The 144,179-nt window shown below is 40.2% G+C and overlaps 1 protein-coding gene across 3 annotated transcripts; it reads right to left on the bottom strand.

The window, feature by feature from the left end:
- Positions 1-22,817: 22,817 nt before the first annotated feature.
- On the bottom strand, positions 22,818-137,879 carry LSR (lipolysis stimulated lipoprotein receptor). 3 transcript variants are annotated; one of them, XM_053691256.1, is made up of 10 exons: positions 137,738-137,879; positions 130,853-131,194; positions 129,511-129,630; positions 108,981-109,037; positions 94,588-94,734; positions 92,305-92,490; positions 78,442-78,498; positions 42,438-42,566; positions 41,686-42,338; positions 22,818-23,511 (listed from the first exon to the last, which is right to left on the bottom strand). In XM_053691256.1, exons 1-10 carry the CDS (start codon positions 137,787-137,789, stop codon positions 23,476-23,478), a joined length of 1,779 nt encoding a protein of 592 aa, XP_053547231.1. In that variant the 5' UTR covers positions 137,790-137,879; the 3' UTR covers positions 22,818-23,475. The 3 variants fall into 3 exon arrangements, with proteins under 3 accessions (XP_053547231.1, XP_053547232.1, XP_053547233.1); XM_053691257.1 differs by lacking the exon at positions 108,981-109,037; XM_053691258.1 differs by lacking the exons at positions 94,588-94,734; positions 108,981-109,037.
- Between the last annotated feature and the right edge of the window lie 6,300 nt (positions 137,880-144,179).

Raw genomic sequence — 144,179 nt, 5'->3', positions numbered from 1 at the left:
TCCTTCTTCTCTAAAATTTTAGCCCTATTTCCTCCTCTGATTGGCACCACAGCCATATCTATAACTTGTACTGAGAGACTGGCTATATGAGTTAGATGAAAGTTATTAAAATGATTAGCAACTGCGGAATCTTTATTGTAGTTTTTGACATCTCTGACATGTTCACTATATCTGGTCCTGAGCATTCTGGTCGTTTTACCTACATATTGACAATTACAAAGATCACATGTCAAGAGATAGACCACAAAATGGGAACCACAATTTGCATAAAAATTTATCTCATAGATGTCACTTGTGGCTTGGCTACAAAATTGATGTCCTGTTCTAACATTAGGGCATGTATAACAAATTGTATGTCCACATTTAAAAGTGCCCACCCTTGATAATTTAGAGAATTCTGTTAACAGGGAAACTGACAAAAATGTTGTTAATATCTCTGATTATGCTCTCACTCAAGATGAAATTAGAGTATTATCAAAAGGCTTAGGCTTTGCTCCAACAAGAAAGTTTTCTTGTTTTAATACACTCCTTGATATTAATAAATTTGTCAGAAAATTATCTTTGAAGAAATATTTTTCAAGCTTAAAAGATAATGCAGATATGTCAGAATCCAACATGTCTTCCTCTGTTAAAGATAATTATGAGGTTACTTCACACTTAAATTTTTCTGACGCCTGTGCTATTACCGACTTAGAAAGTTTATACAGTGAGGGCCCTGAGACACTTACATCTGTATCAATACCTGCCCCCAAAAAACATAGGTCTGATTTTTACCCTGTTCACTTCAGAGGCCCAATGATAAATGCCTTTCAAAAATCTGTACAAAAAGATTTTTTTTAATTGGAACAAAGAGTTAGGGACGTTGCTGCCCCCCTTAATCTGACTTTTAAAGAACGCCAGGCTTTAGATCATTTGGCCAAAAATTAGGATATTGTAATTCGGAATTCAGATAAGCGGGGCAGTATTGTCATTAGGAACACACAATTTTATATGGATAAGGCCTACAGGCAGTTGTCTGATAATAAAGTGTATAGGAAGTTGGATCATAATCCCACCAAACTTTTTCAAACTAAACTCATTAAGATAGTTGAAGAAGGTATTAGTCTGGGTCTCTTCAAAAATACTGACATTGATACATTGGTACCTCAATACCCTATTTGCCCAATTTTCCATCATGTTCCAAAAATTCACAAGGATGAGAGGTGTCCCCCCGGGTAGGCCTATTGTGGCTGGCATAGGCTCACTTTTTGAGCCTATGGCAGAATGGATAGACACGATTTTACAGCCGCTAGAAGTGTCACAGTTGTCATACCTTCGGGACACCTCTCATCTTTTGCTGACTCTTGACAAAATTAACTGGAAACCTGGTTTCTCTTGGGTGACAATGGATATTGTTTCATTATATACATCTATCCCCCAATCACTAGGCATACAAGCTGTTGCTTTCTTTCTCAAAAAAGAATCACATTATTCCATCGAACACATTGAGTATATTTGTAGTGTCTTGAACTTTTTATTGTCACACAATTATTTTTTATTCAATGAGGAATTTTTCCTCCAAATTTGTGGCACCGCCATGGGCGCAAAATTTGCGCCCTCATTCGCAAATATATATGTTGCATGGTGGGAATTGACCTACATGTATACTCCAATGAACCCATGGCAGAGTAAAATTGAGTTGCTAGTTCGCTACATAGATGACCTGCTTTTGATAGTGAGATACCCTGTAGTTGACTTAGAATTTCATGAATTCTTGCCATTTTGTAACCATAATGAGTTGGGACTTTCATTTACGGGGGCTTTCAGTGAGAAGCAGGTCAACTATTTGGATCTCAACATTAGTATTGAGAATATGCAAATTATTACTAAAACATATCGTAAACCCACAGCGGGTAATACAATTTTACATGCTTCTTCACATCACCTGGATCACCTTATCAAGTCTATTCCTAAGTCTCAATTTCTCCGTGTTAGAAGAAACACCAAGAGTGACCATATTTATGATCAACAAGCAAGTGAACTTAGGGATAGACTTGTAAAACGTGGATATAAATATAATTTTCTTGAATCCTGTCAAGCAAAAATAAGGAAAAATAAAACAGTATCCAGCAATAAGAGGACTAATAACAATAATGATTTTGCTGATTCAATAGTTTTTTCAACAGAATACAGCCAACAATATGATGAAATTGTAGGGATTTTAAAGAAGCACCTACATATTTTAAGGGCAGATGAGACTCTTTATCCCTTTACTAGCAACTGTAAATTTGTTTCTAAGAAATCCAGGACCTTGTCACAAATTCTATCACCTAGCCAGATTACAGGTAGCTCTCACAAAAAAAGAGGAACATGGCTTAAAAAACTGGGCACTTTTAAATGTGGACATACAATTTGTTATACATGCCCTAATGTTAGAACAGGACATCAATTTTGTAGCCAAGCCACAAGTGACATCTATGAGATAAATTTTTATGCAAATTGTGGTTCCCAGTTTGTGGTCTATCTCTTGACATGTGATCTTTGTAATTGTCAATATGTAGGTAAAACGACCAGAATGCTCAGGACCAGATATAGTGAACATGTCAGAGATGTCAAAAACTACAATAAAGAGTCTGCAGTTGCTAATCATTTTAATAACTTTCATCTAACTCATATAGCCAGTCTCTCAGTATAAGTTATAGATATGGCTGTGGTGCCAATCAGAGGAGGAAATAGGGCTAACATTTTTAGAGAAGAAGGAACTTTATTGGATCCTTAAATTAAAGACCCTTGCCCCTCAGGGCATGAACAGAGAATGTGATATAGATTATTTTATTGACAATTAATGTTTTATGGGGTTTTCTTAACTTCTCTATTCATGTCTTGACATATATATAACTTAAGATCCCACTGTCAAACAGATTCTTTTCTTTCCTTTTCAGAATTTTTTCTGAACTTTATGAGTTTGCTTAATTTTGAATCAGCATACATACTAAACATTTCTCAAAGCTCCCAGTCTATTACCTTGCCCTTTAATAATAAAAACCATATAGCAAAATCATTTATTAATATCTATTAAAATTTACTATTATAGTGTATAAAATGTCTGTAAATTTGTGCGCTGTTTGTTCTCATCTATTTGATTATTCATCTTGCCTATTGGGATTCTACCATTGTATCTAATTACTAATAGCAGTCTGTTTTTAACCTTTTCTCTTTTTATGACTGTGAGGCAAGGAAATAGTTAAAGATATGACTCTCACAGCATAAATAGATGAAGTTTCTCACAGAGTCCCTCATCTATAATTAAGCACCTGTAGGGGGCGCAAAACATGTAAGATATCTGCTTTAGTTTTTACTGCCATGTCTGTATAACTTTTTAATGTTGTCTAATACATTTTACCTTTTATCTCTAATTTGGGATTGAGAGGCTGCCGTATTTTTTCTATCGTCTATTGGAGCGGCCTGAGAATCTTTTGATCTTGAACCATACTTTGGAAGCTTGGCATTTTGACAAGATGCCATCAGATCCAACTCCGGAACCCCCCCCCCCACCTAAGGGTTAACCTGGAGAACACCTCCGGATGGAGAGCCCACTCCCCTGGATGAAAAGTCTGTCTGCTCAGAAAATCCACCTCCCAGTTGTCCACTCCTGGAATGTGGATGGCAGATAGGAGACAATTGTGAGCTTCTGCCCACTGGATAATGCGAGTCACCTCCTTCATAGCTAGGGAACTCCCGAGTTCCTCCCTGGTGGTTGATGTAAGCCACTGAGGTGATGTTGTTCGACTGGAATCTGATAAACCGGACTAAAGATAACAGAGGCCAAGCCGTCAAGGCATTGAAAATTGCTCTCAACTCTAAGATGTTTATGGGAAGAGAGGACTCCTCCCGAGTACACAGGCCCTGAGCTTTTACAAAGCCCCAGACTGCTCCCTAGCCTGATAGACTGGCATCTGTGGTCACAATAGCCCAGGAGGGTCTCAGAAAGCATGTGCCCCGAGACAGATGGTCCTGTGAAATCCACCATGAGAGTCTCTCTTGTTAGGGGATCCAGATCTCTGTTCCATTGACTGAGCATGCAGAGATCTCAGATGGAACCAAGCAAAAGGAATGATGTCCATGGAAGGAACCATCAGACCAATTACCTTCATGCATTGAGCCACTGATGGACGAATAGCAGACTGGAGAGAGAGACATGAAGTGAAAAGTTTGGATTTTCTGACATCCGTCAGGAAAATCTTCATGGATAGGGAATCTAAGATGGTCCTTAAGAAACACACCCTTGTAGCTAGAACAAGCGAACTCTTCTCCAGATTCACTTTCCATCCGTGGGAACGTAGAAAACAAAACAACATCTCTGTATAATGAGAGTTTGCTAGTTGAAAAGATGACGCTTGAACCAATATGTCGTCCAGGTAAGGCGCCACCGCAATTCCCTGAGACCTGACTACAGCCAAAAGAGCCCCCAGAATCTTTTTGAATACTGTATTCTGGGAGCTGTGGCAAGGCCAAACGGAAGAGCAACAAATTGAAAGTGCTTGTCTAAAAAAGTGAATCTCAGAAACTGGCGATGATCCCTGTGAATGAGAACATAGATGTGTCCTTCTGGTCTACGGTCATCATGAACTGACCCTCTTGGACTAAAGGAAGAATGGAATGAATGGTTTCCATCTTGAAGGATGGAACCCTGACGAATTTGAGACATTTTAGGTCTAAAATGGGTCAAAAAGTTCCCTCTTTTTTGGGAACCACAAATAGCTTTGAATAGAATCATTGACCCTGTTCCCTTAAAGGAACTGGAACAATCATTCCCAGGGAGGAAAGGTCCTGAACACAGCTTAAGAAGGCCTCTCTTTTTACCTGGTTTACATATAATCTTGAGAGGATGAATCCGCCTCTAGAAGGACAAGTCTTGTATTTTGTAACCCTGAGATACTGTGTCCACAGCCTAAGGATCTGGGACATTGCGTATCCAAGCTTGACGAAAAAAGCAAAGTCTGCCCCCAACTTAATCCAATACCGGACCGGGGGCAGACCCTTCATGATGATTTAGCATCAGATGAAGGCTTCTTGGATTGCTTTCCCTTATTCCAATGCTGGCTGGATCTCCAGGACGACTTGGACTGTTCCAGCTTTAAGGAGGAAGAGGGGGACTTTTTTCCTTTGAAGTTACGAAAGGAACGAAAAACATAATTTATGCTTACCTGATAAATGCATTTATTTCCGGATATGGTGAGTCCACGGAATCAATTACTAGTGAGAATATCACTCCTGGCCAGCAGGAGGAGGGAAAGAGCACTACAGCAAAGCTGCTATATATGTCACTCCCCTTACCCATAATCCCCAGTCACTTGGCCGAAGGAAAAATAGAAAAAGAAAATGACACAAAAGTGTAGAGGTGCCTGAGGTTTTAGAAATAAATAACTGTGGGTGGGCCGTGGTCTCACCATATCCGGAAATAAATAAATTTATCAGATAAGCATAAATTATGTTTTCTTTCCTAAGATATGGGGAGTCTACGGAATCATTAATTACTAGTGGGAATCAATACCCAAGCTAGAGGCCACATATGATAAGGGAGGTTAGACCTAAACAGAAGGCACCACTACCTGAAGAACCCTTCTCCCAAAAGAAGCCTCAGCCGAGACAAAAGTATCAAATTTATAAAACTTTGAAAAAGTATGCAAAGAGGACCAAGCTGCAGCCTTGCAAATCTGTTCCACAGAAGCTTCATTTTTAAATGTCCTGGTAGAATAAACAGCCCTCATGGAATGAGCAGTGATTCTCTCAGGAGGTTGCTGTCAAGCAGTCTCATAGGCCAAACGAATAATACTCCTTAGCCAAAGAGAAAGAAGTAACCGTAGCTTTCTGACCCTTGAGCTTCCCAGAAAACCAAAGAAAGCAGAAAACTGCCGAAAGTCCTTAGTCACCTGAAGATAAAACTTCAATGCAAGCACATCTAGGTTGTGCAACAAACACTCCTTAGGAGAAGAAGGATTTAGGACACAAAGAAGGAACCACGATCTCCTGATTAATATTCTTGTTTGAAACAACCTTAGGTAGAAAATCTAATTTAGTACATAGAACTACCTCATCAGAATGAAAAATAAGATAAGGAGAATCAAACTGCAGAGTAGAGAGTTCCGAAACTCTGAGCAGAAGAAATAGCAACAAGAAACAAAACCTTCCAGGATAACAACATCTTAATATCTAAGGAATGTATAGGTTCAAACAGAGCCCACTGTAAAAGTCTAAGAACAAGGTTAAGACTCCAGGGAGGAGTAACGGGCTTAAACACAGGCCTGATCCTAACCAAGGCCTGACAAAAAGACTGCACAGGAAGAATGGAACATATAGTCTCCTTCTTGAAGGACGGTACTCTGAGGAACTTGTTTAAACACTTTAGGTCTAAAATACGTCTGAAAGTCTCCTCTTTCTTGGGAACCACAAACAGATTTAAATAAAATCCCAGACCCTGTTCCTGCGAAAGAAACTGGAACTATAACTCCCAGGGCAAAAAGATCCCTTTGTTAAAAGATTAAAAAAAAATTACTTTTTATTTGCTTCTTTTTTTTTTTTTTTTTATGGATCAAGAGGCTGTGTAGGATGTCACCTGTAGCTTATGTTTTGATGCCCAGGTGGAACCCATAGTACCTTTTTGTTCTTCATGTATTGAAAGAACTTTAGCTTATAGAAATAGACTTTTTGTCCCTGAGCCATCATTAGCTAAGGTGGATGCTGTTCAGGAGCCTCCTTTTTCAGATGTGCCGCAGCTGTCTCCTCAAGCATCCCAATCCTATTCATCTGCACATGCAGTGCCCTACGTTTTTCTCTCATGCTCCGTCTGGGGTTACTTTGCAAGATATTGCTGCCCAGGTATCCTCTGCGGTATCTGAGGCGCTGTCTGCTTTTCCCATTCTGCAGGGGTCAGAGTCATCCTAAGTAGCCAGTACCTCCTTTAGAAGTAAACGAAGGTGTTCAAGCTTAAATCTGAAATTAACTTCTTCAGAATCAGTCAACGGATCAAAGGATTTACACCGTCAGAATCTCCTCCTCATCAGATTTATGGGAGAGGTCAACCATCGTAGAAGATGGGACAGACACCTTACTAGAATTATGATTTGATTTCATCTTACGCTTACCAGCAACTGGGAAAGCAGATATAAAGCTGCATACACCACAGAAGTTATCTGTGCAGCAAAATCTCCTGGCAAATAAACGCCTCCAGGAGACAGAGGAACCGCAGGGCACTGTATGTGATACCATTGAGGCTTGGAACATTTGAGGAGAAAGCTGTGGCATATCCTGAACAGCATTATCCTGAGAGACAATAGGCTCAGAAGGGAGTATTTTATCTTCAAATTTTAGGGTTTTAGCTAAACATGAGGAACAACATTGCATAGGTAAAACAATTTGGGCCTCTAAGCATAATAAGCATTTATCAAAAGAAACAGACTCCTGTTCAGTGTCCATAGCTGAAATAGTACCCAAAAAATAAAGGAATGATAATAAATTGATAATATCAACTGTCAATTTAAGGAGAATAATCATTCAGAGCGAAATAATGCTAAGTATACAACAATAAGGGAAAATAAAAAAATGCATCCTCTACCGCAACCGTCAGAAGCTGCAGATAATGCAAATGAAGGACTCTCCAGCAGATCGGAGAGACACCACAGAAGAAAGCTCACAGAAAATGACACCGCTCCGCTCAGTATTACAAGCGGAAGAGTGGGAAGTCATGTGATCAGCAGCAAAAGATACTGCGCAACAGGCTAAAAGCACACGTTTCTATCATATAGCCTCTGAAGTAAAACGGAATCTAAAAGTTATGAAACATCCCAAGTAATAAAAAATATCTAAAACACTTTGTCAGAGTTCCATCCGTGACTTAGCTTACTGCTATAAAGATATCCTTCAGCAGTATTTGTCAGAGATACCATACCATAATAAATAAGGGAAGCCATTAACCCCTTAGTCTCTCTCACATACATATGCCTGCACGCTGCCCCAATAAATAATAATAAAGGATTAAATATGTCCCATATGAGATCCAGTGCAGAGATAAACTCTTTAAAGTGCAAGTCTCCAGAACCTAGAAGACAAAAACACTTACCTGCTAATCCAGCTGTCGGGCAGAAAGACACACGCGATGTGAAAGGACACTTACTCCTTTTAAAGACCTGTAGAAAAAGAGAACAGAGTAACCACCAACTCTGGCTTTCTATAACAGGGGTAACAATAATGTTAGAAGTAAAGCAAAGACAACCTCGCCGCCTTCTAACTGCTAAAAGCCACCACTACTCTTTCTAAAGAGATTGACATGGATACAGCCAGATCCACTCCTTGCTTGCAGGGAAAAGTACCCATAAAGTATTTAAAATTTCTCAGACACTCATCTTCGCCGTCCTCCTGTTCACGAGGCAAAGAATGACTGGGGGTTATGGGTAAGGGAAGTGACACTTAACAGCTCTGCTGGGGTGCTCTTTGCCTCCTCCTGCTGGCCAGGAGGTGAATATCCCACTAGTAATTGGAATGAAGTCGTGGACTCTCCATGCCATAGGAAAGAAATCACATTGTGAAGGCTGAACTTTTATTTCAAATTGGGGACGATGTATTTACATTTATTAGAAGCCGATCTGCTGATTGGACTTTTACTTTGGACGTCAATGACGGACCTGATTGGGAATACATACTTTACACATGAATTTGAAATGCAAACATCGGCATCCTTAAAATTTTATTGGCTATGGATAGACATGACCTGCATGAGTGTTAGCGGATTTTATTTGGAACTTCAGCACTTTTATTACTCGATTGTGAACTGAATTATAAAAGGATATGGATTGGACATTTTTTTTTAACTCATAATACGAGCACAAACCAACACGCGCAAAAAGCTTACTTCTAGCAGAGTTAATGCTTGAGCGGAAGCAATAAACAACGCTCCACTTGTAATCTTGCCCTAAATTTGCTAATATTTTAATCTTAAATTTTCATTTTAGGATTATACCTTTTCCCCTAAAATACTTTTTAAATGTAAGTTGGACCCTGTCATTACTAAACATTTCTTATTTATAAAGTTCCACGCAACATTGTAAATTGTTCTGCCAGCATCCAAGATGGTGACTGGGAACTAATGTGATTATTTATTGGATATGAGATTTTTAATTTATTTATTGAATGTTTGTTTTTATTGCTTTAGAAAGACGTTAAATGTTGAAACGCGTTATCAAATTCATTTTATTGTGAACTTTGAAATTCCGAAAGAGCGCTGGACCCTATTTATTTGTTTTATCGGATTATAATAAAATTGAGGATGAGCATTCCTTGTATCTTCCTTCTGGTGTGTTCTTGTTCTGGACGTATTACACGATCTTGTATCTCTATTCATAGTGGTAGGAAGCAGTGAACTACACACACCCGATAACCCTGAGGCCTGCTCTAACATCTACAACACGATTGTTCTGTACAGTTTTGGGAGAGACCGGGGGGGTCCTTCAGAGAGGGTAGTATTTCTTATTGCCTTTTACTAATTAATAAGCGTTTGTTTCTTTTTGCCATGTCACATCTACTATAGATGTTTCTATAGTATTTGTTTGCGTTTCTTCTAGTAATGATTTTTTTTGCCAAAGTGTGTGTATATATTTATATTTTTTTTCTTCTCAACTTTATTAAAGTAATAAAAAAACAAAACACATAAATTATGCTTACCTGAAAATTTTCTTTTCTTCTGACATGAAGAGTCCACAACTGGATTCATTACTTTTGGGAATTCAGAACCTGGCCACCAGGAGGAAGCAAAGACACCCCAGCCAAAGGCTTTTAATACCTCCCCCACTTCCCTCATCCCCCAGTCATTCTGCCAAGGGAACAAGGAACAGTAGGAGAAATATCAGGGTGATTTTTAAAAAATGTGCCAGAAGAACAAAAATGTACTGCCGCCCCATAGATAAAGCGCGGGAGCTGTGGACTCTTCCTGTCAGAAGAAAAGAAAAATGATCAGGTAAGCATAAATTTATGTTTTTCTTCTTAAACAGGAAGAGTCCACAGCTGCATTCATTACTTTTGGGAAAAAAATACCCAAGCTAGAGGACACTGAATACAAAGGGTGGGTACAAAAATGCGGCTCCTTTGAAAGTCACCACAGCCTGAAATTACTCGACACCCTACAAAAAAAAAATATAACGACAAGGGAAAAAACGGAGCCCTGGTAAACCACTCATCAGTTACACAACCTGCAAAGCCATGCTAGAGACCACTCAGACCCAGAGACTTGCTGAGCATAAGGCTTCTGAGGAGTCAGCCCTGCGGCATTTAACTCCCACAAATTCCAAAACTGAAAACCTCTATTAACCCCCAAAAGGGAGAGTAGAGGAACCCATAGGAAATCTGAAGGACCATCCAATACAGACTTAAATAAAAAAAATAAAAAAAACTGGTCAAAATCTCTATCTAGAAAGCCTGATGAAACGGCATGTTATTGTGCTGAGAAACTGGAATTTTAAGTGTGCTATTAAAGTTTGCACTTTTACATCACTTGCTCCATCACCTCTATATTGGTATGTGCTATCTGAGGACTTGTTGCATCGCTTACTGCCTGACTCGTCCCTATGCGGACGCACGCCTAACACCTGTGTGCACTGTGTACTGGATCACCACCATCTTCAGAGTGAATTCTTCGTTGTGGGACCTTTCACCAGCTAGACCTGTAGTAGGCGTGCAGCTGCTCCTGGTATAAGTCTATCGGGCAACTGTATTGGTCCCGTGTTGCACAGTGAGGCACTCCGGTTGTGCCATTCCGTTTGTGAGTAGTAATTACCTGAGAGGGGGATTGTTTGTTAATATACTTACCTGCTAATCCTCTATATTATCACCCTATGTGGCGCCTTTTTTATCCTCGTCTCCTTAGGGTCGAATTTCACCGTTTTCCATTTTCAAGAGTGCTGCCGGTCTTTGTTTTGATTGCTAAATTCCTCTAGCGCACCTCGATAGAATGAATAGTTCTATCTATCATCTTTGGACTAACCCATGAGAAGGGGGAATAGAGGCTCCCATTAAATATCCAAAAGACCAAACTCAACTTAGAGCAACCCATAGTTGCTGCAGGACCACTGCTCAGGGAAACAAACTCCCTAGGCGGAAAAGCACCAGAAGATAAGTCCATAGTCAGGAGAAAACGTCACTAGCATAACCGGAAGGCCACCCTCATATCCCTGACACAGCACCATACCGACTATGGTGTTCCATAAAATCACGTGAGTTCCCCCTTGTAACTTAGACTAGACAGGATAGGTTAAGCAGAGACTGCGAGCAAAACTCGCAATGACCCTTCCACAGGCAGCAAAGCCGTCCTAAGTCATCGTGGGACTCATGCCACCGAAAAGTGTCGAAAATCTCGACAACAGCTTCCAACCAGAAACTTCCGGAATCACAAGGAGCGATCCATCCCGGCAACCGTCTCTACCGGTAGAGAGATGGGAACTAAGAATCCCCGCAACAAATGGGAGGACAGATTCACAAAAGAAAACAGTCCATACTGCAAAAAAACCCAACTTATCCCTGACTTTCCTTCCAGGATAACTGTCCCAGCCCAAGGCTGGTGAAAGACTGAAGACAAGAGTCCCAGACCATCGGAAGAAAAAGGGGATGGATCTATGAGGCATCAAAGCTCCAGAGTAGAATCCAGACCGCTACTAAAAATTTGGCATGCTACCCTGAACCATGACAGGAACCTCATGCTCGGGTACAAGGACCCCTACACTGCAGCCTTCCATAAAAAGGAACACTCTTCAAGGGAAGAAAACACTCTGACCCACAGCATTCCGATACCAGAATTCAGTTCCATAAAACTGAGAACGCAAGAGAGGGAAAAAACAAACAAACAAACAAACAATCTATGAGGCAAGAAAAACAAGGACGTACAGGCCCTTTACAGATACTGAGGTACCTCCAAACCAAGGAGAACACTTAAGATCCCTTCCCCACCCTAGGTGAGATTAATCAACGGAAAACACCCTACTAGAGGCCAAACCCTTCAGCCAATATTGTAAATCCAGTTGGATAGCAACCAGAGCCTACCAGGAATCATCAGATGTCCCAGGAGACAAGTAGGGACCCGTCAGAAAACCTCAAACTGAAGCCTCAGGTTGATATTAATCTCTCATAAGAGTCAGAAAACCCCCACCCCTTGCAAAAGGGACATGCGGGAAAACCAAACCCTAAAGTTAAACAGAACCGTCCATACCCTTTGCAGGCAAGAGACATTGTTCTTAGCCAGAGTCCTCAAAAAACGGAACCAATCCAAAGATCTAAAGCCACCGAAGGAACCCATAAGCTGCCTCCTATGGTTAGGAGCGCACCCAGATAGAGCCTTCCGCCATCTAAAGCCCCTAGATGTAAAGTACCTAGCAACATCCACAAATAGTCTGAAAAGAACTACCAACCGGTTAGGGAAAAGGCCACCAGTTGCCTTGGATCACAAGGTAATCCATGTAGACAGGCCTAACAACCTAACCCACACGTTGGAAAAGATAAACGGTCAGTTTCCTGACCCCAGACAGGCAAAAGACGGTAACTGATCCCAGACCTCCTACCCTCAAACCCGAAGGGCTAGATCTGTAATAAGATCGACAGGTAGCATCTTTTTAGAACAACTAGTATTTATATAGCGCTTTTCTCCCAGTGGGACTCAAAGTGCTTCTTCAGTGCTCTCGGAACCAAATCTGCAGCTGAATAGTAATATTTGTTATTATTACCCAATTTTAATGGTACTCAGAGTCTAAAGACCATGGTATGATAAGGGGCAGTTCTTATCTCGAGAAGATGAAAGTCTCCAGCGATCCTTGCAGTATCGATCACCCGACATCCTTGAAATTGAATAACAATGGGAGCCTTGCAGCTCCTGGTAGAACGGCAGGGAGAAGCCTGTACTCCACGTACTAGAGCAAACTAAACACTGAGAAAAGGAAGGAAACGTCCACTCTTCCAGAACAAATGACCCAACCCAAGACGGGAGAGAAGGAAACATCGTCACCCAGAGATACCGCAAGTGAAGATGCCAATCGTCCACTATTCAGATACTAAACCTTCAAAAAGCCTCCAAAGGAATGGAAACCCACGGTTCAGAGTCCCCAAGGACCTTAGGAACCACGATGTCTGAAAAAAAATCGGTCACGCATCTCAAGCAATATTGCCAGAAAAGGACAACTCATATCGGAGCTTACAACCTTCCTACCAGAAGCGTTGGATCTACACCCCAGGCCCCATACCGCATTGCAGGATCCGAGTCCGGAGTCCATAACACTAGGCCTTAAGAGACAGGCTAACCAGCACCACGAGGGTTACATGAACCCAAGAAATAGTAGACAGCGCACGACCAGTACCTGCCTGGTACAAGAGCACTCAAGATCTGTCTAAGGTCCAAGAAAAATCGACCTGAAGGCTCGATATAATGAACTTAGAAAACATAACCTTGGTTCTAACTAAAGTGCGCAACTTCCGAGAAGTGCCCATGCGACCACAAAATCGCAAGTATCGGTTCCAGAGACAGAACCTTCTCAAAACAAAAGTTATATCAGCCGTGAGCTTTTAAACCATGGGATCTAAAATAAAAAGGCAGCATCCACGGGTGAACGCCCAAGGGAAAAAAACATAATTTATGCTTACCTGATAAATTCCTTTCTTCTGTTGTGTGATCAGTCCACGGGTCATCATTACTTCTGGGATATAACTCCTCCCCAACAGGAAATGCAAGAGGATTCACCCAGCAGAGCTGCATATAGCTCCTCCCCTCTACGTCAGTCCCAGTCATTCGACCAAGAATCAACGAGAAAGGAGTAACCAAGGGTGAAGTGGTGACTGGAGTATAATTTAAAAGATATTTACCTGCCTTAAAACAGGGCGGGCCGTGGACTGATCACACAACAGAAGAAAGGAATTTATCAGGTAAGCATAAATTATGTTTTCTTCTGTTATGTGTGATCAGTCCACGGGTCATCATTACTTCTGGGATACCAATACCAAAGCAAAAGTACACGGATGACGGGAGGGATAGGCAGGCTCATTATATAGAAGAAACCACTGCCTGAAGAACCTTTCTCCCAAAAATAGCCTCCGAAGAAGCAAAAGTGTCAAATTTGTAAAATTTGGAAAAAGTATGAAGCGAAGACCAAGTTGCAGCCTTGCAAATCTGTTCAACAGAGGCCTCATTCTTAAAGGCCCAAGTGGAAGCCACAGCTCTAGTGGAGTGAGCTGTAATTCTTTCAGGAGGCTGCTGACCAGCAGTCTCATAGGCTAAACGTATTATGCTACGAAGCCAAAAAGAGAGAGAGGTAGCAGAAGCTTTTTGACCTCTCCTCTGTCCAGAATAAACGACAAACAGGGAAGAAGTTTGGCGAAAATCTTTAGTTGCCTGCAAGTAGAACTTGAGGGCACGAACTACATCCAGATTGTGTAGAAGACGTTCCTTCTTTGAAGGAGGATTTGGACACAAGGATGGAACAACAATCTCTTGATTGATATTCCTGTTAGTGACCACCTTAGGTAAGAACCCAGGTTTAGTACGCAGAACTACCTTGTCTGAGTGAAAAATCAGATAAGGAGAATCACAATGTAAGGCTGATAACTCAGAGACTCTTCGAGCCGAGGAAATAGCCATTAAAAACAGAACTTTCCAAGATAACAATCTTATATCAATGGAATGAAGGGGTTCAAATGGAACACCCTGTAAAACGTTAAGAACTAAGTTTAAACTCCATGGCGGAGCAACAGCTTTAAACACAGGCTTGATCCTAGCCAAAGCCTGACAAAAAGCCTGGACGTCTGGATTTTCTGACAGACGCCTGTGTAACAAGATGGACAGAGCTGAAATCTGTCCCTTTAATGAACTAGCTGATAAACCCTTTTCTAACCCTTCTTGTAGAAAAGACAATATCCTAGAGATCCTAACCTTACTCCAGGAGTAATGTTTGGATTCGCACCAGTATAGGTATTTACGCCATATTTTATGGTAAATCTTTCTGGTAACAGGCTTCCTAGCCTGTATCAAGGTATCAATAACCGACTCAGAAAAACCACGTTTTGATAAAATCAAACGTTCAATTTCCAAGCAGTCAGCTTCAGAGAAGTTAGATTTTGATGTTTGAATGGACCCTGTATCAGAAGGTCCTGTCTTAGAGGTAGAGACCAAGGCGGACAGGATGACATGTCCACTAGATCTGCATACCAAGTCCTGCGTGGCCATGCAGGCGCTATTAGAATCACTGATGCTCTCTCCTGCTTGATTTTGGCAATCAATCGAGGAAGCAGCGGAAAGGGTGGAAACACATAAGCCATCCCGAAGTTCCAAGGTGCTGTCAAAGCATCTATCAGAACCGCTCCCGGATCCCTGGATCTGGACCCGTAGCGAGGAAGTTTGGCGTTCTGGCGAGACGCCATGAGATCTATCTCTGGTTTGCCCCAACGTCGAAGTATTTGGGCAAAGACCTCCGGATGAAGTTCCCACTCCCCCGGATGAAAAGTCTGGCGACTCAAGAAATCCGCCTCCCAGTTCTCCACTCCCGGGATGTGGATTGCTGACAGGTGGCAAGAGTGAGACTCTGCCCAGCGAATTATCTTTGATACTTCCACCATTGCTAGGGAGCTTCTTGTCCCTCCCTGATGGTTGATGTAAGCTACAGTCGTGATGTTGTCCGACTGAAACCTGATGAACCCCCGAGTTGTTAATTGGGGCCAAGCTAGAAGGGCATTGAGAACTGCCCTCAATTCCAGAATGTTTATTGGAAGGAGACTCTCCTCCTGATTCCATAGTCCCTGAGCCTTCAGAGAATTCCAGACAGCGCCCCAACCTAGTAGGCTGGCGTCTGTTGTTACAATTGTCCAGTCTGGCCTGCTGAATGGCATCCCCCTGGACAGGTGTGGCCGATGAAGCCACCATAGAAGAGAATTTCTGGTCTCTTGATTCAGATTCAGAGTAGGGGACAAATCTGAGTAATCCCCATTCCACTGACTTAGCATGCATAATTGCAGAGGTCTGAGGTGTAGGCGTGCAAAAGGTACTATGTCCATTGCCGCTACCATTAAGCCGATCACCTCCATGCATTGAGCCACTGACGGGTGTTGAATGGAATGAAGGACACGGCATGCATTTTGAAGCTTTGTTAACCTGTCCTCTGTCAGGTAAATCTTCATTTCTACAGAATCTATAAGAGTCCCCAAGAATGGGACTCTTGTGAGAGGAAAAAGAGAACTCTTCTTTTCGTTCACTTTCCATCCATGCGACCTTAGAAATGCCAGAACTAACTCTGTATGAGACTTGGCAGTTTGAAAGCTTGAAGCTTGTATTAGAATGTCGTCTAGGTATGGAGCTACCGAAATCCCTCGCGGTCTTAGTACCGCCAGAAGGGCACCCAGAACCTTTGTGAAGATTCTTGGAGCCGTAGCCAATCCGAATGGAAGAGCTACAAACTGGTAGTGCCTGTCTAAGAAGGCAAACCTTAGATACCGGTGATGATCTTTGTGGATCGGTATGTGAAGGTAAGCATCCTTTAAATCCACTGTGGTCATGTACTGACCCTCTTGGATCATGGGTAAGATTGTCCGAATAGTTTCCATTTTGAACGATGGAACTCTTAGGAATTTGTTTAGAATCTTTAAATCTAAGATTGGCCTGAAAGTTCCCTCTTTTTTGGGAACCACAAACAGGTTTGAGTAGAACCCTTGTCCTTGTTCCGACCGCGGAACCGGATGGATCACTCCCATTATTAACAGATCTTGTACGCAGCGTAGAAACGCTTCTTTCTTTATCTGGTTTGTTGACAACCTTGACAGATGAAATCTCCCCCTTGGGGGAGATAATTTGAAGTCTAGAAGGTATCCCTGAGATATGATCTCTAGTGCCCAGGGATCCTGAACATCTCTTGCCCAGGCCTGGGCGAAGAGAGAGAGTCTGCCCCCCACTAGATCCGGTCCCGGATCGGGGGCTCTCGGTTCATGCTGTCTTTGGGGCAGCAGCAGGTTTCCTGGCCTGCTTGCTCTTGTTCCAGGACTGGTTAGGCTTCCAGCCTTGCCTGTAACGAGCAACAGCTCCTTCCTGTTTTGGTGCAGTGGAGGTTGATGCTGCTCCTGTTTTGAAGTTCCGAAAGGGACGAAAATTAGACTGTCTAGCCTTAGCTTTGGCTTTGTCTTGAGGTAGGGCGTGGCCCTTACCTCCTGTAATGTCAGCGATAATCTCTTTCAAACCGGGCCCAAATAAAGACTGCCCCTTGAAAGGTATATTAAGTAATTTGGACTTAGAAGTAACATCAGCTGACCAGGATTTTAGCCACAGCGCCCTACGTGCCTGTATGGCGAATCCTGAGTTCTTAGCCGTAAGTTTGGTTAAATGTACTACGGCCTCCGAAATGAAGGAATTAGCTAGTTTAAGGACTCTAAGCCTGTCCGTAATGTCGTCTAGCGTAGATGAACTAAGGTTCTCTTCAAGCGACTCAATCCAAAATGCTGCCGCAGCCGTAATCGGCGCGATACATGCAAGGGGTTGTAATATAAAACCTTGTTGAACAAACATTTTCTTAAGGTAACCCTCTAATTTTTTATCCATTGGATCTGAGAAGCACAGCTATCCTCCACCGGGATAGTGGTACGCTTAGCTAAAGTAGAAACTGCTCCCTCCACCTTGGGGACCGTTTGCCATAAGTCCCGAGTGGTGGCGTCTATTGGAAACATCTTTCTAAATATTGGAGGGGGTGAGAACGGCACACCGGGTCTATCCCACTCCTTAGTAACAATTTCAGTTAGTCTCTTAGGTATAGGAAAAACATCAGTACTCGCCGGTACCGCAAAGTATTTATCCAACCTACACAGTTTCTCTGGTATTGCAACGGTGTTACAATCGTTGAGAGCTGCTAAGACCTCCCCTAGTAATACACGGAGGTTCTCCAATTTAAATTTAAAATTTGAAATATCTGAGTCCAATCTGTTTGGATCAGAACCGTCACCCACAGAATGAAGCTCTCCGTCCTCATGCTCTGCGAGCTGTGACGCAGTATCAGACATGGCCCTAGCATTGTCAGCGCACTCTGTTCTCACCCCAGAGTGATCACGCTTGCCTCTTAGTTCTGGTAATTTAGACAAAACTTCAGTCATAACAGTAGCCATATCTTGTAATGTTATCTGTAATGGCCGCCCAGATGTACTAGGCGCCAAAATATCACGCACCTCCCGGGCGGGAGATGCAGGTACTGCCGCGTGAGGCGAGTTAGTCGGCATAACTCTCCCCTCGCTGTTTGGTGAAATTTGTTCACATTGTACAGATTGACTTTTATTTAAAGTAGCATCAATACAGTTAGTACATAAATTTCTATTGGGCTCCACCTTGGCATTGGAACAAATGACACAGATATCTTCCTCTGAGTCAGACATGTTTAACACACTAGCAAAAAACTTACAACTTGGTTATAATCTTTTTTAGCAAAAAAACGTACTGTGCCTCAAAGAGGTACTAACGATTAAATGACAGTTGAAATAATGAACTGAAAAACAGTTATAGCATCAAACTTTAAAACCACAAAACTTTTAGCAAAGGTTTGTTCCCATTAGTAAAATAACAATAATTAAATTTGACATAAAAAATACAAAGCAACGTTTTTATTCACAGTCACTATAAGAATTCTCACAGCTCTGCTGAGAGAATTTACCTCCCTTCAAAGAAGTTTGAAGACCCCTGAGATCTATCAGAGATGAACCGGATCATGCAGGAAATATAAAAGTAACTGACTGGTATTTTTTGATGCGTAGCAAAGAGCGCCAAAAACGGCCCCTCCCTCTCCCACACAGCAGTGAAGAGAAACGAAACTGTCACAATTAAAGCAAAAAAAAAAAAAAAAAACTGCCAAGTGGAAAATAATGCCCAAATATTTATTCACACAGTACCTCAGCAATGTAAACGATTCTACATTCCAGCAAAAACGTTTAACATGATAAATAGTTATTAAAAAGGATTAGTGACCTTTAACAGAGTAGTTCCGGTGAAATACCATCCCCAGAATACTGAAGTGTATACATACATGTCATTTTAACGGTATGGCAGGATTTTCTCATCAATTCCATTCAGAAAATAAAAACTGCTACATACCTCAATGCAGATTCATCTGCCCGCTGTCCCCTGATCTGAAGCCTTTACCTCCCTCAGATGGCCGAGAACAGCAATATGATCTTAACTACTCCGGTTAAAATCATAGTAAAAAAAAACTCTGACAGATTCTTCCTCAAACTCTGCCAGAGAAGTAATAACACGCTCCGGTGCTATTTTAAAATAACAAACTTTTGATTGAAGTCATAAAAACTAAGTATAATCACCATAGTCCTCTCACACATCCTATCTAGTCGTTGGGTGCAAGAGAATGACTGGGACTGACGTAGAGGGGAGGAGCTATATGCAGCTCTGCTGGGTGAATCCTCTTGCATTTCCTGTTGGGGAGGAGTTATATCCCAGAAGTAATGATGACCCGTGGACTGATCACACATAACAGAAGAAAAGGGTATGCCAACCGGACCAGCTGATCAGAAAGTCCCCTTCACCCAAGCTCAGAACTGGGACCAATACATAAACAAAAGAAAAATGGAGACGTCAAGGAGATTAGCTTCATCCCCAAACATCCTCCAGATTGCCATCCAGCATCTAAGGCCTCGAATCCCTTAGTATGACACGAAGCCGTGCCAACCTATAACGAAAGGCAAAATTATCCCTCGTCGGATCGACAAATGAATCAGGCCCCAAGGATGGGGCCCCTGAAGTCTCAGGTCCCCGCTTCCCCAGGAGGCCGAACTGAAATCGGGCAATCCCCCACCCAGCGGGCCCTGAATGACAGAACACAGACAGTATCTTGAAAATATTTCACTTGGGAGATACAAATGAGCCAAAGCCGCAGATATGGCCATGCAGAACCATGCCGTAAACCTCTGGAGGAAACAGACCACCTTCCGGAGAAGGAGTAAAGACCAAAGGGACACCTGCTTGTGTAGCAAAGGAAGTTTCTGGGACACACGCCTCACAGGACCCAACATCCTCAGGGGCGGATGGCTCAACGCATTCTAAGGACCCTGAATCGGGAGAAGAGAGTGCTCTGGAGCGGCAACTGATGGGCATGGATAACCCATGCCATTTCATATTCATCACAAGACACATTTTCTGCATCAGAGACATCCGTGTCTAAAAAGTCAGAATCCTCCATCACGGGATTACAAAAATGACAAACTGACACCTTTTTTACACCCCCAATGGCTGGGGCACTCACCACCTCCTGTGAACCAGACAACCCACGAACAGACTCTGTCACCACACGGTCAGCATACGGAAGTGAAAAACAACATAAGCGCACCCGGGGTCACGAGGTGCAGGGTGCAAGTCATAAAATAGCGTGCAAATCTAAAGATCGCACCAAATGACGTTAAGGCCTTTAATGTTCCGAAAGTATTACTACACATCAGCAGATAGAACCACAAACATGATTAACGCCCCCCCCGTTCAATAATCCCCTGTAGGGGATATTAACCCATGATTCCTTATTTTAAGATAAAAGGAGTCCCACTGGGACCCTACCTTACATTAACATCACATTCACATAATGAAGTAAAATGAAACGATCTTACTGGAATCTACACCGTGCAACAGAAATGTGGCCCTTCAAGTGTGACAGATAGTAGCCTCGCTTCTGACATGGACTTGAGTGAACAAAAGGCAGGCAGCGAAACTCGTCAACGCTGATTGCCAAGGAGCTGTTAATATGAATTGGGATGGTTTCGCAGAAAGACTCCCTGCATCTCCGGACTCTAACCTTCATCCATGCTCTCACTGAAAGGCTGACAGGACAACTTAAAACTCCAATCCCTTTTCGAAAAGTACTACCCTACATAAGAGACTTAACTTGAACTTCTGACACTTCTCTGCCAACCTCCTGTGACAAAAGGCAAAGAATGACTGGAGGATGAGGGAAATGGGGGGGAGGTATTTAAAGCCTTTGGCTGGGATGTCTTTGCCTCCTCCTGGTGGCCAGGTTCTGAATTCCCAAAAGTAATGAATGCAGCTGTGGACTCTTCCTGTTTTAGAAGAAAATATAAAAATTTCCATAAACAATCATCGGTATACAACAATGCTGCATTCTGATATATATATATATATATAGAAGGTTGTAATACATAAGACAAATTAAGAGAGAGCGCACAGTTTTTCTCTTTGGGTAATATTGAAATAGTCCAAGTCTCTAAAAATCATTAATCAAATATCCGTACTCTTTATAGCAAAAAAATAAATAAAAAAAATCCAGAGATTTCAAGTATAATGTTCAGTTTAATACCTTAGATAAAAGGAGAGTTTTGACTGACAGCTTTGACTTTTTCCTATCTTTAACATTGAGTGTTGTAGTAACTTTCTCTCTGGGTAAGTAGCTTTTAACCTCTGACTAGTAAACCATAGTGATATATACATCTATCTATTATATAGAGATATATCTCTATATATAGATATATTATATAGAGATCTCTCTCTCAAGTTGCCTAATGTGCAATCGAAAGCATTAAATATAATAAATTGGCTGCAATCTTGAGACAAAGTAGGATGTCCCTCATATGGGGTTATAGGCTAAGATTGCAATATCATGAGTATTTATACAGGATAGTTAACACAGTGACTGTTTAAACCCCAGATATTGTGCAAAAATATTAATCGCCAAAATATGTGAAAATATAACAATAGGAGACACACACTCCACTGGAATGTTGCTTGTAAGATTATGCAGTTGTTATAAGTATTTTACAAGCAAAGGTTATCTCTCCTTATGACGTTAGATATAAAGTGTAGCTATATCTCAAATGCCTATATGTATTCCTGTATTGTAAACATTTTGTCTCCCAAGCACCCTACAGTTATGTTCATTAGGTTTTTAAAGGTTGATCATAAATCTTGTTTACACAGTTCTTGCTCACCCTCATAGTTGGCAATGCAGAAATGCCTCTATAATGGTTACCATGCATGACTATATTGAATATATTTTAGTTCCCTCAAAGCTGTATATCATTAACTTCCCACAAACTATGTATTGACTGAAGACCTATAACATAAGCAGGACTGCACTATTACACACTAGCCCAGAATGTAGCTAAACCCTGTGGTTGTCCCTAGTAATTGTTATATCAACCCTCCTTACCATCCCTACAATAATATATAGGACAGTGTTGCCCTACCTATACATTCTGACAGGGTCCTACTGGACAGAGTTAACAGTGATGAAGCTCCATTTATTGACCTAGTTTATAAGTGGTTTGCATAGTTTAAATTATAAGTCTGCATCTATTGCCAGGGGGCCACTTTTAGAGTGCATCGGATGCCTTTCTTATTCCTACATATACCTGAAGCAGTAGTAACTGCCCATATATCTGTTGCAATATTGTGTCAAGCAGTGCTTACCCGCTGATAAGTTATATATACAAGGTTACCTTTTATTCTCATTTTTGATATGGTACTTTGCTTTACTAACTACCCAGATACTCTCATCCCTACTCTGTGTAAATAGTCCCGACAGGGTCTCAGATATGACTACCATATTATTACAGCTCTACCTACATCACTGTGCCCATGAGTGGCCTGCAAACTAGTCATAAATTAAGAATCATTACATTGTAAAATGGAGGTTTCATAGGTCCATATTGAATCAATTATCCATCTCAAACCTGTTTTTGTATTTATTTGAAGTTTGGTCATGTATACTGTAGGACATTCAATGTATGATTCCTATCTTGCAAACCCTCAATAAAAGATATGTGAAGGGAAAAAAAAAAAAAAGTTTTCAACTTCTTTTAATTTTGCCGATTATGTTCATGCTATAAATATATTTTTGTAAGGATTACAATCATTCTCCCATAAAATTAAATTCACTTTAACATTGCACAATTACTTTTTTCCCCATTTCATAAAATATCAGAACTTTTTTATTCAGATGAACAATTTTTTAAGTAAACTAAATTATCATAAAAATACAAATATAAAACCCTGACATAAAATAAAAAAAAGGTATTTACAAATGTATAAGAATGCAGAATTCATAAAAATGCACAATAATTAAAAAAAAAAAGTATACGTGATAATATGCCTCATTATGTGATGCACATGATACAATACTTCATTATAACAAAACTCATACAGTTATACAAAACGTAAATAATTCATTATCTTACAGTGATATACAAAACTGAGACTTTGCTTTCATACTCAAATTATGTTAAATAACATTTGCATGTTTCACATTAAAACCATTTTAATGGGTATACTGTAAAGTTGGAAAGCACAATTTGTAAAATCAATATATTTTCAATTACAGCCTCTTCACCAGCAAAGATGGCATACAGTCTAGTTAATATATAAATATATACACAAGTAGACAGGTGAAAGAAAAACTCATCAAATCCACGTTTATGGGTCACCACCTGTAAAAGGACTCTTCAAACCACCAAACTATCCCGGCTTAATGCTTCGCTCTAAAAAAACAAAACAAAACCGTCATGTGAAGTACACAAATGTATATACATGCCAGGTTATAAAATTATAATACATTTCTATAATATAATCTTTGCTACACATTTCATAACATTTGAAGTGGGAGAGTAAGAATTTTGTCTTTTCCCTGAATAACAGGAATATAAAAGTAAAAAACAATTTATGCTTACCAGATAAATTCCTTTCCTTCCTGGCAGGGAGAGTCCACGACTTCATACCTTACTGTTGGGAAATACAACACTTAGCCACCAGCAGGAGGCAAAGACACCCCAGCCAATATCCCTCCCACTTCCCCTATCCCCCAGTCATTCTGCTGAGGGAAAAAGGAAAAGTAGGAGAAACATCAGGGTATAAAGGTGCCAGAAGAAATATAAAAAGGGAGCTGCCCATCAAAACAAATTACGGGCGGGGTCATGGACTCTCCCTGCCAGGAAGGAAAGGAATTTACCTGGTAAGCATAAATTATGTTTTCCTTCCATAAGGCAGGGAGAGTCCATGACTTCATTCCTTACTGTTGGGAAAACTATACCCAAGCTCCAGAGGAAACTAAATGAATAATGGGAGGAAACAGAAAAAAAGAGGCGGACCCTATTCTGAGGGCACCACAGCCTGCAAAACTTTTCTCCCGAAAGCTGGTTCAGCCGAAGCGAACACATGTAAAATTTAGAAAAAGTATGTAAGGACCACAAGGTAGCCGCCTTACAAATCTGATCCATTGAGGCTTCGTTCTTAAAAGCCCAGGAGGAAGCCACTGCTCTAGTCGAATGAGCCATAATCCTCAGGAGGCTGTGGTCCCGCTGTCTCATAAGCTAAGCTGATAACATTCCTCAACCAGAAAGATCAGGAAGTTGTAGTAGCCTTCTGTCCCTTACGCTTCCCCGTATAGATGACAAAGAAGAAGATTGTCTGAATTCCTTAGTAGCCTGAAGATACAACTTCAAGGCATGAACCACATCTAGATAGTGAAGCAAACGTTTCTTCGCTGAAGGATTAGGACACATGGAAGGAACAACAATCTCTTGATTAATGTTACGATCCGACACCACTTTAGGGAGGAACCCTAATTTAGTGCGTAAAACCGCCTTATCAGCATGAAAACCCAGATAAGGGGGGGGGGTCACATTGCAAAGCAAAAATCTCAAACTCTGCGTGCAGAGGCAATAGCCAACGAAAAACCATAAATTATGCTCACCTGATAATTTCATTTTCTTCCGTGGAAAAGAGTCCACAGCCGCATTCATTACTTGAAGGAAATAAGAACCTGGCCACCAGGAGGCGGCAAAAACACCAGCCAAAGGCTTAAATACTTTCTCCACTTCCACTTCAACCCAGTCATTCTGCCGAGGAACAGTGCAAGAAATATCAAGGTGAAAGAGTGCCAGAAGATGAAAAACAGCAACGCCTCAAAAACAGGCGGGGGGCTGTGGACTCTTTCCCACGGAAGAAAATTAAATTGTCAGGTAAGCATAATTTATGTTTTTCTTCCTAATGGTAAAGAGTCCACAGCTGAATTCATTACTTGTGGGAAAACTATACCCTAGCCAAAGAGGACACTGAATGCCAAGACGGGAGGGTAAGAGGCGGTCCAACGAAGGCACCAACCTAAAACATATCCCCGGAGAAAAAAAGGTCCCGTTTCGTCCGAAAACAGGGAACAAATTCAATGAAAAAAGAAAAAAAAAACGGCCACATAGACACAAAACTACCTGCAGTCCAAAGGCCTAGCTACATACCACAAGCAGACGCAACCGAGATCACTGACCTCGAAAACACCATCTCTCAGGGACAAAATCCAGCCCCATCCCCTTAGACCAACTGGGGGGCCCGACTAACAATTTCCAGAGGAAAAGAACGAGTCAGGACAGAAGAAACAAAACCAGGTCCCACAGGAGACCACCAAGATCCGCTCAATAGGCTCAAAAAAGCCTAGACATATGTCCGAATAAAAGGAGCATCACAAGGACGGTGGACTGGAAGAGAAACAAACTCAAAACCCAGTAGACGCAGACACAACTAAACAGCTGTGGCAAGCGTCAACCACAGAAGACGAGACAGAAAAGGGGAAAATCCCCTACCCCAGCTGACGACCAAGTCCAATGCAGCCAGAAAATATTCTGGAGAGATGACCTAGTCAGTGGTGCGAGAAGAGGAGACGCAGCATCCACCAGGAAAGAGACAAAACCCTCGACCTAGCGCACCAAGACAGCACAGACAGGCACTAGACCACAACAGGCTGCAGAGCAGCCGAAACAGCATCCCTGAATCAATTCTCCCAACGATAGAGAGATTCTAAAGATCCAATCCCCACAGAGGGAGGAGCAGGAAACCCACTATGAGTGCACACGCGCAGGATACTAATATGTTCAGGGAATGGAATCTCACCCCCACCGTGAAAAAAGGAGGGCGGTAGTAATCCACGCTTTAGGAAAATTTCGAACAGAACCCGGGGAATCCTCCCAGAAAACAAAGGACAAGAACCCCAAAGACAAGTATCACGTTATTGCAATTTGTAATGCAAAGTGAAGGGAAAATCAGCTGCAGCTGGATTCAAATTCCTGACCCTCTGGTAGCTAGGTGGCTAAGCTATCTGCCGGACCACTAAAGATGGCCGTCCACAAGGCAGCATTATCCTCAACAAGCAAGGAGCAACGTGACCAACCACTCTCATAGAAAAACACCAGAGGCCGCCAGAGGAAGACACGAAACAGGGAGCATGTGTCCAAGACACAAAAGAATAACCAAGACAGGCCTACCATCCAGAGCCCAAATGAAAGGCACAAAACCTCCACACTCTGTCGTCGCCACACGGTCAGGAATGCAGGAGCGGAAGAAAAACCACCCAAGCGTAACGACGCCCGGACACCAGTTGCCGCGCGCCACCAAAAAAGGGGGCATCTAGGACCCCGTAGAAAGTCAAGCAAGTCTCAAAACAAGAATAGGTTCACACCCAAAAGTGTAAACCCAGGCCTTGCGGTCTGCAAGTCCATAAAACTAGCCACTATGCTCCACATAGATTAACGCTAGATGTCTCGGCCACAGAGCCCATACCCACTACACAAGGCAGGTTGAAACACATAAAAAAACATGATTAAAGACCCTTCCCCATTCACAAATCCCCCCCAAGGAAGAAATTAGCCCTTGATTCCCAGATCGGTACAGAAGGTGCCTCACTGAGACCCATACTTGGCTGTCACAAAAATCACATTATAGTCGATGCAATAAAATGAAACGATCTTACCAGAATCTACGCCATGGAACAGGAACACGGCCCTTCAAGTGTGCCTCGCCTCCGTCATGGACTTGAGAAAATATAGCAGGTAGAGAAACGAAATTCGACAACGCCAAGTGCTGAAGGAGCCGTTAATACGAGTCAGGATGGTGTCGCAGGGGAAGCTCCCATCGCATCTCCGGACTCTTAACTTTCGCCCAGGCCCTCCAGGAGAGACTGAAAGGACTACTTAAAACTCCTGTCCCATGTCGAAGGGTAGCACCCTCCATAAGAGACATATGTAAAATAAATAAAGTACAATAATTTAAAGTAAAAAACCTCTGACACTTCTCTGCCAACCTCCTGGGACGAAAGGCAAAGAATGACTGGGGGATAGGGGGAAGTGGGAGGATTATTTAAGCCTTTGGCTGGTGTGTCTTTGCCTCCTCCTGGTGGCCAGGTTCTTATTTCCCACAAGTAATGGATGCGGCTGTGGACTCTATCCCATTAGGAAGAAAAAGAACCTTCCAAGATAACAATTTAATGTCAACAGTATGCATAGGCTCAAACAAAGCCTGCTGTAAAACACCAAGAACAAGATTGAGGCTCCAAGGCAGAGCTCCAGATCTAAATACAGGTCTGATCCTAATCAGAGTATCTAATAGTCTAAGAAGTGTGCGCAGAGCCTATATACCAAACTCCTAAAGATCCTAAAAGAGATCCCCTACAATTTGAATATAAAGTGAATAAAACCAAGAAATGTACTTAGGAGCACTTAGAAGCTGAAGGTAAAGGGTAATAATATATTCTAAAGTTAATTAAGTTTAGGGACAAGTGTATTTAATTAAACAGAATAATGCAGCAATAATAAAGCAATAATTACTATGTATCTCAAATCGCAGCAATTGCAACAATGTAAAATAATAAAATATCGGATGTCTCCGATTATGAATTAAAAATATATATATATAAAAAAAATATATAAAATAATGTATTGCCACCACTAAAAGTCAATAGACAGAACGTTTGGGAACAGATTTGTGTAGAAAAAGCTAGCAATATTTTGTCCCAGGCAATTTATAAAATTTCCAGACATATTCAGTCCCAGGCAGAGTTAATTTTTTCTTTTTCAGACCACGGATAAGTGGATATTATGCACAATCCTGAGGCAGATAATATAGCACAGTACCTGGTTTGACTGCAGCTTGACTTACTGGCTGTTTGACCTCCGTGTGTAATGCGCCTTACACCGTTAGGTCACGTGTAGCAGATCTCATTAGCTGATCAGATCCTTAAAGGACTGTACATCCAGAAGCTCCATTTGGTTAGGCGCTCCACACACTATTATTCACTTTCTGTACTTACATTGGTAGCTAGGTACCATCTGTTCGGAGCTTTAGGTAAGATTTCCCGGCGCTAGATTTTCCTATCTACATCCGGAAGCTCAGCCAATCTTTTGTGTAGTAACACCAACAGGGCCGATATCTGTCCCTTCAGGGAACTAGCAGATAAACCCTTCTCCAGTCCATCCTAGAGAAAAGATAAAATTCTGGCAACACACTCAGAAAACCCTCTCTTGGCTAAAACTAAGTGTTCAATATCCACGCAGCCAGCATCAGAGAATCAAAATTTTGATGAATGAAGGGACCCTGTATAAGCAGATCTCTGCAACAAGGTAACCTCCACTGAGGAGATGAAGACATCCCCACCAGATCCACAAACCATGTCCTTCGCGGCCACTGCTGAGCAATGAGAATCACTGATGCTCGCTCCTGCTTGATGGGAGCCACCACAGGAGGGAGAAGCAGTAATGGAGGAAAAAGATAGGAGTCTGAACCTCCATGGTACTGATAGGGCATCTATCAGTTCTGCCTCAGGATCCCTCGACCCGTACCTGGGTAGCTTGGTATTGAGGCATCTCTCTACAAACCCCTCAGGGTGTAGAGATCATTACCCTAGGTGAAACGATTGCCTGCTGAGGAAGTCCGCTTCCCAGTTGTCCACACCCGGAATGTGGAACACCGACAGCATACATCTGTGAGTCTCCGTCCACTCTAGTATCTGAGATACTTCTCTCATCGCCAAGGAACTTCCTAGTCCCCCCCCCCCTAATGGTTGATGTAGGCAACCAAGGTTATATTGTCTGATTGGAATCTGATAAACTGGGACAAATCCAGAAGGGGCCAAGTCTTCAGGGCATTGAAGATTGCCCGGCGTTCCAATATATTGATCGCAAGGGAGGACTCCTCCTGAGTCCACAGCCCTTGTGCCTTCTTGGCACCCCAAATGGCTCCCCAGCCGGAAAGGCTTGCATCCATAGTCACAAACTCCCAGGAAGGTCTCAAGAGGCACGTGCCTTGGGACAGATCTGGACAGAGCCACCAAGAGAGCGAGTTTCTCGACAGGTTGTCCAGCACAAACTGTTGAGACAGATCTGAATGGCTGCCATTCCATTGTCTCAGCATGCATAGTTGTAAGGGTCTGAGATGGAATCTTGCAAAAGGAATGATGTCCATACAGGACACCATGAGTCCAATCACTTCCATACACTGAGCCACTGAGGGTCTGAAGGAGTCCTGGAGGGCAAGACATGCAGAAGTTAACTTGCAACGTCTCTGATCTGGGAGGAATATTCTCATGGATATGGAGTCTATTATTGTCCCCAGGAAATTCACCCTTGTACTTTGAGCAAAAACTCTTATCCAAGATTATCTTCCATCCATGTGATCGAAGAAGATTGAGAAAGGGCTCAACATTCTTCCGCTAGACGAAAAGATGGTGCCGGTACCAAGATATCGTCCAGGTAAGGTGCTACTGCAATGCCTTGTGTTCTGGCAATGGCTAGAAGAGCCCGAGAACCTTCAAAACTATATTTGGAGCAGTAGCTAGGCCAAACGAAAGAGCTATGAATTGGAAGTGCTGGTCCAAAATTGCAAACCTCAGGAACTAAAAATGTTTCCTATGTATCTGGACATGAAGGTATGCATCCTTCAGGTCTATTGTGGTCATAAACTGTCCTTCCTAAACCAGAGGAAGGATTGACCATATTGTCTCCATCTTGAAAGAGGGAACACTCAGAAACTGGTTTAGGCACCTTAGGTCCAGAATTGGACGAAAAGTTCCCTCCTTATTTGGAACGAGAAAAAGGTTTGAATAAAACCCCAAACCTCTTTCTGCTGTAGGTACCAGGACAACTCCTCCTAGAGAGGAGGGATCTCGTACGCAACCTAAGAAGGCAGCCCTCTTCTCTGGTCTTGTAGACAGACTGGAGAGAATGAACCTGCCCCTGAGCGGATGAGACTTGAATCCTATCCTGTATCCTTGAGATACAACCTCCAAGACCCAAGGATTCTGTACATCCTGGAACGAAGCGTCTAAAAAGTACCAAGAACTTTTGGGTTGGATGAGGATTACTGTTGTCTTGATTTGTCAAAACGAAAAATAGACAATTGCCGTCCCTTAGGCCTATTTTTCTTGTCCTGCAGTAGGAAGGCACCCTTCCCTCCGGTAACCGTAGAAATAATGGAATCCAGCCCTGGACCGTATAAAATCTTCCAATGGAAAGGAAGTGAAAGGAGACTGGATTTAGAAGTTATATCCGCAGACCAAGACTTCAACCAGAGTGCCCAGCGGGCTAGGACCGCAAAGCCAGAAGCCTTTGCATTTATGCAAATAAACTGCACATTTGCATCGCAGATGGAGTTAAGAATTCTCAGAGCCTTAATACTCTCCTGAATATCCTCAAGGGGAGTCGCCACCTCAATGAGCTCCGACAGTGTTGCACCAGTAGGTAGCTGCTCCAGCAACCACGGCTACAGCTGCCGCCGGTGGAAATAAAAACCCCTTATGTTGAAATATCTTCCTCAGAAAGGTTTCCATTTTCTTATCCATAGGCTCTCTAAAAGAGGAACTATCCTCCAGAGCGATAGTAGTACGCTTTAGCCAGCATAGGAATAGCACCATCTACCTTAGGGTTGGAGCCCTTATAAGTCTAATAGAGAGTCAGGGACCAGGAATAATTTTTTAAAAGTAGACTAGGGGGACTTCCGGTGGGCGGCTCTAGAAGATGGCTGCGAGCTTTTGTAGCCCTGAAGAACTCTTCTTTTAATCTAACCTATATTACCATCATTCTATGCCATCTGCATCTCCCTTGACAGGAAAGCTGTCCGGGAACCTCAGGCAGCTAGAAATATATCACTCTTTTCTTCCACGGAAGTCATTTGACTAAAATAGAGCCCACAAGGGACTCTGTATATATTATTTGCAGGACCGATGTTTCACAGTGTAGCTGAGATCAAAATGGAAACCCTCCCCGCTGCAGCAACACTTCTATACAAGGCCATTTGGATTTCATTGCGGGACCTCTTTCTATCAGCTTTGAGTAAGCTGGATTCTACCATGCAACAACTGCTGGCCGAAGCTCGAGTGGACAACTCCGCAGGGCCAAGGTCAAGATGGCGCCAACTCCCAGCGGAATCACCTTGCGGTGATCGCTACTCATCTCCTGAGATACATTGGACTGGGCTGCAGGAGAGATCGCAGGGGCGACAGATATTGCGGCAGCTACGAGACTTAGCCTTGCAGGATCACGGCCCCATGTTAGAAATCAGAGAGGAACCTATCAAAGCCACTGAAGTGGCGATATTGACTAGCAGTGCTGCTGTTCTTGCATCGCAATGCAGCCCTGACATCTGCTTGCCCCTTGGCCAGTCGAAACCTCGGCCACACTTAAAAATAGGCTTACAGATGCTCTCAGTGCCTTCTCTGATGCATACCCCAGTTCTGGCCACTGAGTCGGGATGGGTGAGGAAATCCGCAGACATTACATTCAGCCCAGTGAGGAAGGCAAGCGATCTCTACGGCCCACAAAACTTATATGCCAGCACGATTAGAGACCTGCATGGCCACTCTAAAAATCAATCTACTTATACGGACTTGAATTTAAACAAGCAGCTAGACTATTATCATCCCTGTGGGATTCATCACGAGTGGAGACAGGGTAGGACCTGGCTGGTGACGGGGATCGGTTGAGCGGTTCAAGGAAGCATCTCCGGATTCCCCCCCTCAGAGATATACATATCTTTCTGCTTTAATTCCTGGACATACTCTTCCTTATTTACCTAGCATTTGTTTCGTTATTGTCTGTTAATGTTTTAATGTATATGACTGATGACTTGTGCAAAAGTTGGATTCCCCAGCTGAAATAACTCACCCCTGACATCGCTGGGATTTAGAAAACCCGTGGATTATGATTGCAAAGCTAGGGGTACAATCTGATGGACAGTTGGAGCAGTGTAATAGTGGGCTAGTGTATTGCTCTTGAGACCTGTTATTCTCACTCCCGCACTAGTATGTTGTTTGTTTTCACTTACTTCTCCTTTTATTCTTACAGGGGTACATTTCAAAGTTTGAGCTATTGTGCATTTGCCTGCCATATGTTTATAAGTTCTACCCCCTAAGCATCACGGTGCTTTGGCAGGGCAATAATATAGTATTTCTGTTTTCCTTTTTATTGTCAATGATTGCACATGAGATCCTCCCCCACCCCCTTCAGCTACGGTAAAACCAGGCAAGTCTAACTAACAAAACCCATTTTAGAAAGCTTGTTGTGCTGTGCCCTTATTATTCTACTGACTTTATTGTTCTACATTTACACTATCCTGTCCCACTCATGCCTAATATAATGTAATACTAGTGTCTCTTTCTAATCCTGGGATAGGTGTAGAACTTTGCAAGGCATTTTTTTAATGGCTTCTATGGCAATGGAAAAATCACACACCTGACTATTATGCTTGAGGGCTCACCCCAGTTGTACCAGCCTTTTTGTTTCTGGCGATATCAAGCACAGGCTAAGTTGTCACTACTCCACTTTGAGTATACCTATGTATTCAAGTTCACTAAAAGATTCTTATTCACACAGTCCCTATTCAATACCTGTGCAGTACAGTTCTTAGTCCTAACAAAATTAGCTATAAACAGACAGACAATAATATAGTATTTATGTTCTCCTTTTTATTGGCAATAATTGCGCATGAGATCCCCCCTCACCCCCTTCAGCTACTGTAAAGCCAGGCAAGTCTAACTAACACAATCCACTTTAGAAAGCTTGTTGTGTTGTGCCCTTATTATTTTATTGACTTTCTTGTTTTACATCTACACTATCTTATCCCACTCAAGCCTATTATAATGTAATACTAGAGTCTCTTTTTGATCCTATGATAGATGCAGAACCTTGCAAGGCATTTTTTTTTTTTTGATAACTTCTATGGCAATGGAATATCACACACCTGACTATTATGCTTAAGGGCTCACCCCAGTTGCACCAGCCTTTTTGTTTTTGACGATACCAAGCACAGGCTAAGATGTCACTACTCCACTTTGGGTATATCTATATATTCAAGCTTACTAAAAGATTCTTATTCACACAGTGCCTATACAACACCTGTGCAGATCAGTTGGCTATAAATATATGGTGCTATAGGCCTCCATGCTCTTGGTGGGAGAAGGTGGGGGGTTTTGTTTTGTTCTGTTTTATTTTAATTTAATTTAGTTGGTTACTATGTTAGTTTAGTTTAGTTGGGTTATGTTATAAAATAAAAAAACCCCAACATTGTATGCAATTACCCCGCAAAAGGTAATCACTGAATCTACAATTGAGAATTGAAGACTTTGCATCAGCATAACGTGCATATTGTTAACAATGGTCTATTTGAGTCTCTCCCATCCGTTTGCACATTACGCAATACTTCGCCCTGCGTGGCGTCAAGATATGAAATCTGTATGATTGTATGCATTGTTGGATATAAATAAAATTTTAAAAAAAAAGTAGACTAGGGGAAAAAAGAAGTTACTATTCTTTCCCATTCGTTACTAATAATGATGTTCACCATCTTAAAAGGGACACTGAACCCAATTTTTTTCTTTTGTGATTTAAATAGAGCATGCAATTTTAAGAAACTTTCTAATTTACTCCTATTATCAAATTGGCTTCATTCTCTTGGTATCTTTATTTGAAATGCAAGAATGTAAGTTTAGATGCCGGCCCATTTTTGGTGAACAACCTGGGTTGTTCTTGCTGATTTGTGGATAAATTCATCCACCAATAAAAAGTGCTGTCCAGAGTCTGAACCACAAAAAAGCTTAGATGCCTTTTTCAAAAAAAAGAGAACAAGAGAACAAAACAAAAAAAATTGATAATGGGAGTAAATTAGAATATTGTTTAAAATTGCATGCTCTATCTGAATCCCGAAAGAAAAAAACCCCCAGAATTTATGCTTACCTGATAAATTACTTTCTCCAACGGTGTGTCCGGTCCACGGCGTCATCCATTACTTGTGGGATATTCTCCTCCCCTACAGGGAAAGGCAAGGAGAGCACACAGCAAGAGCTGTCCATATAGCTCCCCCTCTGGCTCCGCCCCCCAGTCATTCGACCGACGTTTAGGAGAAAAAGGAGAAAACTATAGGGTGCCGTGGTGACTGTAGTGTATAAAGAAAAAGAAAATTTTTTCAAACCTGATTAAAAAACCAGGGCAGGCCGTGGACCGGACACACCGTTGGAGAAAGTAATTTATCAGGTAAGCATAAATTCTGTTTTCTCCAACATTGGTGTGTCCGGTCCATGGCGTTATCCATTACTTGTGGGAACCAATACCAAAGCTTTAGGACACGGATGAAGGGAGGGAGCAAATCAGGTTACCTAAACAGAAGGCACCACGGCTTGCAAAACCTTTCTCCCAAAAACAGCCTCCGAAGAAGCAAAAATATCAAACTTGTAAAATTTGGCAAAAGTGTGCAGAGAAGACCAAGTCGCTGCCTTACATATCTGATTAACAGAAGCCTCGTTCTTGAAGGCCCATGTGGAAGCCACAGCCCTAGTGGAGTGAGCTGTGATTCGTTCAGGAGGCTGCCGTCCGGCAGTCTCATAAGCCAATCGGATAATGCTTTTCAGCCAGAAAGAAAGAGAGGTAGCAATAGCTTTTTGTCCTCTCCTCTTACCAGAGTAAACGACAAACAAGGATGATGTTTGTCTAAAATTCTTTGTTGCTTCTAAATAGAACTTTAAAGCACGGACTACATCTAAATTGTGTAACAAACGTTCCTTCTTTGAAACTGGATTTGGGCACAGAGAAGGAACAACTATTTCCTGGTTAATATTCTTGTTGGAAACAACTTTTGGAAGAAAACCAGGCTTGGTACGCAAATAACCTTATCTGAATGGAACACCAGATAGGGTGGATCACACTGCAAAGCAGATAATTCAGAAACTCTTCTAGCAGAAGAAATAACAACCAAAAACAGAACTTTCCAAGATAGCAACTTGATATCTATGGAATGTAAGGGTTCAAACGGAACCCCCTGAAGAACTGAAATAACTAAATTTAGACTCCAAGGAGGAGTCAAGGGACTGTAAACAGGTTTGATTCTGACCAAAGCCTGTACAAAAGCTTGTACCTCTGGCACAGCTGCCAGTCGTTTGTATAACAAGACAGATAAAGCAGAAATCTGTCCTTTTAGAGAACTCACTGTGAATCCCTTATCCAAACCTTCTTGGAGAAAGGAGAGGATCTTAGGAATTTTAATCTTCCTCCAGGAGAATCCCTTGGATTCACACCAACAGATATATCTTTTCCATATTTTATGGTAAATCTTTCTAGACACAGGTTTTCTGGCTTGGACCAGAGTATCTATCACTGAATCTGAAAACCCACACTTGGATAAAATCAAACGTTCAATTTCCAAGCAGTCAGCTGCAGAGAAATTAGATTTGGATGTTCGAATGGACCTTGTACTAGAAGATCCTGTCTCAAAGGTAGCTTCCATGGTGGAGCCGATGACATATTCACCAGGTCCGTATACCAAGTCCTGCGCGGCCACGCAGGAGCTATCAGAATCACCGAGGCCTTCTCCTGTTTGATCCTGGCTACAAGCCTGGGAAGGAGAGGGAACGGTGGAAACGCATAAGCTAGGTTGAAAGATCCAAGGCGCCACTAATGCATCCACTAGAGTGGCCTTGGGATCCCTGGATCTGGACCCGTAGCAAGGAACCTTGAAGTTCTGACGAGACGCCATCAGATCCATGTCTGGAATGCCCCATAATTGAGTCAACTGGGCAAACGCCTCCGGGTGGAGTTCCCACTCCCCCGGATAGAAAATCTGACGACTCAGATAATCCGCCTCCCAGTTGTCTACTCCTGGGATGTGGATTGCAGATAGGTGGCAGGAGTGATTCTCCGCCCATTTGATGATCTCGGATACCTCTCTCATCGCCAAGGAACTCCTTGTTCCTCCCTGATGGTTGATGTAAGCTACAGTCATGTTATCTGACTGGAATCTTATGTATCCGGCCTTCGCTAGATGAGGCCAAGCTTGGAGAGCATTGAATATCGCTCTCAGTTCTAGGATGTTGATCGGGAGAAGAGACTCTTCCCGAGACCATAAACCCTGAGTTTTCAGGGAATCCCAGACCACGCCCCAGCCTGATAGACTGGCGTCGGTTGTGACAATGACCCACTTTGGTCTGTAGAAACTCATTCCCTGAGACAGGTGATCCTGTCTACTGGAGCATGCACAGTTGTAATGGTCTTAAATGAATTCGAGCAAAAGGAACTATGTCCATTGCTGCAACCATCAACCCTACTACTTCCATGCACTGAGCTATGGAAGACTGCAGAATAGAGAGAAGAACTTGACAAGCGTTTAGAAGCTTTGACTTTCTGACTTCTGTCAGGAAGATCTTCATTTCAAAAGAATCTATTATTGTTCCCAAAAAGGGAATTCTTGTCGACAGAGACAGGGAACTCTTTTCTACGTTCACCTTCCACCCGTGAGATCTGAGAAAGGCTAGAACAATGTCTGTATGAGCCTTTGCCTTGGAAAGAGACGACGCTTGCATTAGAATGTCGTCCAGATAAGGTGCCACTGCAATGCCCCTTGGTCCTAGAACCGCTAGAAGGTACCCGAGCACCTTTGTGAAAATTCTGGGAGCAGTGGCTAGTCCGAATGGGACAGCCACGAACTGATGTTTGTCCAGAAAGGCGAACCTTAGGAACTGATGATGATCTTTGTGGATAGGAATATGTAGATACGCATCCTTTAAATCAACGGTAGTCATATATTGACCCTCCTGGATTGTAGGTAAAATTGTTCGAATGGTTTCCATTTTGAACGATGGAACTCTGAGAAATTTGTTTAGAATTTTTAAATCCAGAATTGGTCTGAAAGTTCCCTCTTTTTTGGGAACTACAAACAGATTTGAGTAAAAACCCCTGAACTTGTTCCACAGTTGGAACTGGGTGTATCACTCCCATCTTTAACAGGTCTTCTACACAATGTAAGAATGCCTGTCTACTTATTTGGTTTGAAGATAAGTGAGAAATGTAGAACCTTCCCCTTGGGGGTAGTTCCTTGAATTCTAGAAGATAACCCTGAGAGACTATTTCTAGTGTCCAGGGATTCTGAACATCTCTTGCCCAGGCCTGAACAAAGAGAGAGAGTCTGCCCCCTACTAGATCCGGTCCCGGATCGGGGGCTACCCCTTCATGCTGTCTTGGTAGCAGCAGCAGGCTTCTTGGCCTGTTTACCCTTATTCCAGCCTTGCATTGGTTTCCAAGCTGGTTTAGTCTGGGAAGCGTTACCCTCTTGTCTAGAGGCTGCCGAGTTAGAAGCCGGTCCGTTCCTGAAATTGCGAAAGGAACGAAAATTGGACTTATTCTTAGCCTTGAAAGGCCTATCCTGTGGGAGGGCATGGCCCTTTCCCCCAGTGATGTCTGAAATAATTTCTTTCAATTCTGGCCCAAAAAGGGTCTTACCTTTGAAAGGGATATTAAGCAATTTTGTCTTGAAAGATACATCCGCCGACCAAAACTTTAGCCAGAGCGCTCTGCGCGCCACAATTGCAAACCCTGAATTTTTCGCCGCTAATCTCGCTAACTGCAAAGTGACGTCTAAAATAAAGGAATTAGCTAACTTAAGTGCGTGAATTCTGTCCATGACTTCCTCATACGGAGTCTCCCTACTGAGCGACTTTTCCAGTTCCTCGAACCAGAACCACGCCGCTGTAGTGACAGGAATAATGCACGGAATAGGTTGAAGGAGGTAACCTTGCTGTACAAAAATCTTTTTAAGCAAACCCTCCAATTTTTTATCCATAGGATCTTTGAAAGCACAATTGTCCTCAATGGGAATGGTCGTGCATTTGGCTAGTGTAGAAACCGCCCCCTCGACCTTAGGGACTGTTTGCCATATGTCCTTCCTGGGGTCGACCATAGGGAACAATTTCTTAAATATAGGAGGAGGGACAAAAGGTATGCCTGGCTTCTCCCACTCCTTATTCACTATGTCCGCCACCCGTTTAGGTATCGGAAAGGCATCATGGTGCACCGGGACCTCTAGGAACTTGTCCATCTTGCACAAGTTTTCTGGGATGACCAGATTGTCACAATCATCCAGAGTAGATAGCACCTCCTTAAGTAATGCGCGGAGATGCTCTGATTTAAATTTAAATGTCGCAACATCAGGTTCTGCCTGCTGAGAAATTCTTCCTGTATCAGAAATTTCTCCATCTGAGAAACCCTCCCTCACTGCCACTTCAGACTGGTGTGAGGGTATGACAGATAAATTATCATCAGCGCCCTCCTGCTCTACAGTGTTTAAAACAGATCAATCACGCTTTCTCTGAAATGCTGGCATTTTGGATAAAATATTAGCTATGGAGTTATCCATTACTGCCGTCAATTGTTGCATAGTAACAAGCATTGGCGCGCTAGAAGTACTAGGGGTCGCCTGCGCGGGCATAACTGGTATAGACACAGAAGGAGAAGATGTAGAACTATCGGAATCATCCTGGGCAACCTTACTATTTGTGACAATACTGTCCTTACTGTGTTTGGACGCTATGGCACAATTATCACATATATTTGAAGGGGGAACCACATTGGCTTCCATACATACAGAACATAATCTATCAGAAGGTACAGACATGTTAAACAGGCTTAAACTGGTTAATAAAGTACAAAAACCGTTTTAAAACAAAACCGTTACTGTCTCTTTAAATGTTAAACAGGGCACACTTTATTACTGAATATGTGAAAAACTATGAAGGAACTATCCAATCTTTACCAAATTTTCACCACAGTGTCTTAATGCATTCAAAGTATTGCACCCCAATTTTCAAGCTGTTAACCCTTAAAATGTGGAAACCGGAGCCGTTTGCAATTTTAACCCCACTACAGTCCCAGCCACAGCCTTTGTTGTGACTTCAACTATCCCAGGGGGGTATTTCAAGCCTTCTAGGAACTTTTTCAGTGGACACCAGACTCTCTCACATGCATCTGCATGCACTGTACTTAAAAGAAACTGCACAATAATGGCGCGAAAATGAGGCTCTGCCTAATACAGTGAAAGGCCCTTCCTGACTGGCAAGGTGTCTTAACTAGTGACTGGTGATAAAAAACGTTCCCCAAATAATAAAAGTGTGAAATCCACTTCAAACTTTAAATAAAAACTTAAATAAACAATCGATTTAGCCCTTAAGAGTGTCCACCAGTTAATAGCCCATAATAAGCCCTTTATTCTTTCTAAGTCTAAGAAAATGGCTTACCGATCCCCATGAGGGAAAAATGACAGCCTTCCAGCATTACACAGTCTTGTTAGAAAATGGCTAGTCATACCTTGAGCAGAAAAGTCTGCAAACTGTTCCCCCCAACTGAAGTTCTCTCATCTCAACAGTCCTGTGTGGGAACAGCAATCGATTTTAGTTACTGCTGCTAAAATCATACTCCTCTTTTAAACAGAACTCTTCATCTCTTTCTGTTTCAGAGTAAATAGTACATACCAGCACTATTTTAAAATAACAAACTCTTGATAGAAGAAATAAAAAACTACAACTAAAACCACAAACTCCTCACCATCCCCGTGGAGATGCTACTTGTTCAGAGCGGCAAGGAGAATGACTGGGGGGCGGAGCCAGAGGGGGAGCTATATGGACAGCTCTTGCTGTGTGCTCTCCTTGCCTTTCCCTGTAGGGGAGGAGAATATCCCACAAGTAATGGATGACGCCGTGGACCGGACACACCAATGTTGGAGAAATTTGGGTTTAATGTCCCTTTAACTGGCACAGGAAAAGTCAGAGGGACCTTCCTGTCTTAATAAACCCTGTCTAACCTAGGGATCTTAGGTTCCTCAGGGAGTGTAAACTCTGGAAACTCTAGCATAGACAGAACATCCTATAATAAAAAAACGCAAATGCTCAATTTTAAATATAAAGTAGGGTTCCTCCACTGTAGGAGGTTTAGAAACTGAAGTCTCTAACTCAGAAAGTTCATCCTCTGAAGCTACAGAGGTTAACTCATCCTCAGATAGCGGGGACATAGTAGCTAAATCCAACAAATATTTAGATGACTAAGTCAGGAGAACTATGTTTAACCTTGCGTTTGTTAGAGCGAGGTAAGGCACTCTGGGCCGAAGACACCGCCGAATGAAACGGTGCGGTAAAGATTGCAAGAAAAAAGCCCCCTCTAGATGGAGGATTAGTTGAGCTGCGGGGAACTGCATGTGGAGCGGGTAGGGTAGAAAGGGTTGTAATCTCTCAGGACCCAGATTCCTGAGAGGTAGACGGCTCAGGGGGGCTAATAGCGCTATGAGTATTAGAAGGCTTGTCTCTCTTCTTAGACTTTAAAACAGTGTTTAAGCAAATGGAACAAAATTGAGCAGGCGGGTAAACCACGGCCTCCTCACAATTTTAAACAAGAATTATTAACTAGTACAGAAGGAGCGGAACCTTCTAATGTAATATCAGAGTCCTCCATAGCTAGGATATATTCACAGAAGGACAAAAAGTAAACACTTTATTAAAAAAAAAACACATCACCTTTATAATCCCAATGGCTGGGGCACTCAACAGCCATTAAAGCATTTTATTGCACTATTGCTTGAATTTTAGCCCTGGTTCCTAACTTTTTGGGTTATTCTCCATATATCTATATAAAAATAACACTGTATGGTTACTAAAATAGGTCTTGCTCCCTAAATGTTCTTACTGGCTCCTAAATTTTAAACAGATTTGTTGACTCTAATGTAGAATTTAAACTTTAAGATTGAGTGGTCTAGTAATATTTTCTCTCCTGACTAAATACTAGATATATAAGTAATGCAAAGTAGTACCTCTATAAATCAACACAAAAGTTAATATTTTATCAAAGGGGTAAGCTTGATTTACAAAAGCGCAATTATATATATATATATATATATATATATATATATACACACACACACATATATATATATACACACACACACATATATATATATATACACACACACATATATATATATATATATACACATATACACACATATATATATATACACACATATATATATATACACACATATATATATATATATATACATACACACACACGCATATATATATATATATACACACACATATATATATATATATATATATATATATATATATATATATATATATACACATACACACACACACATATACATATACATACATACACACACAAATATATATTACACATTACACAGAAGTGCAAGAGTTAGGACAATTAATTTTAAAATGCCATTTTTTAGTTGCAAGAAGGAAAACAAAAGTATTTTAAAAGTCCCTTATACTTTGGGACCACAGCCAGAACACCCTGATAATATTCTTTTATATTCACAAATTATAAAAACTTACCTTTGAGTCATTTCAAGGGAAGATTGTCGACTTTTATAACAATATTTGATTAACATTATTTTAAAATATTTCAGATCTTCATAACATCACGTTTAGAATAAAGATAAGTTTATTCTGGAGTAGGTTGTGAAATGTGGCTGTAACAATGACCAGACTAGACAGAATGTGCAATGGGTATAAACATAAGTACACATTTTTTATGTGTAAAAAGATCAGCATTGTTGAATTGACTTACTTTTTTTATTTTCTTGCCCCTTGATGAAACAGATTCTGTTTCAGTATATGGAGGAGGTGGAGGAGGAAAATCATCATCATTTCTATTCCTTCTAACATCAGAACGTGGTGCAGAGTGACCAATACTTTCTAAACCATCTCTACTTCCTGCTCTCTGTTGCTTTCGTCTTAACACATCCTCTAGGAACCTATCATCATATTCAGGGTCATTACGAGAGCGGTCCATATCTCTAAGATCATCCCTGCTACGACTCCTCTTTCCTCCATAGGAAGGAGGCTCAGGAGAATGCCCTTGTCGGCTTCTGCTGTATCCTCGGCTACTACTTTCATCATCTGAATTCCGTCTTCCCCTGCTGCGACCATCATATTGTGGCTCACGATAGGGATATCGATCTCTTCTGTCAAAGTCATCCAGATCATCCACTGAATGGGAACGTGCTCTTCGATCTATGACAGGTCCCCCGCGAAATCTGTCCTCTGCATATGGGTCTTGTCTTGATGGTTGGGTACGCCTTATGTCACTTCCAAGAAGACTTTCCTCTTCAATGTCTCGAATAGGAGTCATAGCTTGATTCCTTAAGCGACCCAAACCACTTCTTAAGTTGTTTCTATGATCCTCTTCATGCAAAGAGCTTACCTCACTCATTGCTGATGCTATATTTATATAAAACAAATATATAGATTATTAATCAAAAATAAATAAAATAAAAAAAAAAAAAAAACACACAACAACACAAAAACATTGAAACGCACATTTATCATATCTAGTATTGGGGTCCCCTGGTCTTGAAGGATCAAAATTTGCAAGTTCTTTCTCCATATAATAAAGGACTCTCATAGAATCATCTTGTTGGTTAGCTTGAATGCGATACCCACTCCTAACTAAAAATATTAAAAAGAACAAAAAAGTAAATTTTTTAAAGAAAATACCTATAAATGTTAATACAAAATTAAGAAACTGAGATTTTGTTAAGAGTGCTGGCACATAGAATAAGACTGTATATAAAGGAAAGAAGAATATGGAAAATGAGCAAAATACATACTCATACAAGAATGCCTGAAACTATTAGCCGTCTTAGCAATAATTTAGTACATATACTCTGTGCATCTATATACAAACACTGTGCCTGCTCAGAGCCAATGGTAGGACCTATGGTGTAACTGGGTCACTAGCAAACTAATATGCACTACCCCCAGCTCTGGCACAGTGTTTTAACGCAAGGGTAAGAAGCATATGTGCACATTCTTTGTACACAGTAAAAACTATTATCATATAGAAGCATTTTTACTAGAGAAAACATTTAAACTATATTGATGCTTACTGCTAAAAAAAATATCACATTTAACAAGTTATCTGTACTGGTGAACATATGCTACTAAAGTAGGTAGAAATGCCTCAGAAGTGAAAGGGTGGGTACTTGTCTACTTAAAGGGACATTGTACACTATATATTTATTATTTTAATATTGTGCTAACTTTCAGACTCCTAACCAAGCCTCAAAGTGTAAGATGTTTATCCTTGTTTACAGACTCCTACTGGCTCCTGATGAAAGGAGGGTGTCTGCTCTTCCTGGTTTCCTAACCCCTTACAGTAGGTGGCCAAGTCTAACCTCATCAAAAGTGCTAAACCGGGATCTTCTAAGTTACATTTTAAAAGATTTTATACTGGATTTTTAGATCAGTATATGTGCATATTCTTATTTATAGTAGTGTGTATTACATGCAGGTATATGTAATTTGTTGTAAACAGTCCCTTTAAACACTTCCACTTTCTGCATATGTTTGTTCAGGCATAGCTTTTTGGAGATTTGACCTTATAGGCTGATAATTTGTGCCAAGCAAGACAGTCTTTATATTCTACTTTGCACATGAAATGTATTTGATAAATATAAATTTGTTTTTCTATCACACTCTGATCACCATATGCAAGGGTAACAAAACCAAAAAAACCTTATTCATAAGTAGTATTCTGCTGGTGCAAACAAATTTGAACTGTTGGAATAGCATAAAATAATGCTGAGAAGACCATATAGCCACCCTGTAGTATTATGATGCTCCATCATGACAGACGCAGCTATCTGCGATCAAGGACTTGAATGCTATCATATTTGCTTCATTTCCATGGTATTTTTTGTTGATGAGCACACCTAGGCACATATAGTAGCATGCATACTGTATGTCTGGAGCACTACATTACAGCACAGTTGCCATCTAGTGGTCTTGCAAATTTATAATTATTAAAACTATAATTGCAAACCTGCTGCCATAGTGTTCCAGACTTACACTCAAGAGCCTGCCTGCTTCTAACCAAAGGATACCAAGAAAATAAATTAAACAAAAGAAGTAAATTAGCAACTTTTTTAAAAAAATGTATGCTCTATGCAAATCATGAAAAGGAAACTGTTGGGTTTTATGTCCCTGAAAAGGGCCCCTTTCCCAAGCGATCAAGTGCATAAGAAATGTTTGAAGCTTTCTGGCACTGTAGCGAAGAAGAAAAAAAATAGAGCCAGAAATCATTAGGGGGCGATTTATCAAAGGCTTTTGCCAGCCTTCGAGCACCTACGACTCCAGGTTCTCATAAGAGAACCTGCAGTCTGTATTTATGAAGCATCAGTCATCTGACTGGGGAGATTGACAGCTCATGTCCACCCCAGCTTGATAAATTGACCCTGTAGTAGCTCATAAATAATATTTAAAGGGACAGTGTATCGTAAAACTGGTTTCTCTTTAATGTGTTTCCAATTACTTGTTATACCAGCTGCAGAGTTTAAAGTGAAGGGGAAATTGTTCCTTTAGGTATAAAATTCTATATGAAAACATAATTTATGTAAGAACTTACCTGATAAATTCATTTCTTTCATATTAGCAAGAGTCCATGAGCTAGTGACGTATGGGATATACATTCCTACCAGGAGGGGCAAAGTTTCCCAAACCTCAAAATGCCTATAAATACACCCCTCACCACACCCACAATTCAGTTTAACGAATAGCCAAGAAGTGGGGTGATAAAAAAGTGCGAAAGCATATAAAATAAGGAATTGGAATAATTGTGCTTTATACAAAATCATAACCACCACAAAAAAAGGGCGGGCCTCATGGACTCTTGCTAATATGAAAGAAATGAATTTATCAGGTAAGTTCTTACATAAATTATGTTTTCTTTCATGTAATTAGCAAGAGTCCATGAGCTAGTGACGTATGGGATAATGACTACCCAAGATGTGGATCTTTCCACACAAGAGTCACTAGAGATGGAGGGATAAAATAAAGACAGCCAATTCCTGCTGAAAATAATCCACACCCAAAATAAAGTTTAACGAAAAACATAAGCAGAAGATTCAAACTGAAACCGCTGCCTGAAGTACTTTTCTACCAAAAACTGCTTCAGAAGAAGAAAATACATCAAAATGGTAGAATTTAGTAAAAGTATGCAAAGAGGACCAAGTTGCTGCTTTGCAGATCTGGTCAACCGAAGCTTCATTCCTAAACGCCCAGGAAGTAGAAACTGACCTAGTAGAATGAGCTGCAATTCTCTGAGGCGGAGTTTTACCCGACTCAACATAGGCAAGATGAATTAAAGATTTCAACCAAGATGCCAAAGAAATGGCAGAAGCTTTCTGGCCTTTTCTAGAACCGGAAAAGATAACAAATAGACTAGAAGTCTTACGAAAAGATTTCGTAGCTTCAACATAATATTTCAAAGCTCTAACAACATCCAAAGAATGCAACGATTTCTCCTTAGAATTCTTAGGATTAGGACATAATGAAGGAACCACAATTTCTCTACTAATGTTGTTGGAATTCACAACCTTAGGTAAAAATTCAAAAGAAGTTCGCAACACCGCCTTATCCTGATGAAAAATCAGAAAAGGAGACTCACAAGAAAGAGCAGATAATTCAGAAACTCTTCTGCCAGAAGAGATGGCCAAAAGGAACAAAACTTTCCAAGAAAGTAATTTAATGTCCAATGAATGCATAGGTTCAAACGGAGGAGCTTGAAGAGCTCCCAGAACCAAATTCAAACTCCAAGGAGGAGAAATTGACTTAATGACAGGTTTTATACGAACCAAAGCTTGTACAAAACAATGAATATCAGGAAGAATAGCAATCTTTCTGTGAAAAAGAACAGAAAGAGCAGAGATTTGTCCTTTCAAAGAACTTGCGGACAAACCCTTATCTAAACCATCCTGAAGGAACTGTAAAATTCTCGGTATTCTAAAAGAATGCCAGGAAAAATGATGAGAAAGACACCAAGAAATATAAGTCTTCCAGACTCTATAATATATCTCTCGAGATACAGATTTACGAGCCTGTAACATAGTATTAATCACAGAGTCAGAGAAACCTCTTTGACCAAGAATCAAGCGTTCAATCTCCATACCTTTAAATTTAAGGATTTCAGATCCTGATGGAAAAAAGGACCTTGTGACAGAAGGTCTGGTCTTAACGGAAGAGTCCACGGTTGGCAAGAGGCCATCCGGACAAGATCCGCATACCAAAACCTGTGAGGCCATGCCGGAGCTACCAGCAGAACAAACGAGCATTCCTTCAGAATCTTGGAGATTACTCTTGGAAGAAGAACTAGAGGAGGAAAGATATAGGCTGGATGATACTTCCAAGGAAGTGATAATGCATCCACTGCCTCCGCCTGAGGATCCCGGGATCTGGACAGATACCTGGGAAGTTTCTTGTTTAGATGAGACGCCATCAGATCTATTTCTGGAAGTTCCCACATTTGAACAATCTGAAGAAATACCTCTGGGTGAAGAGACCATTCGCCCGGATGCAACGTTTGGCGACTGAGATAATCCGCTTCCCAATTGTCTACACCTGGGATATGAACCGCAGAGATTAGACAGGAGCTGGATTCCGCCCAAACCAAAATTCGAGATACTTCTTTCATAGCCAGAGGACTGTGAGTCCCTCCTTGATGATTGATGTATGCCACAGTTGTGACATTGTCTGTCTGAAAACAAATGAACGATTCTCTCTTCAGAAGAGGCCAAAACTGAAGAGCTCTGAAAATTGCACGGAGTTCCAAAATATTGATCGGTAATCTCACCTCCTGAGATTCCCAAACTCCTTGTGCCGTCAGAGATCCCCACACAGCTCCCCAACCTGTGAGACTTGCATCTGTTGAAATTACAGTCCAGGTCGGAAGCACAAAAGAAGCCCCCTGAATTAAACGATGGTGATCTGTCCACCATGTTAGAGAGTGTCGAACAATCAGTTTTAAAGATATAAATTGAGATATCTTCGTGTAATCCTTGCACCATTGCTTCAGCATACAGAGCTGAAGAGGTCGCATGTGAAAACGAGCAAAGGGGATCGCGTCCGATGCAGCAGTCATAAGACCTAGAATTTCCATGCATAAGGCTACCGAAGGGAATGATTGTGACTGAAGGTTTCGACAAGCTGTAATCAACTTTAGACGTCTCTGGTCTGTTAAAGACAGAGTCATGGACACTGAATCCATCTGGAAACCCAAAAAGGTTACCCTTATCTGAGGAATCAAAGAACTTTTTGGTAAATTGATCCTCCAACCATGATCTTGAAGAAACAACACAAGTCGATTCGTATGAGATTCTGCTAAATGTAAAGACTGAGCAAGTACCAAGATATCGTCCAAATAAGGAAATACCACAATACCCTGTTCTCTGATTACAGACAGCAGGGCACCGAGAACCTTTGTAAAAATTCTTGGAGCTGTAGCTAGGCCAAACGGCAGAGCCACAAACTGGTAATGCTTGTCCAGAAACGAGAATCTCAGGAACTGATAATGATCTGGATGAATCGGAATATGCAGATATGCATCCTGTAAATCTATTGTGGACATATAATTCCCTTGCTGAACAAAAGGTAAGATAGTCCTTACAGTTACCATCTTGAACGTTCGTATCCTTACATAACGATTCAATATTTTTAGATCCAGAACTGGTCTGAAAGAATTCTCCTTCTTTGGTACAATGAAGAGATTTAAATAAAACCCCATCCCCTGTTCCGGAACTGGAACTGGCATAATTACTCCAGTCAACTCTAGATCTGAAACACATTTCAGAAATGCTTGAGCTTTTACTGGATTTACTGGGACACGGGAAAGAAAAAATCTCTTTGCAGGAGGTCTCAACTTGAAACCAATTCTGTACCCTTCTGAAACAATGCTCTGAATCCAAAGATTGTGAACAGAATTGATCCAAATTTCCTTGAAAAAACGTAACCTGCCCCCTACCAGCTGAGCTGGAATGAGGGCCGCACCTTCATGTGGACTTAGAAGCAGGCTTTGCCTTTCTAGCTGGCTTGGATTTATTCCAGACTGGAGATGGTCTCCAAACTGAAACTGCTCCTGAGGATGAAGGATCAGGCTTTTGTTCTTTGTTGAAACGAAAGGAACGAAAACGATTATTAGCCCTGTTTTTACCTTTAGATTTTTTATCCTGTGGTAAAAAAGTTCCTTTCCCACCAGTAACAGTTGAAATAATGGAATCCAACTGAGAACCAAATAATTTGTTACCCTGGAAAGAAATGGAAAGTAAAGTTGATTTAGAAGCCATATCAGCATTCCAAGTTTTAAGCCATAAAGCTCTTCTAGCTAAAATAGCTAGAGACATAAACCTGACATCAACTCTGATAATATCAAAAATGGCATCACAGATAAAATTATTAGCATGCTGAAGAAGAATAATAATATCATGAGAATCACGATGTGTTACTTGTTGCGCTAAAGTTTCCAACCAAAAAGTTGAAGCTGCAGCAACATCAGCCAAAGATATAGCAGGTCTAAGAAGATTACCTGAACACAGATAAGCTTTTCTTAGAAAGGACTCAATTTTCCTATCTAGAGGATCCTTAAACGAAGTACCATCTGACGTAGGAATAGTAGTACGTTTAGCAAGGGTAGAAATAGCCCCATCAACTTTAGGGATCTTGTCCCAAAATTCTAATCTGTCAGACGGCACAGGATATAATTGCTTAAAACGTTTAGAAGGAGTAAATGAATTACCCAAATTATCCCATTCTTTGGAAATTACTGCAGAAATAGCATTAGGAACAGGAAAAACTTCTGGAATAACCACAGGAGCTTTAAATACCTTATCTAAACGTTTAGAATTAGTATCAAGAGGACCAGAATCCTCTATTTCTAAAGCAATTAGTACTTCTTTAAGTAAAGAACGAATAAATTCCATTTTAAATAAATATGAAGATTTATCAGCATCAACCTCTGAGACAGAATCCTCTGAACCAGAGGAATCATCAGAATCAGAATGATGATGTTCATTTAAAAATTCATCTGTAGGGAGAGAAGTTTTAAAAGATTTTTTACGTTTACTAGAAGGAGAAATAACAGACATAGCCTTCTTTATGGATTCAGAAACAAAATCTCTTATATTATCAGGAACATTCTGCACCTTAGATGTTGAAGGAACTGCAACAGGCAATGGTACTTTACTAAAGGAAATATTATCTGCTTTAACAAGTTTGTAATGACAATCAATACAAACAACAGCTGGAGGAATAGCTACCAAAAGTTTACAGCAGATACACTTAGCTTTGGTAGATTCAGCACTTGACAGCGATTTTCCTGTAGTATCTTCTGACTCAGATGCAACGTGAGACATCTTGCAATATGTAAGAGAAAAAACAACATATATATAAAGCAAAATTGATCAAATTCCTTAAATGACAGTTTCAGGAATGGGAAAAAATGCCAAAGAACAAGCTTCTAGCAACCAGAAGCAATAAAAAATGAGACTTAAATAATGTGGAGACAAAAGTGACGCCCATATTTTTTCGCGCCAAATAAGACGCCCACATTATTTGGCCCCTAAATGCTTTTTGGCGCCAAAAATGACGCCACATCCGGAACGCCAACATTTTTGGCGCAAAATAACGTCAAAAAATGACGCAACTTCCGGCGACACGTATGACGCCGGAAACGGAAATAGAATTTTTGCGCCAAAAAAGTCCGCGCCAAGAATGACGCAATAAAATGAAGCATTTTCATCCCCCGCGAGCCTAACAGCCCACAGGGAAAAAGTCAAATTTTAAGGTAAGAAAAATGTTAAATTAAAATGCATTATCCCAAATATGAAACTGACTGTCTGAAAATAAGGAAAGTTGAACATTCTGAGTCAAGGCAAATAAATGTTTGAATACATATATTTAGAACTTTATAAACAAAGTGCCCAACCATAGCTAGGAGTGTCACAGAAAATAAGACTTACTTACCCCAGGACACTCATCTACATATAGCAGATAGCCAAACCAGTACTGAAACGAGAATCAGCAGAGGTAATGGTATATATAAGAGTATATCGTCGATCTGAAAAGGGAGGTAAGAGATGAATCTCTACGACCGATAACAGAGAACCTATGAAATAGACCCCTTAGAAGGAGATCACTGCATTCAAATAGGCAATACTCTCCTCACATCCCTCTGACATTCACTGCACGCTGAGAGGAAAACCGGGCTCCAACTTGCTGCGGAGCGCATATCAACGTAGAATCTAGCACAAACTTACTTCACCACCTCCATCGGAGGCAAAGTTTGTAAAAACTGAATTGTGGGTGTGGTGAGGGGTGTATTTATAGGCATTTTGAGGTTTGGGAAACTTTGCCCCTCCTGGTAGGAATGTATATCCCATACGTCACTAGCTCATGGACTCTTGCTAATTACATGAAAGAAATAACTTTCTGCTAATTGAAACCACAACCTAATACAATAGGCTGATCTTGTAGAGACAATACCTCTAGCAGTCTATTTACAAAGTCATCCTTTTCTTTTTTACTGCTTACTCAAAGACCAGTACTTAAATAAAAAAATAGAAACATTTTAGTACCTCTCTCACAGCCCCCCACCAGAAGCATTTTATCTAAACCTTTCTGTTTACATGGTTATTTTGTAACCATAAATTAAAAAGGGGGCATAATAAGTTAAAACTTTCATGATTCAAAAAGGGCATGGAATTTACTTTTATCAACAAATGTGCTTTGTTCTTTTGGTATTCTTTGTTGAAGGCTAAACCTAGATAGGCTCATATGCTAATTTCTAAACTTTTGAAAGACGCCTCTTATCACAGTGAATTATTAGCTTTTCACAACTAGACAGTGAAAGACTGGCGTCTAGTCACAATCTCCCAGGACTGTCTCAAGAAGCACGTGCCTCGAGACAGGTGATCTTGACAAAGCCACCAAGAGAGCGAATCTCTAGACAGGCTGTCCAATACGATCTGTTGTGACAGGTCCGAATGATTGCCGTTCCACTGTCTCAGCATGCATAGTTGAGACTGAATCTGGCAAAAGGAATAATGTCCATACAAGACACCATGAGACTAATCAGCTCCATGCATTGGGCCACCGAAGGTCTTAAGGCGGCCAGGAGGGCAAGGCACGCTGATGTCAGCTTGTGACGTCTCTAATCTGTTAGATATATCCTCATGGATACTGAGTCATTGACCCTGGTATTTGGAGTAAGTAAACTCTTTTCCAAGTTTATCTTCCATCCATGAGACCAAAGAAGACTCAGAAGAAACTTCGAGTTTTCTTTTTGCCAGACAAAAAGGAAATTTATGCTTACCTGATAAATTGATTTCTTCTAAGATACGACGAGTCCACAGATTCATCCTTTACTTGTGGGATATTATCCTCCTGCTAACAGGAAGTGGCAAAGAGCACCACAGCAGAGCTGTCTATATAGCTCCTCCCTTGACTCTACCCCCCCAGTCATTCCAACGAAGGTATAGGAAGAAAAAGGAGAAACTAAAAAGGTGCAGAGGTGACTGAAGTTTTAAACCAAAAAATAGAATCTGTCTTAAATTGACAGGGCAGGGCGTGGACTCGTCGTATCTTAGAAGAAATCAATTTATCAGGTAAGCATAAATTTCCTTTTCTTCTATAAGATACGACGAGTCCACGGATTCATCCTTTACTTGTGGGATACAATACCAAAGCTACAGGACACGGATGAACGGGAGGGACAAGACAGATACCTAAACAGAAGGCACCACTGCTTGAAGAACTTTTCTCCCAAAAATAGCCTCAGAAGAAGCAAAAGTATCAAATTTGTAAAAGGTATGAAGGGAAGACCAAGTTGCAGCCTTACAAATCGTACAAACAGAAGCATCGTTTTTAAAAGCCCATGTGGAAGCCACCACTCATAGTAGAATGAGCTGTAATTTTTTCAGGAGGCTGCTGTCCAGCAGTCTTGTATGCCAAACGGATGATGCTTTTCAGCCAAAAAGAAAGAGGTAGCCGTAGCTTTCTGACCTCTACGCGTTCCAGAATAGACAACAGACAGAGATGTTTGACGGAAATCCTTGGTCGCTTGCAAGTAAAACTTCAAGGCACGAACCACGTCCAAGTTATGTAACAGACGCTCCTTCTTAGAAGAAGGGTTAGGACACACAGAAGGAATAACAATTTCCTGATTAATATTCTTATTTGAAACAACATTAGGAAGGAATCCAGGTTTAGTATGCAAAACCACCTTATCAGAATGGAATATAAGATAAGGCGAGTCACATTGTAAAAAACAAAAGCTAATGGCACTACTATCAAATGTTCTAAAGATGCTCTATAATTATTAAGGGCAGGTAATACACCTTGCAGTGTTAAAGAGAGTTCGGTGCTGTGTATGGTTTTATTCTGAAAAGAGGAGGGTATTTCAATCCTGCGATTGAAAGAAATGTACACGTTTATTAGCACTCACATCTAAGGAAAAGTGGCTTATTTGTTAGAACAAATCATTCCAAAGAGATGGCGGTCTAAGCCGTAACAATTAAAATATAACCTTTATTAGGAATTTAATTAAAATATTGTCCACAAACAAACATAGAAGTTATAGATTAAAAACACTGAATGTTGGTGAGGATACAGAGTACTGAGTATTTGTGCTGGGTATAGAAAATTGCATAGGGGATTAACCTAGGATGAAAATACACCCAGTTAAAGAGAAATTTCCTTTATATAGGAATAAATGTATGATATTAATAGTTATAGTCACAGGTGTGGATGCTACTTCACATAGCTGTACAGTTTGCAGTGATTACTGTAATCACGTTTCTGGTTAAGTGGTAACAGTACTACACACCTGGTGTGCTTTTAATATTAGTTGGAGATCAAATATCATAAGGGGTTAAATTTATATTCCCATTATGGTTGCTAGTAGTACTGGCATAGAACTCCTTGCTGGATTATTGTAAGTAATTATAGCGGTTAATATAAGTAATATAGTTCTATCTGTTCCATTAGGATATTAGAACAAATACATCATTTGTTTCTGCCACTCGTGATAATGTAGAATAAGTTATCTCCCCCCTTAGTGATAGTCCGTGTAGATACTAGGTATAATGATAGGTATTGCTTGAAATTACTGATGCTGATGAACTGCTGGATATTTAACAAAAGGTTTGTATCAAATTGTAATTGCACGTATCATTATAAATTCAGATATACCTAAGATATATTTCCTAACTTGTCAGTTAGAGCAGTTTGTTTTAACTGCACATTGATATAATACAGCGGTTCCCAACCTTTTTTCTCTCCCGTACCCCTTGATTGGGCTTTTCATTTATGAGTATCCCCTCTCTTCATTACCGCCACCCATCACTCAAAAAAAGGTTTTTTTTTTTTTTATTTTCTTAGGTTAGCAGCTAAATCAAATGACTCAAATTAACATAATGACATTTAAAGGCTTTAAATTTTGATTTTACATAATGTATTTAAATTTTTTTATTATAGCAGCCTAAATTTCACACAAAAAAATTTAATTGCCCAGCCCCAGTCCCCATATTCAAAATATTTAGTCTGTTGCACAAAAACATGCAATCATTTAATTTTCCATTACTCTTCTCCTATTGCACATACGTTAATGCCAGTGATGCTATATTTATATTACAATGAATGTAAGTGAACATTGTTTGTTCCATACTTAGGTGAGAAACACTGACTCATAGATTGAATTATTAAATATATGTCAGGTTTCTCACCTAAGTATGGAACAAATACTTTTCACCAAAATTAAAATGGAAAGTAAACATTCATTGTAATATAAATATAGCATCACTGACACTGGCATTAACAAATGTGCAATAGGAGAAGAATACTGGAAAATTAAATGATTGCATATTTTGGATATGAGGCGGAAATCATATTATTACTGTATCATACCTGATGATGTTTTTAAATTGTTTTTTAGAAAATTACTTTTATAATATTAATTAAGATTAGTAAGCTATGTGCACTGAGCATAGTCATGTTAGACAGCCTCTCTGCTCATTGCTTGCCTTACAAAGTTCTTGTTTAATATTATAAAAGTCTGAGCCCAATATAAGCCAGTGGATTCAATTTGCTGAGATTTTGAGTACTGTAAGAATAGAGTAGTACTACGGTCTGTCATCTGTCAAGTTCAATTTAGGCCAGGGTAATATAATGAAAGCCCTAACCTACCTGTAAGTACCGCCTTTATGGACAGTGTTGGCGGCTCAGCTGCGGGTGCCAGTCAAGTCAATCCTGTCTGTGTCTGTCAATTCTAGAAACAAAGACGTGCAAGGGAAATTGAAGGAAGACTCACCAGACTCCTGTGTTCTGTAGGGCTAGCGCAGGATAATGCCCGCCCAAGTGCAGCGCGCGCATTTACACTGTCCAATCAGTAGCGCTAGGTCGCTACGAGGACACAAATAAATAAAAAAAAAATAGTTTATGGCGGGCTGGCAGCAAAATTCCACCATTACAAATAATATCTTCAAGTACCCCCAAGCTGTCTGCCGCGTACCCCCAGGGGTACGCCTAACCCAGGTTGGGAACCGCTGATCTAATAGATACCTGCTATAACTGATACTAGGAGTTCATAAAATGGATACAAGTGTAACTACTCAGGCGTAACAATTCTAAGAGTCCATATATAATGATCATGTGCTTCAATTGTATTGGTGTATCTGTCGGTATATTTCTAAGGTACCCGGAGGTTTAACAAATGCAGTGATAAGTTTGTTAATATTAATATCCTTAAGTCATACTATTAAGCAATTCACTAAGGTTAGCTTAACTCTCGTATCAACAATGTCCCATTAGCTTAGTTAGAAAATAAGCCCACCATTTATTTATACTATTGGCTGTCAGCTGTTAAATGTTATATAAAAGTGGTTTCCACAAAGCTACAGAGTGCGGTATTCGCTCACAACATTAGAGGGCTGCAATAGTTGTCAGGCTATAAGCCAAACTTAACTTGCAAATGTTGTGAGCGAATACCGCACTCTGTAGCTTTGTGGAAACCACTTTTATATAACATTTAACGGCTGACAGCCAATAGTATAAATAAATGGTGGGCTTATTTTCTAACTAAGCTAATGGGACATTGTTGATACGAGAGTTAAGCTAACCTTAGTGAATTGCTTAATAGTATGACAACGATATTAATATTAACAAGCTTATCACTGCATTTGTTAAACCTCCGAGCACCTTAGAAATATACCGGCAGATACGCCAATATAATTGAAGCACATGATCATTATATATGGACTCTTAGAGTTGTTACGCCTGAGTAGTTACACTTGTATCCATTTTATGAACTCATAGTATCAGTTATAACAGTTATCTATTATATAAATGTGCAGTTAAAACAAACTGCTCTAACTGACCATTTAGGAAATATATTGTAGGTATATCTGAATTTATAATGATACGTGCAATTACAATATGATACAAACCTTTTGTTAAATATCCAGCAGTTCATCAGCATCAGTAATTTCAAGCAATACCTATCATTATACCTAGTATCTACACGGACTATCACTAAGGGGGAGATAACATTCTACATTATCACGAGTGGCAGAATCAAATGATGTATTTGTTCTAATATCCTAAAGGAACAGATAGAACTATATTACTTATTTTAACTGCTATAATTACTTACAATAATCCAGCAAGGAGTTCTATGCCAGTACTACTAGCAACCATAATGGGAATATAAATTTAACCCCTTATGATATTTGATCTCCAACTAATATTAAAAGCACACCAGGTGTATAGTACTGTTACCACTTAACCAGAAACGGGATTACAATAATCACTGCAAACTGTACAGCTATGTGAAGTAGCATCCACACCTGTGACTATAACTATTAATATCGTACATTTATTCCTATATAAAGGGAATTTCTCTTTAACTGGGAATATTTTCATCCTAGGTAAAGAGTCAATCCCCTGTGCAATTTTCTATACCCAGCACTAATACTCAGTACTCTGTATCCTCACCAACATTCAGTGTTTTTAATCTATAACTTCTATGTTTGTTTGTGGACAATATTTTAATTAAATTCCTAATAAAGGTTATATTTTAATTGTTACGGCTTAGACCGCCATCTCTTTGGAATGATTTGTTCTAACAAATAAGCCACTTTTCCTTAGATGTGCTAATAAAAGTGTACATGTCTTTCAATCGCAGGATTGAAATACCCTCCTCTTTTCAGAGTCACATTGTAACGCAGAAAGCTTGGAAACTCTTCAAGCAGAAGAGATAGCAACTAAAAACAAAACTTTCCAAGATAAAAGCTTAATATCTATGGAATGCATGGGTTCAAACAGAACCCCTTGAAGAACATTGAGAACTAAATTCAAACTCCATGGCGGAGCAACAGGTTTAAACACAGGCTTGATTCTGACTAAAGCCTGACAAAAAGACTGAACGTCTGGGACACCCGCCTGACGTCTGTGTAGTAAAATTGACAAAGCAGAAATTTGTCCCTTTAAGGAACTAGCTGATAATCCCTTCTCCAATCCTTCTTAGAGGAAGAACAAAATCCTAGGAATCCTAACCCTACTCCATGAGTAGCCCTTGGATTCGCACCAATAAAGATATTTACGCTATATCTTATGGTAAATTTCCTAGTGACAGGCTTGTGAGCCTGAATCAAGGTATCAATGACCGGCTCCGAGAATCCACGCTTAGATAGAATCAAGCGTTCAATCTCCAGGCAGTTAGCTGCAGAGAAACTAGATTTGGATGTTGGAACAGACCTTGGATTAGAAGGTCCTGTCTCAGTGGCAGTTTCCACGGTGGCAGAGATGACATTTCCACTAGATCTGCATCCCAAGTTCTGCGTGGCCACGCAGGCGCGATCAGAATTACCGAAGCCCTCTCCTGCTTGATTATGGCAATCAGACAAGGAAGGAGAGGAAAAGGAGGAAACACATAAGCCAGGTTGAACGACCAAGGTACTGCTAGAGCATCTATCAGTACTGCTTCGGGATCCCTTGATCTGGACCCGTAACAAGGAAGTTTGGCATTCTGACGAGATGCCCTCAGATCCAATGCCGGTGTGCCCCATTGACGGATCAATGCCGCAAACACCTCCGGTTCCCAGTTCTCTACTCCTGGGATATAGATTGCTGATAGATGGCAAGAGTGAGTCTCTGCCCATCGAATTATCTTGGAAACTTCTGTCATTGCTAGAGAACTCTTTGTTCCCCCTTGATGATTGATATATGCTACAGTCATGATATTGTCCGACTGGAACCTTATGAATTTGGCCAAAGCCAACTGAGGCCACGCTTGAAGCGCTTTGAATATTGCTCTCAGTTCCAGAATATTTATTGGTAGTAGGGACTCCTCCCGAGTCCACACACCCTGAGCATTCAGGGAATTCCAGACTGCACCCCAGCCCAAGAGGCTGGCGTCCGTCGTCACTATGACCCATGATGGCCTGTGGAAGCACATTCCCTGGGACAGATGATCCTGTGACAACCACCAAAGAAAAGAGTCTCTGGTCTCTAGATCCAGAATTATCCGAGGAGATAAATCCTCATAATCCCCATTCCACTGTCTGAGAATGCACAGCTGCAGTGGTCTGAGATGTAAGCGAGCAAACGGAACGATGTCCAAGGAATGGAATGAAGTGCTTGGCAAATAGTTAGGATCTTTGACTTTCTGACCTCCGTCAGAAAAATTTTCATGTCTACCGAGTCTATCAGAGTTTCTAGGAATGGAACTCTTGTCAGTGGAACTAGTGAAGTCTTTTGTATGTTCACTTTCCACCCGTGAGTTCTTAGAAAAGCCAACACGATGTCCGTGTGAGATTTGGCTAGATAGTAAGTTGATGCCTAAATCAAAATATCGTCCAGATAGGGCGCCACTGTTATGCCCCGCGGCCTTAGGACCGCCAGAAGGGACCCTAGCACCTTTGTGAAGATTCTGGGAGCTGTGGCCAACCCGAAAGGGAGGGCCACAAACTGGTAGTGTTTGTCCAGGAAGGCGACCCTGAGAAACTGGTGATGATCTTTGTGGGTAGGAAGGTGAAGATACGCATCCTTCAAATCCATGGTGGTCATATATTGACCCTCCTGGATCATTGGTAAAATTATTCGTATGGTCTCCATCTTGAACGATGGGACTCTTGAGAAATTTGTTTAGGCATTTGAGATCTAAAATCGGTCTGAAGGTTCCCTCTTTTTTGGGAGCCACAAACAGATTTGAGTAAAACCCCTGCCCCTGTTCTAGTTTTTGAACTGGGCAGATTACACCCATGGTAAATAGGTCTTCTACACAGCGTAAGAACGCCTCTCTTTTTGTCTGGTCTACAGACAAACGTGAAAGATTAAATCTCCCTCAATGTCAGACATGTTGAACAGGCTAGTAAAAACCACAAAAAGTCTTTAAAACACTTTATTTAGTGAAAAAAACAACAATCTGAAAAAATGGTACTGCGCCTTTAAGAGTAAAAAAAGCATACCATTTTTCCAAAACTGCCTTAAAATGTAATAAATATCACAATTTTAGCATATATGTGTTTTATATTGCAAGTTAAGATTGCAACACAGGTAAGGTATACTTAACCCTTTTTGGAAAAAAACGTTACTCAAAAACGTTATGAAAAATAATATAGCAACCCCCAGCACCTCGCCACACTATCTCCTTCGTTTAGGCGAAATCTTCAGCTTAGGCCCACCGGAGCTGGAGCTTATTGCCTTCATAAGCATTTCAACTGCGCATCTGAGGTGCGAATATAGACCCCACCCATCTATATCGATGTCTCTCTGCCTAGTAAAAACCACTGTAAAGCCGTCTAGAAAACTAGCCATGTAGGTTTTCCATATTCCCCATCTATATTGGAAGCCATGTGAAACCCTCCAGTGCCATCAGCCATAAAAACGTTTGCATATAAAAACGTTAAGTTGCCCCTAAGCATAAAATCATTTTGTTACCAGTGTCAACCAAATTTTTAGCCCATAATATACAGGTCCAGTAATACCCCTACTATTACATGTAGGATTACTGCTTACCCCTTCCCTTATGGGAACTATGTCAGCCAGTTCTGAAATACCAGTCTCTCCAGAAAAAAAATGACTGAACATACCTCAATGCTTGTAGCATGAAAAACGTTCCCCACACTGAAGATTCTCAAGTACTCCTCAGCCATTCTGTGGGAACTTCTCTGGATCTTAGTGACAACTGCTAAGATCATCAGCCTCCAGTCAGAAAGCTTCATCCATCTGCTGCCTGAGGAAAAATAGCACTCACCGGTACCATTTAAAATAAAGTCTTGCTTGAAGAAAATAAAAAACAGAATTTATGCTTACCTGATAAATTACTTTCTCCAACGGTGTGTCCGGTCCACGGCGTCATCCTTACTTGTGGGAATATCTCTTCCCCAACAGGAAATGGCAAAGAGTCCCAGCAAAGCTGGCCATATAGTCCCTCCTAGGCTCCGCCCACCCCAGTCATTCGACCGACGGACAGGAGGAAAAATATAGGAGAAACCATATGGTACCGTGGTGACTAGTTAGAGAAAATAATTCATCAGACCTGATTAAAAAAACCAGGACGGGCCGTGGACCGGACACACCGTTGGAGAAAGTAATTTATCAGGTAAGCATAAATTCTGTTTTCTCCAACATTGGTGTGTCCGGTCCACGGCGTCATCCTTACTTGTGGGAACCAATACCAAAGCTTTAGGACACGGATGAAGGGAGGGAGCAAATCAGGTTACCTAAACGGAAGGCACAACGGCTTGCAAAACCTTTCTCCCAAAAATAGCCTCCGAAGAAGCAAAAGTATCAAATTTGTAATATTTGGCAAAAGTGTGCAGTGAAGACCAAGTCGCTGCCTTACATATCTGGTCAACAGAAGCCTCGTTCTTGAAGGCCCATGTGGAAGCCACAGCCCTAGTGGAGTGAGCTGTGATTCTTTCAGGAGGCTGCCGTCCAGCAGTCTCATAAGCCAATCGGATGATGCTTTTAAGCCAAAAGGAAAGAGGTAGAAGTCGCTTCTTGACCTCTCCTTTTACCAGAATAGACAACAAACAAAGAAGATGTTTGTCTGAAATCTTTTGTAGCCTCTAAATAGAATTTTAGAGCACGGACTACGTCCAAATTATGTAACAAACGTTCCTTCTTTGAAACTGGATTCGGACATAAAGAAGGTACAACTATCTCCTGGTTAATATTCTTGTTAGAAACAACCTTTGGAAGAAAACCAGGCTTAGTACGCAAAACCACCTTATCTGCATGGAACACCAGATAGGGCGGAGAACACTGCAGAGCAGATAACTCTGAAACTCTTCTAGCAGAAGAAATAGCAACCAAAAACAAAACTTTCCAAGATAGTAACTTAATATCTATGGAATGTAAAGGTTCAAACGGAACCCCTTGAAGAACTGAAAGAACTAGATTTAGACTCCAGGGAGGAGTCAAAGGTCTGTAAACAGGCTTGATCCTAACCAGAGCCTGAACAAATGCTTGAACATCTGGCACAGCTGCCAGTCTTTTGTGTAGTAAGACAGATAAAGCAGAGATCTGTCCCTTTAGAAAACTTGCAGATAATCCTTTCTCCAAACCTTCTTGTAGAAAGGAGAGAATCTTAGGAATTTTTATCTTATTCCATGGGAATCCTTTGGATTCACACCAACAGATATATCTTTTCCATATTTTATGGTAAATCTTTCTAGTTACCGGTTTTCTGGCCTGAACCAGAGTATCTATCACAGAATCTGAAAACCCACGCTTTGATAGAATCAAGCGTTCAATCTCCAAGCCGTCAGCTGGAGGGAGACCAGATTTGGATGTCCGAATGGACCCTGAACAAGAAGGTCCTGTCTCAAAGGTAGCTTCCATGGTGGAACCGATGACATATTCACCAGGTCTGCATACCAAGTCCTGCGTGGCCACGCAGGAGCTATCAAGATCACCGAGGCCCTCTCCTGTTTGATCCTGGCTACCAGCCTGGGAATGAGAGGAAACGGTGGAAATACATAAGCTAGGTTGAAGGTCCAAGGTGCTACTAGTGCATCTACTAGAGTCGCCTTGGGATCCCTGGATCTGGACCAGTAGCAAGGAACCTTGAAGTTCTGACGAGACGCCATCAGATCCATGTCTGGAATGCCCCATAAATGAGTTAGTTGGGCAAAGATCTCCGGGTGGAGTTCCCACTCCCCCGGATGGAATGTCTGACGACTCAGATAATCCGCTTCCCAGTTTTCCACACCTGAGATGTGGATCACAGATAGGTGGCAGGAGTGATCCTCCGCCCATTGAATTATTTTGGTCACTTCTTTCATCGCCAGGGAACTCCTTGTTCCCCCCTGATGATTGATATACGCAACGGTCGTCATGTTGTCTGATTGGAATCTTATGAATCTGGCCTTTGCTAGCTGAGGCCAAGCTCTGAGAGCATTGAAGATCGCTCTTAGTTCCAGAATGTTTATCGGGAGAAGAGACTCTTCCCGAGACCATAGTCCCTGAGCTTTCAGGGATTCCCAGACCGCGCCCCAGCCCACTAGACTGGCGTCGGTCGTGACAATGACCCACTCTGGTCTGCGGAAGCTCATTCCCTGGGATAGATGGTCCAGGGTCAGCCACCAACGGAGTGAATCTCTGGTCTTCTGATCTACTTGAATCATTGGAGACAAGTCAGTATAGTCCCCATTCCACTGTTTGAGCATGCACAGTTGTAATGGTCTTAGATGAATTTGTGCAAAAGGAACTATGTCCATTGCTGCAACCATCAACCCTACTACTTCCATGCACTGCGCTATGGAAGGACGTGGAACAGAATGAAGAACTTGACAAGTGCTTAGAAGTTTTGACTTTCTGACCTCTGGCAGAAAAATCCTCATTTCTAAGGAATCTATTATTGTTCCCAAGAAGGGAACTCTTGTTGACGGAGACAGAGAACTTTTTTTCTATGTTCACCTTCCATCCGTGTGATCTGAGAAAGGCCAGAACGATGTCTGTATGAGCCTTTGCTGTTGACAGGGACGACGCTTGTATTAGAATGTCGTCCAAGTATGGTACTACTGCAATGCCCCTCGGTCTTAGAACCGCTAGAAGGGACCCTAGTACCTTTGTGAAAATCCTTAGAGCAGTGGCTAACCCGAATGGGAGGGCCACAAACTGGTAATGTTTGTCCAGAAAGGCGAACCTTAGGAACTGATGATGTTCTTTGTGGATAGGAATATGTAGGTACGCATCCTTTAGATCCACGGTAGTCATAAATTGACCTTCCTGGATAGTGGGTAGAATCGTTCAAATGGTTTCCATCTTGAACGATGGTACCCTGAGAAATTTGTTTAGGATCTTCAAATCCAGAATTGGTCTGAAAGTTCCCTCTTTTTTGGGAACTACGAACAGATTTGAATAAAATCCCATTCCTTGTTCCTTTATTGGAACTGGGTGTATCACTCCCATCTTTAACAGGTCTTCTACACAATGTAAGAACACCTGTCTCTTTATTTGGTTTAAGGATAAGTGAGACATGTGGAACCTTCCCCTTGGGGGTAGTTTCCTGAATTCCAGAAGATAACCCTGAAAAACTATTTCTAGTGCCCAGGGATCCTGAACATCTCTTGCCCAAGCCTGAGCAAAGAGAGAGAGTCTGCCCCTTACTAGATCCGGTCCCGGATCGGGGGCTACTCCTTCATGCTGTTTTGTTAGCAGCAGCAGGCTTCTTGGCCTGCTTACCCTTGTTCCAGCCTTGCATCGGTTTCCAGGCTGGTTTGGGTTGTGAGGCATTACCCTCTTGCTTAGAGGATGCAGAATTAGAGGCCGGTCCGTTCCTGAAATTGCGAAAGGAACGAAAATTAGACTTATTCTTGGCCTTGAAAGGCCTATCTTGTGGAAGGGCGTGGCCCTTTCCCCCAGTGATGTCTGAGATAATCTCTTTCAATTCTGGTCCAAATAGAGTTTTACCTTTGAAAGGGATGTTAAGCAATTTTGTCTTGGATGACACATCCGCTGACCAAGACTTTAGCCAAAGCGCTCTGCGCGCCACAATTGCAAACCCTGAATTTTTCGCCGCTAATCTAGCTAATTGCAAAGCGGCATCTAAAATAAAAGAGTTACCCAACTTAAGTGCGTGAACTCTGTCCATAACCTCCTCATATGGAGTCTCTCTACTGAGCGACTTTTCTAGTTCTTCGAACCAGAACCACGCTGCTGTAGTGATAGGAACAATGCACAAAATGGGTTCTAGAAGGTAACCTTGCTGTACAAAAATCTTTTTAAGCAAACCCTCCAATTTTTTATCCATAGGATCTTTGAAAGCACAACTATCCTCGATAGGAATAGTAGTGCGCTTGTTTAGAGTAGAAACTGCCCCCTCAACCTTAGGGACTGTCTGCCATAAGTCCTTTCTGGGGTCGACTATAGGAAATAATTTCTTAAATATAGGGGGGGGGGAACAAAAGGTATGCCGGGCTTTTCCCACTCCTTATTCACTATGTCCGCCACCCGCTTGGGTATAGGAAAAGCGTTGGGGTGCACCGGAACCTCTAGGAACTTGTCCATCTTGCATAATTTCTCTGGAATGACCAAGTTGTCACAATCATCCAGAGTAGATAACACCTCCTTAAGCAGTGCGCGGAGATGTTCTAATTTAAATTTAAATGTCACAACATCAGGTTCAGCTTGTTGAGAAATTTTTCCTGAATCTGAAATTTCCCCATCTGACAAAACCTCCCTCATGGCCACTTCAGATTGGTGTGAGGGTATGACAGAACAATTATCATCAGTGCCCTCCTGCTCTTCAGTGTTTAAAACAGAGCAACCGCGCTCTCTCTGATATGTAGGCATTTTGGATAAAATATTTGCTATGGAGTTATCCATTACAGCCGTCAATTGTTGCATGGTAATAAGCATTGGCGCGCTAGATGTACTAGGGGCCTCCTGCGTGGGCAAAACTGGTGTAGACACAGTAGGAGATGATGTAGTATCATGTCTTCTCCCCTCATCTGAGGAATCATCTTGGGCAATTTCATTATCTGTGGCAGTACTGTCCTTACTTTGTTTGGACGCTATGGCACAATTATCACACAAATTTAAATGGGGAGACACATTGGCTTTCATACATATAGAACATAGCTTATCCGAAGGCACAGACATGTTAAACAGGCTTAAACTTGTCAATAAAGCACAAAAAAGTTTTAAAACAAAACCGTTACTGTCTCTTTAAATTTTAAACAGGAACACTTTATTACTGAATATGTGAAAAAACATAATTTATTCTTACCTGATAAATTTATTTCTCTTGTAGTGTATCCAGTCCACGGATCATCCATTACTTATGGAATATATTCTCCTTCCCAACAGGAAGCTGCAAGAGTCCACCCACAGCAAAGCTGCTATATAGCTCCTCCCCTAACTGCCATATTCAGTCATTCGACCGAAAACATGCAGAGAAAGGAAAAACCATAGGGTGCAGTGGTGACTGTAGTTCAAATGAAAAAATTACCTGCCTTAAAGTGACAGGGCGGGCCGTGGACTGGATACACTACAAGAGAAATAAATTTATCAGGTAAGCATAAATTATGTTTTCTCTTGTTAAGTGTATCCAGTCCACGGATCATCCATTACTTATGGAATACCAATACCAAAGCTAAAGTACACGGATGATGGGAGGGACAAGGCAGGTACTTAAACGGAAGTTACCACTGCCTGTAAAAAACCCTTTCTCCCAAAAATAGCCTCCGAAGAAGCAAGGTATCAAATTTGTTAAATTTGAAAAGTATGAAGCGCAGACCAAGACTCCGTCTTGTAAATCTGTTCAACAGAAGCCACATTTAAAAAAGGCCCAAGTGAAAGCCACAGCTCTAGTAGAATGAGCTGTAATCCCTTCAGGAGGCTGCTGTCCAGCAGTCTCATAAGCTAAAGGAATTATGCTTTTTAACCAAAAAGACAGAGAGGCTGCTGAAGTCTTTTGACCTCTCCTCTGTCCAGAATAGACAACAAACAAGGTGAACGTTTGATGAAAACTGTAGTAGCTTGTAAGTAAAACTTACAAGCACAAACCACGTCCAATATTGTGTAATAGACGTTCCTTCTTTGAGGAAGGATTAGGATACAAGCATGGAACAACTATCTCTTGAGTGATGTACTTGTTAGATACCACCTTAGGAAAAAACCCAGGTTGGTACGCAGGACTACCTTATCCGTACGAAGGACCAGATAAGGAGAATCACATTGTAACACAGATAACTTGGAGACTCTACGAGTCGAGGAATTAGCTACCCAAAAGGAACTTTCCAAGATAAAGATTGATATCTATGGAACAAAAAAGGTTCAAACGGAACTTCTTGAAGAACCTTAAGAATCAGGTTTAAGCTCCATGGCGGAGCAACAGTTTTAAACACAGGCTTGGATCTAACCAAAGCCTGACCAAATGCCTGAACGTCTAGAATACCTGCCAGACGCTTGTGCAAAAAAATAGAGAGAGTAAAAATCTGTCCCCTTTTAAGGAATTAGCCGACAACCCTTTTCTCAAAAACATCTTGGAGAAAAGATAATATCCTGGGAATCCAGACTTTACTCCATGAGTAACCCTTGGATTCATAACAATCAGATATTTACACCATATCTATGTTCAATTTTCCTAGAGACAGGCTTTCATGTCTGTATTAAGGTATCAATGACTGACTCGGAGAAGCCATGCTTTGATAACATCAAGCGTTCAGTCTCCAGGCAGTCCATCTCAGATTGATTCTATTTAGATGGTTGAAAGGACCCTGAGGTAGAGGGACCTGTCTCAGAAGCAGAGACTGTAATGGAAAGGATGACATGTCCACCATATCTGCATACCAGGTCCTGCGTGGCTACGCAGGCGCTGTCAAAAACACCAAAGCCCTCTCCTGCTTGGTCTTGACCTCCGGAGGAAATCCCACTCCCCCGGAAGAAAAGTCTGACGACTTAGAAAATCCACCTCCCAGTTCTCAACACCTGGGATATGGATAGCTGATAGACAAGAGTGAGTCTCTGTCCAGTGAATTATTGTAAGACTTCTAACATCGCTAGGGAACTTCTGTTCCCCCTTGATGGCTGATGTAAGCCACAGTCGTGTATATTGTCCGACTGAGTATGATGTACTTCAGAGTTGCTAACTGAGGCCAAGTCTGAAGAGCATGGAATATCACTCCCAGTTCCAGAATATTTATTAGAAGGAGGGTCTCCTCCTAAGTCCACTATCCCTGAGCCTTCAGGGAGTTCCAGACTGCATCCCAACCTAAAAGGCTGGCATCTATTGTAACAATTGTCCCATCTGACCTGCGGAAGGTCATACCCTTGGACAGATGGACCCGACATAGTCACCAGAGAAGAGAATCTCTGGTCTCTTGGTCCAGGTTTAACAGGGGGACAAATCTGTGTAATCCCCGTTCCTCTGACTGAGCATGCATAGTTGCAGCGGTCTGAAATGTAGACGTGCAAACGGTACTATGTCCCTTGCCGCTACCATTAAGCCGATTTCATTCATGTACTGAGCCACCGAAGGGCGCGGATGGGATGAAAAAAACACGGCAGAAATTTATAAACTTTGACAACCTGGACTCAGTCAGGTAAATTTTCATTTCTACAGAATCTATCAGAGTCCCTAGGAGGGAAACCCTTGAGATTGGGGATAGAGAACTCTTTCCTTGTTCACTTTCCACCCATGTGATCTCAGAAATGCCAGTACTACGTCCATATGAGACTGGGCAATTTGGATGTTTGACGCCTGTATCAGGATGTCGTCTAAATAAGGGGCCACTTCTATGCCCCGACCGCCAAAGCGACCCCAGAACCTCCATAAAGATTCTTGGGGCTGTAGATATCCCAAAGGAAAGAGCTACAAACTGGTAATGCCTGTCTAGAAAGGCAAACCTGAAAAACGATGGTGATCTTTATGCATCACAATGTGAGGATAAGCATCCTTCAAATCCATTGTAGTCCTCTATTGACTCTCCTGGATCATAGTTAAGATGATACGAATAGTTTCCATCTTAAATGACGGAATTCTGAGGAATTTGTTTAAGATCTTTAGATCCAAAATAGGTCTGAAGGTTCCCTCTCCTTGGGAACCACAAACAGATTTGAGTAAAAACTCTGTCCCTGTTCCTCTCTTGGAACTGGATGGATCTCGTACACAATGTAAGAATGCCTCCTTCTTTATCTGGTTTGCAGATAATTGTGAAAGGCGAAATCTCCCCTTTTTTGGGGGGGGGGAATCTTTGAAATCCAGAAGATATCTCTGGGATATAAATTCCAATGCCTAGGGATCCTGGGCATCTCTTGCCCACGCCTGGGCGAAGAATGAAAGTCTGCCCCCTATAGGATCCGTTACCGGATAGGGGTCCGTTCCTTCATGCTGCCTTAGAGGCAGCAGCAGGCTCCTTGGCCTGCTTATCTTTGTTCCAGGTCCGATTGTCTCCAGACCGCCTTCGACTGAGCAAAAATTCCCTCTTGTTTTGTCTTAGAGGAAGAGGATGCCACACCTGCCCTGAAGTTTTTAAAAGGCACAAAAATTAGACCTTTTTTTTTTTTGGCCCTTGATTTGGACCTATCCTGAGGAAGGGCATGACCTTTTCCTCCAGTGATATAAGCAATAATCTCCTTCAAACCAGGCCCGAATAGGGTCTGCCCCTTGAAGGGAAGTTAAGTAGCTTATTTATTAAAGTCACGACAGCTGACCATGATATAAGCCATAGCGCTCTGCACGCCAGTATAGTAAAAAACAGAATTCTTAGCCGTTAGTCTAGTCAAATGAACAAGGCATCAGAAAACAAAGGAATTGGCTAGCATAAGCTTGTCAAATATATTCATCCAATGGAGTCGCTTAACTGTAAAGCCTCATCAAGAGACTCAACCCAGAACGCCGCAGCAGCAGTGACAGAAGCAATGTATGCAAGGGGCTGCAGGATAAAACCCTGTTGAATAAACATTTTTTATCCACTGGATCTAAAAAGCACAACTGTCCTCGTCAGAGGTAGTGGTACGCTTAGCTAGAGTAGAAACTCTTCTCTCCACCTTAGGAACTGTCTGCCAGAAGTCCCGTGTGGTGGTAACTATTAGAAAACATTCTTCTAAAAAATAGGAATGGAAGAGAACGGCACACCTGGTCTATCCCATTCCTTATTAAAAAATTTTTAGTAAACCTCTTTAGGTATTGGAAAAACATCAGTACACACCGGCACTGCATATTATTTATCCAGTCTACACAATTTCTCTGGCCCTGCGATTGTACACATTCATTCAGAGCAGCCAAAGCCTCCCTGAGCAACAAGTGGAGGTTCTCAAGCATAAATTTTAAATGTAGAAATATCAGAATCAGGTTAAATCATCTTCCCTGAGTCAAAAAAAAAAATCACCCACAGACTAAGCATATTGTGAGGTAGTATCATACATGGTTCTTAAAGCGTCTGTATGCTCTGTATCTACCCCCAGAGCTAACTGCTTTCCTTTAATTTCAGGTAGTCTGACTAATACTGCTGCCAGAATATTATTCATCACCTTTGCCATGTCTTGTAAAATAAACGCTATGGGCGCCCTTGATGTACTTGGCGCCATTTGAGCGTGAGTCCCTGAAGCGGGAGTCGAAGGGTCTGACACGTGGGGAGAGTTAGTCGGCATAACTACCCCCACGACAGAATCCTCTGGTGATAATGTTTTTAAAGACAAAAAATGATCTTTATTGTTTAACATGAAATCAGTACATCTGGTACACATTCTAAGATGGGGTTCCACCATGGCTTTAAAACATAATGAACACAGAGCTTCCTCTATGTCAGACATGTTAGAACAGACTAATAATGAGACTAGTAAGCTTGGAAAACACTTTAAATCAAGTTAACAAGCAAATATATAAAACGTTACTGTGCCTTTAAGAGAAACAAATTTTGTCAAAATTTGAAAAACAGTGAAAAAAAGGCAGTAAAACAAACGAAATTTTTACAGTACATGTAATAAGGTAACAGAGCATTGCACCCACTTGCAAATGGATGATTAACCCCTTAATGCAAAAAACAGATAAAAAAAACGACAGACGTTTTTAAAAACAGACACAACAAACTGCCACAGCCAACAGTGGGAAGCTTCAGTTAACTGTTTCTATGCAAAATTTAAGCCAGCCATGTGGAAAAAACTTAGGCCCCAATAAGTTTTATCACCAAACATATGTTAAAAAACGATTAAACATGCCAGCAAACGTTTTAAAACACATTTTTACAAGAGTATGTATCTCTATTAATAAGCCTGATACCAGTCGCTTTTACTGCATTTAAGGCTATACCAACATTACAGTGTTATCACCAATGTACGTTAAAAAACGATTAAACATGCCAGCAAACGTTTTAAAACACATTTTTATAAGAGTATGTATCTCTATTAATAAGCCTGATACCAGTCGCTATCGCTGCATTTAAGGCTTTACTTACATTACTTCGGTATCAGCAGTATTTTCTTAGTCAATTCCATTCCTAGAAAAATATTTTACTGCACATACCTTATCTGCAGGAAAAACCTGCACGCCATTCCCCCTCTGAAGTACCTCACTCCTCAGAATGTGTGAGAACAGCAAATGGATCTTAGTTACGTCTGCTAAGATCATAGAAAAACGCAGGCAGATTCTTCTTCCAAATACTGCCTGAGATAAACCGCACACTCCGGTGCCATTTAAAAATAACAAACTTTTGATTGAAGAATAAACTAAGTAGAAAGCACCACAGACTCTCACGACCTCCTATCTATGTTGAGGCTTGCAAGAGAATGACTGAATATGGCAGTTAGGGGAGGAGCTATATAGCAGCTTTGCTGTGGGTGGACTCTTGCAGCTTCCTGTTGGGAAGGAGAATATATTCCATAAGTAATGGATGATCCGTGGACTGGATACACTTAACAAGAGAAAGTATGAAGGAATTGTTCAAAAATTACCAAAATTTCACCACAGTGTCTTAAAGCATTAAGAGTATTGCACACCAATTTTCAGAGCTTTAACCCTTAAAATAACAGAACCGGAGCCGTTTACAAATTTAACCCCTATACAGTCCCAGCTATAGCCTTTGCTGCGACCTAACCAAGCCCAGAGGGGAATACGATACCAAATGACGCCTTCTAGAAACTTTTCCAGCTACTTTCAGATCCTCACACATGCATCTGCATGTCTTGCTCTCAAAAACAACTGCGCAGTAATGGCGTGAAAATGAGGCTCAGCCTACAACTGGGAAGGCCCTCCCTGACTGGAAAAGGTGTCTAACATAGTGCCTGCCGTTAAAAAACGTTCCCCAAGTTTATAAATGTGAATTATCAGCATAAACATGTATAAAATGTCCAAATAAAGCAATCGATTTAGCCCATAAAAGTATCTACCAGTTTTATAGCCCATATTAAGCCCTTTATTCTGTTTGCTTGACTAAGAAAATGGCTTACCGGTCCCCATGAGGGGAAATGACAGCCTTCCAGCATTACACAGTCTTGTTAGAAATATGGCTAGTCATACCTTAAGCAGAAAAGTCTGCTAACTGTTTCCCCCAACTGAAGTTACTTCATCTCAACAGTCCTATGTGGAAACAGCAATCGATTTTAGTTACTGTCTGCTAAAATCATCTTCCTCTCACAAACAGAAATCTTCATCCTTTTCTGTTTCAGAGTAAATAGTACATACAAGCACTATTTTAAAATAACAAACACTTGATAGAAGAATAAAAAACTACATTTAAACACCAAAAAACTCTTAACCATCTCCGTGGAGATGTTGCCTGTGCAACGGCAAAGAGAATGACTGGGGTGGGCGGAGCCTAGGAGGGACTATATGGCCATCTTTGCTGGGACTCTTTGCCATTTCCTGTTGGGGAAGAGATATTCCCACAAGTAAGGATGACGCCGTGGACCGGACACACCAATGTTGGAGAAACTATAATTTTAACACCTTTCACTTTACCTCTTCCTATTACTAGTATAGGCAAAGAGAATGACTGGGGGTAGAGACAAGGGAGGAGCTATATATACAGTTCTGCTGTGGTGCTCTTTGCCACTTCCTGTTAGCAGGAGGATAATATCCCACAAGTAAGGATGAATCCATGGACTCGTCGTATCTAGTAGAAGAAATGAAAGCCTGTACTCTGTGCAGAGTTAATATAACCTCAGAATTCTCATTTATGAAAAGCCGACTTTCTGAAGCTACTATTGGCTGGAGTGTTGCACGTGGTTAAGATAACGCACGTGACAGGAAGATCTCGACGATCGGCAACGCCGTAACCCGCAATAGAAGCGGAGCAGTACACAGTAAGAGAGAGGTGTGCATAGCAAGACCACTGAACAAGGCCGGTAAGAAACGGATGACTATCTGAGGATACAAGTAAGTGTCTTTACACTACAAGACTGAGATAGCCATCTATTGGAAAGGTACTTCATTACCTCTAACGACACCACTCAAGTTTTCCCTCATACTCGCATAGTGGGGTGCCTGACTGTCAAGTTATATCGTCATACCTGTTGTAAGGGAATCGTTTCAACTGTCTCTAAGGCTAATCTCTGAAGTTTCAATACAGTTTCAAAGACACTGTAGTTGTTTATTACGGACACCAGAGTGCTTCATGTTCTAGAACTCTATTTCTGTTTTAACACATTATTCGACTGTTGATATTCGCTCTAGTATTGTTCATATGGATTTTTATTTTACACTTTTTATGCTATTTTAACCTGTTTTAAGATTGTCAAAGTGTTTAGCTATATAAGTATATTTGTAGCTACTTTAGAAGATTGTACATTTAGGATTATACTAGCTAGTACGGAGTTACCGGTCACGTATATATTTTATACATTTTTATATTTAGTCACGAGTATATGGCATCTCGTAGTTGATGTTACCTCTACATTTTTATACATTTTTAGTAATTAAAACGTATATATTAACTCGCACAGTGGTTGTAGATATCTTTTAGCGCTGTCCCTACCTATCCTTTGTTTTATTGTCCCTTTAATCTGCTTGAATCACCTTTAATTTACGACAAGGATTTAGCTCTGCTAACAAGGCTCGAAAAAGTATGTCATCCAATTAAGGGCCAACAGTGGGCTGCGAGAAACTTGGAAGAGATATTTGGAGCAGTGGTCAACCCCAGGGAAATATAGTATTACACTTGCTAAAATGTGCCCTCTTGACATGCCTCCTAAATTAAGAAACTGCAAGGACATGGCTTGAAAAAGCAGGATTCCTTGGACTTGCTTTGAAGGTTACTTGGAAGACATTCTTCCTTCCAAAAAACAGAATTTATGCTTACCTGACAAATTTCTCTCTTACGGTGTATCCAGTCCACGGCTTCATCCTTACTTGTGGGATATTCTCAATCCCTACAGGAAGTGGCAAAGAGAGCATACAGCAGAGCTGTCCATATAGCTCCCCTCAGGCTCCGCCCCCCCAGTCATTCGACCGACGGTTAGAAGAAAAAGGAGAACCATAGGGTGCAGTGGTGACTGTAGTTTTACAAAAAATAATTTAAACCTGACTTAATTGCCAGGGCGAGCCATGGACCGGATACACCGTAAGAGAAAGAAATTTATCAGGTAAGCATAAATTCTGTTTTCTCTTACATTGGTGTATCCGGTCCACGGCTTCATCCTTACTTGTGGGAACCAATACCAAAGCTTTAGGACACGGATGAAGGGAGGGAACAAGTCAGGTAACCTAAATGGAAGGCACCACTGCTTGCAAAACCTTTCTCCCAAAAATAGCCTCCGAAGAAGCAAAAGTATAGAATTTGTAAAATTTGGCAAATGTATGCAGTGAAGACCAAGTCGCTGCCTTACAAATCTGTTCAACAGAAGCCTCATTCGTGAAAGCCCATGTGGAAGCCAAAGCTCTGGTGGAATGAGCTGTAATTCGTTCAGGAGGCTGCCGTCCAGCAGTCTCATAAGCCAATCGGATGATGCTTTTCAGCCAGAAAGACAGAGAGGTAGCAGTTGCTTTTTGACCTCTCCTCTTACCAGAATAGACAACAAACAAGGACGATGTTTGCCTGAAATCCTTAGTTGCTTTTAAATAGAACTTTAAAGCACGAACCACATCAAGATTGTGTAACAGACGTTCCTTCTTAGAAACTGGATTAGGACACAGAGAAGGAACAACTATTTCCTGGTTAATATTCTTATTGGAAACCACTTTTGGAAGAAAACCAGGTTTGGTATGCAAAACAACCTTATCTGTATGGAACACCAGATAGGGTGAATTACACTGCAAAGCAGACAATTCAGAAACTCTTCAAGCAGAAGAAATAGCTACCAAAAACAAAAAACTTTCCAAGATAGTAACTTAATATCTATGGAATGCAAAGGTTCAAACGAAACCCCTTGAAGAACTGAAAGAACTAAATTTAGACTCCATGGAGGAGCCACAGGTCTGTAGACAGGCTTGATTCTAACTAAGGCCTGTACAAACGCCTGAACATCTGGCACAGCTGCCAGACGCTTGTGTAACAGAATAGACAGAGCAGATATCTGTCCCTTTAAGGAACTAGCTGACAACCCTTTCTCCAATCCTTCTTGGAGAAAAGACAATAACCTAGGAATCCTAAACTTACTCCATGAGTAACCATTGGATTCGCACCAACAAAGATATTTCCTCCATATCTTATGGTAAATTTTCCTGGTGACAGGCTTCCTAGCCTGGATCAGAGTATCTATAACTGATTCAGAGAACCCACGCTTAGTTAGAATTAAGCGTTCAATCTCCAAGCAGTCAGTTGCAGAGAAACTAGATTTGGATGCTTGAATGGACCTTGGATCAGAAGGTCCTGCCTCAAAGGTAGCTTCCATGGTGGAGCCGATGACATATCCACTAGGTCTGCATACCAAGTCCTGCGTGGCCACGCAGGAGCTATCAGAATTACCGAAGCCTTCTCCTGTTTGATTCTGGCTACTACCCGAGGGAGAAGAGGAAACGGTGGAAAGACATAAATAGATTGAAAGACCAAGGCGCCACTAAGGCATCTATCAATGTCGCCTTGGGATCCCTGGACCTGGATCCGTAACGGGGAACTTTGGAGTTCTGGCGGGACGCCATCAGGTCCAGTACTGGAATGCCCCATAGTTGGGTTAGCTGAGCAAAGACCTCCGGGTGGAGTTCCCACTCCCCCGGATGGAAAGTCTGACGACAGATAATCCGCCTCCCAGTTGTCTACTCCTGGGATGTGAATTGCAGATAGATGGCAGGAGTGATCCTCCGCCCATTTGATGATCTTGGATACTTCCTTCATCGCCAGGGAACTCTTTGTTCCTCCCTGATGATTGATGTACGCCACAGTCGTGATGTTGTCCGACTGAAATCTGATGAATTTGGCCTCCGCTAGTTGAGGCCAGGCCTGGAGCGTATTGAATATCGCTCTCAATTCCAAAATGTTTATCGGGAGAAGAGATTCTTCCCAAAACCATAGACCCTGAGCTTTCAGGGAGTCCCAGACCGCACCCCAGCCTAAGAGACTAGCATCGGTCGTGACAATGATCCACTCTGGTCTGCGGAAACTCATTCCCTGAGACAGGTGATCCTGAGACAACCACCAGAGAAGAGAGTCTCTGGTTTTCTGGTCCATTTGTATTTGGGGAGACAAATCTGCATAATCCCCATTCCACTGTTTGAGCATGCACAGTTGCAGTGGTCTTAGATGAATTCGGGCAAAAGGGACTACGTCCATTGCCGCAACCATTAGACCCATTACCTCCATGCACTGAGCCACAGAAGGCTGAGGGATGGAATGAAGAACTCGGCAAGTATTCAAAAGTTTTGACTTCCTGACCTCTGTCAGAAAGATTTTCATATCTACAGAGTCTATTAGTGTTCCCAGGAAGGGAACCCTTGTGAGCGAGGACAGAGAACTTTTTTCTACGTTCAACTTCCACCCGTGAGACCTTAGAAAGGCCAGAACAATGTCCGTATGAGCCTTTGCTCTGTGAAAGGACGACGCCTGTATTAAGATGTCGTCTAGGTAAGGTGCTACTGCAATGCCCCGCGGTCTTAGTACCGCTAGAAGGGACCCTAGCACCTTTGTGAAAATTCTGGGAGCAGTGGCCAACCCGAAAGGAAGTGCCACGAACTGGTAATGCTTACCCAGAAAGGCGACCCTCAGGAACTGATGGTGATCTTTGTGGATAGGAATATGAAGGTACGCATCCTTTAAATCCACGGTAGTCAGATATTGACCTTCCTAGATCATCGGTAAGATTGTCCAAATGGTTTCCATCTTGAATGATGGAACTCTGAGGAATTTGTTTAGAATTTTTAAATCCAGGATTGGCCTGAAAGTTCCTTCCTTTTTGGGAACTACAAACAGGTTTGAGTAAAAACCTAGTCCTTGATCTGCAATTGGAACTGGGTGTATCACTCCCATCTGTAGAAGATCTTCTACGCAGCGTAAGAATGCCTGTTTCTTTGTCTGGTCTGAAGACAAGCGAGAAATGTGGAACCTTCCCCTTGGAGGAGAGTCCTTGAATTCTAGGAGATACCCCTGAGCAACAATTTCTAATGCCCAGGAATCTGGAACATCTCTTGCCCAAGCCTGAGCAAAGAGAGAAAGTCTGCCCCCTACTAGACCCGGTCCCGGATCGGGGGCTACCCTTTCATGCTGTCTTGGTAGCAGCAGCAGGCTTCTTGGCCTGTTTACCCTTGTTCCAGCCCTGCAAAGGTTTCCATGTTGGCTTGGGCTGGGAAGCGTTACCCTCTTGCTTAGTGGCTGTAGAGGTTGAAGCAGGTCCGATCCTGAAGTTGCGAAAGGAACGAAAATTAGCCTTGTTCTTAGCTTTGAAGGGTCTATCTTGTGGAAGGGCATGGCCCTTTCCCCCAGTGATATCTGAAATAATTTCTTTCAACTCTGGCCCGAATAGGGTCTTACCCTTGAAAGGAATATTAAGTAATTTTGTTTTGGACGACACGTCAGCCGACCATGATTTTAGCCAAAGCGCTCTGCGCGCCACGATGGCAAAACCAGAATTTTTCGCCGCTAATTTAGCTAATTGTAAAGCGGCATCTGTGATGAAAGAATTAGCCAGCTTTAGAGCATGAATTCTATCCATGACTTCGTCATAAGAAGTCTCCTTCTGGAGCGAGTTTTCCAGTGCCTCAAACCAAAAAGCCGCTGCAGTAGTTACAGGATAATGCAGGAAATTGGTTGAAGAAGGAAACCTTGTTGAACAAATATTTTCTTAAGTAAACCTTCTAATTTTTTATCCATAGGATCTTTGAAAACGTAACTGTCTTCTATTGGTATAGTCGTGCGCTTAGCTAGAGTTGAAACTGCTCCCTCTACCTTAGGGACCGTCTGCCACGCGTCCCTCCTAGGGTCGATTATGGGGAACATTTTCTTAAAGATAGGAGGGGGAACGAAGGGTACACCTGGTCTCTCCCACTCCCTAGTCACAATATCCGCCACCCTCTTAGGGATCGGAAACGCCTCAGTGTGTACCGGGACCTCTAAAAATCTGTCCATTTTACACAATTTTTCTGGGACCACCAAGGGGTCACAATCATCCAGCGTAGCTAAGACCTCCTTAAGCAGGACGCGGAGGTGTTCTAGCTTAAATTTAAACGCTATGGTATCTGGCTCTACCTGCTGAGAAACTTTTCCTGTGTCAGAAATTTCTCCCTCAGACAGACAATCCCTCACCGCCAAATCAGATTGTTGTGAGGGCACTACAGATAAATTATCCAACATTTCTGATTGCTCATTTTCTGTATTTAAAACTGAGCTATCGCGCTTCCTTGGAAAAGCTGGCAGTTTGGATAAAAATGCTGCAAGAGAATTATCCATTACTGCTGCTAACTGTTGTAAAGTAATAGGGATCGATGAGCTAGAGGTACTGGCGGGGGCATAACTGGTGTCGGCACAAGGGGAGAGGAAAGAGTACTATCCTCAATACCTTCTGCTAAAGAATCATCTAGGGCTACATTTTTAAGTGTCACTGCATGGTCCTTAAAATGCTTAGACACTATAGCACACTTGAAACACAAATGCAATGGGGGTACCGCCATGGCTTTTAAACACAAAGAACAAGGTCTATCTGAAATCTCAGACATGTTTGACAGACTTAGACAGCACTACAATGCAATAAAAAACACTTTTTGAAAAAACGTTACTGTGTCTTTAAATAATAAAAAGCACACACTTTTTTACCAAATCATCAAAAAACATCCGATCTTGATGAAATTTTCACCACATTATCCTAATGCTTTGAAATGATTGCACACAAATTTTCAAATCAATTAACCCCTTATTGCCCAAACCGGAGCTAAAAGAAAAGGATACCGGTTAAAAACACTACAGCACGGTGCCACAGTCTCTACTGTGGCTTTACCTTCCTTAGGGATTATTTGTAGATGAAAATAAGCCTCTCTGAAGTCCTCCTTGAAGTCTCTGGACTTTACACGTGAAGCTGCATGAGGCTGCCTTGTAAAACAACTGCGCAACTGAGGCGTGAAAATGAGGCCCCCTCCCTCTTCATTCCGGAGTGATGGGGCCTTCTGAGACAGATTAGTTGTCTAATAATATGCCAGGCGAATTAAAAACCCCAGAAAGTGTCCACCAGTATTTAAGCCCTTAAACTAAGCCATCCTTCTATACTGAGTCTCAGAAAATGGCTTACCTTCCCTCATGGGGATTCCTGTCAGTCTTCTAGCATTACTAGGTCTTGTTAGAAAAAATGACTGATCATACCTGAAGCAGATAAGTCTGCAAACTGTTCCCACCAACTGAAGTTCTCCGGTACTCAACAGTCCTGCGTGGGAACAGCAATGGATTTTAGTTACGATTGTTAAAATCATATTCCTCTCAGCAGAAATCTTCATCAGTTTCTGCCTCAGAGTAAATAGTACAAACCGGCACTATTTTAAAATAACAAACTTTTGATTGAAGAAATAAAAACTACAAATCTAACACCACAAACTCTTTACCCTCCCGTGGAGATGCTACTTGTTAGAGCGGCAAAGGGAATGACTGGGGGCGGAGCCTGAGGGGAGCTATATGGACAGCTCTGCTGTGTGCTCTCTTTGCCACTTCCTGTAGGGATTGAGAATATCCCACAAGTAAGGATGAAGCCGTGGACCGTATACACCAATGTAAGAGAAAAGGCCTATTAGGAGTTGCCACAGGTGTGACTTTCTAGGCCTGGAAAGATAAAAAGCTCTTAACAGTAAAAACAGACTGCTGGATTATATTCTAGTATATTCTAACAGCTAAGCAAAGACAATAGGGAAACTAGATGGATTAACCAGTGTTATGGGTGGATCGACCTAGGCCGTATCAAATATTTCTCTCTGTAAAATAATATGATTGGTGAAGCAGCGCTCCAACTCAGTCTACTTCACTCTAAACACAGAAAATGACCCGAAGAAGGAAGGGTAGGAGTATATGTAACAGGTTCCCTTCCTCTCAGACTTCTTAGAAACATTTCTACATACACCAGTAGTAAACACATACCTTGTATATGGCTACATTTTCACATAAATATTTGGAGCATTTAAATTTTTTTTTGTTTAAAAAATGCATACCAGAGTTGGCGACATCATTATCACGAATAAGAGGTGCTTGAGAACTATGTCCTCCAACTATAAAAAAACACAAACAAAAAAAAATAATTGTAATTTTTTGTTTAATAAATCAACATTATAAATGAGAGGGAAAGTACAGTACAGTGAATATCTGAGCTTACAATTTAAATAAAGTTTCTGCAGTTTGAAATATTCATTAAGAAAGGAAAAAAAATATTAAAAAACAAATCTGGAAACTATATGGCGCTACTAAAATATTTGTTCCCGCTACAGACCAGATGACTAAATGGATGGTCATGACATTCCTCAGCATGATAGGACTAGTCCCCCTTTTTTAAAACACTGAAACCAGTGCAGTATTTCCAGGGATATTTTGCTCCAAACCTGATAGATAATTATTTACAAATGGACCCTGAATTAAAAAGGGACATGAAAACCATTATTTTCATTCACAATTCAGATAGAAAGTTGTTTAAAATAACATGCTCTAATATCCCTTTTATAAATTTAAATTGCTTTGTTCTCTTGATATTAATTTATTGAAAAGGACACCTATGTATGCTCGGGAGCTGCTGATTGGTGGCGGCACAATGCCTCATGTTACTGTCTCACCCAATGAATTTAACTAGATCCCAGTAATGCATTGCTGCATTACAAATGCAAATTATAGAACAGAAGAAAATAGGACAGTTGTTTAAGAAGGTATATTCTCTAACTCATGATAAAAAAAAATAAAAAAAAATGTGTTTCATGCCCCTTTACTTACAAATGTTTTGGTGCACAAGCTCAGCACAAAAACACAAAAGAGATACCTACACTATTTTTTTTTTTTTTTACTTGTGAATATGCTGTATGGATTATTAATTTGTGACAGTTTGTGTCACATCTTTGTTATTTTCACATGAAATCAGTTTGTGTTTTCATTTAATTTTATAAAAGGTACAAGTATTTTTTGCAATTTTTATTTATACTTCTTGATTTGGCTTTTGCACTGTGTTAGTGCCTAGACCAGTCCAAAAAAATAGGCAAGATCAAAATTCAGCCTGGCCATTAAAATAACATGATTTACAGTTTAAGGAAATAATTTTTATATTATTTGTTTATATATTAAAGGGGCACTAAACCCAAAATCTTTCTTTCATGATTCAGATAGAGAATACAAATTTAAACAACATTACAATTTACTTCTATTATTTATTTTGCTTCATTTTTTAGATATCCTTAGTTGAAGAAAAAGCAATGCACATGGGTGAGCCAATCACGCGAGGCTTCTATGTGCAGCAACCAATTAGCAGCTACTGAGCATCTCTAGATATGCTTTTCAGCAAAGAATATAAAGATAATAAAAGAAATTAGATAACAGAAGTAAATTAGAAAGATGTTTAAAATCGCATTCTCTTTCTAAACCATGAAAGAAAAAAAAAAAAAAATTTATGCTTACCTGATAAATTTCTCTCTTTTGCGATGTACCGAGTCCACGGATTCATCCTAACTTGTGGGATATTGTCCTTCCTGACAGGAAGTAGCAAAGAGAGCACCACAGCAGAGCTGTCTATATAACTCCCCCCTTAACTCCACCCACCAGTCATTCGACCGAAGGCCAAGGAAGAAAAGGAGAAACTATAAGGTGCAGAGGTGACTGAAGTTTACATAAAAAAAATACTGTCTTGAATAGACAGGGCGGGCCATGGACTCGGTACATCGCAAAAGAAAGAAATTTATCAGGTAAGCATAAATTTTGTTTTCTTTTGCATGATGTACCGAGTCCACGGATTCATCCTAACTTGTGGGATAACAATACCAAAGCTTTAGGACACGGATGAAGGGAGGGACAAGACAGGAACCTAAATGGAAGGCACCACTGCTTGCAAAACCTCTCTCCCAAAAATAGCTTCCGAAGAAGCAAAAGTATCAAATTTATAAAATTTTGAAAAGGTATGAAGCGACGACCAAGTCGCAGCCTTAAAAATCTGTTCAACAGAAGCATCATTTTTAAAAGTCCATGTGGAAGCTACCGCTCTAGTAGAATGAGCTGTAATCCTTTCAGGAGGCTGCTGTTCAGCAGTCTCATAAGCCAAATGGATGATGCTTTTTAGCCAAAAGGAAAGAGAAGTCGCCATAGCCTTTTGACCCCTACGCTTTCCAGAATAGACAACAAACAAAGAAGATGTTTGACAAAAATCTTTGGTTGCCTGCAAATAAAATTTCAAAGCACGAACCACGTCCAAGTTGTGCAACAGACGTTCCTTCTTACAAGAAGAATTAGGACACAGAGAAGGAACAACAATTTCTTGATTGATATTCCTGTTAGTAACAACCTTAGGTAGGAACCCAGGCTTGGTACGCAAAACCACCTTATCAGCATGGAACACAAGATAAGGAGAGTCACATTGTAATGCAGATAGTTCAGAAACTCTTCGAGCTGAAGAGATAGCAACTAGGAACAAAACTTTCCAAAATAAAAGCTTAATATCTATGGAATGCATGGGTTCAAACGAAACCCCCTGAAGAACTCTAAGAACTAAATTTAGACTCCATGGCGCAGCAATAGGTTTAAACACAGGCTTAATTCTAACTAAAGCCGGACAAAAAGCCAGAACGTCTGGAACATCTGCCAGACGCTTATGCAACAAAATAGACAGAGCAGATATCTGTCCCTTTAGGGAACTAGCTGATAATACTTTATCCAATCCCTCTTGGAGAAAAGACAAAATCCTAGGAATCCTGATTTTACTCCAGGAGAAGCCTTTGGATTCGCACCAAAAAAAAGATATTTACGCCATATCTTATGATAAATTTTCCTGGTAACAGGCTTTCGAGCCCGAATCAAGGTATTTATGACTGACTCAGAGAAACCCCGCTTTGATAGAATCAAGCGTTCAATCTCCAAGCAGTCAGTTGCAGAGAAATTAGATTTGGATGTTTGAATGGACCTTGAATCAGAAGGTCCTGTCTCAATGGCAGAGACCATGGTGGAAGGGATGACATGTCCACCAGGTCTGCATACCAAGTCCTGCGTGGCCACGCAGGCGCTATCAAAATCACCGATGCTCTCTCCTGTTTGATTCTGGCAATCAGATGTGGAAGGAGAGGGAAAGGTGGAAACACAAAAGCCAGGTTTAACGACCAGGGAACTGCTAGAGCATCTATCAGTACAGCCTGAGGATCCCTTGACCTGGAGGCGAAACAAGGAAGTTTGGCGTTCTGACGAGACGCCATCAGATCCAACTCTGGTGTGCCCCATAGCCGAACCAGCTGAGTAAACACCTCCGGATGGAGTTCCCACTCCCCCGGATGAAAAGTCTGACGACTTAGAAAATCTGCCTCCCAGTTCTCTACACCTGGGATATAGATTGCTGACAGATGGCAAGAGTGAGCCTCTGCCCATTGGATTATCCTTGAGACCTCTGAACGCTAAGGAACTCTTTATTCCGCCCTGATGATTGATATAAGCCAGTGTTGTGATGTCGTCCGACTGAAACCTGAAGAATCTGGCCGAAGCCAGCTGAGGCCATGCCTGGAGAGCATTGAATATCGCTCTTAATTCCAGAATATTTATCGGTAGGAGAGCCTCCTCTCGAGTCCACAAACCCTGAGCTTTCAGGGAATTCCAGACTGCACCCCAGCCCAGAAGACTGGCGTCTCTCGTCACTATAACCCATTCTGGCCTGCGGAAACACATTCCCTGGGACAGATGATCCTGTGACAACCATCAAAGAAGAGAGTCTCTGGTCTCTTGATCCAGATTTATCTGAGGAGATAAATCCACATAATCCCCATTCCACTGATTGAGCATGCATAGTTGCAGTGGTCTGAGATGCAAGCGAGCAAACGGAACTATGTCCATTGCCGCTACCATTAGTCCGATTACCTCCATACACTGAACCACTGACGGCTGAGGAATGAAATGAAGAGCTCGGCAGGTGGACAAAATCTTTGATTTCCTGACCTCCGTCAGAAATATTTTCATGTCCACCGAGTCTATCAGAGTCCCTAGAAATGAAACTCTTGTGAGGGGGGAAAGAGAACTCTTTTTTTACGTTCACTTTCCACCCGTGAGACCTTAGAAAGGCCAACACTAAGTCCGTGTGAGACTTGGCTAGTTGGAAGGACGACGCTTGAATTAGAATGTCGTCTAGATAAGGCGCCACTGCTATGCCCCGTGGCCTTAGAACCGCCAGAAGGGACCCTAGCACCTTTGTGAAGATTTGCGGCGCTGTGGCCAACCCGAAAGGAAGAGCCACAAACTGATAATGCTTGTCCAGAAAGGCGAACCTGAAGATCTGGTGATGATCTTTGTGGATAGGAATGTGCAGATACGCATCCTTTAAGTCCACGGTGGTCATATATTGACCCTCCTGGATCAATGGTAAGATAGTCCAAATGGTCTCCCTCTTGAAAGATGGAACTCTTAGGAATTGGTTTAGGACCCTGAGATCCAGAATTGGTCTGAAGGTTCCCTCCTTTTTGGGAACTATAAACAGATTGGAGTAGAACCCCTGCCCCTGTTCTGCTTTTGGAACTGGGCAGATCACTCCCATGGTAAAAAGGTCTTCTACACAGCGTAAGAATGCTGTCTCTTTTTGTCGGGTTTACAGACAATTGAGAAAGATGGAACCTCCCCCTTGGAGGGGAATCCTTGAAATATAGACGGTATCTCTTGGGTTTCAATTTCTACTGCCCAGGAATCCTGAACGTCTCTTGCCCAGGCCTGAGCAAAGAGAGAGATTCTGTCCCCTACTAGATCCGGTCTCGGATCGGGGGCTACCCCTTCATGCTGACTTAGTGGCAGTAGCAGGCTTTTTGTCCTGTTTACCCTCGTTCCAAGCCTGATTAGGTCTCCAGGTTGGCTTGGATTGAGCAAAGTTCCCCTCTAGATTTGCAGCAGGGGAAGAGGTAGAGGGACCACTCGAAGTTTTGAAAGGAACGAAAACTATTTTGTTTGGTCCTTGTCTTCTTTGACTTATCCTGAGGGAGGGTATGACCCTTCCCTCCAGTAATGTCTGAAATGATCTCTTTCAATGCAGGCCCGAATAGGGTCTTACCTTTGAAAGGGATGGACAAAAGCTTAGATTTAGATGACACATCAGCTGACCAGGACTTAAGCCATAACGCTCTACACGCTAAAATGGCAAAACCTGAATTCTTAGCCGCTAATTTAGCAAGATGAAAAGCGGCGTCTGTAATAAAAGAATTAGCCAACTTAAGAGCCTTAATTCTGTCCAAAATATCATCTAGTGTTGTCTCCATCTAAAGAGCCTCTTCTGGAAGTACAATAGGGTCACAATCATCCAGAGTAGCTAAAACCTTCCTGAGCAATAAGCGGAGGTGCTCTAGCAAATTTAAATGCCGTCATATCTGTCTGAGAGAACATCTTTCCTGAATCATAAATCTCTCCCTCAGACAGCAAATCCCTCATACCTACTTCAGAACATTGTGAGGGAATATCGGATATGGGCACTAAAGCGTCAGAAGGCTCAACATTTGTTCTTAACCCAGAGCTACTGTGCATCCCTTGCAACCCAGGCAGCTTAGATAAAACCTCTGTGAGGGTAGAATTCATAACTGAAGCCATATCTTGCAAGGTGAAAGAATTAGACGCACTAGAAGTACTTGGCGTCGCTTGTGCGGGCGTTTCTGGTTGTGACACTTGGGGAGAACTAGATGGCAAAACCTGATTTCCTTCTGTCTGAGAATCATCTAATGCCAAACTTTTATAAGTCAAAATAGGTTGTTTGCAATTTATAGACATATCAGTACGAGTGGGACACATTCTAAGAGGGGGTTCCACAATGGCTTCTAAACAGATTGAACAATGAGCTTCCTCAGTGTCAGACATGTTTAACAGACTAGTAATAAAGCAAGCAAGCTTGGAAAAACGTAATTTATGCTTACCTGATAAATTTATTTCTCTTGTGGTGTATCCAGTCCACGGATCATCCATTACTTGTGGGATATTCTCATTCCCAACAGAAAGTTGCAAGAGGATCACACACAGCAGAGCTGTTATATAGCTCCTCCCCTAACTGCCATATCCAGTCATTCGACCGAAAACAAGCAGAGAAAGGAGAAACCATAGGGTGCAGTGGTGACTGTAGTTTAAATTTAAAAATTACCTGCCTTAAAATGACAGGGCGGGCCGTGGACTGGATACACCACAAGAGAAATAAATTTATCAGGTAAGCATAAATTATGTTTTCTCTTGTAAGGTGTATCCAGTCCATGTATAATCCATTACTTGTGGGATACCAATACCAAAGCTAAAGTACACGGATGAAGGGAGGGACAAGGCAGGTACTTAAACTGAAGGTACCACTGCCTGTAAAACCTCTCCCCCAAAAATAGCCTCCGAAGAAGCAAAAGTATCAAATTTGTAGAATTTTGAAAAAGTATGAAGCGAAGACCAAGTCGCCGCCTTGCAAATCTGTTCAACAGAAGCCTCATTTTTAAAGGCCCATGTGGAAGCCACAGCTCTAGTAGAATGAGCTGTAATCCTTTCAGGAGGCTGCTGGACAGCAGTCTCATAGGCTAAGCGGATTATGCTTCTTAACCAAAAAGAAAGAGAGGTTGCCGAAGCCTTTTGACCTCTCCTCTGTCTAGAGTAGACAACAAACAAAGCAGATGTTTGACGAAAATCTTTAGTAGCTTGTAAGTAAAACTTTAAAGTACGAACCACGTCCAGATTGTGTAATAGACGTTCCTTCTTTGAAGAAGGATTAGGACACAAAGATGGAACAACAATCTCTTGATTGATATTCTTGTTAGATACCACCTTAGGTAAAAACCCAGGTTTGGTACGCAGGACTACCTTATCCGCATGGAAGATCAGATAAGGAGAATCACATTGTAAAGCAGATAACTTGGAGACTATGAGCCAAGGAAATAGCTACCAAAAAAAGAACTTTCCAAGATAAAAAAGTTTGATATCTATGGAATGAAGAGGTTCAAACGGAACTCCATGAAGAACTTTAAGAACCAGATTTAAGCTCCATGGCGGAGCAACAGGTTTAAACACAGGCTTGATTCTAACTAAAGCCTGACAAAATGCCTGAACGTCTGGAACATCTGCCAGACGCTTGTGTAAAAGAATAGAAAGGGCAGAAATCTGTCCCTTTAAGGAACTAGCTGACAATCCTTTTTCCAAACCTTCTTGGAGAAAGGATAGTATCCTGGGAATCCTGACCTTACTCCATGAGTAACCCTTGGATTCACACCAATAAAGATATTTACACCATATCTTATGGTAAATTTTCCTGGTGACAGGCCTTTGTGCCTGTATTAAGGTATCAATGACTGACTCGGAGAAGCCACGCTTTGATAAAATCAAGCGTTCAATCTCCAGGCAGTAAGTCTCAGAGAAATTAGATTTGGATGATTGAAAGGACCTTGTAGTAGAAGGTCTTGTCTTAACGGCAGAGTCCAAGGTGGAAAGGATGACATGTCCACTAGATCTGCATACCAGGTCCTGCGTGGCCACGCAGGCGCTATCAAGATCACCGACGCTCTCTCCTGCTTGATCTTGGCAATCAGACGAGGGAGCAGAGGAAACGGTGGAAACACATAAGCCAGGTTGAGAGACCAGGGCGCTGCTAGAGCATCTATCAGCGTCGCCTTGGGATCCCTGGACCTGGATCCGTAACAAGGAAGCTTGGCGTTCTGGCGAGAAGCTATGAGATCCAGTTCTGGTTTGCCCCAACGATGAATCAATTGTGCAAACACCTCCGGATGGAGTTTCCACTCCCCCGGATGAAAAGTCTGACGACTTAGAAAATCCGCCTCCCAGTTCTCTACACCTGGGATATGGATAGCCGATAGGTGGCAAGAGTGAATCTCTGCCCAGCAAATTATCTTTGAGACTTAACATCGATAGGGAACTCCTTGTTCCCCCTTGATGGTTGATGTAAGCCACAGTCGTGATGTTGTTCGACTGAAATCTGAAGAACCTCAGAGTTGCTAACTGAGGCCAAGCTTGAAGAGCATTGAATATCGCTCTCAGTTCCAGAATATTTATTGGAAGGAGTGTCTCCTCCTGAGTCCACGACCCCTGAGCCTTCAGGGAGTTCCAGACTGCACCCCAACCTAGAAGGCTGGCATCTGTCGTTACAATTGTCCAATCTGGCCTGCGAAAGGTCATACCTTTGGACAGATGGACCCGAGATAGCCACCAGAGAAGAGAATCCTTGGTCTCTTGATCCAGATTTAGTAGAGAGGACAAATCTGTGTAATCCCCATTCCACTGACTGAGCATGCATAGTTGCAGCGGTCTGAGATGTAGGTGTGCAAACGGCACTATGTCCATTGCCGCTACCATTAAGCCGATTACTTCCATGCACTGAGCCACCGAAGGGCGAGGAATGGAATAAAGAACACGGCAGGAATTTAGAAGTTTTGATAACCTGGACTCAGTCAGGTAAATTTTCATTTCTACAGAATCTATCAGAGTCCCTAGGAAGGAAACTCTTGTGAGGGGGGATAGAGAACTCTTTTCCTCGTTCACCTTCCACCCATGCGACCTCAGAAATGCCAACACTATGTCCGTATGAGACTTGGCAATTTGGAAGTTTGACGCCTGAATCAGGATGTCGTCTAAATAAGGGGCCACTGCTATGCCCCGCGGCCTTAGGACCGCCAGAAGCGACCCCAGAACCTTCGTAAAAATTCTTGGGGCTGTAGCTAACCCAAAGGGAAGAGCTACAAACTGGTAATGCCTGTCTAGGAAGGCAAACTTGAGAAACTGATGATGATCTTTGTGTATCGAAATGTGAAGATAAGCATCCTTTAAATCCACTGTAGTCATGTATTGACCCTCCTGGATCATAGGTAGGATGGTACGAATAGTCTCCATCTTGAATGATGGAACTCTGAGGAATTTGTTTAAGATCTTTAGATCCAAAATTGGTCTGAAGGTTCCCTCTTTTTTGGGAACCACAAACAGATTTGAGTAAAATCCCTGTACCTCCTTTGGAACTGGATGGATCACTCCCATAACTAGGAGGTCTTGTACACAGTGTAAGAATGCCTCTCTCTTTATCTGGTTTGCAGATAATCGTGAAAGGTGAAATCTCCCTTTTGGAGGGGAAGCTTTGAAGTCCAGAAGATATCCCTGGGATATAATTTCCAACGCCCAGGGATCCTGGACATCTCTTGCCCACGCCTGGGTGAAGAGCGAAAGTCTTCCCCCTACTAGATCCGTTACCGGATAGGGGGCCGTTCCTTCATGCTGTCTTAGAGGCAGCAGCAGGCTTCTTGGCCTGCTTACCTTTGTTCCAGGTCTTGTTAGGTCTCCAGACCGTCTTGGACTGAGCAAAAGTTAACTCTTGTTTTGCATTATAGGAAGTTGATGCCGCACTTGCCTTGAAGTTTCGAAAGGCACGAAAATTAGACTGTTTGGCCCCTGATTTGGACCTATCCTGAGGAAGGGCATGACCTTTTCCTCCAGTGATATCAGCAATAATCTCCTTCAAACCAGGCCCGAATAGGGTCTGCCCCTTGAAGGGAATGTTAAGCAGCTTAGACTTTGAAGTAACGTCAGCTGACCATGATTTAAGCCATAGCGCTCTGCGCGCCTGAATAGCAAAACCAGAATTCTTGGCCGTTAGTTTAGTCAAATGAACAATGGCATCAGAAACAAAAGAATTGGCTAGCTTAAGGTGCTCTAAGCTTGTCAAGTATGTCATCCAATGGAGTCGCTAACTGTAAAGCCTCTTCCAGAGACTCAAACCAGAACGCCGCAGCAGCAGTGACAGGAGCAATGCATGCAAGGGGCTGTAGGATAAAACCTTGATGAATAAACATTTTCTTAAGGTAACCCTCTAACTTTTTATCCATTGGATCTAAGAAAGCACAACTGTCCTCGACAGGGATAGTAGTACGCTTTGCTAGAGTAGAAACTGCTCCCTCCACCTTAGGAACTGTCTGCCATAAGTCCCGTGTGGTCGCGTCTATTGGAAACATTTTTCTAAAAATAGGAGGGGGAGAGAACGGCACACCTGGTCTATCCCATTCCTTAGTAATAATTTCTGTAAACCTTTTAGGTATTGGAAAAACATCAGTGCACACCGGCACTGCATAGTATTTATCCAGTCTACACAATTTCTCTGGCACTGCAATTGTATCAAAGTCATTCAGAGCAGCTAAAACCTCCTTGAGTAACACGCGGAGATGTTCAAGCTTAAATTTAAATGTAGAGATATCAGAATAAGGTTGCATTATCTTCCCTGAGTCAGAATCATCACCCACAGAAAGAAGCTCTCCTTCTTCAGCTTCTGCATATTGTTAGGCAGTATCAGACATAGCTCTTAAAGCGTCAGTATGCTCTGTATTTCGTCTAACTCCAGAGCTATCTCGCTTTCCACTAAATTCAGGTAGTCTGGCGAATACCGCTGACAGTGTATTATCCATGACTGCCGTCATGTCTTGTAAAGTAAACGCTATGGGCGCCCTAGATGTGCTTGGCGCCATTTGAGCGTGAGTCCCTTGAGCGGGAGTCAAAGGATCTGACACGTGGGGAGAGTTTTAGTCGGCATAACTTCCCCCTCGTCAGATTCCTCTGGTGATAAATTTTTTAAAGACAGAATATGATCTTTATTGCTTAAAGTGAAATCAGTACATTTGGTACACATTCTAAGAGGGGGTTCCAACATGGCTTTTAAACATAATGAACAAGGATTTTCCTCTATGTCAGACATGTTTGTACAGACTAGCAATGAGACTAGCAAGCTTGGAAAACACTTTAAATCAAGTTAACAAGCAAATATAAGAAACGGTACTGTGCCTTTAAGAGAAACAAATTTTGTCAGAATTTGAAAAACAGTGAAAAAAGGCAGTAAATCAAACAAAATTTTTACAGTGTGTATAATAAGCTAACAGAGCATAGCACCCACTTGCAAATGGATGATTAACCCCTTAGTTCAAAAAACGGATCAAAAAAACAATAGACGTTTTTTAACAGTCACAACAACTGCCAAAGCTCTGCTGTGGCCCTACCTTCCCCAATAAACGACTTTGGAAAGCCTTTGAGCCCTTTAGAGATGTCCTATAGCATTCAGGGGACTCCTGAGGGTAGCTGGATGTCTCAGTCTGTAATTTTAACTGCGCAAAAAAGCGCTAAATTAGGCCCCTCCCACTCATGCTGCAACAGTGGAAAGCCTCAGGAAACTGTTTCTAGGCAAAATTTAAGCCAGCCATGTGGAAAAACTAGGCCCCAATAAAGTTTTATCACCAAAGCATATATAAAAATGCTTAAACATACCAGCAAACGTTTTATATTGCAAATTTATAAGAGTATTACCTCTGAAAGTAAGCATGATACCAGTCGCTATTAAATCACTGTATCCAGGCTTACCTTACATAAATCAGCAGCATTTTCTAGCATTTACATCTCTAGAAAAAAAATGTAACTGCACATACCTCATAGCAGGATAACCTGCACGCCATTCTCCCGCTGAAGTTACCTCTCTCCTCAGTCATATGTGAGAACAATGGATCTTAGTTACAACCTGCTAAGATCATAGAAAACGCAGGCAGATTCTTCTTCTATTTACTGCCTGGGATAAAATAGTACATCTCCGGTACCATTTAAAAATAAACTTTTGATTGAAGAAAAAACTAACTATATTTCAGACACTTCTCTCTTACTACCTCCATGCTTGTTGAGAGTTGCAAGAGAATGACTGGATATGGCAGTTAGGGGAGGAGCTATATAACAGCTCTGCTGTGGGTGATCCTCTTGCAACTTCCTGTTGGGAATGAGAATATCTCACAAGTAATGGATGATCCGTGGACTGGATACACCTTACAAGAGAAAAACTTTATTTAATGAAAAAAACACAATTTGCAAAAATGGTACTGTGCCTTTAAGAGAAAAAAAAAAGGCATACACAAACTGCAAAACAGGTTAAAATTGCTTCAATTTTTCTGAAATTTTAACAGTCTACCCACTAAGCCTTAGAAGGATTTCACCACAAGTAAATAAGCAATAAACCCCAAAATGAAAAAACCGGATTGAAATTTGTCTAAAACCGGTTAAAAACCCCTAAAGCACCTTGCCACAGCTCTGCTGTGGCCCTACCTGCCCTTAGGAAGCGATAATATGGGGTTTAGAGCTTCAATTAGTCCCTCAGAAGACTATCAGGACCTCAGGAGAAGTTGCTTGCTGCTTGTAAATGCAGGCCCCACCCACCTCACTCGATGTTGCTGGGGCCTACACAAAACTAACAAACCCTGCCTGAAAGCCATGTGGGTTATAAACAACCCCAAAGAACCCTCAAGCAAATGTCCCATAAAACAGAAAACGTTACTCCCAGACACAAAAACGTTTGTCCCAAATTCACATAAACTGAGTGCCCACAAAAAATTAACCCTTTATGCAAGCTAGTAAAAATCTCTGATAACACTAGGATTACTGCTTCCCCTTCCCCTAAGGGGACACTGTCAGCCTTTCTGAGTTAACACAGTCTCTGCAAAAAATATGACTGAACATACCTCATTGCTGTAGAGCAAGAAACTGTTCCTCACACTGAAGTTTTCCTGTACTCCACAGCTTCTGTGGGAACAGCAGTGGACCTTAGTTACAAATGCTAAGATCATCATCCTCCAGGCAGAAATCTTCATCTATGTCCTGCCTGAGAGTAAATAGTACAACACCGGTACCATTTAAAAATAAACACTTGATTGAAGATAAAATAAAACTAACAGTTTAACACCTCTTCTCTTTACTCTTCCTGCTTAGAGCCAGCAAAGAGAATGACTGGGGGTGGAGTTAAGGGGGGAGCTATATAGACAGCTCTGCTGCTCTCTTTGCTACTTCCTGTCAGGAAGGACAATATCCACAAGTTAGGATGAATCCGTGGACTCGGTATATCATGCAAAAATAAAATTTGGGTTTCATGTCCCTTTAAGTAGAAAAATAAAATACATGCAGCTCCATGTGGCTTATGGTTTGTATCTGTACTCCTTAAAGGGACACCAACCCCAATTTTTTATTTTGTTAATTCAGAGAGCATGCAATTTTAAGCAACTTTCAAATTTTCTTCAATTATCAATATTTCTTTGTTCTCTTGCTATCTTTATTTGAAAAAGAATGCATCTAAGCTAAGGAGTCAGCCAATTTTTGGTTCAGGACTCTAAACAGCACTTATTGATTGGAGGGTGAATTTCTCCACCAATCAGCAAGAACAACACAGGTTGTTCACCAAAAATGGGCTGGCTTCAAAGCTTACTTTTCAAATAAAGATACCAAGAGAATGAAGAAAATTTGATAATAGGAGTAAATTAGAAAGTTGCTTAAAATTACATGTCCTATCCGAATCACTGAAGAAAGAAAAAAATGAGTTCAGTGTCCCTTTAAAGGGCCATTATACACTCATTTTTTCTTTGCATAAATGTTTTGTAGATGATCTATTTATAAAGCCCATAAAGTTTTTTTTTATTTAAAAAATGTATAATTTTGCTTATTTTTAAATAACATTGCTCTTATTTTCAGACTCCTAACCAAGCCCCAAAGTTTTATTTGAATACCGTCAGCTACCTTCTCCAGCTTGCTCCTGCTTGTGTAAAGGGTCTTTTCATATGCAAAAGAAGGGGGAGGGGAGTGTCTTATTTACCACTTACAGTGGGCTTTCCAGCTACCTTTTCAACAGTTAAATTGAAAGCTTCTAAGTACGTTTTTAAACCATTTTATACTGGATTTTTATATCAGTATCTGTGCATCTTATTCTTTATAGTAGTGTCTATTACATGCAGTTATATGAAAATGAGTGTATACTGTCCCTTTAATGATCAGATTGATCAATACATGTCTAAAAACAGTGCAATAACAAATCTTACCATTTGATCCACATTTCACTTACGCCATATGCTTACCAGAACTTGCTGCATCAAAATCCATTCCATAGCCATTGTACATAGGCTGGACAGGTCCCATGGCGATCATGGAACCTGGGGGAGGGATCTTCACCTGGCTTGGATGCGAGTATACAGAAGGCGCATAAACACTTGGTGCATAGATACTTGGAATCCCAGAAGTTGCAGCCTTTCCAGCTTCATACACTGGAAGTTAAATTAAGAATTGTATTGATTTAAATAAATCATAACATAAAGTAGGCCTAGAATACTATTAGTTTATGTTATATACAACATTATAGCTATTTCCTTAAAGCGACACTGTACTGTAAAATTAACTTACCCTTAATGTATTTCTAATGACTTGTTATACCAGCTGCAGAGTATAATATGTATGGGAAATTGATAATTTATGTTTATTTTGTAAATGAAATATCAATTTCTGCTCAATGAAAAAACGTATTTAAATGGCCTGAACCTGCAGAAAGATACATCCTTATCTTACCTATTTCCTTATACACAAAACTCCATATCTCTCTGTCCATTCACAAAAATGATGCTTATAAAGGGAGCAATTTAAATTGAATATTTTAGTGGGCATGTGCAAAATGTCTATTTTCGGAGTCTGATATATTAGTGTAACAACACACAAACATCTCGATTTGCATAGACCTGTGTGTTGTACTTTCACACTAATTTATCAAACAAAAGTACCTACGGCTATATTCAGCATTCCTTTAGCAAACAAATGCAGAATTCTGATCTTTTACCGTGCCTACATTTTTAGTACTTTAGTATCCCCCACTTCGCTACTGATGATTCTTGTTTACATATTCTCTCTTTAGGAGTATGCAAATCAGCTATTTCAAATAACAAAATAAAGGTAAATGATGTGTTTGCAAATAACTGAATACATTCCAGCAGGTACAATGATCGTAGGAAACGCATTATAGGGTAGGTAATTTTTATAGCATTAGGACGGATGTCAAACTGAAATGTTTGCAAGTCCCAGCTTTAAAGGGACATAATACTCATATGCTAAATCACTTGAAACTTATGCAGTATAACTGTAAAAAGCCGACAGGAAAATATCACCTGAGCATCTCTATGTAAAAAAGGAAGATATTTTACCTCACAATCTCCTCAGCTCAGCAGCATAAGTTCTGTGTAAAAAGTTATACTTCACCTGCTCCCAGTAAAAAAAAATAAAAAAAAATGAAGAAATGAAGAGCAGCCAATCAGCATCAGCAGTGCTGAGGTCATGAACTCTTACTGTGATCTCATGAGATTTCATAGTAAGCTTCCTTTACCCGATTGGTGAAATAATGAGAGTTCACAAGGCTCATCCCCTAAGCTGTCCTAGGACAGACACACTAAAATGCTGCTTAGAAATCCTTTACAATGGGAGGTGGCTACTGAGGAACTTTTGAGGTAAAATATCTTTCTTTTTTACATAGAGATGTTCAGGAGATATTTTCTAGTCAGCTTTTTACAGCTATGCTGCATCACTTTCAAGTGTTTAAACATTTGGGTATTATGGCCCTTTAAAGACTAACATCAAGTATATAGAGACCTCACTATCCTGGTAAAAAAAATCCTGGCTGATTAAAGGGACACTGAACCCAAATTTTTTTTCTTCGTGATTTAGATAGAGCATGACATTTCAAGCAACTTTCTAATTTACTCCTATTTTCAAATTTTCTTTTATTATCTTGGTATCTATATTTGAAATGCAAGAATGTAAGTTTAGATGCCGGCCCATTTTTGGTGAACAACTTGGATTGTCCTTGCTGATTGGTGGACACATTTTTCCACCAATGAAAAAGTGCTGTCCAGAGGCCTGAACCAAAAAAAAATATAGCTTAGATGCCTTCTTTTTCAAATAAAGATAGCAAGAGAACAAAGAACCAATGATAATAGGAGTACATTAGAAAGTTGCCTAAAATTGCATGCTCTATCTGAATCACAAAAGAAAAAAAATTGGGTTCAGTGTCCCTTTAACCAACCTTAATTATAATACATAAAGTATTTTAATTTGGACATGAGTGCATTATGAAGACAGATGTTTCATTATCAGTGTTTTACATTCCTTCTGTCTTCAACACTTTTAAGTAATCTTCCGAGGTATTCTCGTGCCTTAGAATTTGAAATTTCAAATCTTTTTCCATCACACACTCAACGTGGAACGTCTATGGTCTAAGAAAGCTAGGCATTAGGATACCTTACTTATCCCTTTTGAGACCTACAATGAAAACAAGTGCAGTTGTGAATGATTTAAAACGTATGATATTGGTGTAAACGTACAAGCTCTCGGACAGCAACATTTCTCTGGGCAGCACGGGCAGCTCACATAACAGCAGCAGGTGTGTGGGCAACACTGGCACCAACAAATTCCAATGAGCAGAAAAACAAAGAACCCGCCAAGGACAACAAGCACAACAAATAGCCAGTCTGGAAAAGAAAATACAGAAAAGCCATTTTAGTAAACAACCAAAAATAGTCATTATTCAGTGTTTCAGTAGGATGGTATTAGGGAACATAAAGTTGCTTAGAATTATGCAGTTTCAGCATTTAGTACATGCTACAAATCAGTGGCAAACATGTATTAAACAGATGATAGCTTGAGGATTAACAAGCTGAAGAGTTGTACACACACCCCTTTCATCAGCATGTGCGCATGTGTACTCCTTATGGAAAGGTGAAGGGCGATTTTAATTGTCCTCTCCAGTCTGGAAAAACCTTACGTTTTGAACAAATCAATATTTCACTGGCATGAGCAGTATTTTCATTGTATGGTGAGTGTAGGTAAATTCTGATTATCTTAGCCTTGGTGTATGTATAATCTAAATGTTATTAAAAAGACACAAGACAAATATTTTGCTTTACCTACTTTTACTACTTAGTGCAGATTTGAAAAGAATACAAAAACATTCATAAAGATTAAAAAGGGACACTGAAAATGTGTTAATACTGGTAACATAACATAGTAGATAAGGATGAAAAAAGACTGAAGTCCATCAAGTTCAACCTATACAAATCTAAAATACTTACAAAAAGCTCCAGTTAAGCTTAAATAACACCACTAAAAGGTGACCCATTTAATACTAGCAAATAGCAATCATATCCATGAATTTTGTTTATATACAGAAATGTATCCAGACTATTTTTAAATGTATCTAGGGTATTGGCATTCATTACCTCCTTGGGTAATGAGTTCCACAATTTTATTGCTCTTCCTGTGAAAAAAAAAACGTTTCCGTTGTAGGAGATTAAATCTCCTTTCCTTTAACCTTAAATTGTGACCTCGTCAGAAACAATTTTCTTGGAATAAACAAACAGAGCTTCTGCTATCTCTGTATATGGGCCTTGAATATATTTATATAAAGTAATCATGTCACCTCTCAAGCGCCATTTTTTTCTAAAGAAAACAGACCCAGTTTGGCTAGCCTCTCCTCATAGGTTAAATTCTCCAATCCCCTTATTAGTTTTGTGGCCCTTCTCTGAACTTTTTCTAGTTCTGCAATAATTTTTTTGCGATTGGTCCCCAGAAATGCACTCCATACTCAAGGTGAGGTGTTACCAGGGCTTTATATAGTGACAGAATTATGCTTTCCTCACTTGAATCAATGCCTCTTAATACATGCTAGTATCTTATTAGCCTTTGAAGCCGCTGCCCTGCATTGTGCACCCATCTTTAGCTGGTTTTCCATTACTACTCCCAAATCCCTTTCCTCCTGTGTTTGGCTAAGACTTTTCCCATTTAAAAAATACGTTGCCTGCTTATTTTTACTTGCAAAATGTAGAACCTTGCATTTTCTCGTATTAAATCTCATTTTCCATTTACTTGCCCATACTTCTAATTTTTGCATCCCTTTGTAATGAAAGTTCATCCTGCTCTGACCTAATGACCTCATTTAACCTAGTATCATCTGAAAAAAGAGATGTCGCTATTTAATCCTTGCTCCAAGTCATTTATAAAAATATTAAAAAGAACAGGGCCCAGTACTGATCCCTGGTGGACTCCAGCGATTACCTTTGAACAATCTGAGTATGATCCATTTACTACTACTCGTTGCTCCCTTTCTTTTATCCAGTTATTTATCCATGAGCTAACATTTCCAGCTATTTCCAGCCCCTTAATTTTGTGCATTAATCTCTCATGTGGCACTGTATCAAATGCCTTTGCAAAAACAAAATTTATGCTTACCTGATAAATTCCTTTCTCCTGTAGTGTGGTCAGTCCACGGGTCATCATTACTTCTGGGATATTAACTCCTCCCCAACAGGAAGTGCAAGAGGATTCACCCAGCAGAGCTGCTACATAGCTCCTCCCCTCTACGTCACCTCCAGTCATTCGGTGACTGGAGTATAATTAAAAAAAAAAAATCTTTACCTGCCATAAAAAACAGGGCGGGCCGTGGACTGACCACACTACAGGAGAAAGGAATTTATCAGGTAAGCATAAATTTTGTTTTCTCCTGTTAAGTGTGGTCAGTCCACGGGTCATCATTACTTCTGGGATACCAATACCAAAGCTAAAGTACACAGATGACGGGAGGGACAGGCAGGCTCTTTATACGGAAGGAACCACTGCCTGAAGAACCTTTCTCCCAAAAACAGCCTCCGAAGAAGCAAAAGTGTCAAATTTGTAAAATTTGGAAAAAGTATGAAGAGAAGACCAAGTTGCAGCCTTGCAAATCTGTTCAACAGAAGCCTCATTCTTAAAGGCCCAAGTGGAAGCCACAGCTCTAGTAGAATGTGCTGTAATTCTTTCAGGAGGCTGCTGTCCAGCAGTCTCATAGGCTAACCGTATTATGCTACGAAGCCAAAAAGAGAGAGAGGTAGCCGAAGCTTTTTGACCTCTCCTCTGACCAGAATAAACGACAAACAGGGAAGACGTTTGTCGAAAATCCTTAGTTGCCTGTAGATAAAATTTCAGGGCACGGACTACATCTAGATTGTGTAGCAGACGTTCCTTCTTCGAAGAAGGATTAGGACACAAAGATGGAACCACAATCTCTTGATTGATATTCCTGTTAGTGACCACCTTAGGTAGGAATCCAGGTTTAGTACGCAGAACTACCTTGTCTGAATGAAAAATCAGATAAGGAGAATCACAATGTAAGGCAGATAACTCAGAGACTCTTCGAGCCGAGGAAATCGCCATTAAAAACAGAACTTTCCAAGATAACAGCTTGATATCAATGGAATGAAGGGGTTCAAACGGAACACCCTGTAAAACATTAAGAACTAAGTTCAAACTCCATGGTGGAGCAACAGTTTTAAACACAGGCTTGATCCTAGCTAAAGCCTGAACGTCCGGAACTTCTGACAGACGTTTGTGTAAAAGAATGGACAGAGCTGAAATCTGTCCCTTTAAGGAACTAGCGGATAAACCCTTTTCTAAACCTTCCTGTAGAAAAGACAATATCCTCGGAATCCTAACCTTACTCCATGAGTAACTCTTGGATTCGCACCAATATAAGTATTTGCGCCATATCTTATGGTAAATCTTTCTGGTAACAGGCTTCCTAGCCTGTATTAAGGTATCAATAACTGACTCAGAAAAACCACGTTTTGATAAAATCAAGCGTTCAATTTCCAAGCAGTCAGCTTCAGAGAAATTAGATTTTGATGTTTGAAGGGACCCTGGATCAGAAGGTCCTGTTTCAGAGGTAGAGACCAAGGTGGACAGGATGACATGTCCACTAGATCTGCATACCAAGTCCTGCGTGGCCATGCAGGCGCTATTAGAATCACTGATGCTCTCTCCTGTTTGATTCTGGCAATCAATCGAGGAAGCATCGGGAAGGGTGGAAACACATAAGCCATCCCGAAGGTCCAAGGTGCTGTCAAAGCATCTATCAGAACCGCTCCCGGATCCCTGGATCTGGACCCGTAACGAGGAAGCTTGGCGTTCTGTCGAGACGCCATGAGATCTATCTCTGGTTTGCCCCAACGTCGAAGTATTTGGGCAAAGACCTCCGGATGAAGTTCCCACTCCCCCGGATGAAAAGTCTGACGACTTAGGAAATCCGCCTCCCAGTTCTCCACTCCCGGGATGTGGATTGCTGACAGGTGGCAAGAGTGAGACTCTGCCCAGCGAATTATCTTTGATACTTCCATCATTGCTAGGGAGCTTCTTGTCCCTCCCTGATGGTTGATGTAAGCTACAGTCGTGATGTTGTCCGACTGAAACCTGATGAACCCCCGAGTTGTTAACTGGGGCCAAGCCAGAAGGGCATTGAGAACTGCTCTCAATTCCAGAATGTTTATTGGTAGGAGACTCTCCTCCTGATTCCATTGTCCCTGAGCCTTCAGAGAATTCCAGACAGCGCCCCAACCTAGTAGGCTGGCGTCTGTTGTTACAATTGTCCAGTCCGGCCTGCTGAATGGCATCCCCCTGGACAGATGTGGCCGAGAAAGCCACCATAGAAGAGAATTTCTGGTCTCTTGATCCAGATTCAGAGTAGGGGACAAGTCTGAGTAATCCCCATTCCACTGACTTAGCATGCACAATTGCAGCGGTCTGAGATGTAGGCGTGCAAAGGGTACTATGTCCATTGCCGCTACCATTAAGCCGATCACCTCCATGCATTGAGCTACTGACGGGTGTTGAATGGAATGAAGGACACGGCATGCATTTTGAAGCTTTGTTAACCTGTCTTCTGTCAGGTAAATCTTCATTTCTACAGAATCTATAAGAGTCCCCAAGAAGGGAACTCTTGTGAGTGGAAAGAGAGAACTCTTCTTTTCGTTCACCTTCCATATATGCGACCTTAGAAATGCCAGTACTAACTCTGTATGAGACTTGGCAGTTTGAAAGCTTGAAGCTTGTATCAGAATGTCGTCTAGGTACGGAGCTACCGAAATTCCTCGCGGTCTTAGTACCGCCAGAAGAGCACCCAGAACCTTTGTGAAGATTCTTGGAGCCGTAGCTAATCCGAATGGAAGAGCTACAAACTGGTAATGCCTGTCTAGAAAGGCAAACCTTAGATACCGGTAATGATCTTTGTGAATCGGTATGTGAAGGTAAGCATCCTTTAAATCCACTGTGGTCATGTACTGACCCTTTTGGATCATGGGTAAAATTGTCCGAATAGTTTCCATTTTGAACGATGGAACTCTTAGGAATTTGTTTAGGATCTTTAAATCCAAGATTGGCCTGAAAGTTCCCTCTTTTTTGGGAACCACAAACAGATTTGAGTAAAACCCTTGTCCTTGTTCCGACCGCGGAACCGGACGGATCACTCCCATTAATAAAAGATCTTGTACGCAGCGTAGAAACGCCTCTTTCTTTATTTGGTTTGTTGACAACCTTGACAGATGAAATCTCCCTCTTGGGGGAGAGGATTTGAAGTCCAGAAGGTATCCCTGAGATATGATCTCTAACGCCCAGGGATCCTGGACATCTCTTGCCCAAGCCTGAGCGAAGAGAGAAAGTCTGCCCCCCACTAGATCCGTTCCCGGATCGGGGGCCCTCAATTCATGCTGTCTTAGGGGCAGCAGCAGGTTTCCTGGCCTGCTTGCCCTTGTTCCAGGACTGGTTAGGTCTCCAGCCTTGTCTGTAGCGAGCAACAGCTCCTTCCTGTTTTGGTGCAGAGGGAGTTGATGCTGCTCCTGCTTTGAAATTACGAAAGGAACGAAAATTAGACTGTCTAGCCTTAGGTTTGGCTCTGTCTTGAGGCAGGGCATGGCCTTTACCTCCTGTAATGTCAGCGATAATTTCTTTCAACCCGGGCCCAAATAAGGTCTGCCCTTTGAAAGGTATATTAAGCAATTTAGATTTAGAAGTAACGTCAGCTGACCAGGATTTTAGCCACAGTGCTCTGCGCGCCTGAATGGCGAATCCGGAATTCTTAGCCGTAAGTTTAGTTAAATGTACTACGGCATCCGAAATAAATAAGTTAGCTAACTTAAGGGCTTTAAGCTTGTGTGTAATCTCATCTAATGGAGCTGATTCAAGTGTCTCTTCCAGAGACTCAAACCAAAATGCTGCTGCAGCCGTGACAGGCGCAATGCATGCAAGAGGTTGCAATATAAAACCTTGTTGAACAAACATTTTCTTAAGGTAACCCTCTAACTTTTTATCCATTGGATCTGAAAAGGCACAGCTATCCTCCACCGGGATAGTGGTACGCTTAGCTAAAGTAGAAACTGCTCCCTCCACCTTAGGGACCGTTTGCCATAAGTCCCGTGTGGTGGCGTCTATTGGAAACATCTTTCTAAATATCGGAGGGGGTGAGAACGGCACACCGGGTCTATCCCACTCCTTAGTAACAATTTCAGTAAGTCTCTTAGGTATAGGAAAAACGTCAGTACTCGACGGTACCGCAAAATATTTATCCAACCTACACATTTTCTCTGGTATTGCAACTGTGTTACAATCATTCAGAGCCGCTAACACCTCCCCTAGTAATACCCGGAGGTTTTCCAGCTTAAATTTAAAATTTGAAATATCTGAGTCCAGTTTGTTTGGATCAGAACCGTCACCCGCAGAATGAAGCTCTCCGTCCTCATGTTCTGCAAATTGTGAGGCAGTGTCTGACATGGCCCTAATATTATCAGCGCACTCTGTTCTCACCCCAGAGTTATCACGCTTACCTCTTAGTTCTGGTAATTTAGCCAAAACTTCAGTCATAACAGTAGCCATATCCTGTAATGTGATTTGTAATGGCCGCCCAGATGTACTCGGCGCTACAATATCACGCACCTCCCGAGCGGGAGATGCAGGTACTGACACGTGAGGCGAGTTAGTCGGCATAACTCTCCCCTCGTTGTTTGGTGAAATATGTTCAATTTGTACAGATTGACTTTTATTTAAAGTAGCATCAATGCAGTTAGTACATAAATTTCTATTGGGCTCCACTTTGGCTTTAGCACATATAGCACAGATATCTTCCTCTGAATCAGACATGTTTAACACACTAGCAAATAAACTAGCAACTTGGAAATACTTTTCAAGTAATTTACTATAATATGAAAAGTTATAGCATCAAATCTTTGTAAAAAACACAATTTTAGCAAAGGATTTCTCCCATTAGCAAAGGATAACTAACCCTGATAGCAGAAAAAAAAATACAGAAATAAACGTTTTTTATCACAGTCAACTACAATCTCACACCTCTGCTGTGAGTGATTACCTCCCTCAAAACAAGTTTTGAAGACCCCTGAGTTCTGTAGAGATGAACCGGATCATGCAGGGAAGAAAATAAACTTCTGACTGAATTTTTTGATGCGTAGCAAAAGCGCCAAAAAAGGCCCCTCCCCCTCACACACAACAGTGAGAGAGATCAGTAAACTGTCATAAATTAAATAAAACGACTGCCAAGTGGAAAAAAATAGTGCCCAAAACATTTTTTCACCCAGTACCTCAGAAAATTAAACGATTTTACATGCCAGCAAAAAACGTTTAACATTAAATAAATTAAGTGTTATTAAAAAGCCTGTTGCTAGTCCCTGCAAATTAGGCTAAAGTCTTATGCATACAGTATAATTCCAGTGAAGTGCCATTCCCCAGAATACTGAAGTGTAAAATATACATACATGACAGCCTGATACCAGTTGCTGCTACTGCATTTAAGGCTGAGTTTACATTATATCGGTATGGCAGAATTTTCTCATCAATTCCATTGTCAGAAAATAATAAGCTGCTACATACCTCTTTGCAGATTAATCTGCCCGCTGTCCCCTGATCTGAAGTTTACCTCTCCTCAGATGGCCGAGAAACAGCAATATGATCTTAACTACGCCGGCTAAAATCATAGAAAAAAACTCAGGTAGATTCTTCTTCAAATTCTACCAGAGAAGGAATAACACACTCCGGTGCTATTATAAAATAACAAACTTTTGATTGAAGGTATGAAACTAAGTATAATCACCACAGTCCTCTCACACATCCTATTTATTCGTTGGGTGCAAGAGAATGACTGGAGGTGACGTAGAGGGGAGGAGCTATGTAGCAGCTCTGCTGGGTGAATCCTCTTGCACTTCCTGTTGGGGAGGAGTTAATATCCCAGAAGTAATGATGACCCGTGGACTGACCACACTTAACAGGAGAAATCTAAGTATATCACCAACTGATTCCCCTTTATCTATATTTTTACTTACTTCCTCATATAATCTAATTAGATTTGTTTGACATGATCTATTTCTCCTAAAAACCATGCTGATTAGAACTCAATCTTGTTTACACGAATATGCTCATCAATATAATCCCTTATAATCCCTTCAAATATCTTGCCCACTATTGATGTCAGACTAACTGGGTCTATAGCTTCCTGGATCATCCCTGCTTCCCTTTTTGAAGAGTGGCACCACATCAGCTTTACGCCAATCCTGGGGTGCCATGCCTGAGGAAGAGTCTTAAAAAATTGAGTAGTGGTTTGATATCCAAATGACAAATGAAGAGTGTACAGTTCAGGTGGGCAGATACATGATCAATAAGCATTCTCATAGTGATCATAAACAGTCCAAAGTGTACCCAGACCATCTTTCATGTGTAATGCAAACAGAGATGATATAAATCAATCATAAGGAAAAACAAAATAGCCAAAACCAAGGCTGAGGTGACAAATCCATTGAAGGAAGAAACTTGATAAAAGTGAAACTTTTTGAACTTGAAGACGATGGTGAGCCAGTGTAATTTTTTGAAGGACTGAAGAGACATTGTAGAATGTAAAACTGGAGATAGACTGGGAGATTTTAACCACGGGTCTATGAATCTGAAAACATAAGGAAGGTAACATTATTATTATAACCTTATTTGTTATAAATTAACATATACATTCCGTAAAAATGAGGGGTAGGAAGAGTCATAGAAAAGCGAGGGCGGGAAAATATTTGTCTGTCTTTAATAAAATCTAGATTTGACCTACACCAAGGTCAGGATAATCAGAATATCAGAATTTTATTACAAGAACAGAGACTCATATTTTGCTAGTTTAAAGCAAAATAATTATTGTAATAAATGAAGAAACTGCTATATTAACTGGTTTAAAATAAAAGCTGAAGGTGGAATCAGAGGACCACTCAGACGTTTATTTAAAAAAAAAAAAAAAAAAAAAAGAAGGCTTTAGAGGCAGCAGCTCCTCTAAGCGAATGGGCTGAAAGAGTCCTCTACTCCAGCTAAAGATAAAACCCATTTAAAGAATAAAGCAACAGAGAAAAAAAAAAAAATACCTCACAACAGCACTCTTAGTCCAATATACTAAATTGAAATAGTTTACAATATCTATAAACTACCTACTGTGCACAGTGGTCACAAAACTAAACATGTAATAGCAGGTGAGTCAAATCAAATTCCTGTCTATTGCACACTTCAACAGAAGAAAAGGGAAAAACACAGCACGTAATTATGTACGGTATAATAACAGCAGGTACAAAAGACACGGTTATGATAATCAATACTTATCGTCAGCTGTAGGCTAATGTCTGTTAGACTGCTGTCCATAAGTGCCTGGTAACTGCTGACCAAGTGTTCCAGATGGGTCCGCTTATTTGTAATCCTTGGGTAATGATGTTATTAAGTATTGTATTATGCTTACATGTTATGCTTAATCAACTTAGAAATTAGTAGCCATAATAAAAGAAGAGTTTCTTGTATTGTTTATGTATGTGTGTCTCACATTGTCAACATAGGAACCTATATATTCACCGGCCCAATTTCCGGGGGCAGTTGCACACAGTATAGCTTTAAAAAGAAGCGGATACTAAAATTCAGTATACACTAGCCCAGATGAAGCCTAACATTTGGTGAAACGTACGTCGGCATCCGCTCAGTTTGATTCTGAGCATTCCAAGGGAAGACGCTTTGTGCGGTATCAGCAGGAGCCATTTACTTCAGTTTCCGGTCCAGCAGGAAGTGTCAAAGGTGTAGAGGGAGACGCTGTCAGGACAGCTACATTTGTCTGTGCCACGGCTTGCGTGCACTGGGATTACCCGGTCTTCGGCTGTGGGCGCTTGTTTGCCAGCTCCTTCCAGGATCACCTTTGCTTTGTTTGGGGAACATCATTACCCAAGGATTACAAATAAGCGGACCCATCTGGAACACTTGGTCAGCAGTTACCAGGCACTTATGGACAGCAGTCTAACAGACATTAGCCTACAGCTGACGATAAGTATTATCATAACCGTGTCTTTTGTACCTGCTGTTATTATACCGTACATAATTACGTGCTGTGTTTTTCCCTTTTCTTCTGTTGAAGTGTGCAATAGACAGGAATTTGATTTGACTCACCTGCTATTACACGTTTAGTTTTGTGACCACTGTGCACAGTAGGTAGTTTATCGATATTGTAAACTATTTCAATTTAGTAAATTGTATATTGGACTAAGAGTGCTATTGTGAGGTATCTTTTTTCTCTGTTGCTTTATTCTTTGTATATTACATACCTTAGCACCGATATTATTTTATATCCTTTGTCCTAATACATAAGAAGACCTGAGCATAGCAAACATTTGAGTTGATAAAACCCATTTAACCCACCACGCAATGGTAGAACAGGTTTGTGTAAAGGAACATGAGAAATTAGGTGGTGAGAAAAAGGGGATAAACCAAAAGGGAGAAGTACAACTAATTCTTTAACACAGTTGATGAGACATAGTGTAAATATATCAGGAAAGAAGGGATTGGAGACAGATTGAGAGAGACATTTAGTTCTTTTTGAGGATGAACACCAAAAGGAGAAAACATTTTCAAGTCATAGTCAATTGCTCTAATATCAGAAACTCTTCGAAAACTGACAGAATAGCTCATTTAGACACTCTACAACTCAAAAAAATGTTTTTTGTTATGTGAATAGCTTTGAGTTTACAAAGGAATGATGACCAATAGCCGTTATTAATGGGAATGTGTCAAGCAGAAATAGCAGAATGAGCTAGATTAATAGAACGATAAGTGAGATCTGATTCAAAAAAGTAAAGAGGTAGTTAAAGGGATATTATACACAACATATTGGCTATTTAAAAGGACAGTCAACACCAGAATTTTTGTTGTTTAAAAAGATAGATAATCCCTTTATTACCCATTCCCCAATTTTGCAAAACCAACACTGTTATATTAATACACTTTTTACTTCTGTGACTAACTTGTATCTAAGCATCTTCTGACCGCCCCTAATCACATGACTTTTAGTTATTATCTATTGACTTGCATTTTTAGCCAACTAGTACAGTGTCTGCCACTAGCCACGGGCGTGATCACAATGCTATCTTTATGGCCTACAAGAGCTAGCTCTCCCCTGCTGTGAAAAGTAAATAAAATAGAGGCGGCCTTCAAGGGCTTATATATGATCATATGTGCCTTCCTAGGTTTGCTTTCAACTAGAATACCAAGAGAACAAAGCAAAATTGTTGATAAAAGTAAATTGGAAAGTTGTTTAAAATTACATGCCCTATTTGAGAAATGAAAGTTTTTTTTGGACTTGACTGCCCCTTTAAATAAAGCGTTCAAAGATCATCTAGTTTAGCAATTTTGCTGCTAAAATGACAAACCTTGCTTTCACTGCATATGAATATGTCTGTCATACACACTAGTTAGAGAGCTAGGGTTTTCCCCTAACTAGCGTCCTTACAGCCAGCTTTCATGCTGTAGCTGTCTGTGTAATGTGAACACATTAGAAAAACTGCAGATATACACAAACTCAGCCGTTTCTTCCTCTCTGCATTCTGCAGACACCAAGCTGAACGTTTCACACACAGCTCTGTAAACTGATCTCAGGATCATATTTCGCAAAGGTGTGTGTGTAAAATGTTCAGCTTACTAAAGTAACCCTTATGCATCTCATCTGGGAGCAATTTGTCCTTTACTAGATGAAGATTTCGCACACACCTCTGAAATATGATCTTGAGATTGTTTAACAGAGCTATAAAACTCCAGTTTGCTGTAAAATTGACAAGATCTGATAAGAAATAGCGATACTTTTCTCCAGACCGGGGTGAACCAAATCTTTGGTAGCCGACGATAATTTTGATCTGGTGTCCATTTTAACAAAAACGGATTTGGGAGACTTGTTTCTGGCAAAACTCTTTAATGCAAAATAAACAAGGAGTTCTTTGCAATTGATATAAAAGGTTAAAATCTGTTAAAGTCTACGTGCCTCCTGTGATTTAAGGGATGCAACGGGCTATCCAGTCTGAGTTGCTGGCTTGGACTATCATCATGTCTGGGTAAGAACCGAGAATGTCTCCTCCATACAATTTTTAAATTTGGTAAGGGCTATGTAATGAAGGGAGGCATGAAAAAATACTTGGATGGGGTGTGACAGAAGCTCACTGAGGCAAGCTAATGATCTTATAGGTTAAGTATTTTTTATATATACAGTATATACTGGATTCAAATACTATTTATGTCAGTGAACAGCAAAAGAGGAAGTCTGGGTACACTTAGAATGGTATAGAAACACTATTTGGATGTTGATAGAAAATTACACTAGTCCCAGAGTAAATTAAAAATTACCCAATTCTTATGTTCAGCACTAAATTGCCAAGAAAATTACATTTTTCACTCACTGCTTAGGATGTAATTAACTGATGTTATTTATATTATTTGAACTGATCATGAATACCGATCATAAATAATGAATCCTCGTAAAAAGACAATAATAAAGAAAATAAATCTTGCTCTCAAGGTACACCAGGTCTACTTACAGAATAATCTGTGTTAATTAGCATAATTCGTATTTTTCCTCCTCAGTGGCGACTACCATAATAGTGTATACACTAGGCAGTATTTCATCTATCAATCAGCCACTGTAAGCTTCAAGATCAGAACTGAGAGCACGTCTTGTCTTAAATAGCAAAGTTGGGCATTAATTTTATATTCAAGTATACCACAAGGGCCACATAGCATGTTATTGTATTCAGTTTTAGGTCTCTTTAAAGTTTTACATGAATACAGCTGTAAGTGTAAAACAGATTTTAAATTATAAAAACACCACCAAGAAAAACAATTCTGAGCAAGAACCTTGCTATTTCAATACCGTCTTGTTGAATGCATATGAATTTGAAAATGTAAAATAAGTAATATGTTATATATTACTCCTACTCCATGTAATCTGCTGGTATTTTCCAAATAAAAGGATGATAATTGTACGAAAAAGATAACGCTGCCCTCAAACAGTTTATGTAGGTGGAAAATTCATGAAATTAAACTCCTTCAGAAACAAATCTATAAATGCACCAAAAATAAATGTATATGGTTCGCCCACTTCATAATTTAATAATTTTATCTCTAAATACTTTTCAGGTATAACTTCCCATACTAAACCTCAGAAAAGCATTCTGAGCACAGTAGAAAAATCAATGTATTCAACTTTAAAAATACCATCCATCAAATACAGAATTGCATATTCAAGTACATAATAAAAAACAAAACAAAAGAAGACAATGCAATTGCCCTTACTGAATTTTAAATATGCAGTAGATTTTTTTCTGACAAATTTCACAATTTACCAGCCCTCTGTATCAAGTGACAGCTACCAGCCAATCACAGACTCATATACACTGAATACTTGCACATGCTCAGTAGTAGTTGTTGCCTCAAAGTGTTCATATGAAACAACTGCACAATTTAATAATGGAATTAAATTGGAAAGTCTCTTTAAATTGTATGCTCGATCTGAATCTGAAAGGTTAATCTTGATTTTAGCATCCCTTTAAAAATGCAAACAAAAACTCCATCATGAAAACTGTAAGTGAAGGCTGAAAAACATATTGTGGTTTTCCTCACAATCATATTAGATAACTGTGTCTTGTCTTATATCCTATGTTTTGAATTAATAAAAAGTAGACACCTAGGCTGACATGGTCAACATAGGATCAGGTTTCTCTGTAAGTAGGATGGATCAGTTCAGACAATCTTGCCCAAACCTGAGCTCCATTGTGGTAGTGAAGCATGTATCCAAATAAAACCAGAAAGCATTTAGACAAAAGACTAAACTTGTATTTTTGAGAAGGCCATTGACAAGAACCAATACGGAACAATTGAAATAAGTTTGCAAATGAAATTAAATAATTATCTAACATTGATATAAGCACATTTTATATAAAAATCACTGAAGCTAAGGATCCTAGATTAATTTTTGCAAGCATTGTGGGAGCTTGACAAGTTTAGATAGGCGTGGTTCATTTATACCGATAGGCAATGTTGCTTTTTGGACTAATTTGCAAATGCCTAACTCAAACCATGAGGTTTAATATAGAAACCAAATCTGTAAGGAAAGCACCGCTAACAGAGTTGTGTAGGATTTTATTTCCATTTCCTTGTGGATTTAGATATAGTTAAAAAGGGACAGGAAACCCCAAAATATTTCTCTCATTTCCAATCTACTGGCAGCTAGATGGACGCATCTAGTTAGCCACACACAACAGAAAATGTGTGCAGGCACCAATCAGCACCTAGCTGCCATGTGTAGGATATGTGCTTATTAATTTTCAACAAGGGCTAGCAAAAGAACAAAAGCACGTTTGAAAATAGAAGAAGTTTAATTTTGACTTTCCTATCCCTTTGTATCTTATCACTTGAGATACATTTTTAAAATACCTTTAAAATTAGTTTCCTAATCTCCAAATAGGATTTTATATTCAAGAGAGCTAAGGAACTTTTTACTTTGGTTTTAAATAAATTTGATTACAGCATCAATATTATTCTAGGTTAAAGGTCACACAACTGTCAAAAATGACCATGGAACAATTACCTTCCATGTTCCCTATCTGAAAGTCTGGTAATATTTCAGTTCTGTTTGATGTTATACCTGGGGAACAAGAGAGAAAAAAAAAGGCGTTACCAATTATAGGATTTCTCTTTAGTTGAAAACCGTGAATAAAAATGAAGATGCAAAGAAGGCAGAGAACGTTGAATGGGCTTATGTTTAATATTGTTGCATTTATCACGAGAAGTCTCTGAATTAAAGGGTACAACTACAGTAGTATGGTTACTATTCACTCTGCTATTGGCGCATTACAGGTTCTGGATATTAAAGATCTGGCTCTTCACAATGGGTGCTGCCATCTTGGAGCAGACATATTCTTGTACCCCATGACAGAAGTTATGAACAGTGGCATTGCTTTCTTTTTGACAGCTGTACCTTGTACATCAGTTGATCTTACACAATAGAGTGGAAGCTTTATATCTGAAGTTTTTTAAAAACAGTTTAATAGTTGCATAAAAAAAAAAAAAACAGAATTTATGCTTACCTGATAAATTACTTTCTCCAACGGTGTGTCCGGTCCACGGCGTCATCCTTACTTGTGGGAATATCTCTTACCCAACAGGAAATGGCAAAGAGTCCCAGCAAAAGCTGTCCATATAGTCCCTCCTAGGCTCCGCCCACCCCAGTCATTCGACCGACGGACAGGAGGAAAAAACAAGGAGAAACTATAGGGTGCCGTGGTGACTGTAGTTAGAGAAAATAATTCATCAAACCTGATTAAAAAACCAGGGCGGGCCGTGGACCGGACACACCGTTGGAGAAAGTAATTTATCAGGTAAGCATAAATTCTGTTTTCTCCAACATTGGTGTGTCCGGTCCACGGCGTCATCCTTACTTGTGGGAACCAATACCAAAGCTTTAGGACACGGAAGAAGGGAGGGAGCAAATCAGGTTACCTAAACAGAAGGCACCACGGCTTGCAAAACCTTTCCCCCAAAAATAGCCTCCGAAGAAGCAAAAGTATCAAATTTGTAAAATTTGGCAAAAGTGTGCAGTGAAGACCAAGTCATTGCCTTACATATCTGATCAACAGAAGCCTTGTTCTTGAAGGCCCATGTGGAAGCCACAGCCCTAGTAGAGTGAGCTGTGATTCTTTCAGGAGGCTGCCGTCCGGCAGTCTCGTAAGCCAATCGGATGATGCTTTTAAGCCAAAAGGAAAGAGAGGTAGAAGACGCTTTTTGACCTCTCCTTTTACCAGAATAGACGACAAACAGAGAAGATGTTTGTCTGAACTCTTTTGTAGCTTCTAAATAGAATTTTAGAGCACGGACTACGTCCAAATTGTGTAACAAACGTTCATTCTTTGAAACTGGATTCGGACACAAAGAAGGTACAACTATCTCCTGGTTAATATTTTTGTTGGAAACAACCTTTGGAAGAAAACCAGGCTTAGTACGCAAAACAACCTTATCTGAATGGAACACCAGATAGGGCGGAGAACACTGCAGAGCAGATAACTCAGAAACTCTTCTAGCAGAAGAAATAGCAACCAAAAACAAAACTTTCCAAGATAACAACTTAATATCTATGGAATGTAAAGGTTCAAACGGAACCCCTTGGAGAACTGAAAGAACTAGATTTAAACTCCAGGGAGGAGTCAAAGGTCTGTAAACAGGCTTGATCCTAACCATGAACAAATGCTTGAACATCTGGCACAGCTGCCAGTCGTTTGTGTAGTAAGACAGATAACGCAGAAATCTGTCCCTTTAGAGAACTCGCTGATAATCCTTTATCCAAACCTTCTTGTAGAAAGGAAAGGATCTTTGGAATTTTGATCTTATTCCATAGGAATCCCTTGGATTCACACCAGCAGATATATCTTTTCCATATTTTTTGGTAGATTTTTCTACTTACCGGTTTTCTGGCTTGAACCAGAGTATCTATCACAGAATCTGAAAACCCACGCTTTGATAGAATCAAGCGTTCAATTTCCAAGCCGTCAGCTGGAGGGAGACCAGATTTGGATGTTCGAATGGACCCTGTACCTTTGTGAAAATCATTGGAGCAGTGGCTAACCCGAATGGGAGGGCCACAAACTGGTAATGTTTGTCCAGAAAGGCGAACCTTAGGAACTGATGATGATCCTTGTGGATAGGGATATGTAGATACGCATCCTTTAGATCCACGGTAGTCATAAATTGACCTTCCTGGATTGTAGGTAGAATCGTTCGAATGGTCTCCATTTTGAACGATGGAACCCTGAGAAATTTGTTTAGGATCTTTAAATCCAGAATTGGTCTGAAAGTTCCCTCTTTTTTGGGAACTACAAACAGATTTGAGTAAAATCCCATTCCCTGTTCCGCCGTTGGAACTGGGTGTATCACTCCCATTTTTAACAGGTCTTCTACACAATGTAAAAATGCCTGTCTCTTTATTTGGTTTGAGGATAAGTGAGACATGTGGAACCTTCCCCTTGGGGGTAGTTCCTTGAATTCCAGAAGATAACCCTGAGAGACTATTTCTAGTGCCCAGGGATCCTGAACATCTCTTGCCCAAGCCTGAGCAAAGAGAGAGAGTCTGCCCCCTACTAGATCCGGTCCCGGATCGGGTGCTACTCCTTCATGATGTATTGTTAGCAGCAGCATGCTTCTTGGCCTGCTTACCCTTGTTCCAGCCTTGCATCTGTTTCCAGGCTGGTTTGGTTTGTGAAGCATTACCCTCTTGTTTAGAGGATGCAGAATTAGAGGTCGGTCCGTTCCTGAAATTGCGAAAGGAACGAAAATTAGACTTATTCTTGGCTTTGAAAGGCCTATCTTGTGGGAGGGCGTGGCCCTTTCTCCCAGTGATGTCTGAGATAATCTCTTTCAATTCTGGCCCAAAGAGAGTTTTACCCTTGAAGGGGATATTAAGCAATTTTGTCTTGGAAGATACATCCGCTGACCAAGACTTTAGCCAAAGCGCTCTGCGCGCCACAATTGCAAACCCTGAATTTTTCGCCGCTAATCTAGCTAATTGCAAAGCGGCATATAAAATAAAAGAGTTAGCCAACTTAAGTGCGTGAACTCTGTCCATAACCTCCTCATACGGAGTCTCTCTACTGAGCGACTTTTCTAGTTCCTCGAACCAAAACCACGCTGCTGTAGTGACAGGAACAATGCACGAAATGGGTTGCAGAAGGTAACCTTGCTGTACAAAAATCTTTTTAAGGAAACCCTACAATTTTTTATCCATAGGATCTTTGAAAGCACAATTATCCTCGATAGGAATAGTAGTGCGCTTGTTTAGAGTAGAAACTGCCCCCTCGACCTTAGGGACTGTCTGCCATAAGTCCTTTCTGGGGTCGACCATAGGAAATAATTTCTTAAATATAGGAGGGGGGACAAAAGGTATGCCGGGCTTCTCCCACTCCTTATTCACCATGTCTGCCACCCGCTTGGGTATAGGAAAAGCGTCGGGGTGCACCGGAACCTCTAGGAACTTGTCCATCTTGCATAATTTTTCTGGAATGACCAGGTTGTCACAATCATCCAGAGTAGATAACACCTCCTTAAGCAGTGCGCGGAGATGCTCTAATTTAAATTTGAATGTCACAACATCAGGTTCAGCCTGTTGAGAAATTTTTCCTGAATCTGAAATTTCCCCATCTGACAAAACCTCCCTCATGGCCCCTTCAGATTGGTGTGAGGGTATGACAGAGCAATTATCATCAGCGCCCTCCTGCTCTTCAGTGTTTAAAACAGAGCAATCGCGCTTTCTCTGATATGTAGGCATTTTGGATAAAATATTTGCTATGGAGTTATCCATTACTGCCGTCAATTGTTGCATAGTAATAAGCATTGGCGCGCTAGAAGTACTAGGAGCCTCCTGCGTGGGCAAAACTGGCGTAGACACAGAAGGAGATGATGTAGAACTATGTCTACTCCCTTCATCTGATGAAACATCTTGGGCAATTTTATTATCTGTGGCAGTACTGTCCTTACTTTGTTTGGACGCTATGGCACAATTATCACACAATTTTGAAGGGGGAGACACATTGACTTTCATACATATAGAACATAGCTTATCTGAAGGTACAGACATGTTAAACAGGCTTAAACTTGTCAATAAAGCACAAAAACCGTTTTAAAACAAAAACGTTACTGTCTCTTTAAATTTTAAACAGTGCACACTTTATTACTGAATATGTGAAAAAGTATGAAGGAATTGTTAAAAATTTACCAAAATTTCACCACAGTGTCTTAAAGCATTAAAAGTATTGCACACCAAATTTCAGAGCTTTAACCCTTAAAATAAAGAAACCGGAGCCGGTTACAGTTTTAACCCCTCTACAGTCCCAGCTACAGCCTTTGCTGCGACTTTACCAAACCCAGGGGGGAATACGATACCAAATGAAGCCTTCTAGGAACCTTTCCAACAACTTTCAGATCCACACACATGCATCTGCATGTCTTGCTCTCAACAAGTAACTGCGCAGTAATGGCGCGAAAATGAGGCTCAGCCTACAACTGGGAAGGCCCTTCCTGACTGAAAAGGTGTCTAACTCAGTGCCTGACGTTAAAAAACGTTCCCCAAGCTTATAAGTGTGAATTTCAAGCATAAACATGTATAAAATGCTCAAATAAAGCAATCGATTTTGCCCATAAAAGTGTCTACCAGTTTTACAGCCCATATTAAGCCCTTTATTCTGTTTGAGACTAAGAAAATGGCTTACCGGTCCCCATGAGGGGAAATGACAGCCTTCCAGCATTACACAGTCTTGTTAGAAATATGGCTAGTCATACCTTAAGCAGAAAAGTCTGCTAACTGTTTCCCCCAACTGAAGTTACTTCATCTCAACAGTCCTATGTGGAAACAGCAAACAATTTTAGTTACTGCTGCTAAAATCATCTTCCTCTCACAAACAGAACTCTTCATCTTTTTCTGTTTCAGAGTAAATAGTACATACCAGCACTATTGTAAAATAACAAACTCTTGATAGTAGAATAAAAAACTACAACTAAAAACCACATACTCTTAACCATCTCCGTGGAGATGTTGCCTGTGCAACGGCAAAGAGAATGACTGGGGTGGGCGGAGCCTAGGAGGGACTATATGGACAGCTTTTGCTGGGACTTTTTGCCATTTCCTGTTGGGGAAGAGATATTCCCACAAGTAAGGATGACGCCGTGGACCGGACACACCAATGTTGGAGAAATACAAATGCTCTCAGGAATAAGAGTAATGCAGAAGCTTCAAAAAAACGTACAGCTCTTGCTCTATATTGTACAAGCTAAATTAAAGTGCATGATGTGGCTTGACAATATTGTGCACGCTAAACTAAAGTGCATGACATTGTTTGACAATGCCACTGATTGTAAATGCGCAATACTTCTATTACAGGATGCGAGAATACTAAAGCTCTAAAATGGTGGCGCCTAGTGGGAAGATCAAGAGTTTCACTAACCAGCATAAGGGGTTAAAAAAAGATAATGGCTTCAAAGAAATATGTAGGTACCGAAGGAAAACACTAGCATGGCGAGTACTAACTATTCTATTTTAGTTGTATCCAGCAATGTCCCTTTAATTCATTTTAGAAGGAAGAGACATTCTGATGTAAAAATTACATGCTCTAACACAGAGCAGGTAACATCTGCATAACTGATCCTCTGCAAAGGGGTTAAACACACAGATAAAGTGCCAAAACAAGAGCCACACATTCTGCAGTACCCGAGCAAGAATCTGCCAGTGAACCAAACACTCACATGTCAGTTTCCCGCTTGGGAGATGAAATTATGAAGCGTCCAAGCGGAACTTTATCTATGGTGTTTAACCCCTTTTACGGGGTAAAAACATTTTTAGTTAGTTTATGCCATTTTTGCATTACTGATGCCAACAAATAAGAGCAAGTCATTTCTGCATCAGAATGTTGCTTTAAGTACATAAAATTTGACAAAGACCCATAGAACAGAATTCTGAATGGTAATCTAACTTATCATAATAACCACTGTTTCTACAATTGTCAGTCTTGAGTAGAAGATAGCTTTGGGGCCCATAATAGTTAACGAGACGCATAAAGCACAAAAACTTGGCACTGCCACTCATGGTGAGAGAAAACGAAATCCAACAAATAACTCCAAAGTCTGAAAAAAAACAGCAAGAAATGAAGAGATCCAGAACAGATCCCAAGCACAGGTTCTCACATTTGTATAAATTGTGGAAGCCAGCCAGTGAAGCAAGGCATTATACATTATGTCACTGCAAGAGCAAGGAATAGAGTGCATTTCTTGATACATATGTAGATATATGTAATCCAAATCTAATGATTGTGATCAATGGTGCCACACTGCAAAACTGTAGGATAGCTGTGTCTGAGCCTCAGAGCTACTGTACAACACTATCAGTTGGACTGCATACTTAAATATCACAGTCGCTAGATTTTATAGTGAAGATTTTTTCGCGATTCAACATTCTTTTTCTGGGCTGCAATCAGCTCCCATCCAGGTCACTGACCATTGTGGATAAGCAAGCACTTCCCTTCCTTCAACTATTCCCTATATCATTAATTTCTGTATCCCCTGGAAGGTTCCAAGAGTTAACATTTCTAGTACAGGCCAGAAATAGCCTGTTTTGTAACAGAAGAGTTTAAAACATTCTCAATCAAATGTGAAAAAGCAGAGAGACATTTAAAGTTTCTGAAGTTTATTAATGGAAATGAGAAACTTAAAGGGACATTATATAGTACTACACAGTGAATGCTTGATCAGCGCAAGAGCTCCTTTATATCTGTCTAACTAACCACAGCAAAGGAGATATGAAAAACATTGTGCAAGAGGTACATCACTAAACCGAAGATGTTGTATAATAATAATTGCAGTACACAGGCATGGTCTTTAACAGTTCAAATCGCATGAAGGATTCCTCCTAAGCATTGGCTGCACTGGAAAGTTTTAAAAAAACTATATATACGGGGGGGTGGGGGTGGTAAGACATACATACACCTGCATACATACAGCTTTATAAATTTCATACATTCATATATTATTCATACACACAATATATACCAGGGCTTGTCAAATATGTTCAAAATCTAGGATATGACATTAGGACAGAGCCACAGATGTTCTTTCATGATTATTATTATTATGAATAATAATAATAATAAATATAAACATAAGCAATACATATCCTAAGTGCACTAAACCACAGTAAAGTCAATAAATATAAAAAATACCAATAGGTCTATTTTGCAAATTTTCTTGGTGACTTGCTGTCCCAATTCCCCCAAAAAAGGCAGCCAACTACCTACAGCACAGAAGATAACCCATAGTATCAAGCTCACATTACACTATAAACCCACTAATCAATAGCGGGACACCTCATGCAATATCATCAATCTTTCATTCTTGTTTACAAGATATTAGCTGCACCTCTTTGTCTAGCTTCTTAAAGGAGAAAGTTACAGATGCACTTTAAAGTTACATAAGGGCAATATCCTATTTTCTCACTTTAAACCAACAAAATATATCCATTATGCCTAACTTGGATTTAACAGCTATTTTGAATTCTTATCTGGTTATAGACACTAGAGGTCACTGTTCATCTTCTGATAAGTGCAATGAGAATGCAGGGATACCAATCATGGTTTGCTAACATTACACCTAGACCAGTGGCGTATTTAGGTTCTGTGCTGCCCTAGGCATTCAAAATTTTGCTCTCCCCCACCCCAACCCCCCAAGGTTTTAGGCCTTTTTTGACCATAATATTTCTTGGTCGGGTGTAATTTGACTTTTTTTTCCATGTTCACCAGGCGTGCAAAACACTTGCATACACCCAGATGGGTTGAATTAGCATGTGTACACAGATATAGATATATAAGATTGGGGTACAAGCTGGTAAGCAGGAATAACTTACTTCATGACATTACATAAAGAATAGAAGGAAACCTTCCTCAATAGCATAAAACTGTCATACAAATACTATTGAAAACTGTTTTTTCTTAAAAAAAGGAATATATTTATATTTCTGGAAGAAACTACGGTATATAGCAGAGCGCCTGACTTTCATTATTGATATCTCTTTGCACCATACCTTTTACAGTGAAGGGTACACTGTGTCAATTTCTAGGCAGCCCGCTGTTTCATTTTAGTTTTCTATTTATAGAAAGGGGACTATTATTTGTGAGTTCTGTATATGCTACACAGAAAGATTTTGAGTTCAACTCAATATTAAACACATAATCACATATAGGTATCTAACTATACTAAACATATACTCACAAATAGAAGCATATATACAATACCATCACTTGAGTTTTAGTTAGCGCTGGTGCTTTCTCTCTCTCTCTATCTAGAGATATGTTGTTTGATTGGTTCTACCCGTTACTACTTATGGGTTGTAATGTCAGGTACTTCTTCTACTCATGGCCATAACTATGAAGGGCAGAACTAATGTTAATTTAAATTTACAATGCTTTTATATTATATTTAGGCAATATATTATCAATATGCCTAAATGCTGTTCTTTCAAAAGGGATTACAGAATATGTTTAATAACTATAGTCATTTAGCCTTAGGTCATATACCTAACCTATGCAGTGCAGGCAGTCTTTAGCCACTTTCCTTTATTTATATTTGCAATATCATGCAAATAAATTTTTAAATAAAAACAGCCCTGCTGCGCAGCTAAAGACATCCTAACACAGATTCAAACGAGAAACCTATTAGCCTTAACCTCAGGGTTAATCTGATAGTGGCGTCACATGGTGCTAACACACTGCGTAAACTTGGGAGAAGAGTACATTGATCCGTTATGTGACCAGTCACCAGCTTTATATCCAGAAAACGACTGCGGTTAGTACCACACTTAAAAGTCAGACCGGATTAGTCCAGCTCAAAATTAGGAAACAGCGAAAAAGAGCAAACAAATAATTACATCAGTTCAGTATATATAGAACAGTAGATAGTATAAGCAGCTAAGGCTTGCAATACCCTAAATATACGGTACAATGAACTTCCAGAAACACTTCATTCTTTTTCATGGTTTCCTAATTTTGGTACTAACCGCGGTCGTTTGCTGGATATAAAGCTGGTGACTGGTCACATAATGGATCAATGTACTCTTCTCCCAAGTTTATGCAGTATGTTAGCACCATGTGACGCCACTAACAGACTAACCCTGAGGTTAAGGCAAATAGGTTTCTCGTTTGAATCTGTGTTAGGATGTCTTTAGCTACGCAGCAGGGCTGTTTTTTTTTTAAAAAATTATTTGCATGATATTGCAAATATAAATAAACTCTAGCACTGTTGTCAGACTGAAGTCTGAATCCTTACTGGGGGAATCACCTGCTTGCTGTTCCCGAACTTCCTGCATCTCACATCCGTATTAGAGCAGAGTCAGGACCCGCAATGTGCAGAGTCAGGAAGGCGGCTATTGGTTGACGTTGTTACGTGATGTCGGCAACAAGCCGGACCGAGTTTAACATTTTTTTAAAGTATAATACTCCCTAGTGCAGCGGCTGGGGGCAATGTAAAAAAATGCCGCGCCCCCAAATCTGCCAACCTAGACATGGGCCTTGTGTGCCTAGGCCTTAATACACCCCTGACCTAGACTGTAATAATCATGTATTTTGGTATTATCATAATCATTATTTTGGGGTTGGGAATAAGGAAATCCTAAAGACAACATTTAAAAGGGGACAGTAAGCAGTTTGAAATATAAAATGTTTAATTATGCACAGTAAAACAGTACAATTTACGTTCATTATTTATTTTGTTCCCCTTTCATGCATTTTAAATACGAAAATTATGGACTTTATGTCCTAAAAATTGAAGCTTTACATGCCAAACCTTGCTACATCTGTCTCCATAATTTGGAACGTATCTGATTATTTCTGATGAAGCTAAATAGATATTTTTCTTAACACAAGGACTGTGGAAGTGACCGTGTCTGACCATTAAAAAAAAACAAAAACAATTGCAGACAGCAAACACTTAAAGGGATAGTAAAGCCAAATATTTTCTCATGATTCAGATAGATCATGCAATTTTAAGCAACTTTCTAATTTACTCCTATAATAAATTCTTCTTTGTTCTCTTGGTATCTTTATTTGAAAAAGCAATAAAAAAAGAATAAAAAAAAAAAAGCTTTGGAGCCGGCCCATTTTAGGTTGAGAACCTGGGTTGTGCTTGCTGAATGGATGGCTAAATGTAGCCACCAATCAACAAGCCCTATCCAGGGTACTGAACCAAAAATAAGCCGGCTCCAAAGCTTTCATTACTGCTTTTTCAAATAAATATATCAAGAGAACAAAGAAAAATTATTACTAGGAGTAAAATTAGAAAGTTGCTTAAAATTGCATGATCTATCTGAATCACAAAAGAAAATATTTGGGTTTACTATCCCTTTAATCTGTTCTAATGTTCAGACTCTGCTGATATGTTAATATACTAGACTGCAATCACTGTAGCTAAGGGGTGTTTTTTTTTTATAGTAAAAAGACAGTAAAGTAAAAAATGTCTTAAAAATATAAGTAAGGATCAGTTATTGTTAAAGGGACAGTTTACTCAAAAATTTTCTCCCCTTTAATTTGTTCCCAATGATCCACTTTACCTGCTGGAGTGTATTAAATTGTTTACAAGTAGCTCCTTTACCCTTATATTGGCATTTGAAATTGTTAATTTAACATGTGGTATCCCCACCTATTCTGAAAGTTTGTGGCCGCGCGTACCAGCTATAGATAATCTTTGTAAACACAGCCAGCAGAAGAAATTACACTCCCAGTGTGATAAAGCAGAGATAAGATAGTAAAATGTTGATTTTCCATTGTTCTCTCAAAGTATTGGTGATTGTTTTAAGGACAGATATAAGATAAAGAAGCAGGTATATGTGCACAATGTGATACAGTAATGAGATCTGATTATACCTACAAGCTCAACCTATTTTATTAGGCTGTGGCTTCAAAACACAAAATCCGAGCTTTAATATACAGAAATAAACCTTAAAAAGCTAATTTTCATACATTTTTTACTCTGCAGTTGGTAAAAAAAGCAATTGTAAACACATTAAGGGAAAAACTATTTTACAGTATACTGTCCCTTTAAAGTTTAAAAGTATATATTCACTGCACCCGACGACATTTAGCAGAATATAATTTTGTTTTGTGGATTAAAAAAAAAAAGTTAAAAAGGGATATGAAAGTCAAAATTAAACTCAGGATTATATCGATATAAAATGTTTAAGGAAGGCACTCTCCGGCATTGACTCAAAGCAACTTTACCACATGAACTTTCAGGGTTTGCAGCATCCTGAAACGTTCACATACGTAAAGTTAACTTTCTTGAATGTATTATATATACTGTACTGGGTTAGAATGCACCCCGGGAGCTGAAAATAGTCAGCGTGTGCTGGGTCTATTAACAAATATATACTTCTATTATTTATGGGCAGCTGTGAGGAGCACTTTGTGTATCCTCACAAGCTGTTCATAAACTATGGCGCCTCCTGGTGGAGGTACATAGACGATATTTTTGGCGTATGGAGGGGTGACATTGAGAGCCTATTATTATTTGTAGATGATTTGAATAGATCAGTTTTGGGTTTAAAATGTACTTTGACGGCCAGTGAGGTTTCTGTTAACTTCTTAGATACAGTAGTTTACAAAGAGAGGTTTTCTTAAGACTGACCTATACACTAAACCAACAAACAGAAATAGTCTTCTCAGGTACGCCAGCCATCATTCTCCAAATGTTTTTAAAGATTTACCAAAAAGTCAGTTCTTACGGGTTAAAAAGATAGTCAGAGACCCTGAATTATGCAAGGATAGACTGGAGGAGATGGGTAATACATTTAAGAGAAGGGGCTATCCCAATCACTTAGACAAATAGAAACAAGAGGTTATGCTTCAAAAGGCACCTGTTCAGAGAAGGGACAAGAAAGGTTGATCTTCATAAGTAAATATAATCATATGAGTAATAAAAGTAACCGTATTCTCAGAAGACACTGGCATATTTTGAAAGAACTATTCAGGTAGACATGACTAAGGACCTAATGTAGGTCTGAAACGTTGTTTATTTTCTAGTGGACAGTGGCACAATAAAGGTCTTTTTACATTAAACTGCCAAGGTTGGAACACCTTTTTTCCTTTGGAGTTTCATGTGGAGGAGGTGGCTGCGTCCTGGCTCCCGTGCCTAATTGTTGGTTGCTGTTCCCCATCTTTTGCATACTTCTATTAGCAAATATACTTTGATCTTTTGGTATTCTTAGTTGAAAAGCATACCCAGGTAGGCTTAGGAGAGTGCACATGTATAGAGCATTATATTACATGCGCCCTCCTGAATCTACCTAGGTATGCTCTTTAACAAAGGATACTAACTAGTTATAGAGGGAGGTTAGCAAAACTCAGGTAAGCTTATGGTTTAAAATGACAACTCTCACAAGTATAAACTATGCACCTTTTCTAAACATCATGATACATGTGTTTTATTTACAAATAAGTATGTTATATTGCTTAAATCAGAGAGGACAGAAATCAGCTTCAGATAAACATGCATCTTCACAACTGTCAGATGCCGGATGAGTTACACAGATGGGCACTGTTTCAAATGGGAAGAGGTAGCAGATTGGCATGTGATCATAGCCAAATGATTTACTATAACATTATTATCCACTTGACTGCATATAAGCACCTGCATAGTTCATTAGCACACACCTTTTATAGCACTAGGGAGGTAGAACTGAATTATTAAATGCATACAACCCATGCCCAGCAGGTCATTAAAAGGATTATAAACGTGTTCTCTATGGAGTTTAACAAATATGCACACGAGTTAATATTGTCATATTAAAGAATTTCCCCTTACAGTTTTCTTAAAACAAAGCCTATAAGTAATAAAAATAAAAAACTTATTTCTCAAACAGTTATAAACGACAGCCCACAAAATAGGGCTGTCCAACAAGCATTCTACCAGACCAATCTCAATCATTTAATTAGCATATTAAAATGTCTCCTCAACGCATGCACGTTTTAATCCCTGAAGATTATTGCCAAGTCTTGGGATTTGTTTTTAGCCGTTCACACAATGCTGGTTAGTCTAAGGTAAATTCCAAATATGTATCTGTATGCAGCATATTAAATACTTATGCTCATTTTTCATGGGTTAATCCTTATATACTTACAACAAATCCAATGCCTCTCCCCCTCTTCTGCACGTGACCACCGTTCCAGTGACTGACGATTGGCTTTGTATATATTTTTAGATTCATGATGACCATAAAATGCTGCTGTGAAATGTAATCTTTCATAATAGTGGTCCACCTAGGTAGTGAGGTAAACTCTACCATGCTTACCACTTGCTGTTAAAGGGATATAAAAAGGCTAAAAATGTATAATTTCTCACTGTCTAGATTAATATGTGAAAATTAGCCCACGCCATAACACTTTTTTCAATGAGTTGAAGTTTCCATCTCTCAGCCATGTTAGCCGGCTATTTTTTAAACAAACATTTTCCATTTAAAAATGCATTTAACTGTTTAAAAGAGCAGCTTGTTCCCCTTGCAATTTGCACTACAGAGTGAATAGGCCAGAGAAAAAAAAAGCGCTGCCAGTTCACCACCTTTGTCTGAGCACACCTCAGGACTAAAGCAACAAACCATTAGGCAAGTAAAATGGCGGTGTTAGCATTACGTACTGTGACAATGATGTAACGCTTCCTGGTCCACCCCCTTAGAGGAGTGATCAGTGCTGCTGCTGGGCTGGATCGTTTGTGTGACTGATGTGTCATGGTGAGGAAGCCATTTTGGACATTTTTATTGTTTGTTTTGGTAACAAAATTGCAGCCTTATGCAGTTCAAATATTCATAGCCTCATATTGAGATTAATTGCACCATATATATGAGCTGCAACAACTAATCGTCATAATTGATAATAGATTATGAAAAAGTTGTCAACTAATCTCATTATCGATTAGTTAGTCGGCACACAGCACCAGCTACTTCACATGGGACATTTACTTTTCACTTTTTCAGGACAGAACAAAATGTATTTTTAAGATTACAACTATTGCTAATTTATGTGGATTAGGTTGCAACCCAGAAATAAAATAGGAGCCATCATTTGGATTGTTTGTTAAATCAGGAGATTTGGGACTATGCTTTGCATGATATAATGCCTAGCTTATTATTTACACTTAGCCCTAGATTGATGGGAGTTATTTGTATTGATGTGCATTATTATTTGTTTGCACAATTATTAGCGTATTATATGTTTTGTATAGATAACTATGTAAGGCTTTGTTCCCGTTATATGTAGTCCTTTGGACCTTGTATTTGTTTTTTTCTGATATATATATATATATATATATTTAAAAAGGACATGAGAACCAAACATTTTCTTTCATGATTCTGAAAGAGCATACCATTTTAAACAACTTTCCAATTTACTTCTATTATCTAATTTGCTTTGTTCACTTTGTATCCTTTGTTGTAAAGTATACCTAGATAGGTTCAGGAGCTGGCGATTAATTGGTGGCTGCACATATATACCTCTTATCATAGGCTTACCAATGTATACAAATAGCTCCCAGTAGTGCATTGCTGTTTTTTTCCCAATAAAAGGACACCAAAAGAATGAATCAAAAATTAATAGAAGTAAATTGAAAAGTTGTTTAAAAACAGAATTTATGCTTACCTGATAAATTACTTTCTCTTACGGTGTATCCAGTCCACGGATTCATCCTTACTTGTGGGATATTCTCATTCCCTACAGGAAGTGGCAAAGAGAGCACACAGCAGAGCTGTCCATATAGCTCCCCCTCAGGCTCCGCCCCCCAGTCATTCGACCGACGGTTAGGAGAAAAAGGAGAAACCATAGGGTGCAGTGGCGACTGTAGTTTTAAACAAAAAAAATTTAATCCTGACTTAAATGCCAGGGCGGGCCGTGGACTGGATACACCGTAAGAGAAAGTAATTTATCAGGTAAGCATAAATTCTGTTTTCTCTTACAAGGTGTATCCAGTCCACGGATTCATCCTTACTTGTGGGATACCAATACCAAAGCTTTAGGACACGGATGAAGGGAGGGAACAAGACAGGTCACCTAAACGGAAGGCACCACTGCTTGCAAAACCTGTCTCCCAAAAATAGCCTCCGAAGAAGCAAAAAGTATAGAATTTGTAAAATTTGGCAAAAGTATGCAGTGAAGACCACGTCGCTGCCTTACAAATCTGTTCAACAGAAGCCTCATTCTTGAAAGCCCATGTAGAAGCCACAGCTCTGGTGGAATGAGCTGTAATTCGTTCAGGAGGCTGCTGTCCAGCAGTCTCATAAGCCAATCGGATGATGCTTTTCAGCCAGAAGGAAAGAGAGGTAGCAGTCGCTTTCTGACCTCTCCTCTTACCAGAATAGACAACAAACAAGGATGATGTTTGTCTGAAATCTTTATTTGCTTTTAAATAGAATTTTAAAGCACGAACCACATCAAGATTGTGTAATAGTCGTTCCTTCTTAGAAACTGGATTAGGACACAGAGAAGGAACAATGATTTCCTGGTTAATATTCTTATTAGAAACAACTTTCGGAAGAAAACCAGGTTTGGTACGCAAAACAACCTTATCTGCATGGAACACCAGATAGGGTGAATTACACTGCAAAGCAGACAATTCTGAAACTCTTCGAGCAGAAGAAATAGCTACCAAAAACAAAACCTTCCAAGATAATAACTTAATATCTATGGAATGTAAAGGTTCAAACGGAACCCCTTGAAGAACTGAAAGAACTAAATTAAGACTCCATGGAGGAGCCACAGGTTTATAGTAGGGATGCACCGAAATTTCGGCCAGAGAAAGTTTCGGCCGAAAATGGCATTTTTGGCTATTTCGGTTTTTGTTTTTTTTGCCTGTTATTTTCGGTAAAATTATTGTGTAGCATGTTTAAAATTTGATGCTAGCCTAGAGCTGCTGTTTAAGTTTATTACTTGACTTACTGTTCTGCATATAATGAGTTTTCTAAGACTATACTTTATTTGGATAATTAGTAAAAAAAAAAACCTGTTAAATATGATTCTGTTACATAGAACTAAATTAAGAATAATACAGTATATTGATATTTATAATTGTTTTAAATAGGGATGCACCAAAATTTTGGTCGCAGAAATATTTTGACCGAAAATTGCATTTTATGCCTTTTATTTTTTTTTCTTGGTAAAATTATTGTGTAGCATATTATTGTTTTAAGATATTTTTGTCTAATTTCAGTGTGTTACTTTCAATAAAAGTGTGGGCTTTTTTTTATTGGCTCTAATTATGCAAAAAAAAAAAAAACTAAAAAAAAATAATTTGAAAATAATTTGAAAAAATACATTTTCGGTAACCGTTTCGGTTTTCGGCCAAGTGCATCCCGGATTTTCGGATTCGGTCCAGAATTTCCATTTCGGTGCATCACTAGTTTATAGACAGGCTTAATTCTAAATAAAGCCTGTGCAAACGCTTGAACGTCAGGTACTTCTGCCAGACGCTTGTGTAACAGGATAGACAGAGCAGATATCTGTCCCTTTAAGGAACTAGCAGATAAACCTTTCTCCAATCCTTCTTGGAGAAAAGACAATATCCTGGGAATCCTAATCTTACTCCACGAGTAACCCTTGGATTCACACCAACAAAGATATTTCCGCCATATCTTATGGTAAATCTTCCTGGTGACAGGCTTTCAGAGAACCCACGCTTAGATAGAATTAAGCGTTCAATCTCCAAGCAGTCAGTTGCAGAGAAACTAGATTTGGACGCTTGAATGGACCTTGAATTAGAAGATCCTGCCTCGATGGCAGTGTCCAAGGTGGAATAGATGACATGTCCACTAGGTCTGCATACCAAGTCCTGCGTGGCCACGCAGGCGCTATCAGAATTACCGAAGCCTTCTCCTGTTTGATTCTGGCTACCAGCCGAGGGAGAAGGGGAAACGGTGGAAAGACATAAGCCAGATTGAAGTACCAAGGCGCTACTAGAGCATCTATCAGTGCTGCCTTGGGGTCCCTGGACCTGGATCCGTAAAGAGGAAGTTTGGTGTTCTGACGGGACGCCATCAGATCCAATTCTGGAATGCCCCATAGCTGGGTCAGCTGAGCAAAAACCTCCGGGTGGAGTTCCCACTCCCCCGGATGAAAAGTCTGGCGACTTAGAAAATCCGCCTCCCAGTTGTCTACTCCTGGGATGTGAATTGCAGATAGGTGGCAGAAGTGATCCTCCGCCCATTTGATGATCTTGGTTACTTCCTTCATCGCTAGGGGGCTCTTTGTTCCTCCCTGATGATTGATGTACGCTACAGTCGTGATGTTGTCCGACTGAAATCTGACAAATTTGGCCGCCGCTAGTTGAGGCCATGCTTGGAGCATGTTGAATATCGCTCTCAGTTCCAAAATTTTTATCGGGAGAAGAGACTCTTCCCGAGACCATAGGCCCTGAGCTTTCAGGGAGCCCCAGACCGCGCCCCAGCCTAACAGACTTGCGTCGGTCGTTACAATGATCCACTCCGGTCTGCGGAAGCACATTCCCTGAGACAACCATCAGAGAAGAGAATCTCTGGTTTTCTGGTCCAAATGTAATAAAAACTTCAAAAAAAAAAAATCAACTTTTGTTATAAAATAATCGATTGCCCCTTAACAGTGTCCACCAGTGTTTTGAGCCCTTTTAAATAAGCCTTCCTTCTATACTAAGTCTCAGAATATGGCTTACCTTTCCCACATGGGGATTCTTGTCAGTCTTCTAGCATTACTAAGTCTTGACTAGAATAAAATGACTGAAACATACCTTATAGCAGTTAAGCCTGCAAACTGTTCCCCCCAACTGAAGTTTTCTGGTACTCCCCAGTCCTGTGTGGGAACAGCAATGGATTTTAGTTACAGCAGAAATCTTCATCACTTTCTGCCACAGAGTAAATAGTACAAACTGGCACTATTTTAAAAATAACAAACTCTTGATTGAAGAAATAAAAACTACAAATCTAACACCACATTCACTTTACCTTCCCGTGGAGATGCTACTTGTTAGAGCGGCAAAGAGAATGACTGGGGGGGTGAAGCCTGAGGGGGAGCTATATGGACAGCTCTGCTGTGTGCTCTCTTTGCCACTTCCTGTAGGGAATGAGAATATCCCACAAGTAAGGATGAATCTGTGGACTGGATACACCTTGTAAGAGAAATTATATTGTTTCTCTGAATCAAAATGTTGGGTTTCATGTCCCTTTAGGAGTGGACTAGATATTTTTTAGATATTTTTCCCCCTAACGTTATAGCTGGTTATTTACCATTGCATATAGATAGTTAAAGGGCCATGATACCCAAATGTTGAAACACTTGAAAGTGCTGCAGCATAGCTGTAAAATATCACCTGAACATCTCTATGTAAAAAAAGAAAGATATTTTACCTCAAAATGTCCTAAGTATTCAAACCCCATTGCAAAGGACTTTAAGCAGCAAATCAATATATCTGTCCTGGGTCAGGCAAGGGAGTGAGCTTCGTGCATACTCATTTCCCTATTCAGTTTAAGGAAGTTTACTATTAAATCCCATGAGATCACAGTAAAAGAGTTCATGACCTCAGCACTGCTGATGCCGATTGGCTGCTGCTCATTTCTTCATTTTTTTAAATTTATTTTTTTACCTGCAGCTTGACAGCACCTGAAGTATAACTTACTCTGCTGAGCTGATGAAATTGTGAGGTAAAATATCTTTTTTACATAGAGATGCTCAGGTGATATTTTCCTGTCAGCTTTTTACAGTTATACTGCATTAGTTTCAAGTGATTTAGCATAGGAGTATTATGTCCCTTTAAGATATTTTTATGTTAGAATGAAGTCCAGGCTTACTTTATTGAGAAGCCCCTTACCAAGGAGAAAAACCATTTGCATTGGTGGAGAGAAAAAATAAAATATCCCAATTTAGTAAAATCTTACTTATGCATTTAAGGCACCTCAACACCATCTGAGTGCCTCTTCTCTGCTGCAGGCAATATAGCAAAAGGAGAGTAAGCCTTAGCTAGGAGCATGTGGACATGTCATTTTTAATGCAAAGTTTCTGGTAGAGTGAATATCAGAATGTTATAAAACAGTGATAGTCTACCTCTTTCAAACAGTTTGTGGTTTTGTTTTGCTTAATAATAAAAAGTGTTCTGCTGCTTAAAAAGTGGGCAAAGTTGTGTTATTGTAAAGTTTTAACCTGAAGTTTATATTTGTAACACTCAGTTTGTGGATTTTAAGAAATTATATTGAATTTTTTTTTTTTTATCCGATTAACTGAAAAAATAAAATCAGCTGATTAATAGTTAGTTGCAGCAATATATTTATTTATTTTATGGAGGCTGTCACAAAGGGGCTCAATTATACGGATTATTATTACACACAAATAATTAAGTGTGGGATTAATAACACGAATATAAACACAGTATAAAAAATAAAAAAACAGAGATTCACTAACTATTCCTAGGAGCATCAACCAGGGTCTCCAAAACCAGAGGGTGTACCAAAAGAGCAGCGTATAATCAACATTTTCATATGAGCACTGAAGCGCTCTACCAGGAATGAGCAACAACTCATCAGGTAGTTCTATGGCAATTTACCACCCAGGAGCAGCTTCTTTTAGACCAGTGTATGTTTTACAGAGGAAAACTTTCCTGAAGTATATCAGTCTGATCCCGCCAAGTTAGGTCAGTTCAACCCCAAAATACCAGGCAATTCTCCTCTGAACAAGGAACATGACAACCCCAGGACGATCGTTTCGGCCTCCAATGGGCCTCATCAGTGAGGTGCAGCCACATTCCTCTGAGCACATTGGGCAAGGAGTCCACGTCTGGTTTCCCCCCATCACCCATAGGGAGATCTGTGCTAAAAAGAAGCTGCACCCAGGTGGTAAATAGCCATAGAACAGGCAGGACAACCTGCCCGATGCAATGGTATCGGGCAGGTTGTCCGTTCCTGTAAGTGCGTGTCTCTCTGTATGTATTTAGTCTCCCTATGGCCAAAAGGGACAACCAGACGTGGACTTCTTGCTTTTGTGTGCTTAGAGGAATATGGTTACACCTCACTGACGAGGCTCAATGAAGGCCGAAACAATTGTCTGGGGTTGCTGTGTTCCTTGTTCAGAGAGCAATTGCCTGGTACTTCAGCGCTGGACTGACCGTAATAGGCGGAATCAGACTGATATACTACAGGAAAGTTCTACTCTGTTAAAAGCATTACTGTGCTAAAAGAAGCTGCGCCCTTGTGGTAAATCTCCATAGAACAGGATAACAATGGTATTGAGCTGGTTGTTTGTTCCTGTGAGTGCGCTTCTCTCTGTATGTATATAATCAACATTTTAAACAAATATTTATTGAAATAAGGTTTCCGGACCATCTCATAAGCAGTGAGTGCAAGGCTTCTCGAACAACACACGCAACCATAAAACAAAAAAATGCCTTTCGCTCCCTGCATAAGATGCAGTTCTAAAGAAGCTGCAAAATATTTACAATTTTAATTAAGTGCCAGTTAATTTGAAGTGTAAAGTGAAGAAGTGAAGATGAAACTACCAAACAAATTTTAAAATAGAGAGAAGAAAAAATAAAAAACACATTACCCAAGACCAAAAGTTCTGCATAAGCCTCGTTGTTTCCTGTAAGATCCTGTGATGATATAACAGAGCAATAGTAGACTCCACTATCACCCCATAAGGTCCGGTCAATGCTGAGATCTGCATCTAAATAAGATATAAATACACTTTGTTCATTACATATGAAGAAAAAAACAAAAAAAAAAACAGATACAACACACTTTATTACAAACTGCTTGGGACTGGAAAAGGTTTGGATTTTGGAATGTTTGCATATTTGCACCTGTAAAATGGGACAGCTCAGTACGGTTATCACAAAAGATATTTATAATAGTTGTGTTTTCAGTAACGATTTGCATTTTAGAACATGAAAAGCAAATATACAGGCAAAGAAGAGTGAGACTTATTGGCAGGGGATAATGGTAATTTTTTATAATTTTATTTTGAGAAGAAAAAAAAAAAATTAAATGAAAAAGTTTGGATTTCTGAATTTTGGAATATGTACCTGTACCAGAAAATTATAACAGTGCTGTTTGAACAGTAGTCACAAAACACAGATGTGCAACTGTTGCTGCAGATAGGCTCAGTAGCTGTGCGGGACCAGCAGTTCTCTGTGGCTTCTGAGTAGTACTTTAACTATGTATTTAACCCTTAATGAGGGTAAACACGGACTTGTAAGGGTCAGTAGTGCTAAAATCACAGGCTTTAACAATGCAGAGCAAGTCATTTTAATACTACAACGTCCCTTTAAATTAACATAAAATGTGTCCTTAACACTTTTAATTAAATAACATTGTTTAATGATAAATAACAAAAATATTTGAAAACGCCTATACTAATTTCAAAGTGCCTAATATGTGGCTGCCTCTGGCTCCTTCCACTGCTCTTCAATGGTTGCTCCCAATTATTAAAAGGAAATTCAACTAAAAAAAGTTAAAAAGCATATCTTGGTAGACTCCGGTACAGCAATGCACTACTAAGAGCTAACTGGTGACTATGGCCAAATGACTCATTATTGGCTCAGCTAGATCCCAGTAGCACACTGCCGCTATCAACAGTTATATACAAGCAATTGTGCAACAATAAATTGCTCCAACACATTACAATATTATTTTGTTTGCACTTTTATGTCATTTTAGTCTTGTATAGGCCCTGGATTTACTTTGGGCAACCAATACAGGAGTAATTTAGAGGAGACAATTTGAGGGCAGTGAAAGTCTATCTGAATCATGAACGTTTAATTTTTAATATATTCAAGTTTACCAATGAAAACTAAAAAACAGAGGACCTATGAGTACATTTGATTTTAACAGTTGAAAAGTTACTGTGGCTTTCAGCGTTTGATTTAGAATACTAAAATATCACTTACTGTTCGTTATGGTGATTTGGCGTCCTTGGTAATGATCCCCCAAAGTAACAGTGTTGCCTTGCTTAGTGGCCACCATTCTCACTGTTCTTGCACTATCTTGACACTCCACATATGGGTTATAGCCAGGATTATTCTGTTGTAACTGAGCATTTATTTGAGTATCTTGACCAGTTGGATTAAATGCATCTGCAATGCGGTCTCTACAGAAAGATTTGTATTTCCATTGAACGATAGGTGGTTGTAAAGAACTAGTAACATAATTGCACTGCAGAGTAACCGGCTGGAATAAGATTACCACATTAAATGGATTGTTTACAGTAACTTGTATTCCAGTGGAGGACCCTAAAAAAAGAAAATAATGGCAACATTAAATACATAAAATATGTTAACACCTGTTTCTTTTTTAATAGTTAACAGTATTTTAACTTGCGAGACTATCATAGGTGGACTAAGTAATTATGAGATTGTTTTGTTTCAAATTATATTTTGTTCATAGCAAAACAAATATCAGAACATAAGAAGATGGTAACAAATGGAGCTGAAACATTTCCTAGGAAAATGTGGACTATAAAAGTGATTGTAAAAAGAACTAATCGTTCCAGATATGGCCTCCCTTACTGGTTGTTCTCACGAGTGCAACTAATAATAGAATGTGTGGCAGGGTAGGAAGGGGGCGCCTACGGCAATCTGGAAATAATGGCTATTAACACAACTAATAGAATGCTAAAAACACTATATAATGGACAGAATTAAAACACTATATAAAAATAGTGTGTACAAATATATTTAATAAATGCAACTGTGAGTGCTTACAAACTTAAAATGTAGACACCGGTGTCAGGTCAAACTACAAAATAAAAAGGTCTTTAAAATAGTTGGTTATAATATCCAGTGTAACAGCTGGACAGCTCAATGGTAATTAATACTGGAGTGTCAGATGAATTCTCATATACAATATTGACAGTTCTTTCCTTATAAAGGCCTGTTAAGGTAAGGTTCCTAAACTATCGGCTAGATTACGAGTTTTGCGTTAAGATGAAAAAGCAGCGTTAACAGGTCCTAACGCTGCTTTTTCACTACCGCTGCTATTATGAGTCTTGCAGGTTTAGGGGCACCGCACACTTCTTTGGCCTTACCGCAAAACGATTTACGTAAACCCTTTTTTCTATGGGACTTCCATAGCGCTGGTATTACGAGTCTGTCCTGGGAGGCCAAAAAGTGAGCGGTACACCCTCTACCTCCAAGATCCGTAACGCATTCTAAAGTCAGTAGTTATGAGTTTTACACTACAACGCCGTAGCATAAAACTCATAACTAAAGTGCTACAAAGTACACTAACACCCATAAACTACCTATTAACCCCTAAACTGAAGCCCCCCCCCGCATCGCAAACACTATAATAACATTTTTAACCCTAATCTGCCGCTCTGGACAGCGCCGCCACTATAATATACATATTAACCCCTAAACCGCTGCACTCCCGCCTCGCAGTTAATTATTAACCCCTAAGCTGCCGCCCCTAACATCGCCGCCACCTACATTATACTTATTAACCCCTAATCTGCCGTCCCCAACGTCGCAGTCACTATATTAAATGTATTAACCCCTAAATCTAAGTCTAACCCTAACAAATATAATTTAAATAAATCTAAAGAAAATTACTACAATTCACTAAACCTATTTAAAACTAAATACTTACCTATAAAATAAACCCTAAGCTAGCTACAATATAACTAATAGTTACATTGTAGCTAACTTAGGGTTTATTTTTATTTTACAGGCAAGTTTGTATTTATTTTAACTAGGTAGAATAGTTACTAAATAGTTATATTTTTAGAAGCCAGATAGTTGTATTTGTTTATATATGGAGAATAACCCAAAAAGTTAGGAGCAAGTGACTCCCTAGCTAATGGGTATGTCGAGCCCTGGCCTGAGTGGTTTATTCTGCTTTTTGTTTAGACTTAAAGTGATTGTAAACTTTAGTATTTCAATACACAGTATATAAAACTATTTATAAAAAACAGGGACACTTTAATTCATTAAAATATTTCAAGACGGGGGCGGAGCCAGCAGCACACATGAATGGTCGCATATCTTCAGAGCTCCAGTGACAACTGCCCTAAAATCGATATCGGATAAGATTTAGATACGAAGTAAGCCTTCTATAATAATGGGGCTTCCTGTTGGACTCCTAACCAACACTCAGAGAATGCTGATTCTGCCATAGATACACCAGCATCAAAGTGAGACCGGAGTCCCATTTTGCAGTTACTTAGCCAATTTTTTTTTTAGACATGCGCTGCTGTAGGAGCTAAGAGCGGCGATCGGTTGAATAAAATAAAAGAGCTTTCTACATGAAGTATCTTATACTACATGAATGAAAGTCCCCTTTATTTGTTTCAATAGTAAATCCTAGCGTTTGTAAAATGCTAGGATTTACTTTCACTTTAAGGTTTCCAACAGACTATTATCAAATTGACTTTGTTCTCTCTTTATCCATTGTTGAAAAGACGATAGGCTTAGAAGTGTGCACTGGAGCACAGCAGCTTTGGAAGAATACTTTTAACAATATAACATTTGCAAGAGTTTTTGCTGCCATGTAGTGCTTTAGACACACTACCTACACCTAGGTATGCTCTTCATCAAAGAATACCATGAAAAAGAACAAATTTAATAATAGAATTAGAGACTTTCAAAAAGTATATGCCCTGTCACTAAAGAAAAATGTGGGGTTTCATGACGAAAAGGATGTTGGTTTCTTATTCAAGCCATTTCTTATTCGTGAAATTCTGTTTCTTATTCATGGAAGTTGGTTTCTTATTAAAAAAAATTTGTCAGACTGCTTTAAATTGACTTTAAAATAAAAATATAGGTTTTATTTAAATAATATGATTCAAATAATGTAGTAACACAGAGGTGAATTCCCTTTATACAACAATTGGATATAAAAACTGGGAAAAAAAAAAAAGGGTATACGTTGGCACCAATACAAATATTACAATTTTGAATAAGTAACTGATATTTTCAAAGGGTTAATGACCATTGGGCCACTGAGTTTACTGTTAATATATGTAGGGTAGATCCCCCTCTATGACATGCAATTGTTTTTAGTCTGGCCCAATGGTGTTTTGGGCACAGAAATTAATGCCAACCCTGGCATAGGTGCTGTAATTCTCATTTTTTAATAAGTAACTGATACTTTCAAAGGGTTAATAACCATTGGGCCACTGATTTCACTATGAATATATACAGGGTAGATCCCCCTCCATGACATGCAATTGGTTTTAGCCTGGCCCAATGGTGTTTTGGGCACAGAAATTGATGCCAACACTGGCATAGGTGCTGTAATTACCATTTTTGAATAAGTAACTGATATTTTCAAAGGGTTAAAGGGATATTATACACTCATTTTTTCTTTGCATAAATGTTTTGTAGATGATCTATTTATATAGCCCATAAAGTTTTTTTTTTTTTTTTTTTAAATGTATAGTTTTGCTTATTTTTAAATAACATTGCTCTGATTTTCAGATTCCTAACCAAGCCCCAAAGTTTTATGAGAATACTGTCAACTACCTTCTCCAGCTTGCTCCTGTTTGTGTAAAGGGTCTTTTCATATGCAAAAGAAGGGGGAGAGGGGAGTGTCTTATTTCCCACTTGCAGTGGGCTTTCCAGCTACCTCAACAGAGCTAAACTGAGAGCTTCTAAATAAGTTTTTAAACAGTTTTCTACTGGATTTTTATATCAGTATCTGTGCATCTTATTCTTTATAGTAGTGTCTATTACATGCAGTTATATGAAAATGAGTGTATACTGTCCCTTTAATGACCATTGGGCCACTGATTTTACTGTTAATATATGTAGGGTAGATTCCACTCCATGACAAGCAACTTTTTTAGCCTGGCCAATGGTGTTTTGGGCACAGAAATTGATGCCAACCCTGGCATATATGCTCTAATTCCCATTTTTTAATAAGTAACTGGTATTTTCAAAGGGTTAATGACCATTGACCCAATGATTTCACTATGAATATATACAGGGTAGATCACCCTCCATGACATGCAATTGTTTTTAGCCTGGCCCAATGGTGTTTTGGGCACAGCAATTGATGCCAACCCTGGCATATGTGCTGCAATTCCCATTTTTGAATAAGTAACTGATATTTTCAAAGAGTTAATGACCATTGGGCCAGGCTAAAAACAATTTCATGTCATGTAGGGGGATCTGCCCTATATATATTCATAGTAAAATCAGTGGGCCAATGGTTATTAACCTTTTGAAAATATCAGTTACTTATTAAAAAATGGGAATTACAGCACCTATGCCAGGGTTGGCATCAATTTCTGTGCCCAAAACACCATTGGGCCAGGCTAAAAACAATTGCATGTCATGGAGAGTTATCTACCCTGTGTATATTCATAGTGAAATCAGTGGCCCAATGGTTATTAACCCTTTGAAAATATCAGTTACTTATTAAAAAATTAGAATTGCAGCACATATGCCAGGGTTGGCATCAATTTCTGTGCCAATAACACCATTGGGCCAGGCTAAAACCAATTGCATGTCATTGCGGGGGCGGGGGGATCTACCCTACATATATTAATAAAATCAGTGGCCCAATGGTCATTAACCCTTTGAAAATATCAGTTACTTATTCAAAATTGTAATATTTGTATTAGTGCCAACATATGCCTTTTTTCCAGTTTGTATATCCAATTGTTGTATAAATTAACGTCTGTGTAACTACATTATAGGAATCATATTGTTACTTAAATAAAACCTATATTTTTATTTTAAAGTCAATTTAAAGCAGTCTGACAAAATTTTTTTAATAAGAAACCAACTTCCACGAATAAGAAACAGCTTGAATAAGAAATCAACTTCCTTGTTGTGGTTTCATGTCCCTTTAATTCAGTATTAGACCAGTTGACAAGAATTTGGTGTCTGCGGCAATTGTGTGTGAACAGTTACAAAATACTGTAGATTTTGCTTTTAATATAGCAGCCCACCAGCATTACAGGGACATTAAACACTAAATACATGCTAGATAGAATGATGCATTCAAAGAAAAGATTAGTCCATGAGTAACATGTAGGTGTATTTTTTAAAGTTTCATTAGTTGTTTAAAAAGTGACAAAATAAGTGTAAAGTTTTAGTGTCTATAAAACACTGGGAGCTGCCATGTTGTAACTTGTGTTACCTTCTCTGCTGTGGCCAATTAGAGACAGTTATAAATAGGTCACTAGAGTGTGCAGCCAATGGTTGTGCTGGATTTAACAGTGTGCTGCACTTCCAATTCTAACAGGAACTGAAAAGCTCACAATTTCAGAATGGAATTACAGGCAAAGAGGACAAAATAAATAATGAAAGTATATTGCAGAGTTGTTTTATATATGCAATATATCATTTTATATTACCATCTCAAAGTGTTTCATGTCCCTTTAAAGCAAGCAAGTATTAGATACATCACACCAGACACCTAAACACCACTAATCTTAGTTTTAATATTATGTCTTTATTTTTGGTTAGGTGATGTTTACTTTTAAGAAGGTAAAGTCTGGCAACTTTAGAAACCAATCCTGCTTTCATTTTTATTGCCTCCATACCTTAACCTTAAAGGGACAGTCTAGTATAAATTAAACTTTCATTATTCAGATAGGACTTACTTTTATCATCAAATTTGCTTTTTTCTCTTGGTATTCTTAGTTTAAACTAAACATAGGTAGGCTCATATGCTAATTTCTAAGCCTTTGAGGGCTGCCTCTTATCACATGCTTTTTAAATCTCTTTTCAACACAAAGAGACAGAAAGTACACGTGGGCTATATAGATAGCACTGTGTTCAGGCACAGGGGGTTATTTAAGATCTAGCACAACACAATGCTAAATTTAAGACAATAGATAATAAACAGTCACAGTCATGTGATCAGGGGGCTGGAAGAAGGTTCCTAGATACAAGGTAATCACAGAGGTAAAAAGTGTATTAATATAACAGTATTGGTTATGCAAAACTAGGGAATGGGTAATAAAGGTATTATCTATCTTTTACAACTATAACAATTCTATGGTAGACTGTCCCTTTTAACACATCACTAAATTCTCTCTGCAACCATTCCATTAAAAAGATAGAGTTATAGGAACTATTTTCCAAAGGCCTCAATAGTATCATTGTACCACTAACTAGAGAGCCAGGATGTATCATAATAAAAGAAAAGGAGCAGAAACATCAGAATGTTAACTCTGGAGGTGTGTAACCGAAGAGATCACAGGATGTACTCTCTCAATATGGGAAGACATACATGAAGCGCAAGTACCAGGTGCAGTGTCCCAGGAAGTGCTCCACCTTCCTACTTTGTTTTGTAGTTTCACTGCTGCCATGATTACACCCCCTAGGGCATCCAACTCTCCTGTGTGCCCCCGCCCGCATTGCAGAAATCCCCAGCCACCCATGACTGAGAGCAGACACAGACGAAACTTGTCACATTATAAACAACACACGTACTAGATTCACTAATATTTCAAAGACCTCTACCTCTATTAAGGGGTTAAAGTCCTATGATGTCCCTAAGAGCTCATTCACTATAGATAGGTTTAGGAGATAGAAACTTTTTCCTTACTTAAGAATTATTGGGTTTTTTTTAACGAAGCTAAAAAAAATTAAGCTTCCCTCAGAAAGTTCGCGAACTTTTAGAAGTAATCCAGGAAATGCAGGTGCATGGCACCATCTTAACTCCTTACGCCATTTTAAATTATTTAACCATTACAATGCCTGCACACGTAAATTGTAACGTATCCACAATGTAAGTGTATCTATTAGTATCACCATCAAACACCCCAAATTCTCACGGACTCCGATCTCGTTTTTACGTAACACAGCAAGTGACCTTACCTGAGAGAAAGAGCAGGTAACAAATGGGCGAGAAGAACCTCAAACCCGCCATGACTGTAACTTAGCGAGCCCGCTGCTATCTGTGAGCCCAGCCGCCACCCTCAGGTACTGCAGAGCGTACCACCTGCTGCTCAACTGAACAGGGGTGTGTCTGCTCTGGTATCACTGGAAGTTTTTCTCTGACTTGTAGGCGGGAGATCATTTTTATGTTTCTAAATCTAAGTTCAGGTTGTGTTATCTGACAAGCTAACTCTGTTATCGTTGTAGGTATATCTACCCCTTCCTTATGCGTATGGTTTGGTCCAGGTAAGCCCTGCCCTGGTAATACCTGGCTCTATTCCAAGTTCAGAGTTTGGTGCAGTGGGAAGAGAACGCAACTTGCTGCTTAGGATCAATTTAGTTTTACTTTTTGTTTACTAAAACTGACACGAAACAACTGCACAATGTAATATATTTTTTTTATTTACGCATATTGAAACAACTTTGCAATAAACTTTAATTATTGATTTTGCCCCTAAACTTTAATTTAGCGCTGAAAATGTATAGATGTCCAGTTCTGAGAATTGGAAGTGCACAGGGCACCTTTCACAAGCATGACCAGGCAACATATCTGTCCCCAATTTACCCCAGTGAGATAAGAAACTGCAAAACGATGACACGTGTAGCTGCCCCCCCCCCCTCAATACACTACCCCCCCTCCCAGATCCCTTTCTGTTAACAGGACCCCCTCATTGCCCCTACTCCCTCCTTCCCCCTCAATGACGCAGGTTTTTTTTTTCTGTAGCATGGCCGCCTCCCTCCTTACGCTCCCACCCACCAACGATCAGCACCACCGCTGTCCGATGCACTTGTGGGGCATGCAGAAATAACGCAATCTCGCTATTTTGAGCGAGATTGCTGCAGAGAGAAGCCCAGGACTGCAGCGACGTACAGGGTATGTCAATGGTTCTTAAGCGCATTATGACCAGCGTCGTACAGGGTACGGCACTGTTTGGTAAGGGGTTAATGCATGCAAAATTTTGACACTTTCATAGTATGTTTATTTATTGTTATTACAAACACTTATAACCCCAATAGAAAAACAAATGCATACTAAAATATAGGCAAATGTAAGATGCTATATACAGTAAGCAGCGTACTGTGATTTTAAAGTGCTCCCCCTGCTAACTTCGCACTAAGCAAAGAAGCGTCCCTATCCAGCAAGCTCCATTACTTTTAATATTATAGAAGCCATCTTGCCACTCGCAGGGACTGCCCCTTTTTTCGATCATTCCACCATGGCAGCCCTGCGAGAGTAGGCGACAAAAAGTAGTTTTAAGCTTGCAAAGTTTTTATCATCAAGCCCCATGACTAGTGTTGCTCTTTTTGTAAAACAAAATGCTTTCAGCCTCAACTTTATTAAAGTGAAGGTCAATTTGGATGAATTAGTGCCCAGTTTTTATAAACCTATTAAAAACAAGGGCACTTTATTTCATCAAAATTGACATTTCACTCCTTTTCTTAAAAAATTTACCTTTTAATCCTGTCAGCCGCTGCAGCGCTTCCTCCGCCTGTCGCAAGCCCTCTTCGCAGGTCCAAAATGACAAATCCGGTTTCCTCCAATCACTGCGTTGCATCAGGCCATGATCCCCCCAGGGGGGAAAGCCGTGTTTGGAGGAAGCCGGATTCGTAATTTCTGACGTAAGAAGAGGCTTCCGACGGTCGGGGGAATCACTGGAGCAGCATTCAGGATTAAAAGGTAAGTTTTTGAAGAAAACAAGTGAAATGTAAATTTTTATGAATTAAAGTGCCCTTGTTTTTAATAGGTTTATTAAAAATCAGGCACTAATTCATCCAAATTGACCTTAACTTTAAGCCCCTAAGTATACTTAAGGACAGTAAACCCCTTGTAATTACAAGACATTTCTGTTGTGCTGCTAAAGAATAACATATCAGCCAAGTCTTAACTTTTTAAAAACAAATTAACATAATTTTTTCTGCAATTATAGCCAATCTCCACCCACCATTTGCCTTATTTGGAGGAGCTAATCTGGGCTTTAGTCTTCAGACAACCAAGCTAGTCACGGTCATAAAGTTAGTATAAAGTGCATCTATTTTGCAGTTGTTAACAGTTAAAGCCGATTAGGGACAGAGGTCTAGCAGAGTTAGCCTTGAGAAGTCAGCTGGATGCTTTTCAAGTTCTGAGCATTAGAAATGACTCTATTTTCAGATCTAAATTACATGAAAAGGGGCCAAATAAATAATGAAAATATATTGCAAAGTTGTTTTAACTATGCATAACTAAACATTTTATATAAAAAAACTCAAGGTGTTTACTGTCCCTTTAAAAAGCATTTTTATTCCGTAGTTTCCCTGTGAGCCTTTGGTATTAAAGGGACAGTCTTCTTTATTTTATTTTTTATTGTTTAAAGAGATAAATAATGCTTTTACTACACATTCCCCATCTTTGCATAACCAACATTGTTATATTAAAATACTTTATAACCTCTAAGTTTGCCTGTTTATAAACCCCCAGCATGCCACTTCTTATATCAGCTTTTTAAATCTTCCACAAAAGCCAGACAGTGCTCGTTCATACTTCCATGGAAAATGAATATGGTTACCCAAGAACCAGCACTTATTGGCTAAAATTCAAGATTAAAATAAATGTGCATAAAACTCACAATAAAGATAAATGTGAAATATATGATATATATATATATATATATATATATATATGTTGCGGGTAAAGTCAGATATTGGGTAATCCTAGCAATACCCAGGTAAACGGACATTACCCAAGCGGCTGTGGGTAAAGCCCGATGTAACATCCTAAATCTCCTCAGAGTACATCTAGTCACTGCATTAAAGATATATATATATATATATATACAATGCACTGTAATTCCCCATCTTCACTATCTTTTTTGCCTCTGCCCTGGGGGGGTTCAAAGGTTCACTTGGGGTGGATGCCACAGGATTGGTGGGGTTCCTTCCTTGAACCTCTCAGGCTGAGGCAAAATAAATAGTGTAGATGGGAGGGATTACATTACATAATGCTTTACCCACAGCCACTTGGGTAATGTCTGTTTTACCCGGGTAATCCTAGGATTACCTGGATTCCTGACTTTACCCGTAACATGTATACACAAAATTATAATTTTCCAAGTAATTCAATATTCCGTAAAGGATATGTTGATATAATGTGTTCAGATGTAGTGTTCCAACGAACTTGATACCTCAAAAACAAAATTTATTTCGTAGTGTGATTCTACCTTGTGATATCCCAATACATACAACTGAGGATTTTCTATTCATGTGGAATAGAGCTCTATGTGATGCGCAAACAGTATTCTCCACGATGAACTGGTGTATAAATATTTATTTAAAGCATAAAATATACATTGTAAACACCAAGTGCACAGTCTCAAATAATATATGTCAGGGACCTTTTTTTTTTTTTTTTTTTTTGGTTTAAATTTCTTTATTGAGTTATTGGACAAACAAAAAAAAAGAAGAATCAAATCATGCTGTATATCAATACAAGAAGGTGGATACATAACTCAGAACACAGTAACCAAAAATTGAAATAAAATCAGATCAAATCAAATCAGATCAAGATTATTAGTCCCACCTTTCAAAAACAAAGTCCATATGATCGATTATTGTCCATAACATTGGTCAAAAGAGCTCAGAATAGAGGACAATCCCCTCCGTCATGAGCAATACAAACAAGGACATTTACGTCTTAATAATAATATAAGCATAATGTATAGCTTTCTTGTATTTTACTATTCATATCGTGTTGTTCACCATATGGGGATATTCTACCACTGATTCTATTGTTTTATTTTGAAATTCCTAAATTACCAATAATACAGAATTCAACCATAGAACTTATTTTAGTTACTTATTCATAGTCTTTCACCACTGTAGGTTATTCAAAAGAACTTTATTATTTTTAAACAAAACAGATTAAAATAACAACCAAGGGCTGAAATTCGCTTGCTCTCTCTCGCCCCCGCCCGCATCTCCCCACCCATCCCAACTCCGCATCGTCCGCACCCTTCATCACGTACCGGTCAGACCTAGGCTCTATCATCTGAGAGTTGTTTATTAGCAATAATAAGCTCCATTGACACTGACCCTCGAAGGGGCGAAATCAGTTGTAGTTGTATTTCCTTTGGAAAGTTAGAAATTACGTTCCACCATTTCAGTATAAAACGATTGACTTGTGTTTCTGAGTTTATTGATGTGTCCATTTGTTCCATAATCAGTAGGTTTTTCAGTTTTTGAATGAATTCTGATAAAGTTGGGGCTTTACTAGATTTCCAGTATTTCAATATCAGTAGTCTACCGACCATTATTGCCGAGTTTAATTGACATATATGTTTATGTGTACCTATTTTGTGTCCCTCTATAAAGAACATTATGTATTCTAACTTAAATTGAAAGTGTATATGATTAATTTTATTTAGCCAGTCATTTGTCTTGTACCAGAATTTCCTAATTTTGGGGCAGCTCCAAAAGCAATGGCTCAGATCAACATTAAGAGCTTTACATTTATGACATAAAGCCTCAGAGTGGTCCCATTTCGCTTTCTTACTAGGGGTAATATATGTTCTGTTTATTAATTTAGTATGAGACTCACGCCATGAGGTGGATAATGTTGCTGCGTCTGCAAGTGTGAAGCTTTTATATATAATTTCTGATGAATATATGTCAGGGACCTAATAAGGAACAGTTAACATACACTGTCCAGAGTTGTCCTATACTACGTATGGAAGTGGATAGAAAGATATGAATTCCGCCTCAGCAACCGCTATCTCAAAACAGTGAGGCTTAACCCCGCCCCTGACGTCACTGGCACTTATCACAAGGCTTGCGTATTAAGTTCCTGTATAAAGGATAAAGTAGGCGTGTGCATCACATAGAGCTTAAGGTAGCTCTGTTCCACGTGAGTAGAAAATCCTCATTTTTTTATGAAGGGTAATATCACAAGGTGGAATCACATTATGATATCATTTTTTTATTTTTTTTATTGAGGAAGTATAACACATTGTTACATACATGGCAAGTAAAGATACAAACGGTATCTCAAAAATTGTCAACAGAGTAAACACACCACCATGATAATAAGATACACAGTAATCCTAGCAGCCAAACTTTTTTGTTCCTCATTAAAAAATGTAAAAGTTTGTTGTGTCATCAAAGACATCCAGCTCCACTGGTGAGAACACACTCTTTAAAGATCTTGGATGACACAGAGATCAATCATCGGTAGCGTCAGTTAACAGCGTATACAGTAATCTGATTCAAGTGTTATATCCAGACAGTCTTCAGGTACCAATGCAAGTATAATAGGGTAATAACAAGAGACATTCTGTAATGAAAGTTACTCTAATATAACTATCAGTTCTAGTCAGGCGTCAGGAATCAAGATAAGCATAGTAAAGTTAAGCAGACATCCTGACTATAAATATTAGTGAACATACTGTAGGTATAAACACCACAATATTTCTTTTAAGTTTAGGGCCCGAAGAGTCTTTCGTTATATATATATATATATATGGGAGAAGACTTTAACCAGACTCTTCGAACTAGGCAGAGACTACGAAACTCTGCTAGAAAATTAATGCGGAGGAAAAGTTACTCATTCCTTACCACATAGAAGGGGGGCTCAGGGGTGGATATCAAACTAGTAATATTGTTTCCCACGTCTGCTGATCTGTGCCATAGAGAATAACTATTTTAATTATGACGTACACTTAGCAAATACCAGACATAAATACATTATACACAGTGGAGTCCATATAAACATTAATACTCATGTTAGTGGTTGCTTCAGAACTATTTGTAAGAATGCATACAAACTTCAACACATATGTGAGAGAAGCACCAATACATACAAAGTAGATAACTTCCTAGAGTAAGAAACATATTAACGGGCAGGATCTATTGTAGTACAAAGTACTGGAAAACATGTCAAGGGTAATATCCAAAGTTAGGTAACTAAGCACATAACCTACTTTTACTGATAAATCTCCTTTAGGTCTGTACTCAATAAAGAATTACAAATGGAGAACAGTCATGTTAGCGATAAATAAAGTGCATACGTCTACCAGAAATTAGCTTAACTAAGTAATCATAAACTTATAGCACGGGCTAGCAAATGGCACACAGCTAATGTTTAAGAACTGTCGGTCTTTGGACCCTTATCACTATTTAGAAATATAAGAAGTTAATTATATCCTCTTAATGCCTGCTGGCTTACTACGGAAATACGATATATAATATGTATGTTCGAGCATAAAGTGATTATACCATAAAGTCGCTGTGTATTGTGTCTCACCTGGGCATAGACTGATTTAAATATTGCTGCAATAAGTGATACACTTCACAAATTCCCATTAGGGAAAGAATTCTACATCATAATGTTAAAGAGTTATGCATGTCTCTACCA

This window comes from Bombina bombina, chromosome 8, assembly GCF_027579735.1.
Source record: "Bombina bombina isolate aBomBom1 chromosome 8, aBomBom1.pri, whole genome shotgun sequence".
In the NCBI taxonomy this organism is placed as follows: domain Eukaryota; kingdom Metazoa; phylum Chordata; class Amphibia; order Anura; family Bombinatoridae; genus Bombina; species Bombina bombina.
The sequence above is the reverse complement of the archived record's forward strand: the minus strand, read 5'-3'. Positions and strand labels throughout refer to the sequence as shown.

Bases quoted from the DNA above. Each gene is read 5' to 3' on its own strand.
- LSR (XM_053691256.1), bottom strand. From the start codon at position 137,789: ATGGCGGGTTTGAGGTTCTTCTCGCCCATTTGTTACCTGCTCTTTCTC. The intron at 94,735-108,980 runs GTAATTGTTCCA...TTTCTTTTCCAG, and splicing joins TCAGATAGGGAACATGGAAG to ACTGGCTATTTGTTGTGCTT. The intron at 42,339-42,437 runs GTGCGTTTCAAT...ATATAAATATAG, and splicing joins CAATACTAGATATGATAAAT to CATCAGCAATGAGTGAGGTA.